This window comes from Sander vitreus, chromosome 9, assembly GCF_031162955.1.
Source record: "Sander vitreus isolate 19-12246 chromosome 9, sanVit1, whole genome shotgun sequence".
NCBI classification, from domain to species: Eukaryota; Metazoa; Chordata; class Actinopteri; order Perciformes; family Percidae; genus Sander; species Sander vitreus.
Genome location: NC_135863.1, coordinates 23,776,227 through 23,920,405, shown reverse-complemented (window position 1 = coordinate 23,920,405; position 144,179 = coordinate 23,776,227). Strand labels below are relative to the sequence as shown.

Sequence of the window (144,179 nt, the reverse complement as noted above, 5' to 3'; positions counted from 1 at the left end):
TGTGGATGTTCATTAGACAGTTAATCACAGGAGGGAGTACTTCATAGGCGAGGGGATTAGTTGAGTCAGGGAGGCTTTTTGACATTCTGACAGTGCTCCACCGGGTCACTCCCGTCTCACTTTTCATCCTGAATCTCAGCTTCAGCTCTTCCCGAGATACTCTTGCAGTCTGTCATTCTGTAGGGAGCAAATTCATTTGCTTATCTTCAAATTAACAACAATTCAAAGGAAGATCAGCACTGCTTCGCATCAACGTGTTGATAGTCTATGCATGCCAGGTTGTTTTTTGTTGTTGTCATATTGCTGTTATCAAATTGCCTTTTTTTTCTTACAGTAAATATATTCCAACCAGTAAAACGTGTTTTCACAGCTATTGTTTTGAGAATTTACTTTTCATAAAACATATCTTTTCCTTAATAATTTACACATTCTTTAGTTGAAGTCAAATCCCATTCCTGCCTGCTTGCGTCTGATGACCCCCGACTACTGAGATTTGCACTTACGCCTGCATGCGGTGTGTTTACATTTGTCTAAAAGCAGTGTAAATTGAATTCTGCTGTATGCTCCCAACAGTGACTACAAGTGTAAAGTGGCGTGTACAGAGTTGTACATACCACTCCTCTGGGGCCCAACCCTCCCTCATTGTTCCATCAAGGCTCAGGATGATGGCTCTGAGAGCAGGAGGAAAATAATCAATAACTCACATGGCATCCTGCATCCAGGAAGATTCTGCTGTAAATTAACTTGACAATGGGGATGAAAAAGGAGAGAAAGCTCCTCTGGATATCTGTTTGTCTGCTCTCTTTCTCAGATGCGGTGGGGAAAGAAGTACCAAACGGGGAGCAATTGAATGCAAAGTGCTCGTTTTCTCGCCGACTTTTCTGCAAGCACAGCCTACCCCCCGACCCCTTGAGGCGAGACCAGCAGAAACCCGCATCAGATCAGAAGGTGACATATCAAAAACCGTGTCAGAAAAAAAGGCAGTAATGGTTGCCAAAGATGTGGCAGCAGTTCTAGTTTTCTACTGGGCTCTTTTTTATTGCTCCCCTGTCTATTGGGGTTGTATGGTATCAGAGGGAAATGCTCTCTCAGGCCTGTCATGTAGAAGTGGGATTTGATCTTGATGGCTTTGTGACAGTTTGGGATGAGGGATAGCGGTTAGTGCTGAACAAGAGACTCGGAGCTGATCAATGGGACTTTTCAGACAGGCCTATGTGGAGAGAAGTTATGGAATGGTACCTCGGTGCTGCTCAAAAGCTTTCTCACTTGTTAATAATAATAACCACTCGTCTCATTTTTCTTTTGTCTCCAAAAGCACAGGTTGGCAACATACAGCTTTGGAAAGTGACCTGCTGCCCACTCGCAGAGTTTTCAAGAAGCGATTAATTAGAACAAGCAAATGTTACTGCTCTGTTGGAGGGTGAAAAATAAGGCTGAATGATTCATCTTTTCAATATCAAAAATGTCAAATCGCAAGAGCTGCTATTTTGATCACATAATTACATTTATGATGTCCAGACGAACTGTAAAAATCTTTAGTCAAAGTATAGCTGGTCAATTCCGCCGGGTATAAAGACAATTGCCACGAGCAAATTTAGTCAGCTGTAGCTAGTTCATATTCATTCTGTGAGCTAGACAAACTACAAAATGAAACTCTTCAGTGTTTTTTTAATCCATCAGCTGATAAAAATCGTTACGCACAGAAACCTTTCCCACTTATTCTCATGCTTTGTATTACTCTATTCGTTGCAGAAATTCGCAATATGAGGCAAAATGGAGTTTGTGGGTGCATTCTATTGAAAGTAAAAACCTTTTAGTAACTGAATTAATTATGTGGGTACAATGGGTATCCTTTGTGTTGCAATCAGTACCATCTTTGATTCCAAGCTGTTCTGCAATCACTTGCCACAATCTATCTTTAAATTCAGCATCTACAGTACATATTCTTTACTCATATATTCTTCGTGCTGGGAGACGTTAATCAGCTTATCAGATGCCATTTTGGATGATGACGTTTGCAAGTACAGTGGCTCTGAGTGGTCAAACAACTCTCTAAAGGCTTTTGACGGTTGTGAAAAAAACGCAGAAAATCAAAACTGTTCTAAAAAACCTAAATGGCGGACGAAGGTTTCAGAGTCGGTGTGTAAATGTGATTGACACAACATGAAGTCGTATTTATTCTTAAAATTAAAATTTCGCACGAAAAATACGGACTTGGTTTGCAAACATGTAGCCTTTAACAGCGGTTTGTCATTATCACCACAAGTAGACAACTACGCAACTGTTTTTCATGGTAACTAGCCTATACACTGTAACTCTGTCCAGGGACTAGCATTTTGGCGAGCTCTGGCACATTTACACAAATGTTTATTAATGTGCTTTGTCCCAGTTAAATAAGTAGTTAGTAGAATTAGCTAATGAGTAATGTTAATCTTACTAAATGCTAAAAGGTAGTTTTTTTTTTCTATAAAAGAAATTAGTCAAGTTCATGTGTAAGTTCACTCCAACGGACTGGTAAAATAAAAACTTGCAGCAGCCTACGTCAACATCAAGTGAATGCATCATTTCATGTTGTACACATCAAAATGTTTGCTACAAATTTATTTCGATTCATGCTCTATATACTGTACCACCAGTACAGACCTGAATGTTATTTATAGAAATTAATAATTAGAACTACTGTAGAACTTTTTCAAAATCATTCAGCACAACCAACACCAAGTGACATTTTTATTATCCTCGCTTGGCCGCTGTGGAGGAGGGTCTGGCTAGTCCACACAGCATTCCAGGATGGGAGAAAAACGTTCTCTGGTTTCTTGGCATTTCTTTAAACCAATCACAATCATCATGGGCTAAGCGCCTGACGGAGCCACGGCGCATTCTGCAAAATAGCCTCGGGAAGAAACTTGTTTTGGTGAAACGTGTGTACGTTCAAAAGTTATTTAGTCGTGCAACAGAAAACTCAGATTGGACAGATAGTCTAGCTAGCTGTCTGGATTTACCCTGCAGAGATCTGAGGAGCAGTTAGCCATAGCCCTCAAAAATCGACCAGACTTTAAAATTCCAAAACAAAGAAAGCAGAACGGACAACCGGCTGAAAAGAGTGACATCCGGCCTAATTTACGACGGCACTTTAGCAATCCCAGAAGTGGAACAAAGTGGATATAGACTACATTTTTATAGTATTTTTAAAGTAAGAGAAGAGCTTCTTTGAATTATAGTGAGGTTAGTTTTCCACACAGGCTTGCTCTATGTCCTAAAAGATGAGGGTGACTTAAAGGTTCCTCCTACTTGTTCAAAGAGTGTAATCAAAGAGCGGCATACAGGGCCACAGATGAATGAAAGAATGAAGGTACCCAACTATTGTGCCATGATGGCAGGTCCCAGAGGTGCATTGTCACCAAAAGAGGAAACACGTTAAGGATCAAATGCCTGCAAACCATGTGAAATCAAAGACGAAGACATACAGCAAGGCACCTTTTACCATTTAGAGGCAGCTGTAGAGGAAGTGCAGCTTTCATTATGGATGTAATGGAGAGCCGGCCAAGGTCAGAAAGCAATCATCATTCTGACACCTTGCCCAGCAAGCAGCGCTGCTCCTCAGGGCACCGCCAGCGCTAGAGGAGCTGTCTTACACATAACAACAACAGACGATACAGGCCAAAGGCAATGTCACAGGCCACCCCTCCATCGATAACAGTGCAAAGGACCTGTAAGAGAGCTTTCTCACAGCAGAAAATAGGGCCTGTCAGCGTGCAAAATTCTAGGGCTTGATGTCAGAAAGCGTAGTCCAGCAAGTGATCTTGGGTGTGGACATGTGTTGACTTGACATATGTCTAAACTGACTGGAGAAGCACTGCGTCAAGAATAGCCGCCTCTATTATAGGCGCTAACCGAAGCTCAGCATATGGCAGGGCCCATGGTGGCGTAAAGTAGAGACAGGAGGCAGAAGAACGTGAGGCTCGGCCCAGGCATGAGCTGCCATCCCCGTAGAGGAGCCCTGTAATTAGCAAGGCTAATGAAGAATAGGGCTGAGACTAATGTCCCTGCTGACCTCTGAGCCCTTTTGGCAGGGTGAAAGGGGGGAATTCAACAGAGCAGAACATGATACTATGCTATAGCCATTAACCCTGACCCAGCACTCCCCTCCGGCTTACATCTGGTGCAGGACTGGACCGGTACCAAATCTCAGTGGGCAGCAAGACTGAATACCCGAGTCCACAGGTAATGAATTGTCTGATAGGCCCTATTATCTCTCATCTACTCCGACTTACTAACTGTAAATTCAACCTTTAGGAGACAGTGTGTTATTAGCAGGGTTGTGCTTCTCATACCGCTGCCAGTGACTTAAAAATGTGATTCAAAAGAGCATCTGAAGCATTTTCAAGAGTCCTCGTTTTAAGTTTGCACACTGTAGATATTCCATCATTATAGAAACTGTTGTCTGTTTTGCACAGCATGGTTCCACACACTGTGATTACATAGCGGAGGAAGACACCTGTCACATGGAGCTGTTACTAGCTGTCAAAGCTTCCTACAGATTGGTTGCTGCTCATATGAATGCGTGGAAAAAATGACAAACCTTATGTTAAAGTGTGTAATTTTTGTGTTTGTCTATGCCCAAATTCCAATTTCAGAAACAAAATGCTACATAAGGAGGCAAAAATAATTACAGACTCTGGAAAATGATTCAGAATTTTTATTTGGAGCTACATGATGATTCATTTTTTTTGGGTGAAGCTGTTTTGTTGCTGCGTGGTGCTGGAGATGAGAAGAAAAAGGATTGACCTGCAGTATATATCAGCATTAAATTAGTCGTGGTGACACATTTGAACACTAACAGAGAAACATGACTGTCACCAGTCACCATTATAAACAGCAGCCACACTGATGTGTGTCAAGCTTTACATGTGAAAGAAGGAAAATACATATCAAACAATGCAAAATAATGGACATCCCAGTAGACAGTAGCATAGAGCGCAGATGGTTATTACCACAATTCATGTAACAATCTGTCAAAAAATGTTAAATTATAAAAACTATTGTAATGTTTCAGTTATCTCATGAAAAGACTTCTTAAATCACGCTAGCATCCAGCCCATAGACAAGAACTGGCCATAGTCACTGTGACATTACCCATTGGTTTGTTGACGTTTTGAAGCCTCGAGTTTGGCATTTTGGCCGTCTCCATCTTTGTTTTTAGGAGCCAGAAGTAACCATATTTGGACGAGAGGGTGGAGCTGGGGAGGAGCGGTAAAGTTATCATTATCAGCTAATGCTAGCGGTAGTGAGCTAGCTTGGTTAGCAAGGTGCATCCGTAATTCAGTTTGGCTAGCGAAAAAAGGGCCGACAGGCTGATTTTAGTGATCCACTGACTTTTCATGTAAAACCCTCAAGGGGGTAAAACTTTTAATTTGTCAAATACTAAATACCTGAAACACTAAAGACTTTACTATCAGCCTGAGCTGTACTTTCTGTTTAGTTATAATTAACAAATGTTAGCATACTGACACCATAGACTGTAAAAATAATGGATGTAGCATCAGTGACGTCACCCTTTGGTTTGCGGACTGCCATTTTGAAGACAGGAGTTTACATTTTGGCTGTCGCCATCTTGGTATGGAGCCAGAAGTGACCATATTTGAACAAGAGGGCTGGGGAAGATGACGTGGCTAAGCCAGTGTTGTGTATGGTTTTAATGGTGCTGCACTAAGCTAAAGAGGAATAGTCGCCAATTTTCAACCTGCGTTCACAATGTTCCAATTAACTTAAATGAAGTAAAAACATACAGTGAGAGGGTGAAAGTTTTAAGACAAAAACCACCCAAAAACAAGTTCACATCTATTTGAATGTACAGAGGGCCATGGAAGCCTCTGTCCTGATTGACAGGTCGGTATGTAGCCACATCCCTAAAGCATCCCCTGCTTTATCGTCTATTTTAAAATAAATGGGATCATAATTAACTAAATGAACATTATGCTGTATTGAAGAAGACTTGAAACTAGCAATTGAGACCATAAACTCATTATGAAAATGTTTATTGAGGTAATAAGAGAAAAAGGGTCATTTTCCCATATACTTCTATTCAATGGGACTTCTTTTTGCAACCGGTGGAGTCGCCCCCTGCTGGAAATTAAAAAGAATGCTGGCACTTCCGCATTGGCTTTACCTTTCAGCTGCCACTTGGCTGACACGCTAAACTAAGATGGTGAACTTGGTTTATATCTGTTATTATAACTCTGTTAGCATTGTCATTGTGAGCATGTTAGCATGCTGATGTAAGCATTTAGCTCAAAGGACGGCGCTGTGCCTTAGAACAGCCTCACAGAGCTGCTAGCATGGCTATAGACCATAGGCTATTATCACCTCATACATTAAAAGAGCAAAATTACGAATTGTCAAATTAAACAAAAAAAATCATAACAATAAACATTGTAATTATTGTTATTATTTTAATACCAGCACAATAAATTGTCTCTATCAGAAGAGTAAGGCACTACAGATTATTTTAGAAATGAAGCCTTTACAAAGATAAAAATGTGATAAAAATATTATTTTCGAGTGGCATCTTATGATCTTGATGAAATAGCCAAAGCTGTTCCACATACTGTATATCACATCTACACTAGTCTTCCACACAGTGGTATTGTGTGAAAGAAAAAATATTGGCAGGATAACCAAATAAAAAACTGAAATATGTACTGTGCTATATAAAAAAAATAATAGAAAAACACACTGTAGCTTGTATGTGTGTATGTTTGATTAGACCAAGTTGAGGAAAAGGACAGATAAATATTGTATAAATGAATTTATTGTGTAATGTGAGCAATCAAATTAATGAAGGGGTCCACAGCTGTTGGGAGGCAAATAAGGCCATTAATTTTTCAGTGCTACCACTTCTCCCTAAGATTTTACAATAAATATTTCTGGAGGTCTTGGATGAATTTTTCATGGCTGAGAGGGGGAGATGAAAGGCAAATGAGGGATCCAGGGGACGGGAGCTCTCTGCTGCTGACACACCACAGAGAGGTGCATCGGCTCCAATCTTTATCAATGAAAACCCAACCGGCACTATTGCTTTAATTACCCTGCTTTGTCAAGCATTCCTCTATCAATAAAGAAAGGCTGGGCTGTGTGGTCGGCTAAAGGAGGGGGAGGAAGAGGAGGAGGAGGAGGAGGAGGAGGAGAGGGGATGATATCATGAGTTCCACTTCTTCTCATGCCCTCCCACTTTAAGAGTGATCTAACCATGATCGAACGGAGAACAAGTCTAGACCACCTCGCCATGCCACTGCAATACAACTGCAACCTGCATTTTTTGTTTGGGAGCACAGAGAGAGAGCGGCCATATCAATCCCAGTCTGATGGTGTCAGATACAGCAGCAGCACCTTTAATTCAAGGCTGTATCATTTATTTATTTATGATATCCTTGTAGGACCCAAATCAATGAAACATCAAACTGCTATATCCATACTGTATACTATATACTGTATATCGTGAAAATGTGATAAATACCATTGATTTGCATTCTATCTAAGCATGGACTGGATGAATAAATCAAAATTGTGTACAACTTGTATGTTTCCCCTGATTTGGTATGCAGGGAGGATCCTGAGGTAACTAATTCAGGAGAGGCATCTGTTGGGTGGGCATCAGCAATGTTCCACCTGGAATAGCATCCATAAACAGCATCTCTTCACTGGAGGTTCTATGTATTTATGTAAAGGATGTGATTTTAGCACCACTTATACCAGGTTCTAAATAACAACTAAGATCTTGAACATCTGTATGTGAAAGCGATGGGATGTCGTGTTAGGTGAGGAGAGCAATCAGGTGTGACATGAACATATTTTCATAGACTGTGTGGTCAAAAATATGTGGAGACCTCCATATTTTTCTATGGGGCTTTTTTTCATGGTTTATGCTTGGCCCCTTAGTGCCAGTTAATGGAAATCTTAAAAATCAGCAGCGACGTGTATGCAACCTTGTGGTATTAAAAAGGCAGTGCACTTGCGAACACAACGCTCGATTCAATGCCCCCCGGTTTCAGTTTAAATAAACATGTTGCTATGTTTTGTTAGGGCTGAACGTTCCTTAACTGAAAACATCTGTGTGGGTGTTTGGAGCCTTTAAACCTGGATTAATTCATTTCTGTGACCACATGGGGGCTGCAGAAACAAGCTATATGCACAACATTGACTGTCATACAGTTGAATGGCTAATGTGTTAGCAAACAATAGGCTATGTACATATCCAGCATACACACATAGACAATAAAAGAATGGACAAAGCGTCGCCGTAGACTTCCACGGAGACCAGTGAAGTCAATTAGAAGCACTTTTCCGGTGATGGCTGAGCATTGCTGCGCAGCCTCAAACTGAGCTTGACGACGAGATGTGACGTGAGCAACCTGTCTGAAAGTTGTAAGTCTTCTGGTAGCTGTGCCAAGAGAAATCTCAATCATTCCAAATCTTGCAGAAACAGAGAGTCAAGGGGGCGGGAAGGGGGGGGTGCTCAGGGTGCTGCAGCACCCCTGTGGGCAGGAGCTGGATTTTATATTTTCTTTATTTTTTAAATAATTACTAATTCGCTGTCTGACATTATTTATATTTTTGTATATCAAATAATGAGGCAAATAGCAAACAAGAGTTATGGATTGGTTTGAATATAGCCTACTAAAAATTAACTGTTATAGCTGCTATAGAGGTCAAAGTGAAAGTGAGTCAAGTGACGTGACTCACTGAGAAGCGAGCAGGCTGAGGCCAGTTGACTGGAACATTAGTTGTAGAGAAGAATATGTCGCAGAAAAGGATACAAGATTTTTTCTTGTATAGTAATGCAGCTAAAATTAGCAAGATTTCATTTGTAGATGTTACAGTTGATGTTTCCTCGTCCACCACCGAGGCAAACTCTGTTGGGGCAGCTGAAAAGCCTGTGTCTGAAATAACATAAAACTTCTCACTCTCACCCATACACTGCACTAAAATGACGTATTTAGCTGTCAAAATCCGAAATATTTCCTGGGGAGAGAAATCGTCATACATCCATTATTTTGTTATTCAGCACCCCTGATCAAAAATAGGCTCCCGCGCGCCTGGAGAGCGTAGGTATATGTAAGGAGATAACATAGGCACAGGCTAATTATTGCTAACTAAAATGCTAGTTAACATTAGTAATTAAACCTAAACAGCTAATGTAAGTCAAAACTGCCTGCGAGCTTCTCCTGACTATACGGTAATTTGTCTACTATGCGACAGAAAGTTGCGTTGTTATGACACAATTGTTAGCCTACTTTTACAAAAACGCCTACTACGGAGCCATAACATGAGATACAAGCTAATGGAGCCTTTTATACATTGTCGTGTTTCTTTAGAAATAAACAATAGACAAATAGAGTCTTTAAACGCGTCAGATGTAAAGTTATTCGCTGTCAAAGTGACGCCAAAATGAATGGCAGTCAATGGAATGCTAACGGCAGGTGATGGCTTGTTAGCCTCAGAAACTCCCCATTGGAGGTACGCTTTCCAGACGCTCGCTTGCCCCCTTGCAGACACAAAGCAACATAGGCATTCACTTCAAGTCGTGTTTCAGGCAACCTGAGAAAAGTAAGTCCAGTGTTTGCTCCCCTTTTAGATCTATTTTGGTTTCCACAACTCCTGGGGGAAATATCTGGCTCTTTAAGGAGATTCCATTCAAGAATGTAGGTCTCCTTTGTCAGTTCGCCATGTGTCTACCGGGCACAAATGCTCCCATTGAGCGGATCTTTTCGCTCCCACGTTAAAGGCGCTACTCGTCACACGGGCAAATTTTGCTGTCACCTGTGCGCAATTTCACCGTAGGCTTTCAGCCAAAAAATTGATTCTTGAGCAAATTCACTCCTCTAACAAATATACGGAATTAATGTTTCCATCTGCTCTATCAAATGAGATTACATTTGTGTGTGTGTGTGTGTGTGTGTTGTTGGTTAGAATAACACTGGGAACACTTTACGGTAAGGGTACATGAATTATCATGAAATGTGGTCATCACTGCTCAAATTCTTATTTGAATAAAACTTGTGCATAATGATGTACCCACCTTACCTAATGCTTTAGTTGATGTGTTGTTCATGCATGTGCATGAGGTCACGAATGAGAGGCTATGAACTCATGTAAATTCTTGATGATTCATAAGATATAAAGGAATGAAGTAATGCACAAATCATGAATTAATTCATGCATGAATTCATAATTCATGTACCCTTACCGTAAAGTGTTACCATAACTTTAGTTCAAGCCTGTGGCAGCAGTTCCAAATAATTCGTTTTGTGCCATGCAATGAAGTTTTTCACAAGTTCACTGGACTTTCTGTTGTTGACGGAAACCTGGCTGAAACCAGGTGATGACAGCGCCTTCTCGGAGCTCCTCCCCCCCAGCTGTTCTTTCCTCAACTCGCCCAGAGTGTCAGGTCGAGGTGGTGGGCTGGCCACTCTCTTCAAAGATGAGTACAGATGCAGATTATTACCTGCATCCTGTTATTATAGCTTCGAGCTTCAGCTGTTTGTGGCTGATCTGGATTCTCCTGTGTTGTGTGCAGTTATTTATCGCCCACCAAAACTCAACAAGGATTTTATGAGCGAGTTTCCAGAGTTTTTAGCTGATGTTGTTCCTAAATATGACAAGCTCCTGGTTTGTGGGGACTTTAATATCCATGTGTGTTGCCCCTCAAACCCACTTGCTCATGATTTTAAAACTCTTTTGAACTCATTTGGCCTTAATCAATGTGTGGAAGGGCCGACATCATCTTGGCCACACCCTGGATCTCATCATCTCATATGGGCTTTCAGTTTCACTCAGTGAAATAACAGAAACTGGTATTTCAGATCACTTCCCCATCAGGTTTGAGATCAGTGTTCCGCCACCTGCTAGTAGGCCTATATCCTCTGCTTCTAGGTGCCGCTGCATCACCTCCTCTACAGCTGGAGAGTTTGCTTCTGCGTTTGTGGGCTCACAGTTTTATGCAAATAATGATCTGGTATCTCCCTCTACCTCAGATAACATTCTCTCTGTGTTCCACTCCACATGCACTGACATTTTAGACTCTATTGCCCTTGTTCGGACTAAAACTATTAAACCTAAGGCGGACCCTTGGCTAAATGACACCACAAGGACCCTTAGGCAACACTGCAGAAAAACTGAACGAAGGTGGAAGAAGGACAATTTGCATGTATCTCTGGGTTTATTAAGGGACAGTCTAGCAGCATACCAGAAGGATGTGAAGGTGGCGAAGATGCAGCATCTCTCATCTGTCATAGCTAGCAGTTGCCATGAACCTAGAGTGTTATTCAATGTGATAAACTCTGTTGTGAATCCATGCACCTCTGCTCCAACAGATGTTTCAAATAGTACATGTGAGAATTTTCTCTGTTATGTTATTGACAAAGTTGCATCTGTCAGGCAAAACGCCAGTGCTAATTTCAATGTGTTTGTACCTGCTGCTCCTGTGCACTCTGCTGTGTTTGGGGAATTTAAGCCAGTTTCTCTGACATTGCTAACTGAGGTAGTGCAACACATGAAACCGACCAACTGTCCTTTAGACATTGTTCCTGCCAGGATAGTGAAGGAGGCTTTTAATAGCAGCATTGGGTCAAGTCTTCTTACTTTTTTTTTTATTCCTGTCTTAGTTTAGGTTCTGTCCCAGCTGCTTTTAAACATGCTGTGGTCAGGCCCCTACTTAAGAAGCCTCAGCTTGACCCCACAGTATTGTCCAATTTTAGACCAGCTTCACATCTGCCTTTTCTGTCAAAGGTTTTGGATAAAGTTGTTTTTATACAGTTACAAGCCTTTTTGCAACTGAACTGTGTGTTTTTTTCACACAACCTGGTTTTAGATCACGTTATAGCACGAGTCAGAGTCACAGCGGCGTTTGATACAGTGGATCATGCAGTCCTCCTCTCTCGTCTTGATCAGTGTGTAGGCATCCAAGCTCAGTACTTACATGGTTTAGATCCTATTTGACAAATAGAAGCTTCTCTGTCATGATTGGTGACTTATCCTCGTCAACTGCTCCTCTCTCCTGTGGGGTACCCCAGGGTTCTATTCTTGGCCCCATCCTGTTTTCCTTATATATGTTGCCTTTAGGGGCTATTATAGGAAAACATAACCTGTCTTTTCATTGTTATGCAGATGATTTACAAATTTATTTGCCTATGAAACCGAATGACAGTATCGCACTAGACACCCTGCTTAGCTGTATTAATGATATTAAAGTGCCCATATTATGAAAAAACAACTTTTTTCTGTGATTTGGGGTGTTCTTTTGTGTCTCTGGTGCTTCCACACGCATACAAACTTTTTAAAAAATCCATCCATGCTGTTTTGAGTGAGAAACGGTTTCTGAATGTGTCCTGCCTTCAGTCTCCGGGTGAGCTGTTCAAAATCTTGTGACGTCACAAGCCGAAACGAGCTGGCTAACCGCAACCGCATTAGCGTTAGCATTAGCATGCTAACGCTAATGCTAACGCTAGCATGCTACCTCGTTCTCAATAGCAAAGCACTGCTACAACACACACAAGTTCACCTTAATCTACAAAAGAACTACTTACATGTGCGCCCTCATTTAGAAGTCTCCCAGCTAATTCTGCCTTGTAACTGACCAAAGTTGGAGAAACAGCTTTCTTTTACTGTCTATGGAGCTAGCTAGCTGACATGATCTACATCGGAGCTACTGCGCATGTGCCAGTGCAATCAAAGATAGTACAGAAGAAGAAGAAGAAAAGAGGTCTCACTCTGTAGCTAAAACAGAGACCAGCTAAAAAGAGTATCTGCAGCAGTGAGAGAGAGCGGTGCAGTACAACAAAAATATGGTGTTTTTTGAAAATTAAACCATGTAAACCTATTCTGGTACAACCTTTAAATACAATTATGAACCTGAAAATGAGCATCATATGGGCGCTAATTTGAATGAAGCTAAAACTGAGTGTATCGTCTTTAGTACTTCAGGTATGCGGTCCAGCTGTGAGTTTGGGAGCCCTGGCTTCATACCTTAAGCCAGCTGTCAAAAATCTGGGGGTTACTTTTGATTGCAACATGAAATTTGATAAGCAAATCAGCAATGTTGTTAGAATGAGCTTTTTCCAGCTTTGTCTCCTGGCTAAAGTTAAACCCTTCCTTAACAGGCATGATCTAGAAAAGGCTATTCATGCTTTCATTAGTTCAAGGTTGGATTATTGGAATGATCTCTATGTTGGTCTGAACCAGACCTCCATCTCACGACTTCTTATACAAAACGACTAACTTGTACAAAATGCTGCTGCTCGCTTTTTAACAAATACATCTAGACGCGCACACATCACTCCTGTTCTCTACACCCTACATTGGCTCCCTGTGCGTTTTAGAATCGATTCTAAGATTTTATTGTCTGTTTTCAAGGCCTTAAAAAGCCTGGCCCCGGAGTATCTGTCCGAGATCTTAACCCTGCGTGAGCACAACCGGTCCTTGCGGTCCTCAAATCAGCTGGTTTTAGAAGTCCCAAGGTCAAAGTACAAACGGTGGGGTGATCAGACTTTTGCAGTTGCTGCCCCGACACTCTGGAACAAGTTACCCCCTGAAATTCGGACGACTACAGATGTAGCGCTTTTTAGGTCTAAACTCAAAACTTATCTGTTTAGAAAGGCTTTTAATACATAGTAGTGGTGTGGCAATTTCCCTCTCCTATTTATATGTAACCTTTTCTGATTTTATTGTTTCTATGTGTCATTCTTTTTATTGTATGATATGTTATATGATGTGTGTTTTAGTCTTGGTTTCTGATGTGAAGCACTTTGGATACCTTTTGGTTACTGTAAAGTGCTATATAAATAAATGTTGATTGATTGATTGATACCAAGACAATTCATGAATATTAACTGAGATACCCCATTATGTTGTGAGCAGTAGGCCTACGTGTGCTGTTGGCAAAATTGTGTCTAATCTGTCTGTGTCTATGTCTGACCTGGGCTGGCACATGTTCACGTTAACAAGCCGAAGTGTGTACGTGCACGAGCACTACGGTCACACGCAAAGTGTCCCAGTTTTAGTTCCGGGAAATCTGGTCACCCTATGCTAACTATTAAGTAGCTGCATGCTAACGCGACATAGCTGTAATCTTGGTGGCCAATGCTGGTCATTTCTCCCCAAATTCCGGTCACTTTACCGCTGGGACATGTCCGGTTGTGTAATATTTTGTTTAGAAGCCTTTATTGGTGATTTTTCACGGTACAAAGTCCTGCTATATACTCTGTTGCAGTAGCTCCAGCTTCAACTAGCTAGTGAAACAAAACTGGAGCACACCAGAGATTCCAGGAAACACACTGGCCAATCAGAGCAGACTGGGCTTTTTTGGGAGGAGGGATTAAAGAGACAGGCATTCCATACAGGTGCAGCAGCCACGGGCAGTATGAGAAAAATAAAGTGGTTTTTTTTTAACATTAAAGCATGTAGACATGTTCTAGTACAAACACAAAGTGGAAGTTTTATGCTATATGCTATATAATAGTTTCCCTTTAACATGGTTATCTGTGTTCTACTAGCCATGTTGTTTTGCAATCTATTAATAGAAAGCAAAGCAGGCTTACTAGCAGACAGCTGCACTCAGCACTTAGGAGGAGCGATTGTTTAATTCTGTTATATTCTCACCAATCAATGCGTTCACTTCAAAGCGATGGGAAACGCTTGCATCCAAAGTAGATTGATCACTTCTAATACAAGTCATTAACATACAAGTTGTTAACAAGTGAGGCCTCTGTACTGTATCTAGGAATCAAGAGAGTCATCGATAAAGCCAATTTGAGACTTTTAATGTCTTAAAACCTTGAGTACAGACTCCTCCACTCCAGAACGGGATCAACCACTGTTAAACCGTTTTCTTTCTTTCTTTCTCTGCTTTTCTGTTTATCTCTCTCACTCTGTCCTTCGTTCACTCACTCAACCTTAGCCACTTAGCTTGAAGCCTGTACTACGCCGTGAGACCACTGGTATACTTTACTGATGATAAATTTATAAGCCAAACGGAGGGGAAAGTATTAAACAACCTTGTGAATAGCCAGGGTTCGCTTAAACCGAGGCAGTGTATCCTTTTCATCAACAAAAATAACTCTTCAAAGGCAGTTAAAAGCATGCTTAGAAAGTAAAAGGCCACTTTAGCAGACGAGGCCAGTGTTGGGAGGGGTGAAAAACAGAAACAATCCAACCTCTGATGGCCCACAACCAGCCCTGCCCCACCACCCCCCCCCCCTTCCCTCCCTACTATTCCCAACCTCTGGTCACACCACTACCAACACAGCACACATACCGCCTGTTAAAAATAGCTAAATCAAGGCTTTGGAAAACATACAGTGTCTTTAATAATTCAAGCATTGGTGGGTTTGAATAGCCTCTTTAGCGTAGAAATATACAGTCTCCTGATATAAGATCAGTCCCTCAGGGGGCTCACTCAACATCTTAACTGCAGTATGGTCTGTTTAAGATGCAACTACCTGTCTTATCATATTAAGTAGAGAAATGGAATGTACACAGGACTGTATGGGGTGTACCAGCAATTTCAAAAATATATATTTTTTAATAGGTGTACATTTAAAAAACAACAACCTCTGAACTTGTATAACACTCTACAAATCCATGAATCAAGTGCAAAGTTTTGCAGTAAAGCAATTATTGCAGTTGACTAGCATCTTTACTGGGGTTGTGGACTAACACAGGATTGTAAATATTTAATTATCTTTGCACCCAATGCACATTCATATTTCATCAGGTTTCTTGCAGTTTATTCTCAAAGCAAAGTGTTGGACTGCATAATTATTTCAGTTTAGCATTTTTTTCCCAACCTATTACTTTCATAAATACAGGAATTTGAGTTATAGCTCCTCAGAGGGCTAATTTAAGAAAAGCGTGCATTAATTAATACAACCTAGATAGAAAGGAAGAAATCCCTAAGTAAGTAAGCTGTTGGCAGATATCAAGGATGATTTTCGCCTTCAAAGGAAATGGGGATGGATTTGAGAGGATGCGGCGGTTTAATCAATACTGTTGACTCTGGAGGTTGGCAGGTGCAGTTGGTGCGTACCTCTCAGTAGAAGCATTTCCATCATTCAAGAAGAAAACCTCAACTGGAAATCTACTCCCAACTTTCCAAGGCTCCTAGTTGTGGAAGTGTTTAATCGTAGCTAATATTCTGATTTTGCTATAAAAAGTAAAAACCCTGTTAAAATATTCATCTGGGCATTTCTTTGTCTACTTCAGTGTACAGTACAGAACAGTATGCGACTTCAAACATTTTGTTGTATGCTTCCATTTGTGCGTATGTCTATTCTCACATCAGATGTGTGGGATAATGAAATAAATATCGAACTCTTAAATATTTTAGTGCATTCTAGGAGTAAAGTGGAAGTGTTTTTCTGACAGAGCTTGCCCCTCTCCCCTCCTTCACCCCCCTCTGTCTCTCTTCACAAATGCATTGTGTGCACTGGCCGGCCCAATCCATCACTCGGCGTCTGGCGGGAGAAAAAGCACTTTCCCAGGGTGGGTGTTTTTTAGTTCTGCCAGCGCTGCTGTTTCAGTGGGCACCCGTGAGACCTCGCTGATGGACACTCTGGTCATCACTGGCAGGGAGCTTTGGGACTCTCTTCAACCTCCCATCCCCTCCCTCTCACTGCCCCCTCTCCCCTCTCCCCTCCCCTCCTATCTGCACCTCACCTCGTGTTTTCACCAGCGCCTTCCTTTGTCCCAGCAGTGTTGTGCACTCCTTTTTGACAATGATGACTACTGTACGTGCCTGAATTCTCCCTTGCAAAGTGGCTTGGCCTTCAGAGACCAGCCACACTCCGTTCAAGGTCTCTGGCCTCTCCGGGTGTTTGGAGACATGAGCATACGCTTACAGCGTAAAAACTTGTACCGGCAGGGGAAGATAATTAGATTTTAGATTATAATTATGATAGTTTTTAATAGGGATAGACCAATTATCGATCTTTTTTTTTTGGCAGTTAGCAGATTATATGTATCAGGGTTTTATTTACCTGATAACCGATACAGTTCATTCATTAAAAAGTGTACTTTGGCTCCACTACAGCTCTGTGTCTGTCCCTCTGCTTTGGTTTCACTCACCACTGAGTCTGACTTAATACTTAACACCCACAACACTATCTGACTGACACTATCTTTTACTGTGTATTATGTTGAATGTTTCTAATTTATTAAATAATTGCTTAAAGCATCAAAACAAAGTTTTGTGTTGGATTTTGTAACATTCCAAAATCTTAATTTTGACTTAAAGACTTTCTTTTTTAATCGTTCCAAATATCGGTTATCGGTTTTATTAACTACTAATAGTCAGTATCGGCCTTGAAAAAACATTATCGGTCGATCCCTAGTTTTTTTGTTTTTTTTTAAAGATTATTTTTTGGGCATTTTAGGCCTTTATTTATAGGACAGCTGAAGACATGAAAGGGGAGAGAAAGGGTAAATGACATGCAGCAAAGGGCCGCAGGTTGTAGTCAAACCCGCGGCCGCTGCGTTTAGGAGTAAACCTCTGTATATGGGCGCACGCTCTACCAAGTGAGCTACCCAGGCGCCCTGATCCCTAGTTTTTAACATACATAAGTTTGAGTCTGGTGGAAGATTACGTTCACATTTCTGAAGGGATTCTCAATGGTGCAGCCAGTGTGACACACAGTATTTTTCACCAGCGATTGACCAATTATCGGCCTGGACGATTATTGGGGCTGATATCTGGCAATTTGCAGATTATCTGTATCGGTGTTTTATTTGACAGATAACCGATAAAGTTAATTCATTAAAAACATGTCGCTACTTTGGCTTCGCTACAGCTCTGCAAGCAATGCAAACAAACTGTTAGCATGTTCAAATTTCAGAAAGCTATTTTTGTTTTTATTTATACATTTTTTTGACTGTGTTTTATGTTAAAAATGTAAATTTTAAGCATTGCAACAAACTTTTTTGTTGGAGTTTGTAACATTCCAAAATGTTAGTTTTGACTAAAAGATTTTCATTTTTACTGTAAATGCATATCGGTTCCAAATATCGGTAATTGGTTTCATTAACGATCAGTATTGGCCCTGAAAAACCAGTATCGGAAGACCCCTATTTTTCACAGTGGCTCCCATTCAGCCCCATTTTTTAATCACAACCAGGCAAAGCACAGAAGAAGAGGGTTTTGCGCATGTATGTGCTCGGAACAATTATGTAGAAATAAATCTATTCAAATTGAAGTCTGCTCCAGTTTTACAGAGACAAACTGAGATTTGATTTCCAAAATGCTCGCTCGTCTCTTCTACACAAAGAAGCCAGCGGGGAGAGGGTGCAATCGCTGGAGAGAAGTGGGCTGGAAGGCAAATCTAGATGATGCGTATGTTCTTAGAGTGCCCCTGGGTCTTCCATGGGTAGGTAGGATCTGACAAAAGAGATCTGTACAACAAAAAAATCCTCCACTCTGCTTGAGCATGGGATATTAAGCCCAGATAAAGATTCTCTCTTAAACATACTCCCTTCTCGCTTTTCATCCCCTCTTTTCTCCCCTCTCTCTGCAGTGGCAGAAGAAATTACCCATTGTACCATTAGATAAACCCAAACAGCCCTCTCCGTAAGACCTCCAGTTCCTCGTGCAGTCCCAGCTTGGTGTCCCTCGGGTGTTGGTTCAAAAGGAAAACTCTGCGGTGCCTCCGGGGGATGTTTAACTCATTGCAATGGCAAGTATTTAGAGAAAACTCAACAAGTTTGAGGCTGTCAAAGCTAGAATCCAACTGTCAGGCAGAATTATGTCTCAGATGCGTCTGATGTGAGGTAATGACCAATTGCATCATTTTGACAAACCCACCATCGATGAGAACTAGGGCAGACGGCGATTGCTTTTGCACAAGTGTTTCATTTGAATTTGAAACACTGCTGCTAAGTGCATTAAGTGATGCTGATTAACTAAGATTATATCTGCAGCAGAGATGTGATTTCTGTGTTGATACAGAGCATAAATTGAGGCAGAGCAAACTGTTTTTTTTTGAGTGGCTGATGAATAATTGAACGTCAGCAGAGGGTACATCAATAAAGTGGTAATGAAGCATTTTTGTGTGAAATTTCTAATTCTCAAACTCTGTCACTCTCCTAGCAGTCTAAAAACATCTGGTGTTATGTAGCTTACTGTATGTTAATTGGATTCATATTAAATGGCACCTTTTCAAATGTGTCCACATTTGTTTTTAAAGGAATAATAACACCACCATTAATGCTACTATCGCAACTGCTGCTACAGTTAATAATGATTATTTTGGTTTTATTATCATTATTGTTATTACCATTACTACTGCTAATACTATTACCTGGTTTTTGCCACGCCATAGAGCTATTTCATCTCAAATAGAATATTTCTTAACCCTAGCCCTAAACCTGTTAGGGTTAGTATAGAATTACAAAATACAATAAACACTAAATACACAAAGCACTTCAAATCCTCTGTGCTGATGATGATGATTTGAACAGCAGCCGTTTCAAAACTGAGGCTTTGGTGCCCTCTATCTTTGAGTCTAGGGGGCAAAAAAACATTATTGATTAAATGTAAACTGATCAACTGTTTCTTGGAAATGTCATTCATTTGGAGTCATTTTATATGACATAGCCTATAGTCATAAATCTATGACGGACATGAGAGTAGATACGGGATTATTCTGTCGACAGAGATGTATGTGTCACCTGATGCTGATCTTGTAGTAATGCTGAATAATTCAGTTTTTGTTGTTGTTTTTTTTACAAAAGTAACCCATCACTTAGTTTTTTATTTACAACTGTGTCAACAGGTCACTTTCTTTGGAGTAAAACTGTTCCTTTGTTCTACCTTTTTCTAACACAGTTGTGGCATGTTGTGTCCACCTGGAGTAGGGTTGACCTTCTGCGAGGCAGCTACCTGGTTAAAGAAGTCCATTTTCAAGGCTGTTCTTGCTCAAATCAAAACTCCATTATAGATTTTACCTCCAGGGGAACCTAGGGCTCACAAGGTCCTTGGCAATTTTACCTGAGGAAGAAGCTAAAAGGATTTGAATCTCAGAGGATGGGTGAAGAGAGGGAGGGTGTGAGGACCAGAGAGAGGGTGGGATACGCACCCCAGGACCCGAGCCCCTAATCTTTCTCTGCCAAGCAGGGAGCAAAGCAGAGCAAAAATGGAGATTCAGAGATGGTTCAGTGCCACTGAACCCTAAAACATCAGGGCCTGCAGAAGTGGTGAAGGAGGCAGATAAACCTTGCGGTTTGAAAAGAAGAGCTGGGATATTGTTGCAGAGTGATTGCCAGGGGAGTTAGTTTCAGCTCCCAGAAACGAGAGCTTCCAATACATTTAACATATACGAAAGAACAACAGCTTTCTCTCCCCACACCATCCTTAACTATTTGTACTAACAAGACAGATGGAGGCCAAAGATGCAGACAGATCACATCAGGACATCTGTCACTTCATGGCAACAGCCTCCTTAATAAGTGACAAGGCTTCCTCACCCGTGGGCACGGGATGGGGGAAGGGTGAGGTTACTGTCTCGGAGCAGTGGCTGTGCAAAGCAGCCGTCAAAGTCATGCGGTGCCCTTTTTTTAAAACAACTTGTCCCAATTACAGCCTATCACATGCGATCTGTGCCCTTGATTATCATCCTGGGCAGTAGACATCAAAGCTGCCTTCATTGGGTGCTGACACGAGGCTGTGCAGTAATTAGTAGACTTCACTGAAGAGGGTTTCATCACCAAATGTTTTCAAAAATACTGAATGTCTTAATTTGCAGGATGGGGGTGGGTGGGTGTGTGGGGTGGGGTGCGGTTATGTTGGGAGAGAATGATGCCCTACAGAAATAATTAAAACATAATTACAGCTGTGCAAGTGCTCACAAAGTGCTGTCGCTGAAGATCTGTCACTTTCCTCGGGGCCTCGGCGGAGACAAACAGAACCAGTTCACAGCACAGCCATACATACACCAAATAAATGCTTATGTCTTACTACCAGAGATACCAGGAAGACAATAAATTCAAAAACAGTCAAAATTCAAATGAATTTCTCTTGCTGTTAAATCTGTATTTATGAGCGCTTCTTATCTTCGATAAACCAGCCTATCCTTACCAAGAAAACAACCGTATGGGTCGATTATGCAAACAGCTCATAACTAACAGCAACCAACTTTTCTTGTTGTTAATAGGTGGCTGTAGGAATTACCACGAGAGCAAATGAGAAAGTCAGGTGCCAAATTCCGCATAAGGAGGCAGGTTGGGATGGGTTAAGGGTCAAACAAACACAGGCCTTCACTCAAGAGACCGGGGGTTTGAGTCCCATGTGAAACCAAAAGTCAACTAGTGTTTTGAAATCAACCGACTTTTACATATGAGTTTTATGGACCTTAGTCCGTTACGCAAGGACTTCATGTTACGTCCTCATTTTAGTAGTTTTACAAGACTGATTTTAAGCCAATCCCTCGTGTTTTTCTAACCCTAAGTATTTGTGTTTCCTAGACTTAACCAGTTCCGTTTACAACTTTTACATGTTTAAAATTGTGCCCGTTACGTAAACAGAACAGTCACATGATTAAACTGCCACTGTGCGGCAATAAATAGAACTGTCGTATGTGTCATTTTGGGAGTCTTCTGCCACCGTGGGACAGTAAACACAATGGTTGTATTTGTCGTTTTGGGAGTCTTTGGAAATCGACCTATAATGTTGTTTAGGTCTGAGGGTGTGCTGCGATAAACACATGCATTTGTTAAAAATATGTTGTCTGCCAAGGACAATACAGGCAGTACTCGTTAAAGCAGAATGCACAGCAGGTCGTTAAAGCAATAACTTGTCTCCCCGGCCAATGTGTCAAACTGTGTGCTCTGTAACTCAGAGATGCACAGATTGAGGAGCCAGTCAACCTTTTAAATTGACATCATGTTAGCTCTGTCCCCAGGTTGCAGTATGGGCTGATGACCATTGGTTCCATGATGACCACTTCATACAAATATGGCTGGCAGTGCAGTCCTGTAGGGAAGAGTGCACGCTAAGTGTTTGTGACGAGCGCTAAGGCCATCGCTTGATTCCAAGGAATTAGTGAAGGCTGGACTGTAGGCGGTGTGTTTTCTTCATCCACCTGATGGCAGACTTCTAACAACCCTGGTGTCAAGCCGGCTTAAAGTCACGCATCCTCTCTACTGCTCATCCAGAGTTCTCACGACATGTGTTTATTCCTGCAAGCCTAGGCCCGAGGAACCAAATGGCACAATCGTCACAATCAAGTCTGGTTTGATGACGTATGTAATTCAGAAAATATGTGTGTATGCCAGGCAGAACATAGGCTTAGCATGCTAGGCTGAAATAGAATGCTCACTGGAGTAAAATACATGCAATAAATCAGAACCATTGATGACTTTATAACACTGTATTAAAAAGGTAAATACATTTAAATGGAGGCTTAAGTGTGCCATTGGAATAATTCCAAACTATTAAGCATTTATAAACAGTATATAAAGACTTCATAAAGAGTTTAAAACTCACTCTAATGTAGTTGTAAGCATATATAAAAGCATTTTTGGCTTAATTTGTTACATACATAAGTGCTCATCAGTGGAGTTGTTAATAATTATAACTCTGCTTATGAAAGATCCATAACTGGTATACAGCTAATAAATACTTGATAACACTTTTTAATAATGTATGATTACAAATCAGGGTTATTATAGTAAATTAAAACTAAAATAAGCAGTGAAGATGTTTTAAGTAAACTGGAACTAAATAAAAACTAAAACCTTCAAGTAAAAATAAAAATAAACAAACTATATTGCCAGGTTAAAAATATAATAAAAACAAAATAAAAATGAACGCAAATCATTTCAGTTTTAGTTTTTTACAGAAACTGAATGGGGTTGACCTTCCAGCAGATGGCACTGTGAGCAACTGCTTTACATCTGACAATTATATTAGCACAAAGATTACATAATAAACATCATGGCCATTCCTAGACAGTTCTCCAACAATGTATTTAGTATGTTTATATAGCTACATACTTCTGAGACATTATACATGCCCATAACAAGAACAAACTAAAACTAAATATGTAAAAACTAAACCTTTTTGAAAAACTGAAACTAAAGTAAAACTAGCAAACACTACTAAAATATAATTGAAAAGTCACAATTTAAATAAAATAAAAACTAATTGAAAATTCTAAACTATAATAACTTTGTTACACACATGAACAATCTGACAGTGGCATTAATGAACTCTTTATACATGTGTGCAAATCATTCACAGGCAGGTTTAAAACAGTTTTAAACGTGTTGTCAAAATGTGACAAGTCTAATAAAATTACAACCATGTTATGTTATAAAGCATTCAATAACAGTTTGTACAGCAGTTGTGGATGCTTCAGAGGAGTTATAGCTGTTGACAAATACAATAATATACACTTATAGCTACATTAAACTACATTATAGTTTGTTATATTTGATTTACTTATTGATTATGTACAGTTTATAAATGCTAAAATAGGCTTGTGACTTTTTCAGTGGTTAATTGTAATTAAGTAATTAATACATTTAATATGGCATTCTTTAGCCTCCATACAAACAATTACTTGTTACTGGCAGAAACAACTAATTGAAAAGAAATAAGTAATGCCAATTTTCACACTTGACACTCCAGTATCCTTACGAGTCATTTATCCATCCATCATATTGTATTCAAATCTACGGGCAGTTTAAGGTCTCCAGTTTACCTAACTTGCATGTTTGGACAACTGGAGTAAGATTTAACGCCTCTTGCATGGTGTTACAACAGAAACACCATGGTAGTAGTTTCCCTGCCTAATGCCTCAGCACATGGGTTTATGTATAATGAGACTGTATAATAATGCTGAAGATCATATCCTGCTGCTTTTATGCTCATGGCTAAAACGACATGGCTGGCCTTTAATTGACATGGTTCCTTGGTATAAACTTAGCCTCACATTTGTCAGAGTTTGTGAGTAGCACAGTTTTTTGGTAACTGCAGGTAGTGTACGAAAATACCCACAAATTCCTCTATTCATTTCAATTAAAGTTACACATTTAGAAGAAATGTGTGGGTTAATTAATTATGAACTATTACCTGGACAAACTCATTGTCTGGTAAGCAGCTGAAAACTATAATTTAGCCCACATTCCAAACAATGTATACAACTCAGTGCTGTTCAATATGATTCAAAGCAGCAGCAAAAACAGATTCGGTTATAAAATATAGTAGTGATTTACTTCCACCAGAGGGCAACACTATCCAAGATCTGTGTATGGTTTTATAAGAAGGCCCTCCACTGTCACATCCACAGCCTTTCATAATGATATCAAGCATAAAGGGACCTCTGGGAAATATTCTTGCCGGAATTTATCCAAGTTTGAGTTCTCTCCAGCTTTAGTCTTTCACCAATTTTAACCCCACTTTACCCCACTTGGAATGGGGAGTAATGTAAATTAGTGGAATTCAGAGCGGGAGGTTGTAGGAATCTTTTTTTAAATGTGGGCCTACTGTCACTCTGTCTGCAACGTCAGTGGAGACCCTTCAGTCTCATGTCACATACATGACATACTAGGTCTTACGTCTTGTTTGTACCTGATGGAAAAGGCCACATCCGAAATCACAAACCCACACTGAACAGCCAAAGAATAGAAACAGAATGTTATGTGTTGCGAAATTAGTTGTCAGCTCTGTATCATCCAAAAGAGTTTGTAATACTCACAACAAATTACTTTGCATTTAGAATGAACTAAATATATTGTAGTAGGTTTGTTAAAATAAATGTGTCAGTCATAAAAAAAAGATAAAATCAAGATTATTTTAATAATTATTTTAAGTCATTCATATTTGAGTGCAATTTGTTGATTTGCCTCAATGGTCATATGCAAACTCTGTCTTCCTTTTTTCTCATACACACACACACACACACACACACACACACACACACACACACACACACACACACACACACACACACAGATTGCCATGCATGATCAGTAAGAAAGAAGAACTGAATATATAATTGAATATATATTTGTATTTTGTAAAGTACAACACTGTAACTATGGCCTAGTTATCATACACCTATGTTAAAAAAAAAAAAATGTCATTCATAAGCAGTATGTTGAATGAACTGGCTGAAGAAGTGAAGTATAGGAGCACTGTGTGTTATACTGCTTCATGTATTTTATTTTTACCAAACAGCAGGAGACTATTCAGTGATTTGCATGTTTAGCTGTTCAAATCTGTCATTTTTGGAATACAAACTTGTATACCAAATTGTAAAAATGTAATTTGTTATGAAAAAAACACTTCTATGAATGTAATGTGTATATTGGTCAAAATGTTTAGAAACGCCATTCTTAACCCTGTTTCCTAGTTGTGATGTGTTTCTAAGCAGTAACAACACTAAGTAAGAAAATTGGATTGTATGTACACTGTTGGTTAACAATGAATACATTAATTGAAACATTAATTTCAGGTATTTCAGGCATCAAGATTTAACTGTACAATCTCCAAATATGCTCTTGGTTTTTGATTCATTTAGCACATTTTAAACCCAGGTTCACAAAGTGCTGTGTAAAGAGAAGAACAGATAACAGTCAATGAGATAATATATACATACAAAGAACACACAAAATGCATGGAAAATACAGTGTTTACAAGAATAAAACAATTGTGAGCAAAAGTACAACTAAAAAACATACTTGTGGGTTGGCTGTACACAAAAAAGGAAACAAGGTACTATTGACTCCTTTGAAAAAAATCAACTGTATCAAAAATAATGATAACGCTGATTCAAGACTTTTCAAGTAGTAGAGTAAGGTTTGGATGGGAACCTTATCATTTTGGTGCGTAAAAGTACAAGGTAAATTCAAATCGGAGTGCATAAGGTTAATAATACTAGGTTATACCTACACAGTTCTTTAATTTGTTTATGCAGCATATTTTATTGTTTAAAGGTGCTAAAAGTTTAAAGGTGCTTTTCTTGTCATTCACAGAGAAATTAAATTTGTCAACACAGGAGCAGTTGGCAGCCACAGGCACCCGTGGACCACCTCCAGTCTTTTTACCAGTGCCTTTTGGTCATAGGGCACTGACAGCAGCACTAACCTAGACAACGACGGCAGTTTTGAACGTATGACCATAACACGTGACAGTTCTATTTTATATTGCGAAACGGTCGTAGTTGTAAACACGTGTTTAACGTTGTTAAACAGAACTGCTCGGGTAAGTTTAGGCAAAAAAACTACTTGGTTAGGGTTAGGAAAAGATCATGGATTGGGTAAATCCATAACAAAGTTGGTTTGCCTAAAGAAAATCAACATTGACTTTTGGTTTCACGTGGCACACAAACAGCTGTCTCCTGGGTGAGAGCCCTGGTTTTGTTTGACCCATCCACCACCCCAACCCACTTTGGTACTCTTTAAGCTTGATTTATGGTTGTGCAGAGGCTTCACGCAGAGCTTTCGCCGTAGCCTACGTAAGTGGCCTGAAGTTTATACTTGTACGTTGGTATGTGCATCGATCTCTTTAAGAGAATAGCAGGGTCGGCATGTGTGTGGGGAGTGTGTGGTAGAGCGAGTGAGAGAGGGACGTGATAAGCTTCGGAGCGAGTGCCGACTCTAGAGGCATAGTGGGAGAAACAAAGTGTCTCCCCATGTGCTTTCTGACCACGGTCGGAAATCTGTAGCAGGAAAAGTTAACCCTCTCCTTGATTTCATGTTGTTTATGGAGAAGGAGAACCAGGAAATGAGTAGACGGAAATGCAACGCTACCAAGCCACAGCGGAGCGACTTGCGTCACAGCGAAGTGTAGTTAAATTTTTTGAGAGGTGCACGTCAGGCTATGGCGTAGGGTCCGGCATAGGGTACCTATGTACGTAGCTACAGCGTTGATTTAACGCAGAAGCACAAATTGGCTTTTAGACTACGTCACCTGACTTTCGCCTTTACTCCCACCATGATTACTACAGTCACTAGAGGTCACCGCCTAACAATAAACATGATTATGGGTCATAATATGCTGCTTGCACAATCTACCTATACAGCTTTCTTTGAAAGGACGGTCTGATACCACCAAATGGGTGAAGCTAGCAATTGGATCTTGAGTAGAATATTTTTTTTAAAGGGGTCAGTTCACCCAAATAACAGAAGAGAAACAGAACATATTTGATAACATAAAAACATATTTGCTTACTATATCTCGCCATCATCATCAAGTTTTGAGATATCCGTACTTAAGATTTCTGCCTCCATCCCAATTCAATTGAGGGGAAGGGCATTTTGTGCATGGTGCTTACAGCCTTGAACATTTCAACAGCAACATCTTCTTCCAGAAGCAATGACCCAGTCACTATGGATAATCAACACACTTGCTGTAAACAGGTTTCATTAAGAATATTTATTTGATAAAATGTAGGGGTAATAAAAACTGCAAGGTCTTATCCCACTGTTACAGGGAAGAAATGATGCTGTTGAATCATTTCAAACATAATATATTGTTGCTGTGAGGTGCTCACTGCAGACCAAAATCTACTAAGATCCATTTTATTTGGGTGGAGGCAGACACTTCTAAACTAACTGCATGGTTAGACACCATTACAGGAAAGGTGTTTTTGTAATTTGAGTAAACTGTCCCTTTTAAGTTGAGGTCAATTAGGTGTATCTAGTTAATGTAAATATAATTAAATTTAATCACAAAGATAAAAAGGGGGGTTGTTTCAAAAGTATAGAAATGTCCATAGATCCACTGTAGACATGACACCAGCCACAATCAATCCTAGAGTTCCTCTAAATTTCTCCAGTTCTATCGACCTTGTATGTGCTGTGGTATATTCATTTCATAAGTTACTAATACATCATGAGGTGCACCAGTACTGTACCATGTAAATACTGTTTCTAATTTTTAAAAGACTTATTTACACCCAAGATGAAATGCCAGACATGTTATGCCACGTGGGATGTGACTACCGTCCATCACTTAGACACTTACACCCATTTGGAAAAGAAGCACTAGATTCCTGATTTATGCTCTCTTTTGCCTCCATGGGGAGCGAGTCAAAGAGATGATCCTCCACAATCAGGCAGCTCCTGTGCAGGAGGCTGCACTGACCAAGCTGAGCCGGGAGACGATCCAGACAGTTTCCCTTCAGTTCCAGATGTGTCAGCTGCGATAGTTGGCCAATTTTCTCTGGAATGGAGGAGATACAGTTGTGGCCGAGACATAAGGTCCTCAGTTTGTTGCATTTGAACAGTTGCTTAGGAACTACCTCAACTTTGTTGCCGGTAATGGCAAAATGTTGGAGGTTCTGCAGAAAGCCAGCCTCCAGTGGTATTACCACTACAGAGTTGTGGCTAACATCGAGGTACCTCAACTTGGGAAGGGTGAATAACGATGAGGGTAGAGACTCAAGCTTGTTGTGTGAGAGATAGAGTGACTCAAGGTTTTTTACATGGCTAATTGACAATGGAATGGTGATGATTTTATTGTGCCAAAGTTTGAGGCACGTCAGTCTCTTAAGGTGCTGGAAGCTGATGATCTCCTCAATGGTACGAATGTTGTTGGATTTTAGATCAAGTTCCTGAAGGTTGTTCAAACTGAAAATAGCATGGGGGATTCGCTCCAGCTCACAGTTAAGAAGCTCCAGTTCGGCGAGATTCATTATTTTCTTCAAACTATTCAGCACTAAGAGCTTTGTACCATCATTATGAATGACCAACTTGATCAGATGTGGAGACAGATCTGTTATGTTTGTCGGGATCTTTGTTAGGTTGCTTTTGAGATGCAGAATATTTAAGTGCCTGAGGTCTCGCAGAGACTCGAGTCCGATCATTTTGTTATTTTCAGAGTTCAGGTTACCAACCAAGTACAGTTCCCTTAAATTTTTCAATAAGTATACCCAGCTTGGAATCTCAGCAACATCTGTGAATTTGACATGAAGGCACCGGAGATGATCACGCAGAAAAATGAAAGCAGTCTGTTCAACTTTGGCTGGACAGTGATACAAGTGCAGCTCCTGGAGGTTTATCATTTGTGAGATTTTAGCGGTTATCCTGGCCTCTGGGATTAATTCTAGTTTAAGGATTTCCAAATCGGTGAGATCAAACACAGCATCTGGCACCCCAGAGAGCATAAAAAGATGGAGTTCCAACTTTTCTTGAGAATTGCGCGTCACATGCTGCCGCAACTTCTCAAAGGTCCACTCATGGTTCAGGCTGATCTCCCGAAGTTTGTTCTCACTCACCTCAGAGAGAAAAACACCAAAACGCTTTGAATACAGCTGGTCATACTGATCGACCATGTGGAGGAGGAATGCAAAGTCATTCTTAACATCTGGAATATCACTGAAGCTGCTCTCCTCTCTGACTTTTTCAAAGGAATACTCCTTAAGTGGTCTCCGAAAAAGCCAGAACAGTGTGTATATACAGATTATGCCATAAACGCATATAAGAGCAATATAACTAACAAGGAGTTTCTTTAACATGAACGCCATGTTGTGTGTACAGTGGAACTTTGTATATCCAGTCAAATGCTTTATTTCAGGCTCACACAAATGGTCAAATTCTATAGAGGCAACAAAAGTCATCGTGTAGCAGAGGATCAAAATGAACTTAACTGTTTTGATGACTGTCTGAATGGCATACAACCTGTAAATCAAGTCACTGTCTTCCACATGGGCACGGAATTTCCGGACTTTTTCAAACAGGGCTTTTGCTTGCTCACCATCTTTCTTGTCCAGAATGGTCATGGCGGGAACTTCACTCACAAGCTTTTCAGCAGAAAACGTGAGCCCGGGTTTAGTCAGCATTGGGGCGGACTGATTTGGACTCCCCTCCTCGCTGCATGTTGACAGATGCTTCAGGAGGGAGGAGGCCCCAGCCAGTCTCTGCTTATTCTCCTCCGAGTCCTCGCAGGCAGTCTCGGACAGTGCTTTGGTAGTCCAAGGCGATTCAAAACATTTTCCCAGTATCGAAACAAAATGTTCTATTTTAGAACTTGTCTTTGGGTACTTGAACCAGAAGTTGCTACTGACCATTAATACAATGGTGTGAATTAGTGCCAGGTATGGGAAATATTTGGAATACCAAGGAAGGGCAACATGGTAGCACATCTGATTGACAAAAACATACTGCTGAAAATCCAGCTTAGTCCTGACACCTGTAGGCTGAGGCTGCCCAAGAGTACCCGACTGCGTGAAGTGAACTGTAGGGGCGATGCTATCAGGAGGCCTTCTAGCCATTAAAGGAGCGGCTTGCTCTCCAACGGCGCTTTCTTTGTTCCATAAACTATCAACTATCTCTGGTGGTTGGGGTCCTAAAAAGCCCCCAGCCTCCTCTGGAGTTTGGTCCATAATGGGAAGACAAACCACTTGGTCCTTAGTTAACTGCATCGTTCCAGAAAATATGGCCAACATCAACATGACAATACCAAGATAATCCATGAAGACATCCCACCATGGTTTCAGTATTCGATAAGTCGGCTGGATGTCATTCAGGGAGGCTACTTCCGTGAGGCTGAACATTCCTGCAAAAGAGAATATGAATTACCATCATGCTTGATTTCTGTCATTATAAAAAGTATACATAATACGATTCTCATCCCAGTAGATTTTTTTTAAATCTGTATTTCTAATTTCACTCACTAATTGAATAGTTTTCTCATAACCTCCCACTGAGTTTCCCTTGTGCCACCCTGCTTTCACACATAGGCTTTGGCAGCTTTTTGAGTAAGGCTACATTTTCAGATGTATGCACCTTGTCATTATTTTATTCAAGCTAAATAGGACTTCTATTTTTGTTTTAACAATTCTATTTTTAGCTGTGACCAGCAGGGTATAAAAGTTTGTTTTGTTTTATTTAAGAACTTGAATTTATGAAAATAATATTGTGTTATTGCAGGACAAAGCTTTTACCTGAGCTTAACTACCTGTCAGTATTTAGATAGTTGTACATGTACTGCTGATCTCACAGAGGGTGAAACCAGGGGCGTACTGGGACAAAAATTCCGCCCTGGCACTGTAGCCACACCAGCCCACATTACCACGCCCATGCAGCCCCACCCACGGACACGTGCATTCACTAATTACATTTGTGAAATAATGCTGTTACTGTCATTCTCTACAGTATGTTGTTCTTTGTTTGTCTGTTCGATTGTCCGTGTTTCTCTCTGTTGACACTGTACATATTGTCTGTCTGGTTCTCCATCTTTTCATCTGTTTGAACTCTCTAATTCTGCAATTTAAATATGTTTTTATGGCTGTGAATATACTTCAGAGTTTTTCTTTGCTCAGAATTGGCCTTTGGGGGAACACAAAGTTTTGAGGGTAAAAGACTTCAATTCCTGCATTCTGATACATTTTTAGGCACCAATTTATGGTAAAAACAAAACGTCTATATGTATGGCAAGGAAATCACAAAATTCTGGTGGCAGGTAACAATTCAAAATACAAAATATAATGGAATATTATTATATTCAGTAGTCCAGTAAGGGGGCTTTCACATCTGGGACATGGGCCGGATACGACAACACTTGACCCCAAGGTCCAGTTGTTTAAAATAGCATGAACAGAGCTTTATGGTCAGTGGCGTTGAATATAGCCTACAGTGTAATGGACCGCCACAGTTCATACATACACGTGAACTGCGGATAAATTGCAGAGTTTAACCTACATAGTGTAAAACTAAACACGACGTGAATGGGGCACAGCAGAAAGACGGAGCAGATCAATGCTGCTGTGTTCAGGGTTTTCATGTGTACTCCTATAGGCCTACACTTCGCATCAGGCATTAAAACCAACTGTACCAAAACACCGAATTAGACTACTATTTAACGCGACAACGAGACGTTTTTAACCGGTAATGAAACTGTCTCAATTTAATACTGATGCCGTCAGACGGCCGCGCGGACAGACAGCAGTCAGAGCTCCGGCGAAGCTCTGCGCCCGTCAGCATCGGCTTCTTGCTGCACAGCTGGTCCCCCAGAGCAGCATGATCACTGGGAGGGTCGGCTACAGCCTGAACCCTGCAAACAGAGAAATCCGTTTGAAGGTGATGTGCCTGATTTTGACTTAACGTCCCAATTTGAGTAACCTCTGGATGGTTCGGTTGGCCCATCTCGGGACCAGGCCGGCCGTTGCTGACTGGCCAAATGCTTAATATTTATTATTATTATTAATAGAATTATTATTATTATGACCATAGTGAAATCATGCAAGCGATAAAAACCGGCCTATGTGCTGTCGGCCTATAAAGAAAAGCCTATTTGTATATAAAAAAAAAAAAAAAATCTGACCGGCCCACATTTAAAAATAATGGTCAGGCCCCTCTGGCATTTGCCAGAATTGCCAGATGGCCAATCCGCCCCTGGGTGAAACTAATGGTGTGTTGTGGAATTCCTTTCCAACTTAAAACCTAAAAATTCCATGTTTACCACAATTTTCATTGGATGGGTGACAAGTGGTAAACATCATACAACTCTAAGTTTCATAAAACCTTAGTTTACATAGTGGTCACTTTTCACTTATATAAATGATGATCAACTGCAAAAACAATTTACCAGTTTAATGATAAATATATCCATAAAACAATTGATCAATTGTTAAATGATCCAATGTTGTTCTATTGGATCATTTTAAATTGTAATGTGTTTCTAATAGCCTATTTAATTTTCTACATTTTTAGTGAGATAGCATTTGTTTTGTATTATTTTTCTGGTCACTTGTATATCACACCTGGTAGAAATAAATATTTCCTGGCTTTACTAGTTGATGAGAACAAGCCAATGTGACCAGTGCACAATAGATTTTGGGACACTGACGACTGAAGGGATTCGCTCACTCCACTTTTAGGGAAGGCCGCATTTCCCAGTCACATTTAGAGGAGGCTCAGCGAGAGCAGCCTTGTCAGATTGTTATGGATTTAGAGATGACACTGCCCTCGAACTGGGACACACTACACACGTCTGTAGAGACAGTGTATGCCATGTGAAACACAAATTCTGCAAACCTAAATACAGTCTTAATTATCCATAACGCACCCTTTAAATTATTTATCATTGCAACATGCTTTACTGTGCATGCCAACTAACTACTGCCTTACTATATATTAGCCTCCTTCCACAGAGTTTACAGTGTGCTCCGTCAGTAGCACTCACTACTAGGGGTAGGGGTGGGACATCGATACAGCATAGTATATACAGACGGCAAGTATCAATCTATTATTATATATGTGTTGGTCAGTTTGTCTGCTTGACAATCCCATTTTGCAGCAATAAAATTGAAGTGAGATGACAAACAGAGAAATGTATCTTTCTTAGATAAAACAGATGACAAAGTTTCCTTTTGGGGACATAATTTGAAATTGGGAAAAATAATATTGTATCGTGACATAAGTATCGTGATGATATCGTATCGTGAGGCCTCTGGTGATTCCCACCCCTACTCACTAGAGATGGTCCGATACCATTTTTTGCTTCCCGATACCGATTCTTATACCTGAACTTGCGTATCGGCCGATACCGAGTACCGATCCGATACCAGTGTGTCATATATTTTATTATGTTTTAACAATTATATACCACTATCTCTGTATGAATGTGATATTATTTCTATCTTTGTTGTCGGTCTGGCTCAGGTTAAACTCTTTGTGACAAACATGAACAAACACAAACAACGCCACAGAACTTTCTTTTATTATCCAGTTTGACAGTCCGTTATAACGGAAAAAGAACATAAATAAACTACTTTAACGTAGATTTTCTTTAGGGCTTTATTACGTGGTATCGGATCGGTGCATAAACTCCAATACTTCCCGATACCGATACCAGCATTTTAGGCAGTATCGGAGCCGATACCGATACTGGTATCGGCTCATCTCTACTACTCACTACTAGGTATGTAACGATACACTCAACTCATGATTCGATACATGTCCACAATACGATTTTCTCGCGATTAGTTTAACAGAATGAATTGCAGACAAATGACTGAAAATAGTCCTTTATTTATATAAACTGTGCAAAACAACAGATGTGTCCTCTTATCAAAAGTGCAACTGAAATTGTGTTTTATCTTAAATAACAAAAATGTAATAAAGAAAGAAGCAGTGAAACGCCCTAGGCCTTTTAAAAATTGCATCAAGATTCATTTTTTTTTTTATTTCAACCGGTTGTAATCTTGACACATTTACTGTATATCGATTTTTAACCGATTCTTGATTCATGTTACATCCCTACTCACTACCACCACACATATACCCATCATACTGCTTTAGTGGCCTAAACTTAACCTTTGTATAGTTGCCTGTAAATACTCTTTATACTAACAAATATTGAATACATAATATATTTATTATTATTTTTTTATTTTTTTTTATTAAATTAAATAATATAAAAAATATTTGTGACCCCACTGTGTTTAATATATTGTTTGTTGAAAGAAGGTGACTATTTTTAACAAGGTTGGTTGAGACCGGTATAGCAGCAAGACGCATCCATGACACAAAACAGCAGGTGGACACATTCCGTGAAGCCTTTAAACGCAGCACTGATATCTTAGTTACATTAGAGAAAATCACGACGCGTTCACATTATTACATTACATTAGGGCACTAAAGACTAAATGCCCTGCTGGTTAATTTTTATAGCCGCTGTTTTTCACAACGCTATATATAACCTGCTACCACTACTGGGCCAGAGCATTTAGGGCTATTTGTAGACCTTGAATAACCCAAATAACAGACCAGCACTCAACGCACAGATATACGCACCTTCAGGATGTCTGATCCAGTTATGTCGATGCCAGCAGTACCGAACAACACCTCTCTTTATATGCCATCTTTCGCTGCGGTGATAAAGCCGTCCCTTCTTCGCATCAGTTGAACCGTGGGCCTGCTGGCCGGGCTGTAAGCAGCTTAGCTGACTACCCCCACTCCGCTTCAGATAGTCGGGTCCCCCGCCTCTGACTGGCGGCACAGCCGGGCACAGCAGCTGCTGGAAGTGTAACGTTACCCGGCTTGATGTTATTCACACACTCACCGAGGTTGCTCCTCTATAGCCTACGTTACACCATGGCCATCAATTGGCAACGGTTCTGTAGTAATGTGACGGATAAATCTCTCCTGATGTAGCACAGGATATGTTTTCACATAGCTTAAAGCCTGCAAGGATTGAAAGTAGAAGGAGAGATGACCCACTGAAGTTAGGGACCGTCGTAAAAGTGCAAAGGGTGTAATTTAAAGTTACGTACACAGCTTTGTTTTGTTATTAAAAAATATATATATATATATATATATACATGAAAGCTTTCACTAGAGGAAACGCTTAAGAGACTAGTAGAGCCATATGTATTCTACGTTTTTTAAATATTACATTTTAACAGGGTGAAAACACCACAAAGAAACTTCAAATTACCTTGATTTTAATGCAGGTCTTATTCGTCTTTGCACAATGTGTCATTGCTATATGACCCAATGAACCAATTATTGGTGTTTTCTAGTAGCTTTGTCACTTGTTTGGCATAGATACTTCAAAACACTTTGTTTCTGTTCTTGGTATCTTTGCACACAGTGAACACTCCAACCTAAGGGATAACAGTGGTTTATTTACAGTAGTGTCGACCAATGTGCATTGTCACTGTAAAAAAATAAAATATATAAATTAAAAATAATAAATGTAACATATTTAGCAGGACTATATATATATATATATATATATATATATATATATATATATATATATATATGTGTGTGTGTGTGTGTGTTCCAGTTAGCATTGTTTTTATTACACATTTTTATCTGAAATGAATTAATTTTACTTTTCTTGTATGCATGTATCTGGTGAATAATGATTCAGATTCTTTATTTAATCTAGGACTGATCCTGTTGCAGTCACAAGCTCTTACATTTTGAAGGAAAAATGATGCAATGAGGTCTTCTTATTTATTTTGCCCCAACAACTTCCACATTTTTTGTTCTAGACACTTATAGACTTAACGTTTTCATTGGTGCATCATGTGCGCATAATAATAGACTAATCTTCTTTGCCTTGTAAATCCTCACCAGCCAGCAGGAAATATCTAATCCCACAACACCTTTGGGAACATGCAATGTGCATTGACACCTTTCAGATAGTCTCATGCGCCGTACGTCAGACATTCTCCTCCCCTTTCACTATCAAGGGCACTGTCACTGCATCCCGAGCTTAGCACTGCTCAAAACCATTGTGATTGGTTTAAAGCAGGGCTGTCAAGCGATTAAAATATTTCATCACAATTGATCGCATGATTGTTCATAGTTAAGTCGTGATTAATAGCAAATTAATCTAAATTTTTTTAACTGTTCTAAATGTAATTTAAAAGGGATTTTCTCAAGTTTTTAATGCTCAAGTGGTATTTGAGACTCAACGTACTCCTGTAAAAAAAAAAAAACATTAGTGGCGTTAAAAGAAATTTGCGTTGGGTACCTGGGTGGCCTAGTGGTAGAGCACCCACCCACATATAGAGTCTCAGTCCTTGACGCAGAGGCCGCAGGTTTGATTCCGACCTGCAGCACTTTCCTGCATGTCAATCCCCCTCTCTTTCCCCTTTAATGTCTAAGCTGTTACAAAAATAAAATTCCTAAATGCCAAAAAAATAGGAATTTGCGTTAACTCGTTATAATCACGTTCATCTTCACAGCCTTTGTTTAAAGAAATGCAAACAAGCCAGAGCAGTTTTTCCCCTATCCCAGAGTGATAAGCAGTGTAGACCATACTCAAGCAGTGACACAGTGTCGACTGTGGAGATGGTATGTCTATGCGACATATGATATTAAGAAACGTAATCATTATTTTTTTCTCTAAAATATTAGTCAATTCAACACCATTGCTTTTACCATACTGCATTGATCTGATCAAATTGTATTTTTATTTTTTTAAATCGTGGGGTTTTGTGCAGTTAGAACTTTAAGAAATTCCGTCCTAAGAAATGACATTTAGAAAACAAATTCATTTTTATTGGTCAACAACATTAAAATACTGCTTATAAAAATACATTTTTATATTGTGCACATTTTGAAAAGCTGAAGAAAAACACCAGTATGACAAAGTCCTTTAAATTTAATGCACTTTATACAGAATTAAGTCAAGGTATTACATGTACTTATGTAAGATATATCTTTAGTTTTTTGCATTTCTGCTGCAGTCCATGTGAACTAACAGTCTCTTGAAAGTAAAATAAGGGCAACATAAAATACAATATAGCATACACATGACTACTGGCCTATCCTAAGTGAAGTCTTCCATTTAGATTCACATTCAGTAATCAAATTATTTCATGTAGCAGTGACAGGAAATGTGTGTGTTTGGAACAGAGACTTACTTGCTTTCTTGCCAAGTTAGATGAGAAGACTGATACCACTCTTATATCCATATGCCAATTGTGAAGCTACAGCCATGAAACGGTTAGCTTGGCATCAAGACTGTAAGCGGTGGGGGGGTAGCTAGCCTGGTTCTGTCAAATTATTAATAAAATCTGCCTACCAGCACCTCAAAAACTCTTAAAAGACTCCAATAATAGTCCAGCATGTAATTCCCCATGAAACCACAACTTGTAATTTTAAATTTTTGGTTTTTGTGCAGATCAAATGAACAAACTAATTAGCTAGCGTTAGGTGAATTTTTTCACTTTTGGACAAGCCAGGCTAACAGTTTTCTCTTGCTTTTGGTCTTTGTGCTAAGCTAAGATAATCCACTGCTGGCTGTGTTTATGTTATGTTATGTAATGTTATGTTTAACGTACAGATATGAGATTGTTGTGAATCTTCTCATCTAACTCTAAGCATGAACTACTCCTTAAGAAGGATTTGTGGCTGGATAATATGTCAAAAGTGAATAACAGAACAAGCACACCTGTTGCAGCCACACTTTAAAGCCCCTTTCACACAGCCTGTTAAAGACAGGAATGTTGCGCCTTTAACAATAGCACCGCTTAGCTTTTTAGGGTCTGACGCCCAAGAGCGTCTGTATCCTTTTATCATCGCAGATGGGCCATTAAAGAATCACCCATCTCCATCCCTTAAGCGCTGCGTTAATCTCTATAGCAGCAAGGATACACGCAGCCCCCTCACAACCAGATAGTTTTTTTAAAGCCCAGTTTTCTCCTGGTATTAAAATGGAATCTGAGTGATCCAATCACAAGTGGACATGTGCAGGTGTGAATGCATTTAGGACGCATTATGATCCGATCACATATGGCGCTTAACCACTGCTAGTATCAGCTCTGCTCGGCCGCGGTGCCCCGTCCTCCATTTTCCATGGCAGATTTAGTATCGCGTCATACGTGAGGCGCGTGTGGCTGATCGTCATAGCAACGCCGCAGGAAATTGCGTCGAAGGTGTGTTGATTTTGATTCTTGGCCAGAAGACAAATTTTGTTTCAAAAGAAGCTGAAGGCAGCACCGCTGGCTAAACTATTTAAAAATGGCGGGTTTGTTCAGGACACCCCCGTCTGCCGCTAGCAATGATGACACAGTGATTAGTAAATGATTCTCTCCGACCAATCAGTAGTCTGCAGGTTTTCACGTCACCTTTTGGTATCGCGTCAGCTCACCTGGAACCTCGACGGAGGTGATACTAAAAAAAGTACCTGTTAGCTAGTACCAGGTACTTTTTTTCATTGTCATTATGAAACATTATATAAATCTAAAAAAGGCCAGTAGAGTCGAGACGAGGCGAGCAGGTACCATGTAACGGAAAAATGCCATTAGATCACATTCGGAAGTAAATTGGGCCAAGTATGACAACATTTTTTAGCATTGTGTATATGTATGTGTCCTGGGCCACATTAAGGACCGTCGACTCAACTGTGAGCGGAACTACGTACTCATTCAAAGTATTTCTCCCTGCTCTTATACCCCGGCTGTCCGGAGCTCTGATCCCCACTGTAGCCTGGAAAAGGGCAGCGGCTTGGAGACACATACTACTGCCAGGTGTAAACACGTGTACCTAGAGCTTTCCACTTGTGATCGACTCACTCAGGACAGATTTTAATACCAGGTGAAAACAGCCTATAACAGCTTAAACCCAGACAAAACTGGTTTACTCTTATGTCTTACAGTAAAATGTGCTATTTTAGGATTTCACGCTGCTACTTGATGCAATATTTATTTGCTCTTTGTGCCATTCAGTTTAATTCAGTCAACACAAAATCTCTGAGGTTCCTGTGAGATAACTCCCGCAAATAAAACAATTTTCATTTTAAAACACATCGTTTTGGTTCTATCTGATGCGGTTTTGAGTTGTAAGCAGCGTATAACCTGCAGTGTAAAACCTAAAAGGAAAGGAACAAATGCTGAACTACATTGTAATCAAGTTTAGCATTTTTATTTAGTTTAGTTAAGTAAACTAAATGATGAATATAATCACGGTGCAAATTATTACAATATCACATTTTGTTGCGCCTTAAGGCTGCGTTATGCCGGCGTTGTTTGGTTCAGTATGAAAAAGCGAAAACGGCGAAATTGCAGTATCTCTGTGTGAAAGAGGCTTATGTTACAATATATGAATGAGTAATTATCCCTTCCATCAAGGAAACTGGAAACATAACTTTCTTAACAGTAGTGTAATACTTGAGTGTGGTAATGAGTTCATACAAAACAAATGATCGGAATTGGTAGACCGAAAAAACAGCAGGCACTGTGGCTACAAAAAGGCATCTCACTCAGCCTTCATTTGGTCCCTGACATCAGGAGGCAGAGTTTGAAACAGTGTCTCTTCCACTATAAGGCCGCTGTGCTTCAGTGCACGACAGCAACCGAGCTCTTGGGGCAGAAGCTCAAAGTGGTTGCCTTTGAGGTCCAAGTACGTCAGTTGAGCTAGGTAGGAAATCTTTGGCGACAGTGAGGACAGCGAGTTTTTGCCAAGCTTCAGTGTTTTGAGCTTTTTGCAAAAGAAGAGCTCATCTGGTAGATTTTCGATTTTGTTACAGGTGACCGAGAAATACTGTAGACTCTGAAGAACTCCAATTTCTGGAGGGATGAATCGGATGTCATTGTTGGACACGTCCAGGTAGCGCAGCTTGTTGCACAAGAACAGGTGCGAAGGCAATATCTCGATCTTGTTGTGACTGAAGTAGAGGCGCTCTAGGCTGCCAAGCTTCTTGATATGCTCTGGGATGTACATGATACCATTGTACCAAAGTTTAAGGCAAGTGAGTTTTCGAAGATGTTGGAAGCTGATGATCTCCTCTATTGAGCGAAGGTTATTCTCTTTCAGGTCAAGCTCTTGCAGATTGGTTAGGCTGAAGATTGCATGTGGGATGCGTTCCAGATCACAATGCACTAGCTCCAGCTCGATCAGGTTGGTCATCTTTTTCAGGTTGTTGAGCATTACGAGCTTAGTGCCATCATTGTGCAAGTACAGCCGCTGCAGATGGCTGGAGACATCCACTATAGACTGAGGTATCTTGGTCAAATTGCTCTTAAGATAAAGCATTTTCAAACCCTTCATCTCCCGCAGTGACTCAAGAGCTATATTTTTGGAGGCATCAGGGCTTAGAGACCCGGTGAGATAGAGCTCCTCTAAGTTGCGCAGGACATACATCCAGTTTGGAAGTTCCCTGTTATCATCGAATTTCACACGAAGCACTTTCAGGTTCTCTTTGAGGAAAGAGGTAGCTGTTGTTTGCGACTTTAAAGAGCATTGGTAAAGAGATAGCTCCTGAAGGTCTTCCAGCTGAGAGATTGAGCCAGGGATGGTGGCATTGTTGATGATCTCCAGCTTGAGTGACTGCAGCTCGGTCAACTCAAAGACAGTGTCGGGTAACCCAGGGAGCATGAACAGCTGAAGTTCAAGTCTGTTGTTGCTGTTAGTCTGGAGTTTCTGACGCAATTTATCAGCGGTCCACTCATTGTTGAGGTTGAGCTGTTTCAGTTTGTTCTCACTGACCTCGGATAGAAAAACTGCAAATCGTTTAGAATACAGCGGGTCATACTGATCAATCATGTGTAGCATGAAAGCAAAGTCGTTTTTGACGTCTGGGATATCATTGATGCCCGTTTCCTGTCGCACATACTCAAAGGAGTATTCTTTCAGTGAGCGGTAAAACAGCCAGTAAGAGGTGTAGAGACTTGTTAATCCATAGACAGCCACTAAACACAGGTAACAGTAAGAAAGCTTAGAAAACAGATGAGCCATAGTGTGGTTGCATTGAAAGTTACGGTAGCCTGTCATGTCCTGGATCTCAACTTGGCAACTCACTCTATTTCGCACTTTATTCACGAGAGAACTATTATAGGCAATGATCAGGAGGAATTTAAACACCTTGAATACTGTCTGCCGGACGTACATCAGATAGAGAATGTCTCCTTCCTCAACGTGCAAACGGAACTTCTTCACCTTTTCAAAAAGAGCTTTAGCTTGTTCACCCTCTTTTTTATCAAGAGCACTTGCTGATGGTTTGTCAACTACAATCTTTTCTGGGATAGACCGGAGGGACTGTGTCTTCTCCAAACTTCCTTCTCCGGGAGACAAAGCAATGTTGGACCTAGAAGTGGCACTCTTTTTATCCTTTTCTTCAGGATTTTCTCCGGACACCTCCGACAAAGCTCGTGTGGTCCAGGGAGAGTCAAAGCACTTGCTGAGCATGGAGATGAAATGCTCTATTTTAGAGCTCGAGCCAGGGAATTTGAACCAGAAGTTGCTACACACCATGAAAATGAGAGTGTGTATAAGAACCAAATAAGGAAAGAACTTGGCATACCAATGCAGAGCTTTCTCATAACACATCTGATTGATGAAAAGGTACTGTTGAAAATCCAGCTGGGTTTTCAGGCCTGTCATTTCTCTTGGTACAGCTGAAATATTGGACTGCAGGTGTAACAGTGACTTCACTTCCACTTCACTTGTGTTCCCCGAAGACTCTCTCTGAGGAAGGCATATAATCTTATCTTGCATTACCTAAAAGGAAATGTAGGGTGAAAAGGAAGATTAGACAAACATCTTCCCACCAATGCCCACACTAATGCAGCCCCTTTCATTACTTCAATGCAGGGCTGTTTTGGGGTTTAAAAGGCCTGCTGAGAGACACCTGATTCCCCAGATGGATTTTCTCTGCATACACAATTTCTTGTGTATGCAATCGGCTGTCTACTTCTATGCATGCGCATGACAAAGTCTCGAGACAGGGGAAGTATCACTGTGACAGCAGTGCAGTGGGATGAAAGGAGAGATCCCCACACAAATCACATTTACAAGAATTGCAATAACTGAAACTAATACAAAGTAGCCTCCTGAAGTGTTAAGTGTTAAATTCAGACACATTATTGCTGTAAGGAGACGCTGTGCCCTCACTGCTGAACCTGTTCTCTCACTGAGCCCCGTCACATACAACAAAGTAAACCCACACACATACAAACATAAATAAACAATTATTTCATCAACCTGTTAAAATGAGTAAGTGTTGCTTGAAAAATTGGGTTCTAGTAGAAGAGAAGTCGTTTTACTGACCTAAACTGAGCAATTACTGTGTGGGTTTGGTAACACCACTCAGGGTGAAAAGAACGCTCTCAAGAGAGGCATAAAAACAGGATAATTAAACATTGGTTCATGTCTCCCCATCATTAAGCCTCTGTACACCACTGCAGGAACAAAGTACAGGCCATCCACAGAGACCCCCACTAAATACAACCTATGGCATCACAGGCCAGAAAGTCACACAACACAACAAAGCAGGTTCAGCCGAAGCTCCTTCCTATCTGCAATAATGCATCGACTCATTGCCAACAAGCTATTATTATTACAGTGCATTTAAATGTTTCGTACTGCCTGTCTAACCTGATTTCTCTGACTAACCTGGTTTACGGATTGCATGTAAACATACTGAATATCAGCATCAGTAAACAACCCCTGCCTTTAGTGTTTACTGAAAATAATGACAAACAGCTGCTTCACTCTGCAATGCTAACAACAGGAAAAAGGGCACTTTAATTTAATGGTGGCAGGCCTAAATGGGAGACATTTTGTGCACTTTGTTTAGCTGACTGATACCAAACTCTGCCCATGCAAAAGAACTACATTTGTGAAGAGTGAATCCAAAAGGACATTATTACGATGGTTAAGGGCAAAGCAGCTGTGCTGCAGCACATCACAGACTGAAATGCTGAGTCAGGTCTGCTGGGGTCTCTGAAAAGCTGATCTGCAGCGAATATTGTGTGAGGCAATGACGTAATTATACAAAATGGCATGTTGATAATGTTCTGACTTATAAAGTAAACTTGACTACATAAATAATGATCTACTCAATTTGTTAACCATTAGATTGTGTCCAAACACTGTTATTGTGAGAGTGGAAATCAACAGCTGCTCCCACTCTGATAAATATCCTGTTAACTGTTTTTCTAAAAATGTTTTGGTATCATTTCCAGGATTTACACTACAGAGAATTGCAGGAGCCAAAAAAACACTGGGCCAAGAGTTTGGAATCTTGATGTTTACTGAAAGGGGCTGGGTGGGTAAATATTTCCACTGGTAAACTCCTGTTGGGATGAATGCTTCCTTTGCTGCTCCCAGTCCAGGTTGTAAAAGCAGGGAATTAGTGCTTTTGAGCTGGTGCCAGAGAGGAGGCAGAGTAGTAATGTTCTTTCAGAGAGCCTATAGGCTTGCTCTAGTGAATTAAATTACTGCCCTTTCACTGTGATGAAAAAAATAGTAGGACAACTCCTTTTATCTCATAAACATGTTGTGGTTTGAACTCATGTTACATTAGCATGCATTAGCTAAATTACTCCCTCCCTTTCAAAGAGATGGTTACAGTAAAAAAGTGGAAACACAAGCAGCACAAGTCATTACAAAACCTTATGGAACACATGAATGCAAGGCCAAGCCATGCAATGTTACTGACCTGAAGAGTGCATCCGAAGACACCAATCATGAGCATGACTACAGACAGGTAGTCGGTGAACACATCCCACCATGGCTTCAGGACTCTGAACGCTGGCTGCTGTTCAGAGAACTGCCGGAATTCCATCACAGGAATCATGATGCCTGGTAACAAAAGAGTGGAAAATGATCCCAAATGACTTTCAGTCATACAATGGGGCAAATGGTTTGGCTATAACGGGGGATGAAACAATGGCGTTATTCAATTCCCAGCATTAAGGGGTATTCCTGTTTATAACAACTCACAACAGTATACTGTAGGTTTTTAGCCTTCATTCATGTCCCCCTCAAGATAAACTGAAATGACTTCAATCCTCAACTTTTCATCGAGTGCCACCATAAGGTACCAATACTTTGGTTTATGCCCAACTATCTGCACAAACTAATCACATTCCAATCAGCCTCAGCTGTATTTGTGTTTAGTGCTAATTAGAAAACGTGAGCACACAAGCTGATGGCGAACATGGTAAAACTTATACTTTCTTTATAAGCATTTTAGCACTTTTTTGGTTATTGTGAGCATGTTAGCATGCTATTATCATTCGGCCTCACAGAGCTGCAAGCATAGCTGTAGACCAGCGGCAACGAGTTACTCACATTGGGGAGGACAGAAGGAAAACCAACCAAAAGTCTCATGTATTTTACAATAACTCTACTTTCTTATGATGATCGGAAAATTAAGCAGCAAAAACGATCAGAATCCAGTTTATTGCACAATAGGTTTTTGCATACAAGTTTTTTGTTTTGTTTATTAGTTTATTATTATGTCATGGACAGTCCCCTTTAATTAACTGTAAAGTAAAAGAGCAGCTTTAGCCTCTACGGCTAATTTCCAGCTGTAGTCCCCAGTTGACAATAGGCATCCTAAAATACTGGTTAAAAAAATAAAATAAAATAAATTACATTACATCTATAATGACAGCAGGCCTAAGAAAAAGGGAGTAAAACGTACAGACATGTGGCACACAATTGGAGCAAGTACAAACAATTCTGGACGGTAATGAACCTGTGTTCCCGTGTGTGTGTGTGTGTGTGTGTGTGTGTGTGTGTGTGTGTGTGTGTGTGTGTGTGTGTTAGATAATGTGACTCATTTTGTAGAGCTTGTGTTTGGACATTAACTTCATAGCCCAAGAAGCACACATATTTGTAAAGTGGCTTCACAATGAACTTGATGACTGACTAAATTGAATTATACCAGAACCCAGCCCTTTCGTTGTTTACACACACAGACTGTATGGTCTTCAAGTTACAGTATTAATCTCTTAAAAGTCTGTTTAAAAACGTTCCATAATAATCTTTCAGCATCTTGTAATTCAAGAGGTCTGAGAGAAGACATCTGCACCTCCTCCTTGGCTCTGTATTCTGGCTTTAGTTGACCTAACCGTCACAGGACACGTTGGCCAATCACAGGTCATTTCAGAGAGAGAGAGAAAGCCTTCCTATTGGCTGTTCTGCCGATGCAGATGTGCGTGCTGGTGCCTTCTGTTTACTTTAGCCAAAGGCTAAGGGCTATCAGCTAATTTAAGGCTAAACTACTAAAATAGATTTTTTTTGTGATCAATCTATACACAGCACATATGGGAACGAAGTTGTGTAAAAAGTAGTCCAGTTTATTGTCCAGGGAGCAGACATTGGCTGTGAAAATAGTTGGGCGAGCTGGTCTGCTGGGGTTAGCCTTTAGCCTGACGAACATGTTTCCTTAGTCTATATCAACGACGTTCCACTTCCAGGACTGCTCCGGTGCCGCCAGAAATTCCACCGGATGCACCTCTTTTCGGCCGGATGTCCATTTCCTTCCACTTTCTTTGTTTTGGAATTTTAAACTCCGGTGGATTTATGAGGACTACGGTTAACTGCTCCTCAGATCTCTGCAGGGTAAATCCAGACAGCTAGCTAGACTATCTGTCCAATCTGAGTTTTCTGTTGCACGACTAAAACAACTTTTGAACTTACACGTTCCACCAAAACAAGTTCCTTCCCGAGGCTATTTTGCAGCAGCACCGTGGCGGGTGCTTAGCTCCGCCCATGACGATTGTGATTGGTTTAAAGAACATTTTTCTCCCATCCCGGAATGCTGTGTGGACTAGCCAGACCCTCCTTCGCAGCGCTGTGAAGGAAGGTCTGGCAAAGCAAGAATAACGTTTCCTTTCACACAGCCTCTGGCGTCTCCTTGTTCGGATGGCATCAGGCTGATACGAGGACCAGAGCCTGAAGCCGTGGCACCGCCTGCTGCTGCCATCCTAGCGAGGACATGGCAGAGTCGGTGTGAGAAAAAAAAACGTAAATGTGGTAGATGAGCCGGTAGTTTAGCCTTCTGCTAACTCTAGCTAACAGCTTCGGCAAATTCAAGTTCATGTTTATGTAGCTAACTAGAACCTCGGTTCACAGTATGTCCTCTGAAAGGGCTTTACAAAGAAAACAGGACGGTCATTCTAATAGAATTGCAGCTATAACAGCACGTCATCTGGTTGAAATGAGCGATTAGTACTCGTACAGGTTAGGCCCTCCTTGCATGGAAATGATGATACATACATAACTTTTCCTCACACAAAACCATCATATGGAATAATGGAAACATTCCTGTTGGAAAAAAATTTAAGCGAAATTGGGTTAGTAAAGGTATTGTTTTAGTATGAAGAATAATGTATGTTGTTTCGTCCCTTATTTGTATTTCTGAGTTTTTTATTATTATTATTATTATTAATTTTTATATTCACTTATTTAAAGTCATTTTCTTTTTTCTCTGATTCATTATATTGAGTATATGTCTAAAATGTTATATATTTAAATGTTTTTTTTCAGTACAGGTGTTGAAAGAAAGTACTTGAAAGACAGTGCATGCCAGGCCCCAAGGAAGTTTTAAGTGTAATTTCATTCCCGGAAGTTGAACTTTTTTGGCTTCATGCGCCACTGAGCAAATCTCATAAATGGGGCTCCGCCTTGAACGCTGTAGCCAATTCTCTTTACACATCCATGGCGCATGCCTGTGCTTGCCAGATGTGAGGGGCTATACAGAGAGGGGGCAGGGAGAACTGCAGGAGGAGGTCTCCCTTTACTTTAAGATCTGGTGTTTTTTTTATTTTTTTTTATTCTACCTCCTGAAGCTTTAAAGGCTGTAGCTTGTATATGTGTGTGTAAGAGCGGTGTATCCCTGATGCAGCTTTCTGCTCACATGCTCTGGTCACCTTCTGTAAAGTGCTTACTGCAGCTGCAAGTGTCCTATTTCCAATGTCTGTCTGGCAGTGGAGTTGCCTGCATTGTCATTCAAACTTAGAAGAAGGTCTACTCGATAAAAAACTTTGTACAAGCACTGGTGATTTTTGTAGTAAAACATCTCAGCTTGAAATTATTTTTTGCATAATTCTATCACAATGGGCTGGTGGAAACAATGAAAAGTGCTAAATAAATGTAAAATATCATCCAAATACAAACATATCCCGTATGTGTCAAACGTTTAATCATATCATCAACCATGTAATGAATAATCAACAAGGTGCCAGACCATAATGTACAGTGTTTTATGATCTGCAGCTCCACAGTGCCTAAGAGACAGGTGCTGGCATTAGCTGATTACATCTACACTCAAGCTATACTTCATTATTAATGAGTTTAGCTGTAAAGCAACGTTGAATAGGTTCACTAAAAGCATGTGGGCTTTTAGAGAGATCATATTTTTGCTAGTTCAATTACATTTTAAGATCTGTATTGATTCACCCATCTCAGGGTCATGACGACACCTGGCGGGATGGAGAGCCATTGATGGGATGTTTACATTGAACTGTCTACTGAGGTTCACTTCAAATGGTCAGAACCATTTTTTTGAGCCTGTTCCACCAGACTGGCAAACAGCTTCATTCCCCAGGCTGTCAGGAAGCTCAACACTCTCCACTCCCCTCTGCCCCCAAGAACTCTGGACTCAACCCCTTTCTATAGCTTATTTGTACATTTTACTTATCTTTTTTATTTTTTATATTTTATATATTACTTACTTACTTACTAACTAATCTTTATTTGTATACATTTCTTATCTTTTATATTTGTTGTACGTGTCCTTATGCACCGTGGGTCGGATAGAAACGTATTTTCAATTGCTCTGTATGTCTGGCACATATTGCAGAATTGACAATAAAGTTGACTTGACTAGTTATATTTCTATCTATCTGTGCAGTTTCATATTCCAAGGTTTGAGATATCCATCTCGATTGAATTTAGTTCCTAGCATTACAAAATATGTATTAATCCAACAGACACATCTGTATCCAGGAACACTGATCTAGTTACTCTGGATTAGACCTTGCTGTGAACCGTTTGCATTGGAACTGTTAAAGGAAGAAATGTGTACTGTACTTAAGTACAATTTTGAGGCAATTGAACTTCACTTAAGTATTTCTATTTTCCATGAACTTTCTGCTTACTATGTACTTTATACTTGCACGCCACAATATAGCTAGAATTACTAGTTACTTTGAAGATTAAGCGTTTACACACAACTAATTCAGGGGTTCCCAACCTTTTTCGAATTGTGGATCCTTTTTCTATTGTCAATTCGGTAACCTCTCAACCACATTCTGTTTGAATGCTTAAAGGTGGTGATGATGGGCTGTTTATCTTGCATACTGAGGACCTACTTTATTTCAATTTTTGTTAGAAGTTTGACCGGGAGGGATGGGATCCCGTGGGTTTCTCCACTGCCACGCCTCTTTATTAGACTAGCGACAGGTCCTGACTCATGAGTCTATTGATTCCAATGGGAGAAGTGAACATAGGTTATGATCAATTATTTTGCCCCATAGTGACCAATGTAAATATTGGACCCGTTTTTTACAAGCCACATAACTCCCGGACATTCTGACACTAAAATGGCATTTTTCAGACAAACAAATCAGGAACAAATAAATTGTGTTCAAAACCTGTTTCTGTCTCAGGAACAATCTCTTGTGAGATCTGGCAACACAGATAAGCACTTGAATGCCCTAACAAAACTAAAGCTAAATATGGCTTTTAACTGTGCAAATATCTAATGTTAGCAAAAGAAAATATGAATACATTATGCAAATATAAACTTTCATCCATCCACAGCACATTCACTACACTTTCAAACGGGACCACACCCATTTAGGAGACAGCTAGTGTGTGCCTGCCGTTTCATAACATTGGCGCTGGGTGTAATGCGCTATCTAAGTGTAACACGGAGAAAACCCCGGTGACATCATCAGGGCACCTTGTGAGAGGTCAACTGAACCTCATTTGTAAAATCTGCGGTGTGTCTCTTTAAGGTTAAAGTGATTTACATTGCTACATATCAAAAAGTGGTACGTTAGAAAAATAGTGAGTAGAATTTGACTGTAGGGTCCCTTTAAAATTTTTAATAACAGGGTGGATTCGTAAAAAACAATCCAAAAAATAGCACAGAGAAAATAGGCTTTTGGCTCAGTGTGTGAAGCCAGTAGTCTGTGGGTAGGCTACTTTCAGGAAAAACCCTGTCTTTCTACTGGATGAGTCATCCATTGAGTTGAGCTGACCAAGCCATATCCTTGTCCCTTCCTGACAGGAAATTTGTCTGAATCCCAATCTAAAAACAGACATGTTTGGAACACACCCAGCCCCAGGCATACAAAACAGGCATTAGGATATGGGCTATATAAAAGAAGGGAAAAAAACTACCCGCATTGCAGAAAAAAAGCCCTTGAATGGGTGATGAGGCACACTTTTAGTAGACTTTATCGTGAAACAGAAGCTCCTGAAAAAAGTGCGAATACAGTCAGAATAGCTGTGAATTATCATCACAAACCATCAATAAGTTATCTGTTTAGGAGCTGAGTTCCCTGTTAGAATATGAGGGATTCATTTAAAGGTGAGAGTTAAACGCGGTTAAACGCTTTGAACGCGGGTTTAAGCCTCGTGCACGCAAACTAAAGCGTGTCCTATTCACAACGACTGTTTGAAGATAGCCGGTAAAGTAACGGTAATCTCAGACTAAACTAGTTGGTGAGACGCTACGCCGACCACAAATTACGCTATCTAGCCTATACATCGGACCAATATGCTCTTAAACCTACCCTTCATCATAAAAAGTGTGAGTGATTTACCTTCTTTTTAGATGAGAGCTGGAGTTGACGATGTAAGTGGTCGGCTTTCAAGCGATGAGATTTAGGAACATGATGTGCGCACTCCCCCTTCTCTTCTGTCCGCCGACCTTCCTCGATCTCCGAGCACAGACCATGCAGACATGCCTACTGCAAGCCACTGCCAGGGGCGTGGACTTCTGAGGAAACCCAAGCACAGACTTTGATGTTTGTGATGAATGTTTTATATATATATATATATATATATATATATATATATATATATATATATATATATATATATATATATATATATATATATTTATGACAGCTGAGTGTAGGAAGGCCAAAACTCCTGCAGTTATCTGCTAATAATACTCACAGAAACAAACACCGTTCGCACCGTTGTCCTATACTTTTGCCTTTTCAACCTGGTGAATAAAAGTATCTTTTAGTTCAAGTCAATAAAAGTGCATTGATGGCATGCAGTGGTGGAAGAACTCCCATCCTGTATTTAAGTAAAAGTACCAATGTGTGAAAGTAGGCTACTCCTACTCCTGGGTCCTTTGTCCTTTGTCCTGTTCAAAACCCTTCCTAAGTAAAAGTACAGACTTATCATCAGCTAAATGTAGGCCTACTTAAATGCATCCAAAGTAAGTATCAATGTTAATAAACATATATAGGCCTTTAGCAATGCATTGTATTTTATGAGCTTATCGTATGTGAAATGTAATAAAGTAGCTGAAAATGGAAATACTCAAGTAAAGTAGGCTAGGCTACATCAAAATGGTACTTTGTTGCAGCACTTGAGTAAATGTTGTTAGTTATTTAGTTTTCATTTGTAATAAACACATAAATACATCCCCGAAATGATCTTATAAAGATGAGTGATTACTGTCTCCTTCACGCTCCACTTTGCCCTCTTGTTCCCTCTGCACGAAGGCTGGAGCTGATTTGAACACTGTCAGCTTTTACAGCTGTTTGGAACAATCAGACTATTATGATCTAATACCGTATGACATTTGAAGATTTCCTTTTGCTTAAGGGAAACAAGTAGCTAGAACTTGGAGCGCAGATGCATGCTGATACAATCCAGATCCTTCTGTTCATGGGTAGTCTCACTCTGCAGCCTCTGAACCAGTATGGGCAAGATATTAAAGTATAGCCTGCTTAGCCAGGATATATTCTGTTGGCTGTTTATTAAGTACACCTAGCTAAAACTAATGCAGTCTAATACAACAGCTGCAATAATCCTACCCTCATTAATTAACTCTTTCATAGGGGTATCAATTCAACTTCATGGTCATTGTGGAGCTTGTTGTTTGTGGTTCAGTTGAATCACATTGCGTTGTACTGAGAGGAGTTTCTAATATTTTGCCCATCCCATTTCTAACAATGAGGGTATTTTTGTTGTTGCATATTTCAAATATAGTAACCTTTGTTTTGTACTTAGCAACTGCTGGCCCTTTAAACACATAAGAAACTTGAACATAAACGTGTACACTTGGACAACATTGTTTGCAGGCTACTGTCAAGAAGAGGTCTCACACCTCTTTTGAAGTCAGAAGATTTATGACCTATTATTTATGTAAGGGACTATATACAAATATCACGGTGGTGAGGGGGCCTGAACTTTATTGTTTCACTTCGTTAAAAAAAGCAAAAGCCTTCCCCATGGTTATTAATGTTTTCTTTGAACTTGACGTAGTTAACTGCAATACCCTCCCCACAACATGTCAAGATTATTAACGCATCCTCATACCTTAACGACTTAAGACTAGATATTTTTCCTACAGTCCCTAATGTTTCATGTTTGCTCTAGGCAGTATAAGGAAACAGAAATGTGGTGTGCATGACACTCATGACTCGTAAATTAAATTGGGTGAACCATCAAAATATTACAAAGGTAACCTTTTATCAATAAAAACTTCATTTCAGTCAAACTAGAAGATGTATAATATATCTTCAGATATAAGATCTAAAAAACTAAACAAAAAAAACAAGCACCTAAATACCTGAACCATAATCACAAACTAAGTATGTTTAAAATTAAAATAAATACAATAATATCCTCTACTACTTTTTACAATGTTCCCAAGTTATAATAAGATTGTATTGTTTTTGTAACATGCTGACTTGAGTAGAAGTAGCACTTGCATCACAACAACTATCACTAGGATGTTAATGGTGACCTAAGTTTACTGTATGTGCTGTGCTACTGCTGCAAGCTTCATTGACATTTTCACAAAAGTTGTTGGTCTACCCATTACAAAAGAAACAGCTGGAAACCTTTAGTAAAGACAAGTGGGGACGAGCTACTTGCATTTGAAAGCAACGTAACACAAAGCAGAGGAATGTGTGTCAAACTGAGCCAAGGTTTCTTTGCCTTAGCTGGCTCAACAAAGCCTGAAGCTCCAATCAGAGGTAACGGGTACCAGGACGGTGGTTATCAAATTTCTCTGTTAACTCTGGTTTTCTTTTTCAGTCTCTGTGCGCTTCCCATAAAAGGGGGCATTAAGAGCGTCATTTGACTCTTCTACCACACTAAACGGATCGATCGGGTGGAGCCTACTTCTGACAATGAGGAAAATGAAAAACATATCACAGCAAAAAGGAACACTGTTCCTGCAAATAACACAAGAGAGGAATGTTGGAATGTAGGTTAATTTTTTTCCCATGCACTCTATTTCTAACATGACAGCTGCTCTTTCTACAGCTCTGACATTTTAAGCTGGAAGCAGTGGCCTATTTTTAAATGTTATAGTCTACTCAAGAACTGTATTTAGGTCTGACACTTTCCAACAATCTAGAGAGCCCTGGCTTTAGACTCGACAATACCTCGCTAAGCCACTAATTTTGCTTTGTGGAAATACTGCGGGGTGCCAGGTCTCATACAGGCCAAACACTTTTAAGGTAATCAAGAATGCAATCAGAAGACTAAGCCTGTTGATAATTGGCAGGATGCTACAACTTAAAATATAACTAACCTAATTCTTTTCAGCTGGTCAGCATGCAATAGAATATAATATATCAAACCATGGGCATCGGGAGTAGGCCCCTCACTTTACAGCCCTGTTCCACTTTTTTTTATTAAAGTTGCAAATCCCTGTATCCCCGCAAATGCCCCTTTATGCAACACGGTAGGGGTGGAGGGTGTCAGAGACATTTTTACTCGCATGTTAGTCTATATCCACGATGTTCCACTTCCGGGATTGCTCCGGTGCCGCCGGAAATTCTGCTGGATGTCCCTCTTTTCGGCCGGGTGTCTGTTACCTTCCGCTTTCTTTGTGTTGACTATGTGGACTACAGTTAACTGCTCCTCAGATCTCTGCAGGGTAAATCCAGACAGCTAGCTAGACTATCTGTCCAATCTGAGTTTTCTGTTGCACGATTAAAACAACTTTTGAACGTACATATGTTCCACCAAAACAAGTTCCTTCCCAAGGCTATTTTGCAGCGGCGCTCTTGAATCATCTATTCTCAGATGTTTGCTTTTTTTTGGAGGGAATTTGTAGGCCTTTATTTGACAGCACAGCTGAAGACATGAAAGGGAAATGACATGTAGCAAAGGGCCGCAGGTCGGAGTCGAACCCAGGCCCGCTGTGTCGAGGAGTAAACCTCTATATATGGGCTTTCAGATTTCTCCTCTGCTCTCTGATCTTTTGTGCAATAACCTTTAAAAATTCCCCAATCAATAGAATGTCAGGTGTAGTGTTTACCATTGAAATGATCCCTGCCCCATTGCGGGTGCATTCTCTTTTGTTTTTTAGAGGTTCCCTTGGGGGCGGTTTCTCTTTACCGGGTTCATCCACTCAGTCCTTCCAGACAGTAAATATATACCAGCATCCATACATATCTTACTATAATTTGCACTGTGCATATAGTCCTAGCGTGTGGGTATGCCAGAGCCCAAACAAAGACTAGCAGGGGGGAGTCACGTCTGGCGACGACGTAGGTGTGGCGCCATACTTATCAACAACGATGTACACATGGCAACATGAATTATGGCGATGGTGTAGCCATGATTAGGGTTTAGGTCTGTGTGACGGTGTGCCAGTTTAGCTGGTGATCATGTTAACTGATGATATTTGCATAAAATCAGTGAATATTCAACAAAGCCCTGCCTACTTTTTAAGAGCGTTCTGCTCTGCCTCCGCCCCCGCAAGTGAGACAAAATAATGGATATCACTGAAAACATCACCAGTATACAGTGCCTTGCAAAAGTATTCACCTCCCTTAGCTTTTTACCTATTTTGTTACATTACAGCCTTTAGTTCAATGTTTTTTTAATATGAATTTTATGTGATGGATCAGAACACAATAGTCTAAATTGGTGAAGTGAAATGAGAAAAATATATACATAAAACTATTTTTTAGAAATAAAAAACTGAAGTCATTAAGTGTGTATAAGTCATTACATATGCACACCTTTTTTGAAAGGCCCCAGAGGCTGCAACACCTAAGCAAGAGGCACCACTAACCAAACACTGCCATGAAGACCAAGGAACTCTCCAAACAAGTAAGGGACAATGTAGTTGAGAAGTACAAGTCAGGGTTAGGTTATAAAAAATATCCAAATCTTTGGTGATCCCCAGGAGCACCATTAAATCTATCATAACAAAATGGAAAGAACATGGCAAACAACAGCAAACCTGCCAATAGACGGCTGCCCACCAAAACTCACAGACCGGGCAAGGAGGGCATTAATCAGAGAGGCAGCACAGAGACGTAAGGTAACCCTGGAGGAGCTGCAGAGTTCCACAGCAGAGACTGGAGTATCTGTACATAGGACGACAATAAGCCTTACGCTCCATAGAGTTGGGCTTTATGGCAGAGTGGCCAGCTGAAAGCCATTACTTTCAGCAAAAAACAAAATGGCACGTTTTGAGTTTGCGAAAAGGCATGTGGGAGACTCCCAATGTATGGGGGAAGGTGCTCTGGTCTGATGAGACTAAAATTGAACTTTTCGGCCATTAAAGAAAACACTATGTCTGGTACAAACCCAACACATCACATCACCCAAAGAACACCATCCCCACAGTGAAACATGGTGGTGGTAGCATCGTGCTGTGGGAATATTTTTCAGCAGCCGGGACTGGGAAACTGGTCAGAATTGAGGGAATGATGGATGGTGCCAAATACAGGGATATTTTTGAGCAAAACCTGTACCACTCTGTGCGTGATTTGAGGCTAGGACGGAGGTTCACCTTCCAGCAGGACAATGACCTGTAATGTACTCACTTTTGTTGCCAGTGGTTTAGACATTAATGGCTGTGTTTTGAATTATGTTGAGGGGACAGCACATTTACACTGTTACACAAGCTGAACACTTAACACTTTACATTGTAGCAAAGTGTCATTTCTTCAGTGTTGTCCCATTAAAAGATATAATGAAATATTTACTAAAATGTGAGGGGTGTACTCACTTTTGTGAGATACTGTAAAGCATCCAAGATATTTGCATTAACATGCACAGTAGACACAGTATTAGGAGTACTATTTTGCACCTGTGGTTTTTTACTTGTGAAAAAGCAAACATGGTGCCCATGACATGAGATGTCTGATAGCTTAAGACAACACAGGCATGCAGATTTAATTTTCTGTGTGCAAAGGCAACCAGTTTAGCATCATATTAAGAGAAAAAGCCAAGTCTTCTAGCCTGTAGTCTGGGGGTCTATTCTCTGTGCTTAAATTAATGTACTTGCATACAATTGTTTAGAGTTTTCGCAAGCTCCAATATGAATACCATTTTTCTTTTTTGTCCAGGCCAGAGGAAACAACCTCGGGAACAGGAGCACCTGGCTGTCCTGAGGGAGATGCAGGCGTCGGAAGTGGAGCACCAGGAGCGGGTACATGAACGTTTTCGGATGGCGCTCGAAGATGCAGCCCAGGCAAAGGAGCAGGAAATAGCCCTGAGAAGGGAGGAGATGGCAGCAACTGCTGCCTTCAATCAGGCCTTCCTTGGGACTCTGAGCCATATTGTGAAGGCGCTGCACAGCAAGCGGGACTAGACAGTTCATTCTACTGATAAACCTACCCCCAGACATTCTTCTACCAACATACTGTGCAATATTTAACATTTAAAACTTTTTATAATATTGACAATTATGTGCAATATCTTTACTTCACACCAAACCATAGCTACCTCTATTTTTTATATGTATATAGTGTCACAGAACTGTGCACCTTACCACCCCACCTTTTTCTTTGCACTACTTACTTTATTACATGTTGACACTAAAAAAGTTGCTTTTAATCTTTTAATGTTTGGACACTGTATTTTGCCATTTACAAACCTAACTTATGTAAATGATGTTTGATGTTTGGACACCATGTGTCTGTATTTTGCCATTTAGGATCCTAACTTATGTATATAATTTGTTATTTGCATGTTTGCACATTTCTTCAATAAACCTTATCTAATTAAAGTGTTTCTTTCATCATGGTTTTATATTACAAGGGCTTTTGCATGTCATTTCCAATATTGAACATTGTTATAACATAAAAAAAAACAAGGCAATATATTAAACAATGTTTTTATTGTTTAGCTATTCAAGTAGCGCATCAATCCCTCAATCCCTCTCGTACATCCCTGCCTTCTTCCTCTGCACCCTGTGACAGTGCCACCACAGGCTCTGCTGCCACAGATGCATCCCAGTCACTGTCATAGGCCTCTCCGTGAGTCTCGCAAAGATTATGTAAAGCACAGCAAGTCAGCACCATAGATCTCACCAGTTCTACATCACAGTCATTTCTTTTCATAAGGCAACGCCACCTTCCCTTCAATCTACCAAAAGCATTTTCAACAACAACCCATGCCCTGCAGATTTTCTTGTTGTAAATCTGCTGTTCTGCTGTGAGCCATCCAGTGTCATGGAATGGTTTTAAGAGCCAGTTCTGCAAGGGATAGGCAGAATCCCCCAGGATGTAGTAGCCAGCATTAACCCCACCGATGTTCCTGGTGGAAGCAGGAAAGTAGTTGCCACTGCTGGCTAACTCCCACAATTTGGACAGTCTCAAAACACGAGCATCATGTGAGCTGCCAGCCATTCCTGCAAACACGTTCCAGAACAGTCCCTTTCCATCAACAACACCTTGAAGGATGATGGAGTGCCAGCCTTTACGGTTGAAATAGTCGCAGTGGTACTCTTGTGGTGCTATGATGGGTATGTGTGATCCATCAATAGCACCAATACACTGCGGGATCTCCCATCTTCTCTCAGTGTAGGCAGCCATTTCTGCAAACTTCTCTTGGTCTGGGAAACAAATTTGTTCCGGCACCAACAACATCTCTGCAGCAGCAGCAAACTCTTGAACACACCGGCACACAGTTGTGATGCTTACTCCAAAAAGATGGCCAACAGTTCTGAACTCGGAGCCGGTCGCAAGCTTCCACAATGCCATGGCCAATCTCTTCTTTAGAGGTACACACTTGCGGAAGGTTGTGTCCTTTCTCTCTATCGCTGGAAGCATTTTGTTGTAGAGACAGATAAAGGTTTCTTCGGACATTCTGAAGTTCTCAACCCACTGAGTGTGTGTGAAACCGGGAACAATAACATCCCACCACTCGGCAGCTCGGTTGAACGCCCAAACAGACGGTCTGCGGCGGCGATTTTGCAAAGCGTAAATTATCTGAAACACAAACAGTACACAGCATACATATTTTAGTGTGTAATAATGGTTGCTAAAGTTCATGTAATACTTTGTATAGCGTATAGTAAATACTGACTGTGACCCTGAACGCATGCAAATGTTAGCTAACGTTACCAGGTAACGTAACTTACCCTTTTGTGTCGGCGAACAATAGTCGTGTCAACGTCTGAACTCTGTAGTAATTCCAAAACTCTCTTGTTTTTTTCAGCCATGTTTTTTTTTTGCTGCCTTCAGCTTCTTTTGAAACAACAAAATTTGTCTTCTGGCTGCGGCAAGTAGCCACATGCCGAGCATCAAAAACAACACACCTTCGCCGTCCTCCATTGTTGTGTACCTTGGATGTATTAAGAGAACGTTGTGTAAACTGAGTGAGTCGCGTTGAAAATTACGTCACGGCTGTTGATCGCTATGATGACCAGCCACGCTGAGGCGGTACTAAAATCTGCAATGGAAAACGGACGCACAGTGCGTCGAGTCGAGGCGAGTAGAGTCGAGGCGAGTCGAGCAGGTACCATGTAATGGAAAAACGCCATAAGAGCACAACCCTCCTCCTCCCCTTGCTCCGCCGGTCTTCATCACGCACGGCTCCTGGGTCCTCCTCCGGCAGGCCACTACCGATGGCTCTTCGGTTTTGGTCTTCAGGCTCCTCACGCCACCAGTGTCTAGACTCCATCATGGGATTATCTTTAGGCTTTCTACCCCTGTAAAATTTTAAAACGATGGAGTCTAATCTCCAAAGACTGTACATTTCAAATCATGCATATGTACAATAAATCTTTGCATATCTGCAACAAAGTCTCTCCTGATTGAAATACTGTATTAACGAAGAAAAAAAATATGGGTCTAATGAAATTAAACACAACTATAATCAGTTGACTTGTGGCACAGGTTGAAAGAGACTGTTTGTGCTGAGATAGGCCTACACATTCTTCGTATGAGATGGCCCACAATAACAACGATAAATTAAAGCTGCAAGCAGCGATGGACGGGCCCTCGCGCCTGTGCGCATGTCGGGGTTACCCGCGGACGCTGCTCCTTGCAACCGTGCTTTTGCGCGGCACTCAGAAACTGCAAATCGTCACCAATGAAAAGGGAACTCCCTGCCGAGTTCAATGATACCTCACACAAGACTCTACGTCATACAGTTCATTAGCTGTGACAGGGGGCGTGGCCAAAGCATAGTGGTCGGGGCAAAACTTTACCAATAAAAAACGGAAGTGTCTGCTGAGTTCATTAATACCTCACATTAGACTCTACATCAAATGGGTCAATAGTTATGAAAAGGGGCGTGGCTAACGCATAGGGGAGGGTCAAACCATCACAATCAAAAAGGAACTCTCTGCTGAGTTCAATGATACCTCACACAAGACCCTACGTCGTACAGTTCATTAGCTGTGAAAGGGGGCGTAGATAAAGCATGGGGGGCGGCTCAGTATCACATGTAGACCACACCTTATAAGTTTCATGTAAATCGGATGTTGTTTGTCATATAAGGCGCATTTCGTGTTGCCAGCGGGGGGCGCTATGACCAAAAGTCAATATTGGCCTGTAGATGTCCTCAGACCTGGACCCTTGTCAATCGTGAGAAACTTCGGGCAGATACGACAACGTACACTCAAGTAACAACAACTTCTTTATTCATCGCTAAACGCTCAAAATGGCCGCCATGCCACGCCCACACCGTTTGATGAAAAGGTTTTCTTTCAATAACTTTTCATCTTTACGATGTTGAGATGGTACAGACCAAATTTGAAGTCTGCCGGATGAAATCTCTAGGAGGAGTTCGTTAAAGTATAGCACCTTGACTTTTAGGCCTACTTCCTGTTGCCACTAGGGGCGCTATGACTTTAAGTAAATATCGGCCTTTATTTGTCCTCAGGGTTGGTGTCAGTACCCGATCCGTACCGCCTGTAAGATCCGTTCTGCGCATAGTTACGTAGTAGAAAACTAACAATGTCCCTGTGTGATTTGTACCACGCATGAGTTGAAACACTTTACGACCAAACATCACAACTTTTTTATTAAATCTTTATTATACAATAGTCATAGCTACAAACAATCAAGACTTGTCACTGATCCAAAACCGTGTAGCAACGTTGTTGTTATGTTGTTTATGTTAATGTTTTTACTTTTAATAGTTCGTCTTGACTAATAACCATAGACTGTCTATTATTAATGCGATGAAGTGTAAATGTACATAAGTGTCCTTTTGAAGACAGCCACCACTGCTGTATACCACTATAGTAGCTACATGCTAACGGCAGTAAACATGTCATCTTAGCTGGCAATGTTGTTAAATTCTCCCCAATTCCGGGTCACATTCCTGCGGAAACATGTCCGATTGTGTAGTGTTCGGTTCAGAAGCCTTTATCTCTTATTTTTGACGTTAGAAAGTGCTGCTTCGTTCCACTACAATCTAACGTTAGCATACTCATAGCTAACTATTGTAGCTGCATGCTAACGCGACATAGCGGAGCATATATATAGCTAGCTATATATGTACGTACGTAGCAGGACTTTGTACCGTAAAAAAATCACCAATAAAGGCTTCTAAACCAAATACTAAACAAATACAAATACAGTAAAGTGACCGGAATTTGGGGTGAAATGTCCAGCATTGAGCTACATAATAGTTTGCTAGGAGTTTGCTGGTCTCTCACAGAGATCTCATTTGTAGCCCTGTTTTTACCTGATACTTTCATCAAAGTACAAACACATGAAGTGAGAGGTATACACATGCTTAAACTTTATTTAAAGCATGATTAACCTGAAGCAGGACGGAGTCATGACTTAAAACACCAAAGCAAGGCTTCTAGCTCAGGCTAGCTAGCGTTAGCAAATTACCTTCAAAGTTGCAAAGAAATGATGAAACGTAAAATTTTAAGCCTTTATTTAATTTGCTACATGGTGTTGTACTGGATGGCCGGACGACCCCCCATATACCATTAAGAGATACTTTAGGCAACTCCAGCAAACACCTTCTAAACTTAACGGTCTACTGTCACTGTCTAATGTTTTCTTCTGGTAACCAGAAATGTCCAAACATCCTTACGCCAATGCGTGCATAGAGATGTGAAGTTTGCTGGTGTTTGCGCAAGTGTAGAACTGATCAGGCAGTGTCGTAAAAAACACGTTGAGTTTCTGCGCATGCGCTGAATTGTACGGATCTTACAGGTGTTACGGATCGGTGTCAGTACCCGATCCGTAACGCCTGTAAGATCCGTTCTGCATATGCGCACAATTCAGCGCATGCGCAGAAACTCAACGTGTTTTACGACACTGCCTGATCAGTTCTACGCTTGCGCGAACACCGGCTATGTTATGTTTACTGCCGTTAGCATGTAGCTACTATAGTGGTATACAGCAGTGGTGGCTGGAAGAGCTGTCATCCCGTCTTCAAAAGGACACTTATGTACGTTTACACTTCATCACATTAATAATAGACAGTCTATGGTTATTAGTCAAGACGAAGTATTAAAAGTAAAAACATTAACATAAACAACACAACAACGACGTCGCTACACGGTTTTGGATCAGTGACAAGTCTTGATTGTTTGTAGCTATGACTATTGTATAATAAAGATTTAATACAAAAGTTGTGATGTTTGGTTGTAAAGTGTTTCAACACATGTGTGGTACAAATCGCACAGGGACATCGTTAGTTTTCTACTACGTAATTAAGCACATGCGCAGAACGGATCGTACAGGCGGTACGGATCAGGTACTGACAGTTGGACTCTTATGAATCCTGAAAAGTTTCGAGCCAATTGGACAATGTACACTCAAGTTACACCCACTTCCTGTTTTGATGGCGAAACGCACAAAATGGCCGCCCCGCCACGGCCACGCCCTATGACGAAAAGTTTCTTTTAACAACTTTTCATCTTTAATGTCTTACGATGGCACAGACCAAATTTGAAGTTGATCGGATGAAATCTCTAGGCGGAGTTTGTTAAAGTACGACATGGAAATGGCCAAAATCACACTAATTTCGAACTTTGAAATCAAAATGGCGGACTTCCTGTTGGGTTTAGGGTATGGCAAATGTGTACCAAGTTACGTGAGTCTATGTTAAACGCACTGCAGGGGCTCAATTTAACTTTGTAGGGGGCGCTAGCGAGCCATTTTTGTGCGCCTATTCCCGAAACCCTTAAAATACGTAAATGTTCACCAGACTTGATGCACCCACCAATTTTGGTGAGTTTTTGAATATGTTAAGCCCCTCAAAAAGCCAATTCATTTGCAGACAATAATTCTTTCGGTTCCAATAGGGCCTTCCTTCCATGACTGACATGTTTAATTTTTACCCCAAAAACGGAATAAAGTGTTAAGTGGGGTCATGCCAGTTTGTTGTACATCAGTTAGGTTTTGGTATGTGAGGCAAAGATGAACCTACCTTACTATTTCGAGACTTGCAATTTGCCCATGTTAAACTGTGATATCACCAGGCGTATATTTCTCTCATATGTTAACCTGTGTTAACTTATACTAAAAGTCCAAAAAAAGTCCAATATATAGATAGAAATCACAAAATAATTTCAGTGGTGTGTAGTGTAGTGGTATAGATGATGTAGAAGCTAGTCTATCAATTTTTTGTCCATAACATCCAAGGATCAAATCCTAGCTAGATCTCTAGTGCGTTGTTTCGTTTGATTTTTTTCCTTTCATACAGTATGTGTCGTATTTGTGTGGATAATGATTAAACGGACATGTATTACACATAACTACATGTCTGATGTGATGTGACATGTGATGTTTTCAGCGATATCCATTATTTTATCTCACATTTTCAACACTTCGTGAAAATGTGAACCTCTGGCACTCGAGGGGCGGAGGCAGAGCGGAACGCTCTTAAAAAGTAGGCAGGGCCTTGTTGAATATTCACTGATTTTATGCAAATATCACCAGTTAACATGATCACCAGCTAAACTGGCACAATGGTCACAACTGTTCGTTCAACAACAACAATGGCAGACGTGATAGACAGATGGTTCATCCAATCACCTGCCAGGTTGTTTTTTTTTTATAGCGTCTACCCTTTTTCAAACAGCTTCCAATGATGATACAGTTATGCACTGGGAGAGCGGTTAGAAGCTGCTAGAGTTATCTTTTGCTCTGCTGCCCACAGTAGTGGGAAGATATAGCCTACAGTAAACTAAATAAACTGAAAAATTGTTCCAAACACTGTTCTTTATTGATAAATAAAGCAGCACAAAAGACAAAAAAGAATGGAGTCTGCAGGTCCAGGATTAAACCATTTTGACGCACTTCGAGCACTGACCATGAATGCGGGCTCATTGTGCTTGTTGCTAGTTGCACAGCACCGCTCTAGCCAGCATGTGTGTAGCAATGGCCCATGTTTCCCATCATGCAGCGCTGGACTCAGTATTGTGTTAACTTTACTTTATGTTCCGAAATGCAAATGTTTTCTTTTTGTTAGTTCTAGTATGTAATGTGTCTGTTCAGAACATGGTGGTTTGTTTTGGTAATTGTTATTTTTGTGCTGGTTTATAGTTGAACAACTATTGAGGTGGCTGTTCAGGACAGCTGCACTTTTCAACAGATTTACCATATCCAATATTCAATAAATAGCTGCTTTGCAAACTGACCTAATGCTTGATGAAATAATGAAACAACCACAAACCCTTAGACAATGTGCACTGGTAACAGCAATAAATAAACAGGGCCAGTTTTGACAAAACGTAGAAACACGTTTATTTAAACTGTAATGGGGGTGCGTTGAACATCCTGTTGTGTGAGCAAGCGCGCTGCCTCTTTATTACCACGAGTTTACATGCACGTCTCTGCTGATTGGGTATCACCTGTGACACATCCACCAAACAAGAGAAAACGTGGGGGATACTCGCCGCAGCCAACCTGTCGAGCGGCAGTGTGGCGTCATGGGAGCGCCGTTGCAGTCTTCTCCCGAACAGAGGTGGAGCTAATAAGGAAAGGCTACCGACTTTGCTATTTCTATGGACTAGAAGAAGAAGAAAAAGATAAATAACGGTAGAACTGGTAGCATTGACGTCAATGCTTCGATTTGATTCGATGACCTACTTCGTCGGATCAAGCCTTTCATTCGCCATAAAATAACTCATTTTAACCCAGTAAGTTTACAAGAGAGACTTGCAGTCACTCTGAGAGTCCTGGCATCCGGTTGCCCTCGAGCTCGTCCATGTTTCCTGTTTCCGCTTTGTGACGCGCCGCTGAAAAAAATATAGTGGTGCACACCCTCTGGTCACGCACTCAAAATCCTGGCGCGCCAGCGAGATCTACGACGTCACATTCGCGCGCGCCAGCGAGATCTACGACGTCACATTCGCGCGCGCCAGCTCGGCTGCGGCGACTGTAAAAAGGTCCTAAGCCCATTGCATCACCGTTTCACACCTTAACGAGGAAACATGTCGTTCAACAAGGCAACGGCAACAACATGGGGCAGCAACGTACCTGTGCAGAAGTCCATAAGCTACATTCCATGCAGTAACAAGATAACCTTTCTCCTCAATTTGAAACTTTATAGACTGCATGTTCTGTTAAATATGCTGCCATGTAATTTCCAAAACGCTAGCATGGTAGCCTAGCCTGGGTAAACCCTGACGAACTTCCGGCAAATTTGAGATTTGCTGAGAAGGGTCTGGTGCATAGACTATAAGAATGGACCAACAGATCCCGTTGCTCTAGACAGAGACCAGTGAAGGCCTTTAGAAGCACTTTTCCGGTGAGCGCTGAGCGTTACTGCGCAGCCTCCAACTGAGAGAAACAACGTAAATGTGACGTGAGAAACGTGTCTGAAAGTTGTAAGTCTTCTGGTAGCTGTGCCAAGAGAAATCTCAATCATTCCCAATCTTGCAGAGACGGAGCGCGTAGGTATATGTAAGGAGATAACATGGACACAGGCTAATTATTGCTAACTAAAATGCTAGTTAACATTAGTAATTAAACTTAAACAGCTAATGTAAGTCCAAACTGCCTGCGAGCCTCTCCTGTACTATAAGGTAATTCCTCTACTATGCGACAGTAAGTCGCGTTGTTATGACACAATCGTTAGCCTATTTTTACAAAAACGCCTACTACGGAGCCATAACGTGAGGTACAAGGAAATTGAGCCTTTTATACATTGCCGTGTTTCTTTAGAAATAAACAATGGACAAATAAAGTCTTAAAACACTTCAGATGTAAAGTTATTCGCTGTCAAAGTTACGTCAAAATGAATAGCAGTCAATGGAATGCTTACGTCGGGTGATCGCTTTGTAGCATCAAATGGCGCTTTAATGGCGCAAAAAGGAGATTCGAGCTCTGAAACGAAGCGTACCCCCTTGGTCTGGTGTCAACCAGGTTAATGGTAGCCACAAAATATAAGTAGATAGCAGAATTACAATTGTTTTCTGCAAGCACGTGTCTCACTCATGGGTGTCGGTCTCACAATTTTATATACGTAGCCTATGGGATAGTAAAGGTGTGACCTGCTCACTCTGACTCTGATTGGCTAGTACTCGTTGCCTTCGTTGGATGGATTGGTTAGGTTTAGGCACGAGGAGTGAGATTGGTTAGGGTTAGGGGAAGAATTCCAGGGCAAGCCAACCAGAGGCATATTAAGGCAGAGTAGGGCGGGACATTCCTTCGCCATCCTAGGAAACGCAAATTTGCATACAATTTGGGACAATGCTGCCTTCATGGTTACCACGTAGAAAGTCCTTCATAAAAGGTTATGTGAGCTGTTGTTGACTTTGTCTAAACCAACAACTAAAACGACGACAACATTGTAATGCAGTGACATAATAAAATGGAGAGAATAAAATGAATGTCAGATAGGCCTGTATTATTAAACTGATATTCATTATCATTAACAAATGTTAAGCAAATATTGAGAGCAAATGCACACAACAACAATAACACAAGGAAATACCAAAAACTAATCTGAGAACCACTTATTGCTTCCTTGCTCTATTTAAAAAATAAAATAAGCCATTTGCTTCGTCAGTTAATGTGCATTGTCCGTGTCCTACACGTAAATATCACTAATTTCCGACAGCTGTAAATGCAGCACCACTTTCTCTAGGACGTCTCCTCCTGACCCAGGCGCAGCGTAACAGAGCTTTACTTGTTTGGGCAACGACAAGTAAGTTGTGGTTGCAGACCGGTGGTGGTTTAACTTCTACCACTAACGTTACATGGTACGTGCTTTTTAAAGAAGGACTGATGGCAATTGCTTTCATCACCGTGATACAATGCAAGAGAAATCTAACGCATTAGCCAGCTCCTCTGGCAGCTATAACAAAACGTTGCCACCGCTAATGCTAACGTTAGCTAGAAACGGCTAGCTTTATGCGGTGTGTAATGTTATTCGGCTGTAGCTAACCATAGCACATTGTTTACTAACAACATGCATTTTTCTGTGGTAAAAACCTACTGAGTGCATATAACGGGGCCAATAACTTCCCCGACAGTGTACATAGGCCAAGGGCTACATAATATCTGGCTGGAAATGACAGCACCGGACAGTCCATGGTCAGAACACTGCTGGATTCATGTGTTGCACACTTCCGCCATCTGCTGTTGTAGTTTTGCAGGATTAACGTTAAATCAAATTTAAACTGTGGGAAAAGCCATTCACGTTTTCCTGGAGCCCAAGGTGACCTGTTCAGAAACCCTTTTTGTCCGACCAACAAGCCAACTTTACTGTCCTAAATACTAATTTATTTGTACTGAATGTAAAGAGCTCCCTGCATTATCATTATGCCTCATTATTAGTTGTAATATTGTAATATTCCCTATTATACGTTTCTTTGTTTTTAAACATGTACTATGTTACTTGATTTTGAGTTTAGGATTGTTTTCATTCATTATTTGGGGTAAACAAACAGTACAAAAACCCCAACATACTGGATGATTTCAACAGGAAAAAATAATTAAAGAAATATATAGTTTTTGTAAATTGTCAGCGTTACTGTTTTTGCGTTTGATCGATTTCTTATATTTTCCTATGCCCTCTCATTTTTTGGTAGTCAGTGTTACATTGCCAGTTTCACTCACTAAGAATAAATGTCATCTTTATTTGTCCAAACTGACCTAATGCATCAACCAACGTTTGTTAGCCTAATTCCTTATGCTTTGGAAACCTGATCTTTAGTTGATTGTTATTTAAAAGTATGAAAGTATTTTCTTCAAATGTATGTCCAAATGAGAAGTCACATATTGGTCAGCTCTATCCACCAAAATTAAATCTGGTGACTTTTGTAGCAATTGTTGTCCTAAAAAGAGTGGTGCAGTGGGAAATGTCAACATGAACCAACTTAAAATAGATATACACGTTGCAACATCGGAGCAAACGGCCGTTGTGACAGAAGAAAACATGTACACTACCAGTTATCACAGGAGCGCAAGATAAGGAAAAATCATTTTCATTGTATTTTTAATCTCTCTCTTTTTGTGCAGCATGAACATAGCAAGACAAGTCCTGAATTGCTCCAAGTTTGCATGTCATGCATCTACGATAAACTGCAGGAGAAGGTTTTGTACTTCACAGGTAAGAGAAGTCCACTTTAAAACTTTGCATTTAGCTATACTGTGCAATATTAGGTTGGTGATAAACTATTTGGCAAACTTACCATAAATTAGACACTGTTAAAAAAAGGTCTAGGTGCTTGGATGGAGAGGTGCATATGAGTTGTTTTTAACTATTCTGACTTTAAAAGCTCAGTATATTAACGCCAGTGCAGTCTATATACACAACGTTCCACTTCCGGGATTGCTCTGGTGCCGCCGGAAATTCCGCCGGATGTCCCTCATTTCGGTCGGATGTCCGTTACCTTGGGCTTTCTTTGTGTGGGCATTCTAAACTCCGGTGGATTTATGAGGACTATGGTTAACTGCTCCTCAGATCTCTGCAGGGTAAATCCAGACAGCTAGCTAGACTATCTGTCCAATCTGAGTTGTCTGTTGCACGACTAAAACAACCTTTGAACGTACACATGTTCCACCAAAACCTTGGAAATGTTCCGCCGCCCAAGACGATTGTGATTGGTTTAAAGAAATGCCAATAAACCAGAGCACGTTTTTCTCCCATCCCGGAATGCTGTGTGGACTAGCCAGACCCTCCTCCGCAGAGCTGTGGAGGAAGGATCTGGCAATGCAAGACTAACGCCAGTGCAGTGAGGGCATAGTACGGCTGGATAATGTTTTCGATTTATGCAAAGACATGCTCACAACAGTTACAAAACCACTGACCAAAGTCTTGGTTTGTTAATAGACAGTACCAAAGTGAGTGGTGGATTATTTTACTTCTATCACACAGCTTGTTGGATAAGCAAGTAAGTAGTAGGTATTGCAACATTTAAAATTATGTTAATTCAGGTGTAATGTATCTTGGGTTTGTGTTGCAGCATATAATGACATCCCGGCACACACACTCCAAAAGAATCCAGGGACTGGACAAGAATGTCTGGTAAGTGAAAGAATACTACTAAAACTACTACACTGCTGCGTCTTATACTATGTCTCATTCCTTCACTTTATCATAATGTACATATTATATTATTGTGTTGTTATTGTGTGACTCTTGCATATTCTATTCTATTAATACTAGGGCTGAACGATTTGGGGAAAAAATTTAATTGCATTTTTCTGCCAGATATTGCGATTTATTTTTTTTGCTACATATTGCACCTTCTACGATCATGTTAAATAAAGTCATTAAAAATGAATTAAGGATCCACTGAAAATACAACATTTCTGTAAATAATCTGATATGTAATAATTTATCTTATGAAAAAACAGTAAATATAATAATGAAGAGGAATAAAAAATGTTGAATCAAATGTTACATCAAACATTCAACTAAATATTTCACGTTGGATTGATTGCGGTCTTCACGATTAGCTAATCACATTCTTTCAAATCGCGATTTTGATTTGAAAACGATTAATCGTTCAGGCCTAATTAATACAGACAAACACTTGAGTTTCATTACTTAACCATATCAGTCTGGTGTACACTGTCTACATATACCTGTTGGCTCTGCTGCTGTTAATCACACTACTTCACATCACTTTATCATTTCATTTGTCTCCAAATACTCTTGTATTGTTTCTATTTTAGTTTTTGTACCTCTTAATATTTATGTCTGTCCCTTTCTATACTTATCTGTATTTATTTCTGTTGTTTCTATTGTACTGCTGCAACAACCAAATTTCCCCACTGGGCATTAATATAGGTGTTTTCTCTTATCTTAGAATACAACGTTTTTTCTTTGTACGGCAGAGCAGGAGTAGCCTGGTTGACACCAGACCCTTCTCAGTTATAGCCTGGTTGACACCAGACCCTTCTCAGTTGTAACTCAGAGTGGGTCTGGGCAAGGTTCATTCACAGCCCATTTCCAAAGGCTTCGGTGGCCGTTATGTTGAATGTAAACAAGAAGCTCATTGCCGTCGCTGCGCTATTGTCATCGTGTAAAGCCCACCTCAACGGTTGTGATTGGTGCCTCGATTTGGAAAAATTGGAAATGGGCTTGAATGGGCTCTTGGCCAGACTGACTTGCAGAGCAAATCTCAGAGAGCAGGCTAGAGCAGGAGAGGAGTTCTGTTTACTGAATTCTGATCAGGTTCCCATTTTACGCCATATTGTTATCACATAAAAGCCAGCCAGTTTTCTGATGTTAGACAAGAGCAAAGTAAGTCCGACAAGTAGGGTGTGAAGGACAGTAGCCCTATAGTCTTTGTGCTATTTAATTTGATTCACGTCATTTACACAAGTAAGAGGAAGTGGGGAATTTTTATCATCAGCATAATGGATAACTAATAACGGATAATTTGCAATATGCATTCATGTTAATAAATTAGTTGTTGCTGAATGTTTTACATAACTAGTGCAGTGCATTGCTTGGCCTGCTGTATTGCTGCTTGCAGCTTTCTCCAGAACCATTGTACCTCAAAATAACATACATAAGGCCTCCAACGCACTTGAAGGCAGGGTTGGTAATGTTAAAAAGCTAGCAAGTAGCATCTATTCGGGGCTCCGTCTAACCCCTCCCTCTTGCCCCCGTCTCTGCCTCCCTCTGACCCACACACACAGACGTACACGAGCACCACTGTGTCGCTGCTTCAGAGCAGAGCGGCGAAAGGACCGCAATGCCCCTCATCAAAACTACTTCCGGTCTCATTGAACTGCAGCAGGGGCATCCTTTGCTGAGTTTTTTCCTCCATTCTCCAGTGAACTTGCAGTAACTCCAGCGGCCACGACACACATTGAGCTTAGCGGGGCAAGGAGGCATTTCATTGGTTCTTACAGTTTTTACAGGATTACAGCAGCTACAGATGAAGGATCTTTTTTGCTCCTTTTTCAGAGCCCATAAGTTATTTGTTGCTGTCGGGGTGTAAAGACCATTTCAAACCATATATAAAAAAGTGCATATTGGAAATAGTTGCCAACCCTGCCTTTATGCATCCCAACTGTATACTAATGAATTACTGTGTACTTCTTCTTCAGAGGAAAACATTGTACTACTACATTTACCTGACAGAGAAATGTTACTGGTTACTTTGCAGATATAGATTTTACTCAAAAAAACGTCAATTAAGATATAATGCGTTATTATTCATTAAACTATTCCGCATTTATATTACAGTTAAAAGCTCCACCTTGAACATATGTTAAGTCAATTTAAGTACATTGTGCTGATAATGCCTCTCTTTCATGCTTCACTTTAAGTAGACCACTGCCAATACATACTTTCAGAGAGACAGGGTTAAAAGTAAAGCAAGGCCCCGAAATCAATATATTATTATATTGAACATTTCAGTTAATCTAGTCTCGCTGAAACAAATAAATTTGTCATTTTAGCCAAACTGATTTCACATAAGATTGTATCTGATGTATCTTATCAGTATCTAATGAAAAAACAACACACTTGTTCAACTGTCTTTAGCAGTTTAGATAACTGCTGTTATTACAGACACGTGAACTAATCACAGACACTTGCCTCGTTCATGGACTCACGGCTTTCAGTGTCAGTGGTTCATTCATTCAGCAACTACTATTGATCTACATGAATACAGTTTGCAAATTATCCTTCGGGTTTATTGGATGTTCAGTAATACATTCAATCCAGTGAAAAATGAGCAATCGGTGAGGCTTTCAATACACGCACGTAAGAATGGGCCAAACCAAAAAAAAGAAATCATGGCTAAAAAAAGCATTTTGTAGTAGAGCTATACGATTTTTTTAAGGTCACATGAATCTAAGAGGATTTCACTCAAATCTAGTCTGGATGCCAGCCAAACTTAGCCCCGCCCACAACATTTGAGGTCGGGAACTTCGGTCTGGACTTGATCCGTTGTGGAGCAACTATGCTCGAACCAGAGCTGTTTGGACCAATCAAATTGTCAGAGCGGGCTTTATACGATGATGGACAGATGATCAACGTAACGTAATCAACCACGTCACCAAAGAGCGCTTGGGTTGAATTCGTTTACAACAAAGATGGCTGCTGCTGGAGAATTGAGATGTGTAGATTCCGCCATCGCGTCTGTTGTAGAAGATATCGACAGCGCATTCATTTTTTAAAGGAGGAACAGAGGACTGCGATCAAGGCATTTGTCTATCGGAAAGATGTTTTTGCCGTCCATCCTACGGGATTCGGAAAAAGTTGAATCTATCAGCTGGCCCCGATGGTCGCTAAGAAGATGGGGCGCAATGAAAACCCTGTGGTCACATACTCCGTTGCTCTGATTGGTTGTAGGTCTATCCAATTGAGTGCAGAGGCATTTTCAAGCTAACTCAAATCTTCTTCTCTCAAGAAAATCCAGGACGTGAACTGGGAGGTCTAGGTGAGACCGTATGGAAAACACACATATTGTTGGCTGTGCTTGTAAACATTTTTAGTCAATGCTGACATCAAACCATAGTGATAGGTTTGGGTGAGAGACTTCAGTTTTATAGTTTCAAAGATATTTTGTGGCTATTTTTACAAGAAATGTGTTCTTTAGTTAGAATTTTTTTTTTTTTTTATCTCTAGTTTGTTAAATAATGGCTTATTTCGTTGTCAATTCAGGGTGGCGTTTACGTCAGTGGCAGCAGACCCATCCATTGTTAACCTGGGCCAAGGCTATCCCGACATCCCTCCACCTTCTTACATCAAAGAGGCACTAGCAGAGGCTGCATCAGTGGACAGGATGAACCAGTACACCAGAGGCTTTGTAAGACTGAACTAACTGTAACCATCACTCATGGTCCACTACGACAAAAAGCAAATTGTTTTTGGAACCTGGTTATTTAATATTTCTTATGAATGTAATTGTAAAGGAAAAGTGTTGCTGAGGGACTGGAGACAAAATTTGATACTTTCGATTTCACCTCTAAATGCTCATTTAAAATGAGCATTTGTAAATGTGATTTGGGGCATTGATAATTGTATTAACACTATGTTGTTTGAATAATTGGTCTTCTGTTGATTTGCAAGGGTCATCCATCTTTGGTGAAGGCCCTTTCTCAGGTTTATGGGAAGGTCCATGGGCGCCAGATTGACCCCTTAAAAGAAATCTTGGTCACAGTAGGAGGTTATGGTTCCCTATTCAGCACCATGCAAGGACTGGTGGAAGAGGGAGATGAGGTAAGGTCATAGTTTATAGTCATAGACATTCACATATACATTCATAACCATGCTCCCAGTACATACAGTATATTAGTAATTGCGTAATGTTTATTACTCCAGGTCATCATAATAGAACCTTTCTTCGATTGTTATGTACCAATGGTGCGCATGGCAGGGGCCAAGCCTGTGTTGATACCGTTACGCCTTGTAAGTTACACCTAAAGCTACTGATGTTTGTCACACATGTTTCATATATCGTCACTGTCGGGTAAAAACCTTGTATGTCTAATTTGAATACGTTTTATTGAGCTTACAGGATTCAAAATGAACTTTTTTCATCCACCAGCCAAATGGCTAGTGATTGCTCAAATTTTACCAGCCACTCAATAGATTACCATTGTTTTTTACCATATCGATGATGTTTCATTTCATTTCGCCGGATGTCTGCTACCTTCTGCTTTCTTTGTGTTGGCATTCTAAACTCCGGTCTATTTATGAGGTTAACTGCTCCTCAGATCTCTGTGACCAATAGCATTGATTTCTGAAAAAAAAAAATGTAATGACGGAATATGGAGATGCAAGGTTCTTGCCCAACAGCGACGATATACAGTATGTATTTTATCTGCTGCACGTCTTAAGTATGTTAGCAGATATTAGGAGCCATGACACAAAACATCTTCTGCAAAAATTTAGAAGTCTGGAAATAAGACAATCACAAGTGCCGACTGGTTTCTCGACCCAGATGAGCTTTCCAGTAAATTCAACTCTAAGACAAAGGCCATCATCATCAACACACCCAACAATCCCATTGGGAAGGTAAGTCACAGTCATTATGTTGCTTGCTGACTTGACATGACAGGAAGAACCAGTGCTTTCAGTAGTTCCTGTCCTCTTCCTGCAGGTTTTCACCAGAGATGAGCTGCAGATGATCGCCGACCTCTGTATTAAACATGACACTCTGTGCTTCAGTGATGAGGTTTATGAGTGGCTTGTCTACAGGGGACACCAACACATCAAAATTGGTACATTTTCAGCTCAACATACCTATCTGACAAAAAAAAAGAGTATAAAAGAGCCAATCAGTAGCCATGTTTTCATCATCACGTTTTTTTGCAAATTAAGTAATATTGAATGAAAAATGTCTTGTAAGATTTGATTGATTTTCACGAATATGGACACAAAGTTTTTATGTTCACTCTAATTGGATTTTCTCTTAATCGATAAACGGCTCATGAGTTAAACGCTGATGGAAACGTCATTTACCGAATAAATAATTAATTGCGATTACGTTTTAGGTCATTTTATGGTTGCAACCCACCATGAAACAAAGAAGAAGAAGAAGAAGTTTTAGGTCATTTCTGCTTTCTTTGCAGACACGGCGGGTGTCAACAAAGACAGATATAGGTGGACGAACGAGGACACTTTCGGACTTCAGTACATTTCATTTACGAGCAAAATATAACGGCTATTTTAGAAAGCAAAAAATCGAAGAAATGCCATGATTTATCTGCATCATCATAGCCATGTTTTGATAGTGTCGTCGTTTTATTAGAGCTTGATGTGTTCAGCTGGCACATTAGCACAATTACAGCTTTTGCAATATTAATTATTTGTAGGTAGACGGCGAGATCCATTTTGGCTAGCAACTTTTGTTCGCAAATGTTAGCTTAAATGTTGTGCGATTCAGTGCGAAAAAGAATGGAGACACCTTAAAATGTCTCAAATGTATTTGATACACCAATTTGGCCGCAAAAACAGCACGTAACATCAGTACGCACAGGTTTTTATTCGGTTTAAAGCTGTTGGATGGAAACACACATTCACCGGCTTTATTTACGTGAATGTTTTTAGTGAACTTCAGTTAATTTGATTGAAAAGTAGATGGAAACATAGCTACTGTCATCCATCTTATAATAATAGAAGCTCATCCATTCTTTACACACAGCTATAGGGATGGAAACCTCTACATGCAACAACCCTTGCTTTAGGGTTCAGTCACAGCAGAAAGTCGCTCTGCAAAAATAGATTCATATGTACTAGTGAAATAGGTGTTGCTTGTAGCTTGGTGAAGAAGTACTGTTAACTGGCTAAGCTACTGTGGCTGGCAAGCTAACTGGTCATGCTAGATAGCAGTTAACATGCTAGCCCTAGTCAGTCACAATATCCCACCAAGGTAATGGGCAGTTTGTCATATGCGAGCTAGGAAACCAGTATGGGAGGAATCACCAGAGGCGCCATAATAAGATATTATCACGATACTTATGTCACAATATGATAATAATTTAATTTTAAACCTATTGCGATATTCAACGATATATTGCAATTTATTACCTTTTTCAACTTCAAATTATGTCCCCAAAGAAAAACTTTGTCAACATCTGTTTCATCTGCTGATCCCGTCAGAAAAAAACTCAACTGCACAATCTAGTGCAGTGTTTCTCAAATGGGGGTACGTGTACCCCTAGGGGTACTTTGGAGGACTGCAGGGGGTACGTGAGATATTTAACAAAATGTTTCAGGGTTCATACGTTTTGAAAAAACCTGGAAAAGTTATGGAATTTTAAAAAAATGCAAAATCCAGGCCTGGAAAGGTTTTGGAAACATAAAAAGACCCAGAAGGTCTTGGAAAAGTCATGGAATTTCTTTTTAATAAATGTATTTCACGTCGTCCTAACCTCAGTGTTCTATTCGGGGGGCGATATTACGACTCCCACTATGAACCACATAAATTGTCATTCATTTTATTGTTAAACCTCTGAGGGTAAACTTTAACACAGATTTTTATTCTTTTTGAATAATGTCGACTGACATTTTCAGGAATACATAGTCATAGAAATTTGCCAAAAAGTCATGAAAAAGTCATGGAAAAGTATTAGTTAAAATGCGTATGATGTTTAATAGTTACAAGGCTGTTGTCCAGAACATTGTTTCTCTTTTTTTTCCCTACCAAAAATGTGACATTTGTGTCGCCTTCTTTGGACCTATTCTTGCCTTCCTTCCTTCTACTGTCCTACTTTTTACAAGTTTCTCGCTTTTTTCAAAGTTATGTCACTCTTTTTGATACTATTTTCGACCTATTCTTGCCTTACTTCCTTCCTTCTTTCTACCATCTTTTTCCAAGGTTTTGTCATTTTTACAGTTTTTGTCTCCTTTTCTCATTAGCATTTAATTGCTAATTAAAAATGTTCAGTTACAGGGCTGTTGTTTAGTAAATCTATCGCTGACAGCGCTGTACTGTTCCTCTTTATATTGACGTTTTTTCTAGCAAAAATGATTAGCGTTGGTCAGGGGGTACTTGGCTTAAAAAAATAATTCAAAAGTACAATTACAGCTTTTGCAATATTAATTATTTGTAGGTAGATGGCGAGATCCATTTTGGCTAGCAACTTTTGTTCGCAAATGTTAGCTTAAATGTTGTGCGATTCAGTGCGAAAAAAAATGGAGACACCTTAAAATGTCTCAAATGTATTTGATACACCAATTTGGCCGCAAAACAGCACGTAACATCAGGGGTACATTATTGAAAACAGTTTGAGAACCACTGATCTAGTGGACTGAAGAAGGAATTGAATTTTTTTATTATAGTACCAAAAAGTTAAATTCTAATGTGCAATTTATATAATAAAAGATCTGTGTACCGACACACTATTACCATGGAAAATGTTGCAATACTACGCTGTATTGATTTTCTTCCCCTCACCCCAACAAACCGCTAAGCTCAGTTGCTAACCAGACACGTTAACACAGTTTATTCAAGAGTTTACCATTGACTGTTGTCTCATGCTTGACTGCAAATAGTGATAGCCTCTTTCATTTATAGGCTCAACACTTGCATTAACGTAACTTCTGTAAGCCAGTTCTCTATGTTTCCATTGCATGGAAATGATTTCATTCTTATATTCAAGTTAAACATTCTAGTTTGATTCCTACCCTGAGGAGCATTTATAGTATTTGTACACACCAGGCCAGTGTTTCAGAAAACATATATTTTTCGGCATGAAATTATGTTCTTAATATTGAATGTTTAATGTAAAAAATTGTCGTCACTGGCCGTAAAAGATGAAATATTCGAAACTTTTTCTGAATTTCAATTTCCTGAAATTCTGATGTAGTTTTCTTTCTCTACAGCCACTCTGCCTGGAATGTGGGATAGGACAATCACTATCGGCAGTGCAGGGAAAACATTTAGTGTTACTGGATGGAAGGTAAGAAATTTGTGGATTTAGAACACAACTTTTTATATTCAACATGTCATCATGTCGTTAAAATGTGTGTCTCCTCTCCGAAGAAGCTTTGTGCGGGGGAGAGACGTGCATGATGGGCTTATGGTTTTGTCATTTATACATGTTTATGGCTTATTGTCTATTTTGTTGAATGGTCTGGCATATTGTAGTTACTGTGTCATCTTTTCTTGCTTTGTGTCTGGGTGGGTGGTGATGACAGAAGGGAGTGGGGATTTGTTCATGTTGCGAGTTGTATGTTTTGTAAAACAAAAAAACTATTTTTAATCAGACAAAAAATGTGTCTCCTAGCTTGGTTGGTCTATAGGACCTGAGCACTTGATAAAGCATCTTCAGACCGTCATGCAGAATACTCTGTACACCTGCCCGACACCTTTACAGGCAAGTTTGCACAGCTCTTGCACAATATGTTCCTTGAAACTCTTATGATTTTGTCTGAAACTTCTAGCTCTCCTTTTCTCTTCTCAGGAGGCTGTGGCGCAAGGTTTGCTGCGGAACTTTGAGCTGATGGATCAGCCCGAGTGCTACTTCTCCTCCCTGGCAGAAGAACTTGAGGGCAAGAGGGACCGTATGGCTGCCATCCTGCAAGAGGCTGGTATGACTCCCGTCATCCCGGAGGGAGGCTACTTCATGCTCGCGGACGTCACATCTCTCAGTGAGTTACTGAATATTTGAACTGACATCATTAGCACATTTACACTGCTGTTGCATGCAAGTCGAGGGGAGAAGCTTGGTAGCTCATTTTAGTTTTCATGTTGGTGTTATGTGCTTCACAGAAATGAACTGACTAGTTGATCCAAGTAGTGCAATGGAAGCTTGAGCCCACAGAATGAAGAAATAACTTGTAAAAGTTGTCATTGTGTTGGAAGAGTTACTGGACTTTTAAAGCACAGTAGATCAGTTAATGCAAAAGAAGTCACTCCGCAGTTATGTAGAAAGGTTTTTGCCTTCAATCCAAGATTTTATTTGCACTTAAAACATCTGTTTGCGTCATTGTTGGAGTTAAATAATGTGTTTTTTCAATGTGTGCAGTAGGAAATAGCTGACAGTTTTAAGTAAATAAATAGTTAATAATAAAAATAGTTAAGGAATTAATATTTTTTTGTATTATTTACTCAATGATTGACATTGATCAAAGTTCAAACTCAAGTTTTGCAGAAAAAAGAAAATAGTATTTTTGTAACAGGTTTGAAATTTAATAGCTTTTAATTCATTACTTAATATTTAAAAAGGAAAAACTCACAAGGTTACATTCAGAACTAAAACAGACATTTTTATTTTTTTAATTTTTTACATGGCCTCATGCTGATAAAAATGAGAGAAGACGAAACCTTTGATACAATTTGCATATCTGCAAACTAGTCGAAAATCGCTGTTTTGAATGGGAAAATGTCATCCACGTGAATCGTGTAGATCCGAAGAGTTTTTATTGGGGGGTTCGAGGGGGTCCAAGACCCGATGCTAATACGGCACCGGTGCCTTAACGACCGTTCTCTACCGGACCAAATAGCAACGCGGATTTTGGTGCCTTATTTAGGTGTCACTTAAATGCCTACGCTTCTCTTGGATGCTCCAAAAACGGACGTTAGAGGGAACTGAAACATCGCCGTATCGCTAGTCTACACCTGACAGCAGCTAACGTTAGCCTACCGTTAACTAGCAGCTGGAGTAAACACGGTTAAAATGCTGACAGCTAAACGGTGTAAAAGTGTGTCTGTATAGAGCTCAACAGTCCCGCCCACAGCGGGTTCCGGAAGTAAAAATACAATGCAATTTCTCCATTGACAAATTGGAGTATAAGCCATAAAATCGTAACCGTCGAAAACCAGCATGCTGACGTGACTCAGCGATTGTATATTCTCATATAGACACCACAAATCATGGGGCACTACCCTTGTGTTGAGATAAATGTCTTTTATTCGCGATGTCTTGGATAAGTACTTCATTACCCACAGTCCTGAACAATCCCACAATCCCACAGTGATGCCTCTGATTGGTGGAACTCATGCTGGTGAGGAGGGAGGGTATCAGTACCCGATCTGTGCTGCCTGCACGATCCGTCACGAGGATTTACAGCACTGCACGAATCACGATCTGTCCCTCAGCTTCTGACGTTAGCCTCTGCTGGGAAGCTAACATTAGTTTAGTTAACAGCTAATTCGGCTAACCGCTAGCTGACAGCTTGATTCAGTCTAAAATAACGTTAACTCAAATTTAACACTGGGTAAAGCCGTCTACAGCTGACATAACAGCCGTTATATATGTTAACGGTTATTTTCAGGGTTTATTTTGAGGGTCTTTTAAAGTTATTACATGGCTATGTAATAACTTTATTACCATGCTGGCTGTGTCTCATTCCGCATACTTCCGTCAGTACACTGCTAATGTGCACTGACCACTTACTGCCGTAGTGCCCACTTTCGATGGTTAGTATTGTCCCAAAAGGAACACTTACGTTAAAACACTTACCGGAAATGACGAGCGGTCGGCTCGGCCCGCCGCCTCTCAAAATCTGATACTCACAAGCTACGTTGGAGTTTAACCCGGTGGAGGAGAGGGTCGCCTCCCTACGCCTGCGGGTTGTGGGGGGGAAAACTCTGACTGTTGTTTGTGCATATGCACCAAACAAGAGTTCGGAGTATTCGGCCTTCTTGGAGACCTTGAGTGGAGTCCTGCATGGGGCTCCAGTCGGGGACTCCATAGTTCTGCTGGGGGACTTCAACGTGCACGTGGGCAATGATGGAGACACATGGAGAGGCGTGATTGGGAGGAACGGCCTCCCTGATCTAAACCAGAGTGGTTGGTTGTTGTTGGACTTCTGTGCTAGTCATGGATTGTCTATAACGAACACCATGTTCGAACATAGGGATGCTCATAAGTGTACTTGGTACCAGAGCACCCTAGGCTAAAGGTCAATGATCAATTTTATAATCGTTTCATCTGATATGAGGCCGTATGTTTTGGACATTCGGGTGAAGAGAGGGGCGGAGCTGTCAACCGATCACCATGTGGTGGTGAGTTGGGTCAGGGGGTGGGGGAAGACTCTGGACAGACCTGGTAAGCCCAAACGGGTAGTGCGGGTAAATTGGGAACGTCTGGAGGAGGCCCCTGTCCGACAGACTTTCAACTCACATCTCCGGCGGAGCTTTTCGTGCATCCCTGTGGAGGCTGGGGGCATTGAACCCGAGTGGACAAATGCCAAAGTTTCCATTGCTGAAGCTGCGGTGAGGAGCTGTGGTCTTAGGGTCTTAGGTGCCTCAAGGGGCGGTAACCCACGAACACCGTGGTGGACACCGGTGGTCAGGGAAGCCGTCCGACTGAAGGAGTCTTTCCGGGATATGTTATCCCAGACGACTCCGGAGGCAGTTGCAAAGTACCGAAGGGCCCGAAGGGCTGCAGCCTCTGCCGTGAAAGAGGCAAAGCAGCGTGTGTGGGAGAAGTTCGGAGAAGACATGGAGAAGGATTTTCGGTCGGCACCAAGGTACTTCTGGAAAACCGTTCGCCACCTCAGGAGGGGGAAGCGGGGAACCATCCAAGCTGTGTACAGTAAGGATGGGACGCTGTTGACCTCAACTGAGGAGGTAATAGGGCGGTGGAAGGAGCACTTTGAGGAACTCCTAAATCTGACTAATACGCCCTCTATGGTAGAGGCAGAGCTGGAGGATGATGGGGGATTGGCATCAGTTTCCCTGGTGGAGGTTGCTGAGGTAGTTAAACAACTCCACAGTGGCAAAGCCCCAGGAGTTGATGAGATCCGTCCAGAAATGCTTAAAGCTCTGGGTGTGGAGGGGTTGTCTTGGTTGACACGCCTCTTCAACATTGCGTGGAAGTCTGGGACGGTGCCTAAGGAGTGGCAGACCGGGGTGGTGGTTCCCCTTTTTAAAAAGGGGGACCAGAGGGTGTGTGACAATTACAGGGGTATCACACTTCTCAGCCTCCCCGGTAAAGTCTACTCCAAGGTGCTGGAAAGGAGGGTTCGGATGATAGTCGAATCTCAGGTTGAAGAGGAACAATGCGGACTCCGTCCTGGTCGTGGAACAACGGACCAGATCTTTACTCTCGCAAGGATCCTGGAGGGAGCCTGGGAGTATGCCCAACCAGTCTACATGTGTTTTGTGGATCTGGAGAAGGCGTATGACCGGGTGCCCTGGGAAATACTGTGGGAGGTGCTGCGGGAGTACGGGGTGAGGGGGTCCCTTCTCAGGGCCAAAGCGAGAGCTGTGTCCGGGTTCTCGGCAGTAAGTCGGACTCGTTTCAGGTGAGAGTTGGCCTCCGCCAGGGCTGCGCTTTGTCACCAATCCTGTTTGTAGTATTTATGGACAGGATATCGAGGCGTGGTCGGGGTGGAGAGGGGTTGCAGTTCGGTGGGCTGGGGATCTCATCGCTGCTTTTTGCAGATGATGTGGTCCTGATGGCATCATCGGCCTGTGACCTTCAGCACTCACTGGATCGGTTCGCAGCCGAGTGTGAAGCGGCTGGGATGAGGATCAGCACCTCTAAATCGGAGGCCATGGTTCTCAGCAGGAAACCGATGGAGTGCCTTCTCCAGGTAGGGAATGAGTCCTTACCCCAAGTGAAGGAGTTCAAGTACCTTGGGGTCTTGTTCGCGAGTGAGAGGACAATGGAGCGGGAGATTGGTCGGAGAATCGGCACAGCAGGTGCGGTATTACATTCAATTTATCGCACCGTTGTGATGAAAAGAGAGCTGAGCCAGAAGGCAAAGCTCTTAATCTACCGGTCAGTTTTTGTTCTTACCCTCACCTATGGTCATGAAGGCTGGGTCATGACCGAAAGAACAAGATCCAGGGTACAAGCGGCCAAAATGGGTTTCCTCAGGAGGGTAGCTGGCGTCTCCCTTAGAGATCGGGTGAGAAGCTCAGTTATCCGTGAGGAGCTCGGAGTAGAGCCGCTGCTCCTTTGCGTCGAAAGGAGCCAGTTGAGGTGGTTCGGGCATCTGGTAAGGATGCTCCCTGGGCGCCTCCCTAGGGAGGTGTTTCAGGCACGTACAGCTGGGAGGAGGCCTCGCGGAGACCCAGGACTAGGTGGAGGGATTATATCTCTAACCTGGCATGGGAACGCCTCGGGATCCCCCAGTCGGAGCTGGTTAATGTGGCCCGGGAAAGGGAAGTTTGGGGTCCCCTGCTGGAGCTGCTACCCCCGCGACCCGACCCCGGATAAGCGGATGAAGATGGATGGATGGATGGATTCCAGCAGTCTGCAGCTGCCGTTGTTTGAAAAACAACACAGATGTTGCGTTCACTTGAAATTTGCCTTGCCAGCCTCGTGCTGCATTCAATGTTGTTGTAAAATACCTTTTTCCCATCCAGTGTTTTTTTTTGTCGTTTAACAGGAATTTACTGGTGAAATAAGTTATTGTTATTCCATTTTTAATAAATCATTTAATTTTGACCCTGTGGCCTCAGCAATAAACAAGCCGTTCTTTAATGTCGCCGTCCTTTTTGTAGATCAACTTTTTATTGTTTTATATTTTTGAACAGACAAATACAATTAGATGCTTCTTTTTTTAAATCAATAAATATATATAGCTCATAATAATAATAATAATAATAATAATAATAATAATATTTTTTCAGCTCTTCTGAGTTTGCAGGTAGGCAATTTGAAACTTCATAAATCCTGGTATTTTAGCAGTTTGGTGGTGGATCAGCAGTGGGACAGTCTGTTGGACCCCGACCCTGCTGCTGAGTATTTATCTCTGCTCTGTGTCTATCGTAGATCAGGACCTGTCACATATGGTCGGGGATGAAGCCTACGACTACAAGTTTGTGCAGTGGATGATTAAAGAAAAGGTACATACACTGAGTTCATTCGGTTTATAATATATAGTACTAAATTCTAATTCAGATGCACTCACATTGCAGCCATTGTTTTAATAATAATATTGTTTTAATAATATTTGAAACAGAAATTGGCAGCCATTCCAGTCACAGCATTTGTTGGAGATGAGTCCAAGAAGCAGTTTGAGAAATATATTCGCCTTTGCTTCATAAAGGTAAATGCAAAACTTTTTGTTACAAACCAAAAAACACACCACACCCAAAATGATCTAGAAAAGACTTATGTTGGCACTTTTCTGTGGTGAAAAACACAATATTTACATAACCTTCAATTGTCTTTGTCTTAACAGCAAGATAGTACTCTAGATGCAGCAGAGACCATCCTGAAAAACTGGAAGATGATGTAATGGGATGCAGTGTCTGAAGAGTTGAGCAGGAGCTACAACTCTGCGGTACTGAGGGAATGGGATTTTGTTTTTTTAGGCATTTTAGGCCTTTATTATATAGAACAGCTGAAGATGTAAAATGGGAGAGGGAGGGGGAATGACGTGCAGCAAAGGGCTGCAGGTTGGAGCTGAACCTGCGGCCACTGCGATAAGGGCTGAGCCTTTGTACATGGGGCACACGCTCTACCAGATGAGCTATCCAGGCGCCCCAAGGGAATGGGATTTGACTGTAAAATTGCACACTAGAAACCGGTAAAATGTAGGTACACCCTGATTGATCAGCTGCCGATTGTTATCAGCCGATATTCAGTACGCGATCGGCAATAATGCTTTGTTTATTTTGTACGTAGATTGGTGCACCTAATGCGGAATCAAAGTTGACAAGCACAAGTTCTGCCCGGATAATTATATTAGCCGTTTGCCGTTAGCAACATGTACTGAGGTTAGCACAGCAAGAGGATTGCCGAGCTAGTCAGTCCCACTATGACAGATGAAACGGCGGAGCTGGAAGACCTGGCTGCAGGTTCCTGGTCAGACGACGATGCCGTGTTGGCGGCGCCACACTGTTGTAGTGAATGGAAACACATCCAACACGCTAACATTGGACTCTATCACCACGACGTGCCGATCATGAAAAAAAAAGCCCAACTCCTAAGTCCTGCTGCTTTCAAGCAGCCTTTAGACACAAAAGCAAAGCAGGGTGAAAGACATTTTGAAGCAATTTGCATTTAAATTTAAATACACAACAAAGTAATAAGGCACTTGAAGATAGGGGTTGGCGATATGGCAAAGATATTGTATGAATTTTTTTTGACGATCCACCATCTCAGCAAAACTCTTTTTCATGTTAGTTTAGTAATTATTTTCCCAATTACTGAATAGTACAACCACACTAATATCCTTATTTAAAAAAAAAACTATAGCCCTACAAGGTAACAAAATACCACACCAAATTCTGTTCTCATATTCAGTGCTCACTTTAAAGCCTCCGGCTGAGACACAGGTTTGCAGCCTGCAGTTCTGCTGGCTCGAGTGAATCACTTTTCTCTCTGTCTTTTTTTGAAAGGAGCCAGGAAGCCGACGGCAAAGCCTAACTTTACTTTCAATTATATCAAACAAGGAGAAATGTTCTCTTTAAAATGGTCATAAATCGATACTAGAGTAGCCTACTTCCTTGTTTACTGCTGCACCTGCAATGAAGGAAATACAGAGGAGTAGAAAAGAGCATCTGGCTCTGTTGAGTGTTTGACTGTTATTTATTCATGCTTTAGAGTGTAATCGCTGTCAATTCTAAAATGTGCTTTATTTCTCTCTCCCCTCGCCCAAGCTCGCAGTGCAAATCTCTGCTGGCTGCAGAGATCCTACTGTACTATAGTCATGTTTCCATCTAATTGTTAAGCTAATTTTAACCAAACTTATAAAATGTCGCAAAAAAGAAAATGCAAATTAGAAGCGTTTCCATCAACTGGTTTAGAGCGAATAAACTAGACTACGCAAAGTGTAGTTTCGTCACAAGTTGACGTTACACATGGTTGTAGATTGCAAACTGGCTTGCTAAATCAAAGAGTTTAGAAGCTAAGTTCTTTGGCTAAATGGAGAGAGGTAGCATTGTACAAGTTGGCCACCTGTGCAGAATACAGGGTTGTGGCAGATACATTTGGTGTTAGAGAGACAACCGTTCACCACTGTGTATATGTGGTGTGCAGGGCCATACGATTCAAGCTGTTGAACCAATTCATCAATTTACCCGATGTGGCTGAGGCACAGGCTATAGCGCACAGAAACTCCACAACGCACTTTGTTCCACAAGTGTACGGCCTACTGATGGGACCCATTTCCCGATCCTTCCCCCATCCGATGGATACCGGGACTATAGTCATGTGAGTTACGTGTTCGCTACGTCACAACTTATTCGGCAAAGCTGTTTCCATCTCCCATTTTGCGCATTGACTCTTTTTCGAAAAAGGCAAAAACCACCTCAAGCGAGCGTAATGCTTTTGCGAATTTGAGGACGTTTTTTTTTTATTTTTCCGTTTCCATCAACATTTTCTAATGCAATACTTCAAAATGCACATAGATGGAAACCCCACTAATGACGAATTCAAGTAGCTACAATTAACACTAGTTCTGGTGGTGTACAGCCGTTAATATAACACATCCATGTCTACAGTTGGACTGGAGTAGTCGTTAGCCGTTTACTAAATATGACGTGAGCTGCCCCGCCCATTTCCAACATGTAAGGTAATTGTTATGCATTGATCCCTAGTTGTGCCATTGGTGCTATCTGAAATTGCCTTGACCAGGGATCAGCCCGCGTTGACTGACTTGGTTTGAATTGCCAAAATGAGGGTTGAACACGTCAGATAAACCTGGTCCAACCCTGGTCATTGGTGTGAAAGAGGTACAAGGTAATCAGTGCTGCGCATGGCAAATAAAGGGAGGTGCTTTTGTGAAAAACAAAGCCAAAAATTCTCTCCATTTAGCTTTCTAAACATTATTCTAACATATAATTATAACGATATAGGAATGTTCAGAATAGGTATTTAGTAAAAGTCAGGGCAACAGGGAAACAATGACTAAATAATTCAAACATTTTACCCCAACTTTGAATGGTGTGGGCTATGGCGGTTTGTTTGTCGGTTAATATTTTCATAGGGGTTTAACAATAGACGGAAGGTAAGCCAAGGGATGCTTTGACTGTACCTTTCTGCTGTAACTCCTGTCCTTTTGTCCTGTGTTTAGTTTACAATAAAACTGGAACCAAGACACAAGTTTTGTAAAATAATAGTTAATACCATAATGGTGAGTAGAGTCTCTTTGATGTTAATCTTTGATTACAAAATACAAAGTTGGAAAGTATCTGCTTATGGGTCTCTTCATTTTTGGCTTCTGTTTCTCTTTGGAAAACCTCCAAAGGAAAAAATTATATGCAGATGTTTGTTGTCTCAAGAAATGTATTTGTATAAAACGAAATGCAATCCCCAAAAGAGTTCTACATATGACAATTAATGCTGGAACTTTATTAGCTGGCCTTACCTGTAGAAACAACTTTCACAGTAATTTAGTGTGTGTATTCACCAAATACCGAATTTTGCATCCCTCACGCACCAGATGGTTTTCTACACAACCATCTGAGAAGCTGTTATTTGAAAAAGTGCAGGCACTTTCAAAAAATACCTGGCAGGGATGAACCATTTGTCCATCACGTCCACTATTGTTGTTATTCTGATTGAACAGTCTTGACATTCCAGGCCAGTCCCCCGTGCTTTGAAGGAAATTTAATAAAGTGGCCAAACGGTGGAATTGCAACTCCCGGCCCCTCACATGATGCCCTCTGGTCCCCAAAAGACTTTCCCCCAAAGACTTCCCCACTGGAAATCAGTGGATCATTTTTTTGAACTTCACAATCCCCGCAAAAGGTCTCGTTTCACTATCAGAATTTGATTCATTTGGTCTGATAACATTTGGAAAGTCTAGAAGAGGCGACACGATTAAATCATTTAATCCCCATTGAAGTTAGTTGAGCGCTAAACAGGTAGTTACTGGGGAAAAGTCTCTAGTGCACCTGCTCTATTTGCCGCACAATGTGAAAGCAGTGACGATCATCTGGGTAATTTTTGGCTCCATTATGAACTCTCATAGGAATGAACAGGGCTCTGCCTTGAATGCAGCTGTATCCATTTCTTATAACATGGATGACGCACACCTGAGACGGGTAGAACTTTCTAGAGGCTGCGTTGTCTCTGTACAGGGTTGCCAGGTCCGCATTTTTCCGGTTGGTTTTGTCATACTGATCAGGTAACCCTGTAGGTGTTGGGCGAATCATAAGGCAGCACCTTTTTTCAGGCCATATTCATATCTGAACGGTAGCCTTCCACTTGGTTGCCACTATTTCCTCCCTAAAAAAAGAAAGACGTCTACATATGAAAAATGGCCCGCAAAACAAACAAAGAAGCTTTGAAGAACGTCCTGCAGGATCTGAGTAAAGATAACTTTTCTGAGTTTTGTCACCGCCTGCGAGACCGCAGTGGAAAGCCTCGCGTGAGCTACAGTGATGTGGAGGATAACAATGTGTTGCAGATCAGACCTCATGGTTTCATGCTTCATAGAGAGCAACGTTCTTCAAGTGGCTCGGAATATATTGAGACATATTAACTGCAATCAAGAAGCAGAGACACTGAGTAATTTCAAAAGTATCGAGCCAACAGCCTGTCCATATTGTAAAACAGACCACTTCCTAGCCTACTACAATCCTTAAAACGGCTAACGTTTCGTCGATATTTTTAAAGAAAATGTAAATGACGTGAAAACAATGTGACATTGTTGGGGCCATAGATATAAACAATAGACGTGACATGATGTTATAACTTATGGTAACGTTATAATCATAGATCGTAAAAGAAACCGTGTGCCATCTTACCTGGGTACCGTTTACTATTGTCACCTATGGGCATGAGCTGTAACTTAGCTAACGGTATTGCACCTGTTGCTTTAACCAAAAGGACCAAAGTGACCTGGGAGGCTGGCATCACTCCCCACACGTCGGTATAGAGTGACGTTAGATTATTTATATTTTCCACAAAGATAAACTTAAACAACCTAGTCAGTGAACTAGCTAGCTAGCTACTGTTAGTCAAAGTTATTGCTGTGTGCTAGCATTAGCTTTCAACAGCAGCTGCGTTACAATCTACTGACAAATCGACCTAACAGTAACGTAACCACATCCTGACAGCAACACGGAACACTAAACGAGCACACAATCAACCGAGGACTCGCACTTAACGTGATGTTCATCACATCTAACGAAAACTAACCCCGAATTAGCTGCCTTGAATCCTGCAATCAGTCATCGTATATTAAAGCCTCTGAACACCCACACGTGTTTTCAGTTATTCTGGCTGATTAGACTCTGCTCAGGTTGAAGGGGAGCTTTGATGGGAACTTACTTAATAGGTCACAAATTCTTTCTACCAATAAGGATGATAAAGCTGTCATATGTTCTGCCCTAACAGGTGCAACAACACTAACAGGGGACTCAGAAAGAATCAATCACAGATCAGTCCTGAATCAGCCACATTAACTGAAAACACCTCTGTGGGTGTTCAGGGCCTTCAACATCACTTGTTGTCAGTTTACCTCATCCATTTACACGATTTTCCTTACAGTTAAGCAAATAAAACATAATCCATATCTTGATCAGGTAAAGTAATCCAGTTTGTACTTCAGCAGTTCAGGTCAAACTTCCTGCAATTTCTCTGCATGATCACCGTAAATTTATTATCCATAACATTACCGCGATGAGAATGAAAGACAACTGAGACAAGTCCAGTAAGAGTTGTGCTGAAGACATCATGTAAGCCCTGAGTCTGACCCATTCATCTACCATATTCACCAATTGACTTGTTATAGGACAGAATGGACACATTCCTGCTGTGTGATTATTTTCACCTAAGTGCGGATACTACAGAAAAAGCCATATCCAGTCGGTGTAAAAAAAAATTTCCACACATTTCATGTAGGCCTACATTTAATTATTGTTAAGTAATGAAGGGGTATAAACCCACCCATGTAGGCCTAAACGTTATACAGTTTTTATCAAAAAACGGCAGCTAAAAACGATTTACGGCAGCACATTTACGGCACACAAACACACACACACAGTTGACGGACAACCAAGGCAGAGTTTAGAAACTGCTGACAGATTGTCAATGTAGTGCTGCTCAGCTCGACAAGCTTGCCGACATGTCAAACGCAATGTCAAACCATGAAAATCCCAAAGATTAGACTTCAAAATGTCTCCACTGTCTAGTCCACTGAGGAGATTTATATGAGTTACTACACCAGGGTAGTCATTTTTGATACTGCAAAATTGGTGTAGGAAAGTCAATACCGCACATCAGTAGTGTGTATATTGATGTCACAGTGTAATTGGCACAATGGAACGGGTTACATTGGTTATACCAACTGTCTTATATTGGCCTTTCCACACCCTATTACCTTATCTGCAGCTTCAAAAATCAAAGCCCCTGTGGATGTAAGTTCAACACACAATGACATTCAAAGATTCCCTTTTTAACATAGTGATCATTAAAAATTATACTGTTTTAATGCGTCTTCTTCTTTAGAAAGGTAAACCTACCATCCATAAGAATCGTGCGGCTGGCGGGAAGGGGCTAAAGGCTAAAAAGATTTTGCAGCATGACAAAGAGCCGCCTGCAGCCCAAACACCAGCGCTGTCCCCAAAGCAGCCAAAAAGGCCAGCCAACCAGTGCCTTAACGTCCGAGGTTGGCCCAAAGCAGAAGAAAGCAAAGAAAGCTAAGATGACGGATGAAGAAGGAAAAACCATAAAAACCAACAACAACAAAAAAGAAAAACAAATCAGGAAAAAAAGGAAAAATAATTAAATCAACAAAAACTCTAAAAAAAACAAACAACATAAAAAGGGGACAACAAACTAGACAAAATGAGAAGAGCACTCGGATGCGCTTGCCCTGCCTGACATGTCTTACAATTGTGGTAGTCGTTAATTTGTCATGGGACTGTCCTCCGGTTAGAAGTGCATGCCATGATCAGATATTTTGATAGTTATGTTGATCTTCCACTATCTCCTACATATGCATTTTAGGTAAAAATCCTGATGATATAACGAGTAGACCCCTAGTTTCCTCTCCTGAGCCCATCAATGATCAGGCTGTTGAGCGGGTGCAGCATTATAAATATCTTGGCACTGTTATTCACGATAAGATGACCTTTGAACTCTATGGATGCTGTGTGCAGTAATGCCCACCAGAGGATGCATTTTTTTTTTTTTAAATCAAAAACATTGTGCTTTTAATGTGGATAGCACTTTTATGAAGATGTTTTCCTAGTGTTTTATTAACTCAATCTTAACCTTTTCTTTTATCAATTCTCTTTAAAAAACAGGAACCGGCTGCAGGGTGTAACGGGGCATTCACACCAAAAAAAGCAATCAATGACAATGAAACGGCCCATTTGTGTGACGTCCTGTTGTGTTCTTAAATCCCCCCCAACAAAGCACAAGTAGACTTTATATTTCACAGTTACTGTTTTCCGTCAGATCGTTAGTTCTCGAGGTTTCCGAATACACTTGAAAGCAGCTTTATTTCACAGGAGAGAGGGAAAGAAAAGAGATGAGCGAGACAAACTCCTGGGCAGTTCAGTGCTTGCTCATTTTAAAACTTTCTTGTGGCGGTGATAGAGGCAGTGATGTTTCCTGTTTACTTTATGGGACTCTCACACCGCCTCAAAATACACTGACAAGTCTGATCCCCGGTTACATGATTGGTCACTGCAGTGTGACGTAGGGTTGCGTTTCTCCAAAAGTTGAGTCTTCTCAACTTTTCGCTGCAAGCCCTCTGCGTTTTTTTGAGTGTCCCCCCCCTGCGGTAGTCTTGCATTGCCAGACCTTCCTCCATAGTACTGCGGAGGAGGAAGCATTCCGGGATGGGAGAAAAATGTGCTCTGGATTTTCTTTAAACCAATCACAACTTGTTTCAACGTGTACGTTCAAAGGTTGTTTTAGTCGTGCAACCGAAATCTCAGATTGGACAGATAGTCTAGCTAGCTGTCTGGATTTACCCTGCAGAGATCTGAGGAGCAGTTAACCATAGCCCTCATAATTTCATGTAAATTCAACCAATCACCGTGAATTTGGTGCGACTCGCAATTTTGACCAATCACCGCAACTTTTACGCAAATTTGACCAATAACTGGAGTTTCCCGCGACTTCAACCAATCACAGCAGTCCCATGTGCCAGACTTTACGTCAGTATGTGACTCTGAGAGCCACTGACCAAGCGGGAGTGAGAACGGGTTGACGTAACAAACGTACGTCGCCAAATTAATTTCCTTGTTTCTGATATGAAGACAAGATGTGTGTGACTCGAACATCTCACATTTACCAACAAAACGTACAGCGAAAGACATTTTGTAACGTTTTTTCACTCTAAAGTCGCTGAAAGCTGCTGCTGTTGTTTCCTGTCAGCTCGCTGAAGCGGGCAGGGCCGCTGCTCACAGAAACACACGGTGGATGCAGGAAAAAACGCAGATGAGACGTACAGGATGACCTAAATTGAGGACAGCTACGCTCGTTATTGTAAGTGCAATGATAAGTTAAAGTCCAATAAGTACTTTATCAAACCGTATGAATGTGTGTCCCAGGCCAGGATAGGAAATTAACTAACAATGTAAAGATCAACAAGCCAATGCCATATGTTCATTCAATAAGTTAGAACTTTTTGTCTTAAATTCACCAGCCATTTTCATATTATACCAACAATTGCAGCGTCCTGAGCCGTTTTGGTAAGGTTACTAGGAAATCTCAGCCCATAGTAATTTTATTCTCCCCAAAACAAGTTTCCTTTTTATTTTTAAAGAACTATACAAAAAAAAACTTCATTGCAACAAACATACAAAAGACATTGCAACTTTTATCACAATTTGTTACAAAAGTTCCCGCAAAATCAGGCATTTTGGGCCACAACAATCTAAAAAAAAGGCCGCAAAATCCTGACGAGAACGTTGTGGATATAGACTAAAATGAATAGAAAGTCCTGCGTTTTTGCCGGACCGTCGGACGGCCGACGCAGGCAGTCCTAATTCATGCAGCAAAATTGAAGGCCTAACCCTGGATTACCGGACCGCACTGTATCAGGCTAGGGTGCTTAAGAAGGACCAATCAGTCCTGTCTGAACCAACCAATCCTCTTTTTAATGAAAAGAAATTGCTTCCGTCCGGCCGTAGATACCGTCTGCCTACTTGCAGGACCAATAGACTTAAGAATTAATTTATTCCAACAGCTATTGGCCTTTTAAACAAAGTAAGGTAGTTTTATGTTTAATTTATATTTTGATAGACTTGTTGATGTTAACGTTATGCTCCATTTGTTGTTTTTACTGTCTCAATTTTACATTGCTTGTCTGGTGTGTGAAACTGCTGGATGTAAATTGCCCCTCAGGGATAAAGTTTCCTTGAAAGTTTCCTTGAGCAATGGTGGTCTTTTTGCAATATTTGGTAAACACTGGAAAGATTCTTTTTGATAAATGCTAATGTTCTAATTGTTATCACAGCCATTTTATCTTCTATATTGATCCATTTGGCTTCTGTCTTCCCTTTCATCCAGTTCATTATTGTGAATAATTTAGTAAATTTGGAAAACACACTCACTCTTCTTTCTGTTTTAGTACGGTTTTAAATTTGATTCTCTATGTTCAGTTATACCAAATAAAGTTTGAGATTGTTTTATTCCATATATTTAACTGTGATCCTGGTATTGATATTGGTTATGCATTACATAAAAATAAAAATTGTGGTAGGACTGTAGCCTATGAAGATTGACTAACAATAACTTTTTTAATTCCTCAGAGTACCTGTGTTTGACCAGGACTCTAAACTTCAACCCAGTGGAACCAATCTCACCATATCTGTTTCTCATCACTTACCAGAGGAGTGGAATGGACTGTTCTTCTCTTACCAACAAGGAACAGTCTGCCATTCTGTTCAAAATGGGATTCTCCTTTTTGTCGTTCTCTAAAATTTGCTTTGACTTTACAGATTAGATATGCCACCTCATTGCTAATCAAATACTCTGTATTAAACTTTGCATAAACTGATGATACAGATTTTATCTGGCAGGTCTTGGGATTGTACCTGCAACCTCCCAGTCCCAAGCACACTTCTTTAAGCTTTAGGCCACCACTGCCAGGCTCTGTTCCTATTCCTATTCCTATTCTACTCCATTCCTTCCCTTTGCGTTTCTGTTGAATTATCGATGTTATAAACTCTCATCTCTCTCATACAGTTACAAACCATCCATTGTATACTTTCTAGTCATGCAGCACCATTAGGTTCACACAAAATAAGCTTCTGTTATTTCCCTGTTACAGGTCCCCGGATAAAGGTTGTAACATTTCTTCTCATAATTTCAAGATTATGAATTGTAGCATTCAAACTTCCTGTTTGGAATGAGCCAGTGTTATTAGTATCCTGAGATATCTTCAAGTATTTAAATAGCTAAATTGTCCTGTATAGGTGATTAGAAAATGTGGATATACCTTGGTGATGAAAGCATGTTGTTTTGTGCATACAAGTATAAGCTTTATAAATTTAAAAGAAATATGTAATAGTCACTAATATCCTAAAAACTGAGGAGACACAGAGGCAGGGCTCACGGAGCAGGACCTGAAAAACTAATGAAAAGATTTGTGTCGTAATGTAATTTATTTTTGTTAAAATGGATGTTAAAAAATTGGAATCGGAAAAAGTATCTTCATGAACCGGTATAGAATTCACGTGGTGGTATCGGTACAGGTATCAAATTTTTTTTTAACCATACGCCCCCGGCCCCGACCCTGGCCCCGGCCGTACACGCCTACAGGCCTCGCATAGATGTTGACCTCATTTGAGTTGTTACAGCTTAATTTATAACTAGTTTCTGCCTAACTTCTCCAGGCCAGTAAAATGTTTTTTCAACACATTTTAGGGAAGCTTATGTGTACCGAAACAGGGACTGCAGAGTTAGGAAGAGCTATGCTGTAGCCTAGGGTCCTCTTGCAGTTGTGCCTTTATAAATTACTCTTTCAAGACTCCAAGACACAAATATTCTCTGTATACAGTAATATCGCTTTTTGAGTAGGAGTGTTGTGAAAACATTGCTTGGATTTGCCGGTAAGTCTTTCAAGACTCCAAGACACAAATATTCTCTGTGTACAGTAGTCCTCAATACAGATGTATCAACAAACTCCATTGACAGAGAGGTTGCCGATCATTTGTGGAGAAAAGTAGTTGGTAGGCACTCTAATTTATTTTTTCACAGCAGACATTTTGACTTTTTTGTCAAAGCTGGGAATACACAGGTTTAATTAATAACAGTAGTGGTGGGCCAGCATACCCAATACCAGGGGTCTGGAACCGACTCCTCTAAATGGAATCATGGCATCATTAAAGTAATTAATTACACCAGTGCTATCGCTACTATCACTTGTCATTATATTTACTTTAAAAAAAGGTATTTTCTATGTATGTAGCGTTTGGAAGTTCTTTGTCATCAGATCCACACTGCACTGTGAATAATGATGTAAGATTGTTTGTCCTTTAGACCACATGAGGGAGACAAAGTACATCAGACTGTAACAACTTGACAATGCAAATGTAATGTAGTGTTTAGTATTTGTCTTTTCACCTTTTACAACAGGGATGCAAAAGAAAAACAAAAGCCAAATCAATTTGTGTTTTTTTTATTTGAATGTTTTAGCATTCCTATGAACAGTGAATTAATAGATGTGTTGCTCAAACATTGCTGCTGCTTTAGAAGGGTGAAAATATGGAAGCATCAAGCATGGTCACATTAACAGTGGAGAGCAAAAAACATACTCTGAAACATCACCCACACCCACTAAAAATACAAAAAGTTTAAAAGAATGCAAAAACTCCATTAAGATTTTACTACTTGTTAATTTATACACACTACTGTAAGCCACATAATGTACAACTGAACCTAAAATACTATTATGGAGTATTGGGACATGCTGTAATGGCTAAGCGCAGGAATCTGTCAGCGTTGCAGTGGTAAAAAGATTCTGTGTAACATAACCAGAATATGCTATTTAATGGGCTAGTCCTATAATAATTAGGAATAAAGGAACTACTTATTGTACCTACTACCATACATGTAGATTACATGTACACTACAAGTACATGTAGACTAGATTTAGACCATATTTAAACCACAAGCACATAGTGTATTATAGAAAAAAAGACTGGTGAGTTAAGGCATACCATGATGCCATGTCATGTCATGGCAAAGCCACATACATGTTGATTAATCAAATACTCCATATTCAATGTCATAATGTTCATTAATCATAGTTAGTGATGCATGGAGTGTGTTTGAAATTTCAACCACAATAAAAAATCAACACAAACAAAATCTCCAAATCTGTAGCCTTCTCACTAAACAATTCCATTCAAAAATGGGAGGAGCACTCAAAATATTATAGATCAACATGATTAACGGCATCTGTAGCAAATATTAGAGCAGGCCGAACCAGTTTAACGTTTTAATTCACTAAACTCGTATCAAAGTAAGCCACCTCAACAAGTTATTAGGAGCAACCTCATTATTTCTAAACGGCTAAAGTACCACAGACCAGGGGATCAAATTACTAGACAAGCTAACTGTTGTCATTCTATAACCATGAGGCTGTGGACACAGCACAGTGAAATAGGACTCTGTTGCAGAAATGTATATGTAAAGGAAATGTTTCTTTTTGTCTAAGCAGACAGGTGTAATTCATGTCTGGGGTTATGCATAAACCTACGCACACCTGGCATCTAGTTTCCATGACATCACGAGCCTACATAAATTCAGAGGCCCTCTGAAGTCTAAGGGCATTTTAACATATCTTCTTAAATTCACCTTTTAAGGGTATTTGCATATAAGTGATTCACATTTGTTTCATATCAAAATGTTTAGAACAAACTCAGCTTTCTGTCTAGTGTGACCCAAATTTGTTCCAGAGCAACGTGTGAAGAGATAATTTAGACCGAAAGCTGAAAAACTTAAGTTTGCTTTTTGAAATTTCTCAAATCTCTTGTGAAAACAAACCTACACTCAATTGTTTTGGTGCTTGAAACGAGTTTACAAAAGTCTTGGGTTCACAAAAGTAGCGTAATATATCAATAAAATAGTAAATAAATGTCTAAAAGGAAATTTGTAATATCGCTTTTTGAGTAAGAGTGTTATTGTGTTGATGTGAAAACGTCGCTTGGATTTGCCGGTAAGTCTTTTGTCCTCAGAGGACAGTGTTGGGAAGGATACTTTCACAACGTATTCCGTCACAGAATACAGAATACATGCCCAAAAATGTAATTTGTAACGTATTCCGTTCCGTTACTCAATCTGAGTAACCTATTCTGAATACTTGGATTACTTCTACATTGAATTGCATTTTATAAGTAGGAATGCGGCCATCACATACAGCTTACTGAACAGGCCTATTCTGGTGTGTTCTTCTGTTCCAACTGGCTGAATGTGTACCTAAACAAGCAGATAGATTTTTGGATTTGTAGTCCCAAACTGCATAGCCTACTACAAAAATCTAACCGCAGTCTAAGCTACCACTAGCTAATTTTAGCTAACATTAGTCAAACGGGGCTAGTCAGTCTTTCAACGGCTCTGGGGATAGTAAATCAGCACGTAGGAGAATGTAAAGGCGCACGTCAACTATAAAATAGCAAGGTGACCAGTAAAACTACAGCAGAGGACCACCCTTGGCTAATTAAAAATACTTACTTTAAGATGCTTCTTCAGGTTGGAGGTGGAGTAATTTGGACGCTGAAAGGAAGTTGGTTGCTGGCAAGCAGAGGTTGCACTGCACAGTTATATTTCATTCTCCCTTATCTTTCTTTAATGTGAAATGCTGTTTGAATTTCCAAGATAGAAACGCATTCCTACCCTGGCTCTGTTGTGCCTGTTCCGGCTCCATCTTTACCTCTATCAGTGATCACGCAAATAGCAAATTTTTTCGTTTTCATATTGGGGCTTCTGGGAAATGCATGGAGTTGCGAGAGTGAATAAACTCGTGAAACAGAGAAGTATCGTCATGTAATCCATTGATTTCAACAATGTAACTGTATTCTAAATACCAACTATTTAAATTGTAACTGTAACGGAATACATTTACTCATAATTTGTATTCTGAATACGTAACGCCAGTACATGCATTCCGTTACTCCCCAACACTGTCAGAGGGTAATGTAGGGGTTTAAGGGGCGAACATCAACGCCCCTCCTCACCTTCCCCCGGTTTTTCTAGCAGAACAGAGCACCTTCAGCTCTACCAACAGCGCAATTTCATGCCAAGTAGCTTGGAACGTTGACTATTAAGTCTGAGGCTACAATTTAGAAAATATAATCAGATAATTCTTCCCTCACCAGCTTACCACAGTTGACAATGACAGCTGGAAATAGCTTTAAGTTGGGTATTTGTTGCGCCAAAATTTGCAGAGCACATGAAACACATGCTTCAGGCATGGAATGCTACCATTGTGTGAATGCTGATTCAGCGGCATTCTTCAACTTTCTTTGGTCGCCTCTAACTCCTGCATACGTTCAGCTACAAAAAACATTCACGACACATGAATTTCAAAACTCCGCACCAAAATGATTTATTATTTTTATTCAGCAATTCAACTGTCTGTCATGTAAACCCGAAAATACAAAAAAGAAAATCATTAAAATCATGAACCCAAGTGTCATTATGAACCAAATAAAACAAACACAGTGACTGCGCTTTAACATCAGCAACATCCAATCCAATCACTCCTTCTCGTGGCTGCCTGCACATGCACTTTCCCTGGCCTCATGGCTGCAACTTGCGCTCTCTTCATCTACTCTATAACATGAAAAGGGGACAAAAAGGTTGTATTTTTTGTAATTAACCTTTGTTTAAGTATTTCAACCCCAGACTGTGGTGTCCCTCAGCTGTGATGCCACCCCGTTGTCTCCCGACGGGGATGGGGGCTTTTATTTTCGAGACGAAAGACGACTTTTGGAAAGTTTTAGAAGCGGGTAGCAGGCAGAGCGCCCCAAAACATCTGCCGGACCGGGAGCTGGCTGCAGGACGACACAATCACCATCAGACTATAACTACTCGAAAGTCTGCTCTTGAGACTTTGCTCTAATTTTCGGGACAATTAGGGCAGGATTCGTGAACTGCTTGGATTTCGGGACTGTCCCGAATTTTGCGGGACGTCTGGTCACCCTACTTGCAGTGGGTGGTCATCGCTAGAGCACGGAGCCTTAAAAAAAACATCTTAGTCCCTTCTCTATAGCTTGCTCTTACGCCCACAATCTTTCCTTGTCATACAACGTATATACATCAAAACATAGTTATGCTTGTCTACTTTCAGCCAGCTCATTTCAGCAATAGGACTTATTCATTTTGCTCAGTGAGCTTCCAGATGACAACAGTTTCAAACATCCTTGACATTTCCACGCAAAGGCACAGCGAACCACTTTTTTGAATCGCTGATATGCCCACATTTTTTTTTCCACATACATTTTATATCAATACGTTCCCAGAGGACTTTTGGCGCTGCAAAATGGTAATTTTAAGCATATCAAACACTTCATTTCCTGCATTCTGGTGAATTTTTCTGCAACAATTTTTGCCTTTTCTGCATCAATTTATGGTGTAAATATCTTTAGTTATTTAAAGGAAATTATTATTAGATATTTGGGGGGGTTGCACTGGCCGGTTTTGATTATTGGCGGGGGTTGTAACCCCCCCACCCTCCCTGGAAATTATGCCTTAATTAAGATCAAAGCAAAACACTTCCAGCACCATAAAATGTATAATTCTACATAGCTGTAATGTAGTGTAAATACTGAAAAAAATAGCGCTGGGAACACAACAACTGCAGTTAAAAATTTGAAAAGGATTATTATGTAGGCTGCCGTTATCAGACATATGTATAGTGTGCAGTTACCAGATCCCTGTGGATTAGATGTCTGTCTGCATAATACCATCATAATTTATGTTAATTATGATTATTGTGCCAATAATCTAATGTCACGATCCTGTTATGAAGGCAGATTTAGGTTAGTGTTGCCCTTAAAATGAGACCAGATGTTTGTGTTTTCTAATGTTACCTCTAGATGGCCATGATGATCATATTCTATAGAAGAACATAGCTATACAGTTGCATGGTGCCCTTGTTTCTGCTCTCCACCAAACGTTTGCCAAACAGCAAACACAAGTGTCTGATGTAGACAATGCAGAGGCATTGTTACATTTACTTTGTCTGATCATAATCATTTATTGAATTTACTATTTCCTGTTGAGGGACTCACAAGAGACAAATAACAAAAAAAGTGGTCAAAATTGAAGCAGCAGATATCCTGACTTTTAGTCTCTACTCTCTAGCATGGGGAAAGCTCCAAAATTGCTGAATCCTACATATCCCATAATACAACTCAATAGCGTCTTTCATTAGACCCTCCATACCTCACATTACCCACTTCTTTCCTAACCCCACAACTCTAGTTTGTGATGAAGGCTTTTTTTTTAAAATGTAAAGTCTCACGCCCCTAATGTTACATGCACACACACACACACACACACACACACACACGCACGCATGCACACACACACACACTGTGTATACATATATATTATATCAGTGTTTTCCCTAGCTTTATAAAAGACTTAAGTGCACATATTTGGCAGAGAGTTTAGGGTTCGTCCCTCAACAAAAGGTTTTTCAATTAAAAAAAATAAAAAATAAATCTGACATAATTTTGAAACATTATTATCACCATATCTGTGTCTAAAACGCTGGAAAAGCTAGAGCAGATAATAAATAAATGACACTCAAAAATCTTAAGGTTAAAGAAGTCCACTAGGGGCCGACTACAACCATTAGATCAGAGGAAAGTATTTTAGTTCATTTTTTAACATTCATTCGGCTTAGGTGCTGTCCATAACGGCTCGGGTGCTGCACCTAAAAATGATAATGGTAGGGAATATATACACATTATATGTGTAACATTAGGGGTGTGCCCCTATAGTAGTAATTCTCTTTGTCCAGGAAACCTAAACTGTTGTTTAGAGCTGCATTAAGAGACAATTGTTTGCCATTAAAACCATGCCACAGTAGAATTTAATTTACAATAGAAAGTCAAAATGGCCTAGGGGATTGCAGATGGATCACAATCAAGTACTAATCATCATAAACAATCAACACATTTATATTAGACTAATTCTGCAGCATTACACAACATGCTCTATTGTGACCGAGACATAAATATCTGTGAGAATTTAAGGGGTGTACCAGTGCACCCCCAATCGATGTCCGTTCCCACACAGGCCATATGGCAGTGCTGGCCTAGCTCTTAGTGCCAGCCCCTGCTCTGTGCACACGGGATAACAGCTTGGTGGACACATAATTAATTTGCTTAGGCGTCTGCCATTTATTTTCCAACCTACATTTTGTTAATTGGACAGAGGAGGTTAAAATCAAATGAGTGTCTCCGGGTATGTTAAGGCTTCTAATTGCTTTGAGTTCACAAGATAGTGGTTGCTTGAGGGAACACAGATACAGGGGTGATATTGGGGCGGAATGAGGTGAAAACATCACATGTTTTCAGTAGGGCTTGTGCTAAAGTCCGCAGAGGACAAGAGGCAATCACTGATGATCATAGACGAAAGTGTAAATGAAGAAATATGAAAGAAATCATGAAGAAATGCAAACAACAGACTTATCTGCCCAAAAGGAAAGACCCTTTTCTTCAGACAGATATGTCTTACTTGGGTTGTATTGCTTGTAATGTGTCATTTTAGTTAGTCCTGTGTTGTTTAAACTTTACATCTTAATGGAACACCCCCCCCCCCCCTTCCCTTCTTTTCTCTGTTGCGTCTTTTTACCATTCTGCTATTTAATTCACCAAGCACTAACTGTCTCTTGCAACCACAGTTAAATCAGACTTGTAATATGAATTTAATCAAGTTAATTGACTAGTAAATGCAAATGTTATTAGGAGCCCAATATGCAGCATAAATCTAGATGATGCCTGTTTTTGGTATTTTGTAAACATCAAAAGATGATGATGAAAGTTGTTATCCAAATGATCAGAGAGATAGAAAAAATGTGTATAAAGAGAAACCGTTAATTAGAAATCCTGAATGTAAAATAGGTCTCATTGTATTACGCTTTTTATTTAATACAGTTCCTTCATACTGAATAATTAAAAAATGACAGTGTACTCAGATTGCGAATGATTAGCTGAGAAAGATTAGGAACATTTAGGAATGGAACATAAAATGATATCATGCCCTCAATATATCAGCTGCTTTTTCATGTCACGGAACTTTTTAAATGTCTGTGTCAACATATCCTTCTCTCTGAGCCGTTTTTTTTTGGGATTGCAGAGTGAAATTGTGGGTTTATAGTGCTGAGGCGTGGAGACAGTGCACTAGGGGTAGGGCTGAGCGATTAATCGCTATTATTTTTATTATTATTATTTTTTAAAGATTATTTTTTGGGCATTTATTTCTGACAGGACATCTTAGACTTGGAAGGGGAGAGAGAGGGCATGACATGCAGCAAAGGGCCACAGTTTGGAGTTGAACCCGTGGCCACTGCGTCGAGGACTGAGCCTCTTTATATGGGGGTGCGCTTTACCAGGTGAGCTACCAAGGCACCCGATTAATCGTTTTCAAATCAAGATTTAAAAGAAAGTGATTAGCTAATCGTGAAGACCGCGGTTAATCAAATCCGCAATATCTAGTTGAACGTTTGGTGTAACATTTGGTTTAACATTTTTTAATCCTCTTTTTGTTATTATTTTTACTGTCTTTTTCATTTTACATATCACAGACTGTTTACAGAAATGTCCTATTTTCAGTGGATTTTTCATTTTCATTACTTTATTTAACATGATCGTAGAAGGTGCAATATGTAGATGTTGCTATTAAACTGAGTCATATCTAGAAATGTCTGTTAACAGGAAAGTACTGTGATTTTTTAAAATTGGAATTGTTTTTGTTTTTTTTACTAATATAACTTTAACTTTTGTGATTTGACTGTTCAATGTTCCATGCTTATTAGAAGGAAAACATGTATTGCTGCCAATTCATACCCATGTTGTCATCCTTGCATAAGAATACAGAGCAGTTTTGATGGTGTCTCATGTTGTAATGCTCAAAAAAGAAGAAGAAGCAAATCGAATCATATCTGGCAGAAAAATCGCAATTAGATTTTTTTTCTTCCCCAAATCGTACAGCCCTAACTAGGGGTTAATGACAATAGACATGATTGCACTCATTCAGGCTTTCAGGGGGTGATTCAGCTAGCCGGTGCCTGCAGCAGCTGTGTGGAAGGGTTCGTATTGGTGCCCCTGGAGCTGTGCAAAACAGGCCACGTTGTCCACAGCAGCAATCCCTGCTGCTGTTAATCACCTGCCTTCCCCCCACCCCTAAATCTCTCCCCCCCTTTCTCTGGTTCCTTCTGTCTCTCTCTCTCTCTCTCTCTCTCTCTCTCTCTCTCTCTCTCTCTCTCTTTCCCCCTGCACTGATTTGCAAGCGCAGATTAATCAGAGCATGGGGGCCTTGATGAAATTTTGCTGTTATTGTTCCCAATTTTAGCAACATCTTTTATTGTCTTCATCATTCATTTACAGGAGGGAGACAAGGGGGGGGGGGGGCTGTGTCAATTATGCAAATTATGTTGCACACTTTTGCAGATTGCTTCATTCGGTTGCCATTGTTTGCGAGAATTTAATTATTAAATATTATTATGCTCATGTTTCCTTCAATTTTCCGAAGCTTTGTTTCAATTTGATCTCTCCTCCAGCTGTTCATCCCTCCGCTCCGAGCCAGAATCAAACAGTCTGGCATGCCAAGGCCAAACAAACTCCCCTCCGTTTAATGATTTTGAAGTTTCGTACCTCGCGCTCTCATCTGTGGGCTCAATACTATGATTGGGAAGAAAAAAAGGCAGACCACATTCAGTTTAATGACCGGGAATTGAATTCAAGTTTATTCAAAATTGACATTCAATTATGTAGCACCTAATGATATTTTAATCTCTTTTCTTTAATTTCATAGGAATTGGCTTTTCAAAGGCTTTTGTCTGGCAGCAACACAGATGGACTGAATAAAGAATACAGATTGGTATTAGATCCTAGTGATGATAGGGAAATTAAAGCTTTTATAGTTCACACACTCAGAGGAAAGGCAGTATTCCCTTATTAGACATTTCAATCCCCGTTTCTTGAAGCCCATCGTTGCCATCTTTCCTCTGACATAGGTTGGAAATTTAAATATTGCAATCCATTTTTAGAAAGCATTTATCAATTTCTACAAACTCTTACTTGATACTGCTTTACTATTTTCGATTGAGGGGAATCTGTCAGGTGTAGATGGGCTAGTTATTTGATCGTGCTAATTGATCCCAATCGTTTTATAATATCCCATATCAAAGCTACTTTAAAAAGATATTTAAGTACTGTATGTACAGCAGTATAATTTGTATAGAAAATTGCGATGGGAAACCGGACTAGGAATAAGAAACCTTTGCTTGTGGCAGCTGAAACTATTTTGTCAATTGAATAACTGTTTAATGCATTGTTTTATGTGAAAGTAAATTGAATATCTTCCGATTTTGGAGTGTTGGTCGGACAAAACAAGTCATTTAAAGATGTCCTGCTGGCCTTTAGGAAAGTGTGAGTGGTCTTTTTAACTGGTTTTATCGACAAAACGATTATCTGATTAATCGAGAAAATACTTAGTTGCAGCTGTAATGTGCACACTAGTAGAGTTGAAAATTAAAGACCAGCTCCCCTATTTGTCAAACTTCTAAGAATCATACTCTAAAGAACACATTTTTGAATTAAAAGGTTATTTGCTGAGTGTGACAAATAAGACACATTTACTCCACGATTGATTTATGCTTACAGCAAAGTGTCACCAGGCTGATCACATGTATGCTACTGTATGAGCAAGAATAGCCAATCAGAGACAAGGATTTGCCCCTACATCTGCCACATTACTCATTCTTTGTAAATAAAAAAGAAACATATGTAATTAGCATATTTAAAGAAAGTTAATTTCATTTGTGTGAAATTCTTAACATGTTCAGTAGCAATTACCATGTCCAATAAACATTCTAATCTATTTTAAAACATATACATTTATATATAGGCATGAAATTAAAGGAAATTTTCTGAAATTAAATTAACATCAAACCACACTGGGGAATCTCCTGTAGTACCACTTTGACAACTGCAGACAATAAAGATTCATGTTAAATGATGACAAACAAAATCAGTTCACTTTATTCATGTCTAGCATACCAAACCTATTTTGAATTCAGCATATTGCTTCAGCCAACATATTATTTATAATGACAATTAGTTATTTTGAACATTCACTTCATAACATGGTATGTGCTCACCTCGGGAGCTTTCTTAAATGTAAGGGTGTTTTTAAGTCAAAAGTTGCCCTTTCTTAGTTTTTGTTCATAAATTCATGAGTAGGACTAAAAATGAGGCATTTTTACTTTAATCTCCCACTTAAAGCTATAGTGCGTAGTTTATGTCGCCTCCATGAGGAATTCTAAGTAATGACAACAAAACTGCAGCCATCCACATGATACAAGCCTTCGGTGATCGCGCACGCGCCCCCACCCCTCCTCCATGCAGTAACTAGTAGCCAAGGAGGACACGGAGGATTAAAGTTAGAGTGCGTAGTTTCTGTCTCCCCCATGAGGAATTTTAAGTAATGACAACACCATCCCCACCCCTCCTCCATGCTGTTGCTGGTAGCCAAGGAGGACACGGAGGATTAAAAAAACATGACGGACTCTTCAGAAGAGGTAATTATCTTCACTCGAGTTTCTGCGCGCGAAAGTCGCCAGACGACACAATCTTCTGAACAGCCATACTGAGAAATACAGAGAGAGTTGTGTGGAGCTGATCTGAGTCTTAATTAGCTTTGTAGCAACTCATGTTGCAATGGCTTGAATGTAACAGACGTTAATATCAAAAAGTTACACACTAAAGCTTTAGGTAAGTTAATAGATACAGGCCCTGAACTTAGATGCTGCTTTTTGTTGCTTCCTATAGCATCACTACTACCCATGACTTTTGGCTGCATGCCCTGTCTGAGAAATCTTATTGGATTCCTGTGACACTGTTTTATCTCATGCACACGGATTTACTCACCACAGGTTACTGGTGGAATTATACACCAACAGCCACTTTGATTTCACCAATTTAAAGGGATCGGACGGGGTCATGAGAGAAGGGGAGCGGCTGGTTCTTGGAGGGGTTGAGGGGGGGGCTGAAAAAACATAACCCGAGGAGCACTTTCTCGCTGATTACTCATTGACGTTTTTCCTGCCTTGTGGGATACTTCTATTTCTGACAGTTGCTCTCACAGTGGGTGCGTTCAGCGGCATGTCCGGCGCCACTCGTCATGTTGGCCGTGGCTGGGAGGAACAGCTGTCTGCGTTAACGAGGCCAGAGCCACACACAGACCAGTGAGGCGGCGGCGCTCGGGCAGACCAGAGCACCACTCAGGCTCCATAAGGCCCCGGGATACGTAAACAATGACTTAATGAGAATGCGTGCCATTACTGTAATTAACACAGCTCATGTCAAGCACTGTCAGAGTTTCAGGAAGGTCTTGCATTACATTGAAAAGGCTGGCATGCAATGACCCGAGGCCCTCCCTACATTCACAAAACAACCTATACAGAGCATAGACACACTCAATAAAAAAGGTGCATAACAAGATCCACCATCTGTAATCAAAACAACATTTAACCTTTTATGTAATGATCTCTAATTACATCTTAATGTATGTTTATTTCATTTAAGTAGCAAGTCTTTAGTCCTTAGGATTAGTCTGACCACATAAAAGCAAAACAAAGCGGAAAACACAAGTAATGCCTAATTTTCATTGGCCATATTACAGTATGTTGAGAATATAGTAAGTGGAATTAATGACTCTTCAGTATGTTAATTGTTTAAATATGCACAGTTTTACAGTTTTTTTGCAGTGTATTCTGACCCAAAATCCTGCGAATGGCAAATACATCAAATAGAGAAAGCAATATTTCATCAACAAACAAGATTAATTTTGCAAGATAGCATCTGCTTACTTATTCAGAGGATTTAGAATTGACAGAGCCACATAAAATGTCAGCAGACCAAACACCATCACACAGAATTTTACTGCTTGTTCAAACGCCCTCATCACAGTCTGACCATGTTGGACTCCAACCTTTTCTCATCTTATTACCCTAGTTTTAAACACTCATAATTTATGTTCAGACTCAATCCAGATAATCTGACTGAACTGGATCAAGTCTTCTGACTTCAGTAAATCAGAATTATAAACATTGTCATTAGATGATGTAGAAAGAAATCAATTTTGCAAGATTGCGCTAACTCTTTAAATTTAGTAGAGGATGTTTTAAGCCATCAGTGTGACATTTTGTCTTTTTAGTGAAATGCCTCAACAACTATTGGATGAATCCCCGGGGATTAATTGTAATAACTTTAGTGTTCCACTGAGCTTTCTTCCAGAGCCACCATCAGGTCAAACATTTGTCCATTGTGAGCAAGTTAGCATGCTGACTTCTGTTAAGTACAGCGTCACAGAGCCGGAGCATGACCGTAGACTCTAAAAGCCGATTTATGGTTGTGTGTTAAATCTACGCTGTGGCTACATACAAAGGTACGTGGAGACACGGACCCTACACCATAGCCTGACGTGCACCTCTCAAAAATGTAACTACATGTTGCGGCGATGCATGTCACTCGGCCGTGGCTTGGTAGCGTTGCAATTCCCCTAGTCTCGCTTTGCCAGAACTTCCTCCACACGCTGCAGAGGAGTATCTAGCTAGTCCACAGGGCATTCCGGGATGGGAGAAAAATGTGCTCTGGTTTATTGGCATTTCTTTAAACCAATCCAAATCGTCATGGGCAACATGACATCGACATGCATCCGGTGGAATTTCCTGCAGCACCGGAGCAATCCCGGAAGTGGAACGTTTATGATATAGACTACATTTCCCCCTGCTCATTTCTGGGTTCTCCTTCTCCATAAACATTAAATCAAGGAGAGGGTTAACTTTTCCTGCTACAGATTTCAATGCAGGTCAATGCAGCGGCTGTGAAATGGTTTCATTTTCTTATAAGTTCTTCACAATAAAGTCCTCCGTTATTTTGGTAATTGAATACTTTTATTATGAAGCAGCAAAATCAGGAAATGTTGGGACTTCATCAACTGCACACAGACAGATTGTGGGCAGCGCTTTTTCATTTTTCACTTGATTGATGTGAAAGTAACATTATAAACACACAACTAGCCTATATGCAAACAGAAATGATGTACGTTTGTATATAGAGTGATCATAAGTGGTCACTGAGGACGCATTTGGAGACACATTCAACAGGCAGGTGAAAACCCACGCACCTAAAGCTGTCCACTTGTGATCGGATCACTCAGATCAGATTTCAATACAAGATCAGAACAGGCCCTCAGTTACACTGGTTTGGTTTGATGTTTCTGTTGATCTGGGATGACTTAACTAAAATGATGACAAAAGGCATGTTGTAGTATGGATAAAGGAAAAGATACAGTATGTTAAATATATTCCCTATAGGTCTTAATGGCTGCTTTTGTCACTTTGTACTGTATTTGGGCTGGCTGTGGATGCAACATAGTCAGTTGGAGCAGTGTTGTTGCAGGGAGGCAACATTATTAACAGTTAATCATGAAGCGAAGTTGTCAGCGGGGGTGGCTGCAGCTTTCATAATGGCCTAATTTCTAGAAATCGCAGACTAATTATCTGCATTTGCAATTGTTGTGAATTCTCTTTGTGACTATGCAGGAACATTTAATATAGAGTTTATAGTCCTGGGATGAGTTGTTGGGTTATGTGTTTGGAAAACACCATAGGGCATAACTGCTCCATAAAGCTGTGACATAACTGCAGCATAATTAGAAGGGTAAATTTTTATTCGAAGCCTGTTATATGCCAACAATCAGGCGTTGTGTAGTTGAAGATAAATACAACCAAACTCATAGGCTACAGCAACAAAATCAATTAATCTGACTAAATATGAATAAAATATATACTAAAATGACATTGACACAGTGGACACCATGCTTGAAAATGTCAATGCAGCAAGTCATGCTAGCATGAATAATCAAAATCAAAACCTTTTTTCCGCCTGTGCTCATTTCATTTTAAATTTCTCTAACTGAATTAAATGTAACATGATTGACAACATTACATTAATTTACATTATCATTTACCATTTATACTTAATAAGCATTATAAAACAAGTAGATCCGACCTGACAATCTGAGCACACCTGGCATATCACTTAAAATATCACTCCGCCATTTCTGTGTCAACATTACGGAGTTGAATTAAAAAACTGTTTCAAAACATTTGTATTCATGTAAGGATCGGATTAAACAACGTATTTGTTACAACGCTCTGAAGTTAAGTTTCACTGGAAATGTTTTGAATCCGCTGTGCCGGTGACGGTGCTATCTTGAAATTTCTTTCAGCTGATATCTTAGTTACAACATTGAGCTTGCAAAGCAGTTTTGTGTTCATACCGTGTGTGCGGTAGTTATTCAGTTTGGGAAATCCCACGATCTCTACAACTCTAACGTTAGCTTAAGTTACCTGCTGACTAATGTTTTACAGGGCCAAAAAAATCGTCTCTGTTGTTTGAAGTTCGCAGACGTTTAGTATCTAATTCTATCCATGGAAAACATTTTTTTTCAGCAGATATCTTAGTTATAACAGGACAGAGCTAGCAAAGCAGTTTGGTGTTTATATTTACGGTAATTATTCAGTTTGGGAAATCCCACGATCTCTACGAAGCTAATGTTAGCTTAAATTGACTGGCTGACTAAACAGGGAGTGACTAGAAATCGTCTTTGTTGCTTTTTTATTTTGAGAGGGAATTGCCCCAAAATATTAATACTGTTTGATTATAACTTTAATTTTATTGTTAATATATATATATATATATATATATATATATATATATATATATATATATATATATATATGTAAAGTTTGAATATATTGAATGAAAGTTTGAATATATTGAATGAAAGTCTGAATATATTGAATGAACCTTGAATATACTGAATGAAAGTCTGAATATTTTGAATGAACCTTGAATATATACTGTATATAAAGTCTGAATATATTGAATGGAAATCAAAATATATTGAATGGAAGTCTGAATATATTGAATGGATGTCTGAATATATTGAATGAACCTTGGAGATATATATATATATATATAAATGAAAGTCTGAATATATTGAATGAAAGTCTGAATATATTGAATGAATGTCTGAATATATTGAATGAAAGTTGAAATGGAATCTGATGTCATTGTCTGTCACCATCTTGTGTTTTCATTGTGATTAATCCTAATAAGTGTGACACTATGAGCGAATCAGCAAGAAAGCAATTTTGAGCAATGAACAGATTATTAAAACACTGGCTAATGCGTACGGGCCAAAACACTGGTTACGGTAACCATATCCAGTACCGTTGTCCCAATGAAGAAGTTTATTCACTTTTTCATCATGTAAGAACCTCTCTGGTCAGGCAGGTCCCTTTCATCAGGCTAACATCAACACGCCTTTCATTAAATATATTCAGACTTTCATTCACTATATTCAGACTTTCATTCAATATATTCAGACTTTCATTCAATATATTTGAGGTTCATTCAATATATTCAGACTTTATATATATATATATATATATATATATATATATATATATATATATATAGTTATTACATATATTTTGTTGTAGAATCACAATATTACACTGCGAGATCATGGTTTGGGTTAAAATCATCTGTTATATTACTTAAAGTGCCCATATTATGAAAAAATCACTTTTTCTGGGATTTGGGGTGTTATTTTGTGTCTCTGGTGCTTCCACATGCAAAAACCCATCCTTGCTGTTTTGAGTGAGATACGGGTTTCTGAATGTGTCCTGCCTTCAGTCTCCGGGTCAAAATCTGCACGGCTTTCTACATAACTAGCCGAGACGAGGGGCCTAGGGGGCTAACCGCTAGCATGCTAGCGCTAGCATGCTAGCTCGTTCTCAATGGCAAAACACTGCTACAACACACACAAATTCACCCTAATCTACTAAATAAATTGTATAGAACTACTTACATGTCCCTGTTCTGCAGGTATTCCACACAAAGTTGGAAGTGCGCCCTCATTTAGAAGAAGTCTCCCGGCTAATCTTGCATTGTACAGGCCGAAGTTGCAGAAACAGCTAGCTAGCTCATGTAATCCTTACTTAGCTACTGCGCATGTGCGACTGACAACAAAGATCTTACAGAAGTTGTGAGGTTTCACTCTGTAGCTAAAACAGAGACCTGACACAGGGTGAAAAGAGGATCTGCAGCAATGTGCAGTACAACAAAAATATGGTGTTTTTTGAAAATTAAACCATGTAAACCTATTCTGATACAATCTCAAATTACAATTATGAACCTGAAAATGAGCATAATATGGCCACTTTAAAGCTTTAGTGCATAACTTTTTGATATCAAAGATCGTCCGTTACATTCAAGCCATTGCCAAATGAGTTGCTACAAAGCTAATTAAGACTATCACTCTCTCTGTAGATTTCTCCGTATGGCTATGTTCAGAAGTCCATCATGTTTTTTTAATCCTCCGTGTCCTCCTTGGCTACTAGCAACTGCATGGGAAGGCTTATATCTTGTGGACGTGCTGACAGTTTTGTTGTCATCTATCTATAAATTGCAGGAACGTCTGTCTGTCTGTACGTCTGACTGTCTGTCTGTCTGTCTGTCCGTCTGTTATGCGCATATCTCTCGAACCTTGACAGGTGTCTTGCTACGGGCACGAGTAAGTGCAGTGCCACGTTTGACATTGTTTGGATTAGAAATGCAAAAGATATCTTTAAATATATATAGGTAAAAGAAGCACACATTGGCTTTTGCCGCTCTAGCCGCTGGCCACTCCCCCTCTCACTCTGAAGACCAGAGACAGAGAGCAGCAGAGCTTTGGCAGCTAAAATGTGACATACACCTCAGACCCACACAAATGTGCAAAGTAACACAACTTTGGACTGTCTTTGACTTTGAATAAACAAACGACAATTCCCGACTTTAACGACGTTTCAGAATCCCACACATGCAAAGCACAGCAAGCTACAGACAAGTGGCAGCGAGACGTATCTGTATGTGTGTGTCCGTGTTTGGGGGTGAAGGTAACCTGCACATCACACGCAGACGCCACATGCAGAACGCTTTACAACAGTGGGGGGGACTCTTTTCCTGCTGTTGTATTAAGTTGCTGTGAGCTGGCAGAACATAACGTAATCTCGGAGATAATTCCTTCAGAGCACTGTGCAATGCGATAAAATCTCAGAGTTAAACTGGGCAGACACATCAGTTTTCATCAGACTCGCCCTGGGTCGGGTTAATTAAGTCTACTGCTAACTTACAACACTAATAATATTACCGTCGCCAAAATACCCCCGCGAAACAAATCCATACTTTACCGTTAACCGCCAAGCCACTAAACTTGTATTGAAAGGAACACCTCTGCTGAAGGGTTAAATTCGTTAACGATCATACGAAACGAGACAACGTCTCTCTATCTCTCTCTCTCTCTCTCTCTCTCTCTCTGCGTGCGCACACACACACACACACACACACACACACACACACACACATGTTCCGGTTCTGGTGGTTGATGAACGCAGATATGTGCTGATTAGCTCTCATAACGGGGCGGATGGGTAGCACACTGCCTTGAGTCCATGACGCTAATGTCTGATTACTCCACATTTTCATTGTGATATTTTGTGATTACATTCTGAATCTGCCCCGTTCTCTGTCAGGTAAATACAGTAGTACAATGTCTTCCTCTGATGTAGACGTAGCCTACGCTGTAAGTCAGTAGTAGGCTATACAGTGGAGGTGCACAGTGGTTTGGGGTCCTTCTTTATGTAATTTTGGGGTACAATTTGGTTTTGAAGAATTCTACAAGCAGCAATACCACAGGCCAAGCAATCGCCTGTTCCAAACATTTTCAACGGGCACTGCACTAGTTGCTTAGAATTCCTCATGGGGGCGGCAGAAACTACGAGCTATATATAACCTCCGGTTACGCTTGTGACGCAGTTTCGTTTAGTTGACAAATAACTCACTATTTACTTTATCTCTGCTCTCCTCGGTGAAAGTCCTGTTTGTTTGACCCATCCACTGCCCTAAACTGCCTCCTTATGCAGAATTTGGCGCTCCAATACACCTTACCTTACTTTCTACTTTGCTCAGATTCAATACTTTATTGCCATACAACTCGGTGCAAGTTGCTAGGGATTTGCTTCATTGCTTCATGACAGGACATCAACAAGATACAAGAAAACATAGAGCACATATATACACATATGGTATCCCACACGGGATCACACTTGACACGGGCAGATAAAAAAAAGAGGGCACACCGCTCACCACATACCTGGATGACAGTCCAGGAGGCTAGAGTGACAGATGTCAGGTTAAAGTGACATGGTGCATAGGGATGCAGAGCGTAAATCCACAACTTTACAATAAATAGATAAAATAAAGCTAGTATGGGTAGCATCCACATATGCTAGTGATCTAATGACAATAATTAATATACTTTGTATTAGTTTTAATATTTTGGAGCGAATGTCTTTTGCAAATTAACTGACACTTCTTGATGAGTATTACACCTAAAGTATTTTCCCAATTCTATCTGGAGGGAGGAGTGGGGGAACTGCTGTTTGGTCAAATTGTGGGCTATATGGCTTAACACGTATTGGACATAGCCACTGTTGACTTAGTTTTCACTCATTTGCACTTCATACAACAGTGTTTCTGACATTGTAAGAAAGGGCAGAGAGGAGAAAGAGAAAGGAGAGGCAAGAGTAAATGTTATCATCAGTGATGAAAGGTGAGCTGTAATTATGATAGTCCAAAACATGAAGCTTCTATTATTTATGGATGTTCCTATTTTCTAATATTGGAACAGATTGTATTGTAATCAGCAAGATATGGGGATGAGCAATCTTTTTGAATCTGTGTAGATGATATAAGGATAATTTATTGTATGGCCAGAAAGGGAGTCAAAATGTTCAGTTTCTAACAGTGTTCCTAGCTGTGTTGTTCAAGTTTTTGTAAAAGCAGGATGCATCATGGGAGGTTTTTACTAAAATGATTTACTAAACTTTTCTGGATTAATATGTTCAGAATATATGTGAGCTTGACAGAGCTACAATAGTAATCAGAATTTCCCGTACAAAAAATAAATGTCAAAGAAATTAGCCATATTTTACTTTTATTCAAACTATAAGATATGTTGTGTCTGTACATATATCACAAAATGATTACAGCTGTGTTATACCAGTTAAAAGTACAATATGTAATTTTCTGCCGCTAGGGGTCTCTCAATTGAAACAATGGATGTAAACAAAGACTTTTGATAATGTCGTGAAGTGGCATTATGGGAGTTTTAGTTTTCATTGTTTAACACAATTGCTGATTAAAATATATCTGTTCACGGATGGGTTTATCCATTCCAGTTCTATCCACGTTACGTTTAAGTAAAGTTTATTCATGTCATTCTGATAAAATAGCTGTAGACTCCCCCACATAATTACATTTTCTTGATTCGATTTGTGGTAGCTAGCTAGCTAGTTGACCAGTTAGCAAGCAAGCAAGCTAACATTAGCCAGCAGCTAAAACCACAGTATCACAATATATTTCACGTCTGTGTCACTTTTTGAATGTTTTCAAGCACCAGGGGGAAAAGGGTTTGTTTTACCGCTGAGAGACTTATACTGAACAAAATTATAAATGCAACACTTTTGTTTTTGCCCCCATTTTTCATGAGCTGAACCTAAAGATCTAAGACTTTTTCTATGTACACAAAAGGCTTATTTCTCTCAGATATTGTTCACAAATCTATCTAAATCTGTTAGTGAGCACTTCTCCTTGATTAAGGTGACCAGATTTCTGAGACAAAATCCGGGGACATTTTCATCTCAGAAGCATAAATACCTCCAAAAAAGGTAATATTTTTATCTTTGTAAAACTTAAAACGGGGACACTGACCCAGGGGCGTCCCTAGACCTAGAGCTGCACTGGGGCACACGCCCCCCTAGGGGGATCCATGGGCATGCTCCCCTGTAAGAAAATGTTGTTTATTTTAACGTTTAAATGCATCAATCTGGTGCACTTGAAAAGAAATTCAGAGGTTAGACTTGATTATTCTCATCTATGGATGGAAATATTTGTACTGTAGCCTGAACTATTTTGCACTTCAGAATTATAACCATGCATACACAGGTGGAATAGTTTTGTCTTCATATTTTTGCATTACTGTCACTAGGAAGCATACCAGTAGAATTATATATTCATATTTGTAAGTGGGATTGTCTGGAATCTGGCAATATAATAACCATTATGGTGGGATACACTGGCCAAGCAATTAACAGAAATGTCTGTCCTGACATAAATAGTTTACATGAGAATACATTATAATTTGGGCCCTTTGGCTGAGTCTCTATCTGTCAGAGGGAGAGCAGGAGTGCGGTTGTGAAGAAGTTGGTAATTTCATGGCGCAGATTAACACTTCTGCATGCACTATATCCGTGTCACATTCTCATTAGGGGCTGAGCCCCCCTTAAGATCTGATCCTAGATCGCCGCTGCTACTACTTCATACTTGTACTCCACTACACCTCAGAGGGAAATGTTGTAATGTTTACTGCACTACATTTGTCTGACAGCTTTTGCTGTATTGCTTCACGCTGGGCTCATTGAGTATCGGATACAATTAAAACTATTGAGGAAATATTTTCCTTTGACATTGGTCCAGTATTAAATAAGATTGCTGCAGTCGGCAACGACGAAAGAAGCTACAATGTAAGTTAATAGGACGTCAATTGTCCATCTTGTATTTACGTTCATAAAAGTGCTTGTTTTGCAACTGACAGGCTCAGATTAATATTCTAAGTGTCTGACAACATTATGGAAAGGATTTCTAAGGAGGTCAACCTTTCTGTTAAAGAGTAAGATCCTTTTTTAAAACATAAAAAAGTCTGTTTAGTCAGTTTAATTCAAATTTCGGGTCTGTCAGTCACAGTGAAAACCGGGACATTTCCGGGGACAGGTCACCGAAACCGGGGACTGTCACCCTATCCTTGGTGCCATCATTTTTCCACGCGCCATTGTTCTGACCTCTCAATAACCCAAAAAATTCCCTTTGGGAATATTTCGGGTTATTGAGAGGTCGGAACAATGGAGCGTCAAAGAAATGGGCAGTCCCCCTTGTCCTTTGACAAGATAATCTATTCACCTCACAGGTGTGGCATATCAAGACGCTGATTAGACAGCATAATTATTGCATAGGTGTGCCTTAGGCTGGCCACAATAAAAGGCCACTCTAAAATGTGCAGTTTTATCACACAGCACAATGCCACATATGTCACAAGTTTTGAGGGAGCGGGCAATTGGCATGCTGACTGCAGGAATGTCCACCAGAGCTGTTGCCTGTGAATTGAATGTTCATTTCTCTACCATAAGCCGTCTCCAAAGACGTTTCAGAGAATTTGGCAATACATCCAACCGGCCTCACAACCGCAGACCACGTGTAACCACACCAGCTCCTACCTCCACATCCAGCATCTTCACCTCCAAGGTCGTCTGAGACCAGCCACCCGGACAGCTGCTAACCAAAGAATTTCTGCACAAACTGTCAGAAACCGTCTCAGGGAAGCTCATCCGCATGCTTGTCGTCCTCATCGGGGTCTCGACCTGACTGCAGTTTGTCGTCGTAACCGACTTGAGTGGGCAAATGTTCACATTCGATGGCGTCTGGCACATTGGAGAGATGTTCTCTTCACGGTGCTGATGTCAACGTCGTGAATCGAGTGGCCCATGGTGGCGGTGGGGTTATGGGCAGGCGTATGTTATGGACAACGAACACAGGTGCATTTTATTCTTGGCATTTTGAATGCACAGAGATACTGTGATGAGATCCTGAGGCCCATTGTTGTGCCATTCATCCACGACCATCACCTCATGTTGCAGCATGATAATGTATGGCCTTGTATGGCCTATACTTGTTGCAAGGATCTGTACACAATTCCTGGAAGCTGAAAACATCCCAGTTCTTGCATGGCCAGCATACTCACCGGACATGTCACCCATTGAGCATGTTTGGGATGCTCTGGATCGGCGTCAAATATCCAGCATCTTCGCACATCCATTGAAGAGGAGTGGACCAACATTCCACAGGCCAACATCAACAACCTGATCAACTCTATGCGAAGCAGATGTGTTGCACTGCGTGAGGCAAATGGTGGTCACACCAGATACTGACTGGTTTTTGGACCCCGCCCAGACCCCCGAATAGAGTAAAACTGCACATTTTAGAGTGGCCTTTTATTGTGGCCAGCCTAAGGCACACCTGTCCAAAAATCATGCTGTCTAATCAGCATCTTGATATGCCACACCTGTGAGGTGGATGGATTATCTTGGCAAAGGAGAAGTGCTCACTAACACAGATTTAGACAGATTTGTGAACAATATTTGAGAGAAATAGGCCTTTTTCTGTACGTAGAAAAAGTCTTAGATCTTTGAATTCATCCATCCATCCATCCATCTTCATCCGCTTATCCGGGGGTCGGGTCGCGGGGGTAGCAGCTCCAGCAGGGGACCCCCAAACTTCCCTTTCCCGGGCCACATTAACCAGCTCCGACTGGGGGATCCCGAGGCGTTCCCAGGCCAGGTTAGAGATATAATCCCTCCACCTAGTCCTGGGTCTCCCCCGAGGCCTCCTCCCAGCTGGACGTGCCTGGAACACCTCCCTAGGGAGGCGCCCAGGGGGCATCCTTACCAGATGCCCGAACCACCTCAACTGGCTCCTTTCGACGCAAAGGAGCAGCGGCTCTACTCCGAGCTCCTCACGGATAACTGAGCTTCTCACCCTATCTCTAAGGGAGACGCCAGCTACCCTCCTGAGGAAACCCATTTCGGCCGCTTGTACCCTGGATCTTGTTCTTTCGGTCATGACCCAGCCTTCATGACCATAGGTGAGGGTAGGAACAAAAACTGACCGGTAGATTGAGAGCTTTGCCTTCTGGCTCAGCTCTCTTTTCGTCATAACGGTGCGATAAATTGAATGTAATACCGCACCTGCTGTGCCGATTCTCCGACCAATCTCCCGCTCCATTGTCCCCTCACTCGCGAACAAGACCCCAAGGTACTTGAACTCCTTCACTTGGGGTAAGGGACTCATTCCCTACCTGGAGAAGGCACTCCATCGGTTTCCTGCTGAGAACCATGGCCTCCGATTTAGAGGTGCTGATCCTCATCCCAGCCGCTTCACACTCGGCTGCGAACCGATCCAGTGAGTGCTGAAGGTCACAGGCCGATGATGCCATCAGGACCACATCATCTGCAAAAAGCAGCGATGAGATCCCCAGCCCACCGAACTGCAACCCCTCTCCACCCCGACTACGCCTCGATATCCTGTCCATAAATACTACAAACAGGATTGGTGACAAAGCGCAGCCCTGGCGGAGGCCAACTCTCACCTGAAACGAGTCCGACTTACTGCCGAGAACCCGACACAGCTCTCGCTTTGGTCGTACAGAGATTGGATGGCCCTGAGAAGGGACCCCTCACCCCATACTCCCGCAGCACCTCCCACAGTATCTCCCGGGGCACCCGGTCATACGCCTTCTCCAGATCCACAAAACACATGTAGACTGGTTGGGCATACTCCCAGGCTCCCTCCAGGATCCTTGCGAGAGTAAAGATCTGGTCCGTTGTTCCACGACCAGGACGGAATCCGCATTGTTCCTCTTCAATCTGAGATTCGACTATCGACCGAACCCTCCTTTCCAGCACCTTGGAGTAGACTTTACCGGGAGGCTGAGAAGTGTGATACCCCTGTAATTGGCACACACCCTCTGGTCCCCCCTTTTAAAAAGGGGGGAACCACCACCCCGGTCTGCCACTCCTTAGGCACCGTCCCCAGACTTCCACGCAATGTTGAAGAGGCGTGTCAACCAAGACAACCCCTCCACACCCAGAGCTTTAAGCATTTCTGGACGGATCTCATCAATTCCTGGGGCTTTGCCACTGTGGAGTTGTTTAACTACCTCAGCAACCTCCACCAGGGAAATTGATGCCAATCCCCCTCATCCTCCAGCTCTGCCTCTACCATAGAGGGCGTATTAGTCGGATTTAGGAGTTCCTCAAAGTGCTCCTTCCACCGCCTCTATTACCTCCTCAGTTGAGGTCAACAGCGTCCCCATCCTTACTGTACACAGCTTGATGGTTCCCCGCTTCCCCCTCCTGAGGTGGCGAACGGTTTTCCAGAAGCACCTTGGTGCCGACCGAAAGTCCTTCTCCATGTCTTCTCCGAACTTCTCCCACACACGCTGCTTTGCCTCTTTCACGGCAGAGGCTGCAGCCCTTCGGGCCCTTCGGTACCTTGCAACTGCCTCCGGAGTCGCTCTGGGATAACATATCCCGGAAAGACTCCTTCTTCAGTCGGACGGCTTCCCTGACCACCGGTGTCCACCACGGTGTTCGTGGGTTACCGCCCCTTGAGGCACCTAAGACCCTAAGACCACAGCTCCTCACCGCAGCTTCAGCAATGGAAACTTTGAACATCGTCCACTCAGGGTTCAATGCCCCCCAGCCTCCACAGGGATGCACGAAAAGCTCCGCCGGAGGTGTGAGTTGAAAGTCTGTCGGACAGGGGCCCTCCTCCAGACGTTCCCAATTTACCCGCACTACCCGCTTGGGCTTACCAGGTCTGTCCAGAGTCTTCCCCCACCCCCTGACCCAACTCACCACCAGATGGTGATCGGTTGACAGCTCCGCCTCTCTTCACCCGAGTGTCCAAAACATATGGCCTCAGATCAGATGAAACGATTATAAAATCGATCATTGACCTTTGGCCTAGGGTGCTCTGGTACCAAGTACACTTATGAGCATCCCTATGTTCGAACATGGTGTTCAAGTATAGACAATCCATGACTAGCACAGAAGTCCAACAACAAACAACCACTCTGGTTTAGATCAGGAGGCCGTTCCTCCCAATCACGCTCTCCATGTGTCTCCATCATTACCCACGTGCGCGTTGAAGTCCCCCCCAGCAGAACTATGGAGTCCCCGACTGGAGCCCCATGCAGGACTCCACCAAGGTCTCCAAGAAGGCCGAATACTCTGAACTCTTGTTTGGTGCATATGCACAAACAACAGTCAGAGTTTTCCCCCCCACAACCCGCAGGCGTAGGGAGGCGACCCTCTCGCCCACCGGGTTAAACTCCAACGTAGCGGCGCCAGCCGGGGGCTTGTGAGTATCCCCACACCCGCCCGGCGCCTCACACCCTGGGCAACTCCGGAGAAGAAAAGAGTCCAACCCCTATCCAGGAGTATGGTTCCAGAACCAAGACTGTGCGTAGAGGTAAGCCCCACCAGATCTAACCGGTAGCGCTCCACCTCCCGCACAAGTTCCGGCTCCTTCCCCCACAGAGAGGTGACATTCCACGTCCCCCAGAGCCAGCCTCTGCTGCCCGGGTCTGGTCCGTCGAGGCCCCTGACCTTCACTGCCACCCATGTGGCAGCGCACCCGAATTCAGCTCATGAAAAATGGGGGCAAAAACAAAAGTGTTACGTTTATAATTTTGCTCAGTGTACAGCTGGGGCTAGCCGCCGAGTATCTCCGGTGCCGAGCCTGGTCCCGGAGCTATCGGCCGAGAATACACCTCCATCAATAGGATGGCTGCTGGGTGTTGCTTTCAGACTCTCCCCACCTCACCTTTTGTCCACAGGACAGTCACCATTTGTGGGTCAAACGTAACTGTAAAGAAGACCGCTAAACGCTAAAGGGGGGGAGAATTTCAGCACAACCCCGCGGCCAGCCAGACTTGGACGGTGGTGGTGGTCTGTTTCCCCGACGGAACATAAAACTTTCTGTTACTGCCGTTAGCATCGTTATCACCTTGCGCTCGAGTTTGTGCTGGCTGGGTTCGGATTGCTTAATAATAGTGGCTGGCTGCTGGCTAACTGTGGATGTGTCGTGTCCCCGGGGCTGTTGTCCGCTCTCATCCCGACTAAAGTCCCTTAGCGGGGTGAGTGAGGCAGAAAAAACAGGGTGGGATAGCTGGCTAAATTAGCATTTGATTTGTCTTCTATCTATACAGCTAATGTTAACGCTAGCTGGCGAACGTAATCGTGGGTTAGCCCAGTTTTGTTTAATGTTAACTTTACCTTGATCAAAACAATTATACTTAAAATAACTTCACAAACGTGATGAACAATGTTGTAACCTTATAACGCTAACGTTCCCCACTGAGCATTAGCATCAGCTAACTCTAACGTTACTTGTCAACGTAGCACATAACATTAAGTTGGATCAATCAATATTGAATTGTATCAATAAATAAGATCTCTGCTGTATTACTGTGTTGTAAGTGGCATGTAATCAATGACAAAATGATGCTGTGTAGCAGAAAGCAAGCTGTATTACAGTTACTGAGTATTATTTTTTGTGTGACATTGTATGATTTACAATTACTCTCGAACGTAACATCTGGGTTCCCGTGTTTTGACGGAAGTTAGAAGGAACCAGAGGGGTCAAAGGTTTTATGACGCCACTGACAGGCGACTAAATGAAACATCCTGTGTCATTAAAATAAAATAACAGATTTCTCTAGGTTTGAACATTGTTGGAAACATTTAGGATAGTGTAAGTACATTTTATAACTAAACAAAATACTTAACATAGGTATAGTCGTTTTTAGACATTTTAATGCAGAAATATTACATATTGTACCTTTAAAGTGCTCATATTATGCTCATTTTCAGGTTCATAATTGTATTTAGAGGTTGTACCAGAATAGGTTTATGTTGTTTCATTTTCAAAAAACACTATATTTTTTTGTACTGCACATTGCTGCAGCTCCTCGTTTCACCCTATGTGTTGAGCTCTCCGTTTTAGCTACAGAGTGAGGCATTGCACTTCTGTTACATCTTTGTTCGGAGTCGCACATGCGCAGTAACTAGGTAAGCACTACTAGTCAGTTGAGGGCATGCCATGCTAGCAGCTAGGCAAGCATTATAACATGTGTTACTAAGTGACGAGCATTTGTTACGGAAGTAAAGGCTGGACTACAACAGAGCTGTTTGGAGCAGTTTGTGAACAGTGTTTTCTGTTGGAGATGGCAAATCCCTTTGGGGTGGACTTTGGGCTTTTTCACTTTGTAAACCTATAACGTGCACAAAAAGATATATAACACAATAAAGAAAAGGGAAAAAACCAAAAAGCATAATGTGAACACTTTAGGGCTGATTCATAGGAAACAGTATTATTCTTGGCAAATACAATGATAAACACTTAGAAATATCTGTATGTCTGCTTACAACTAAATTATAGTGTGTTATAATCCACTTTCCATTCATTCCATTTTTTTTTTACAAACCCCAATTCCAATAAAGTTGGGATTTTGTGAAAAACGTAAATAAAAACTGGTTGCACGGCGTTCTTTCTAAACTATCTTTTTAATAAACTGTCTGTACACTTACAAAGTTCTCAATGCTTCGGTTTGAGCCTCGTTAGTGTTATAGAAACAGCGATTTCTTTTTACTTTACCCTCTGCCCCGACAACTAGCGTTATGAGCTATTTGGCGGTTTGCGATTAACCTGGTCACATTCGATTAACATGAAAACATATTCCAGAGAACGGTCAACTCGGTACACATATATAATTAACCCCTAGGTTCATTTTGCGCCTGATTTGTCCTTTAACCTTGTCAGCCAAACCTCAAAATCAAAATTTGACTCTAAAAGCAATGCCAAAATAGCTTCATGAAGAACTGAAGACTGATCATTGTCAACACCATCATCAAAAATGTCTTTTCTCTGAAGACACACACTGATTTTAACATGCACCTTATATAGACACACCATAGCAAAGCAATGAATGGTACAGTGTGTGTCTGCCAACGATTGATGACTCTGCAGCACTGTGGCTGTAAAAGTGGTTGTATATCCTTGTGTCTTTTTAATTAGAGATGAATTATTGAGGCTTACACAGCCAATGTTTGCTTTAGGGTTGTGAGTCTCTTTTTGCCTAGCCCGTGTATGTCCTTTTTTCACTTAAATGTTTCACTTTTCTTGCATTGACACCTGAGTTTCTTTTGTTTTAGCGTTTTGTGGTTAATCAGGGTTTCCACGGGGTCTTAAAAATATTTTCCTACGTCAATGTAACGCTACAGCTAATTAGAATTTTTTTATTCTGTAGTGTTGTAGTTCTTTCTGTCGCTATTCCAAATTTGCTGTATTACGACTACAAATGAGACCAACATGCAACTTATAGTGCAGCCAATCTAGACACCAGTCCTCTAATGCTAATGAGGAAATCTGGGAATTGGTTCAGACAAAGTTTCCTGACTCTGACATCTGACTTTGTTTTTGACTTTGTCATTCATAATGGTCTTAAAAAGATCTTAAAAAGTTTTAAATTTGACTTGGTGAAACCTGTAGAAACCCTGTTAATGAAAGGTGACATACATTTTGCCTGAAAATTTGAATGTTGCTCCTACTGTAATTCACCAAATATAATCAGAAGCTATCAGAAGAGGGATAAAAACAGTATTCAGCACGGTACGGTTCACACCTATAACCAGTGTTTTCATCACTTTCTTTATTGTTTGGAACAATGGCTGAACATTTGTGAAAGGATGTAGTTTCTACTTTGTGCGATGGGACTAGAGTTGACTCGTCTGCACTGTTCACAGCCTTTTATTCTTTCTCTATCTTTAATTTGCTTCATTCCCCCCCCATTCTTTCCTTCAGAGAAAAGAGGGCTACGCATTAATGAGTCAATGCAGAGCTGTATTTTGTTTAATTAGGTAGTTTATATAATGAGGTGTTCATTTCTAATGGAGGGACATGCTGTGAGCAGCACATCTGCAAGAATAACTCAGGCAATCAGCAGCATGAGGACCCATGGAACTGCAAATGAGACTTACTTACTCAGAAATGAATTATGTTTCAGTGCCTTTCCCAAAGCCCATTAATTAAATCCACTGGCATCAAGGTCTTTTTCTTAATTTCATGTACCATTAGCATAATAAACACAATTTGAGTTAGCACAATGTGATCAGTTTAATGGATGCTATTTATTTGACTTTATTATTTAAAGCTCTGCTAATGGCGGGAGAAGCATAAATATATCTCTATGGCTCCCTCTATGAAAAAACTCCCATCAGGCCCTGGCGTCGACACAGATGCTCGTTTCAGTGGCCCCATACATTTGGAGTGCTGCTGCTGCCCCTTGTGAGTGTGCAGAGTGGAAAGGTGTTGCACGGCTGTAATTTTAGGGCACTAGACTGCGGTTCAGTGCAAACTCGGGCCAGGATTCACATTCATTAAACATGGGCCTGCGGTCTTATATGTCACAATCTACTTACTTATAATGTTTGGTGTTTCTGGTGGTGTACTGTATTCCAGCGTTGCTTTTCTGCTAAGTGAGAAGAGAATTAGGATTTGGAGGCATTTCATACGCACAGGGTATTTGAGGTCTAAGTGCAATCCGTAGCGGCAGGAATCCATGCACCTTCATTAAAACAATACAAGGACTTAATGTATGGTAGTGAATTTGTTCTGACCTTAAAGCGATACCCTAGAGGTGAGATATGATTAGCGTTATTGTTGAGGACAGGTACATCATTATCTCAATGTACCTTGGCCATTGCCAAGTTCCACAGCCGTGCTCCATCCTCTGACTCGGGCACTAGCACAAGACATAATCTCTTCTCAGGAGCGGAAATGCACTTAATCGTCTACTCAAGTTTCAGGGACTGCCCCCGAGTGCTCTCTGTCTAGTAGAACTACGACAACTGCTCGGCAGAAATCTGCAGCAATGTTTTAAGTTCCCAAATTAATTGCCTAATGGATTAGGAGGTATGGAGTGTCCTACTTTACTAGCATGGAGCAATAATTTAAATTGTGCCAGGTAAGGACAAGGAGAAGTTGTATTTCAGGAGAATGTATTTTTTTTTCTCTCAAGATAAAATACATCTTTTATTGCACCAAATACCGCGAGGCCTCCTCCCTCCACCCTCATTGGCATTCTTTTCAGGGGTTCATTAAACAGTCTAGTGCCTTGAAAAGAGAATTACTAGCAATAGGTTCTTGTTACTTACATACATGGCCAGACACAAAGGTACAGACAGGCAGACATTGACACACTTTAAATTACAAAAATCGTGTCACATGCACACCAGATACAGTGCAGCTGTGAGTTACCAAGACAACTCAGTGTGCACAGATGCAAAGAAAGGATGGTATTTTAAAAGGAGGGAAGTCTTTGAAATGGACTCTCATTTTGGACAATCTAAGTGACCAAAAGTCAGCCTGTTATTTTGGCATACCTCATCGTAATGGCATTAAAGTGGGGTGATTGAAGGAGAACAGCCCCACATGTCAAGTGTAGAGTGAAAAACACATGACACCAAAACCCATTAGTGTCCTCCAGAGAGACAATGCCCAGAACTCTCCCTCAGCCTCCTCCTCCTCCTCACTCCAGGCTCAGGGTGCCGTTTTTGTCAAAAGACCCTCCTTTTGCTACAGATAAAAGGCCCCACCATTAGCCCAGGGGTTGAACTGTGCTCCATTCCAGTTTCACATTTTCTTTGTAAAATGAGAACTTGAAATGATGTCAATGTCTGGTGTAATGAAAGTGAGTGTTTTTTTTTCTATACTAGATCTCAGGAACTCAGGAAATCATCCAATTATCTTTTTGCTGAAATTTTTTTTTAATTGGAAATGGTGATGCTCAGAGATGGTTTGCCTTGATGTTTATTGCATGAATTTAGATTGGCAGTTCTTTCAAAAGTAAATCCCACTTGGATTATGTTATTGCTAATGGTAATCATTATGGGTTATTGGAATCTATTTGTCTATCAAGCAATCAATCTGTCTGTCTGTCTATTTGTGTCTCTTTGTGTCTGGCTGTCTGTCTAACTGCTTGTGTGTGTGTTAATTTCGTCAATGGAAACTATGACGGAAAGTTACACTACCAAGTTTACAAAGTTGACTTTGTAAACAAAGACGACAACATCTATCATGTGTTTATGTACGTTTTATTTTTTTAATCATTTGCATGTAGGGTAGTCTGTTGTACATCCGTTTATGCTGTTCCACCCTCTCTGCAGGAACCATAGACTGTAAGAAGAATGGACGTAGCATCTTATAAAGTAACAGTAAAGCATGAATTTAATTAGTGAAGATATTTTGAAACTGGTAACATAGTTGGCAAACTTGCAATTTGAGTTGGCAGAGTGATGATGTTACTGACCTGTAGGATATCCGCTCGTGCCCGTTAAGGGAAGCGAAGAAAAGTTCAGTTGTAAGGTTAGTAGGCTATATCCAGCGGTTAGAAGCACACAGGTGAAATATGGAGGTATTCATTTCCAAATAGGTGTATTAATTGACGGTAGCCTGCTGCGGAAGACATGCTGTATTTACATAGTGCTTTTCTAGTCTTAATAACTACTCAAAGTGCTTTAACATAGTACAGGAACCATTCACCATCCAAACACATTAATACACTGGTGGCCGAGGCTGCCATACAAGGTGCCACCTGCTCCTCAGATAAACATTCACACACATTCACATACTGATGGCGATTCAGGGTTCAGTGTCTTGCCACAGGACACTTCCCACATAGAACTGCTGAACCAGGGATCGAACCACCAACCTTTCAATTGTTAGGCGACAGCTCTACAACCTGAGCGCACACAGGGATACACCCGCCAAGTGTAAAGTAGATCAGAACAATTTTCGAGATATTTAAAAGACAATCGGACATTCTCTCACACACACACACACACACACACACACACACACACACACACACACACACACACACACACACACAGGGTCCTGCCTTTTTAATTGGATGTATCACCCCTGCTCATGTAATAATTAGCCTGTGTCCATGTTATCTCCTTACATATACCTACACTCTCCGTCTCTGCAAGATTTGGAATGATTGAGATTTCTCTTGGCACAGCTACCAAAAGACTTACAACTTTCAGACAGGTTGCTCACGTCACATCTACGTCGTCTCTCTCAGTTGGAGGCTGCGCAGTAATGCTCAGCGCGCACCGGAAAAGTGCTTCTAATATCCTTCACTGGTCTCCGTCCAGAGCAACGGGATCTGTTGGTCCAGTTTATATACTGTCTATGGTCAGGAGCTTGGCACCACCCAAGACAATTGTGATTGGTTTAAAAAAAATGCAAATAACCTAGAGCTTTTTTTAAAATCTCCAATCATAAAATGTATCTAGGAATGTAATGTGGTGTAGCCAGACCTTACTCCACAGCGCTGTGGACATAGGTCTGACAATATTGGACTAGATTGAACCTTATGATTCTAAGGTTACACAATGTTTTTGATTAATGTTGATTAAAACTAATAATTGCCAAATGACTAAAGTGTGAGTAAAACTAATACTGTGTACATTTTGTCAAAAGATTAGGACTGAAACTAAGACTGAACATCAGAATCAGGTTCCAAAATGAACACTGCTGTCTATAACTCTGTCTGTCTGACTATCTGTCTGCCAATCAAAAATGAATCACTGGGTTAACCTTCAGTCTCACTGCAAAGAAAGGTCTCAGATTGGTTGAACCATTTTACCTGGTTCCACCATTGTTTTTTTTTTCAACACCCTCTATTAAGAGTGTTTGACACAAAAACAGGTGTATGAGGATCAATAGTGGTGTTGCGTGCTAATATTACCCCGTGAGTGGCGCCATGATCTCATAGCTAATGACTGAAGATCAATGGCTAAAAACTTGACTGTGGTTTGTCTCAGTGTTATGTTTACCAAACAGTGGCTGATGCTGTACCACTGACACACTTCACCCAAGGGACAAAAAACAGGCTCTGGAAATACATTTGCTGTTTGTGGTTTTAGTTGCTTATTACATTTTCAACTACTTAGGGTTAGGATTAGGGTTACATTACATTTTCAACTACATGAGAAATCCCTGATTATAATACTAAAACAAGACAAGACAGTAGCTATACTAGTGTCATATCTGACTTCATGACATATCTATTTTCTGGTAAGTTTAATTCACACAAAAAAGAAATGTTTGTAATGTATGGAATCAATAAGGGATTGTTGGAAAAGTAGTTAACCCACAAAGATAGTTAACACAACCAGCCATGCGACTCAAGCATCATGTAATTGATTTGACGGTTAGCCTAAATGGTGCCTGAACCGATACTTATTATATATATATATATATATATATATATATATATATATATATATATATATATATAATATGTATGTGATGATGTGGGCTATTTAACATAGGGGTGTACTGACTAATGCCCCCTGTATTTTAAGGAAGAACATTTATTTATGATACATTATTCATTTACAAATAAAATTGGTGTCCTTGAAGGTTGGATTTCTTCTGTTTTATTAAGGCATTAAGATCAATTTCCAAAAGATGATGGAGATTGTTCACCTTGAACCTTGTTTCCTATTGTAATTGCAATAGTTAAATAACTGGATTCTCTTAAGTGTGTTTTTCAAATGCTCTAATGAAGGATTTGTGCAATTGAGAAATATAATTTTTTCTTTCACTTATCTTGTTGGGGGGGGACGCTCGAAGGAGGTCTCGCCCTGGGTGTAATTCAATGTAGAACCGCCACTGGCTGTCATCATTTTAATTGTGTTTAATCCAGCTGATAGCTAACGGTAGGCTGACATCAACGTTACCTGCTGCGGAGTGTAATGTTATGTGATGTTTGTGTTGCCTCTAGCGTCCGTTTCGGAGCATCAGGGGGCAGGCCATGGACGGACTGGGACAAAAATTCAGCCCTGGCACTGTAGCCACACCAGCCCACACTACCACGCCCATGCAGCCCCACCCACGGACACGTGCATTCACTAATTACATTTGTTTATAGATGGTGAAATAATATAAGCAGTAAGTTACACATACTGCCTGTTTATGCTGTTTGTATGCTGTTACTGTCATTCTCTACAGTATGTTGTTCTTTGTTGTCACTGTCTGTCTGTTTGATTGTCCGTGTATCTCTCTTTGTTGACACTGTACATATTGTCTGTCCGGTTCTCCATCTTTTCCTCCGTTTTAATTCTCTAACTCTGCAATTTAAATGTTTTTTATGGCTGTCTGTGATTATACTTCAGGGTTTTTTCTTGCTCAGAATTGGTCTTTGGGGGAACACATAAAGCAGGGGGGGGGAGGAGGTCTGGGGGTCCTCCCCCAAACGATTTGAGGGTAAAATACTTCAATTCCTGCATTCTGATACATTTTTAGGCACCAATTTATGGTAAAAATGTCAATATTTATTGCAAAGGAAATCACAAAATTCTGGTGGCAGGTAACAATTCAAAATACAAAATATAATGGAATATTATTATATTCAGTAGTCCAGTAAGGGGGCTTTCACATCCGGGACATGGGCCGGATACGACAACACTTGACCCCAAAGTCCAGTTGTTTAATTAGCATGAACAGGGCTTTATGGTAACTTTTTTTCCCCAAGGAGCATGTTTTGCTCCCAAGTTGAAAAATGTAGGATTGACTTAATCGGTGATGTTGAATATAGCCTACAGTGTAACAGACTACCACAGTTCATACATACATGTGAACCGCGGATTAATTGCAGAGTTTAACCTACATAGTGTAAAACTACTACGTGAATGGGGCACAGCAGAAAGACGGAGCAGGACGACGCTGCTTGTTCAGGGTTTTTATGTGTACTCCTGTAGGCCTACACTTCGCATCAGGCGTTAAAACCAACTGTATCAAAACACAGTGTGCCAGACTGCCAGTAGGCTACATACATTTTAAAAATAAACATTGCAGTTGGTGCTAAATGGAGTGTCTGTCATAGTGTGATTGGTTATGTCGCTGTCAGTCCCCTGCTCCATATCCTATCCACCAATCACAGCGTCTCTCGGATAAAAACGCCTCTTTAGTGACCCCGCTCCATCCCCCCACTATACAGTGTGTGTATGAGCATTCGATAGCATAGTGGCGGTTCACCACGGTAAAATTTCCAGCGCCACGGTATCAGAAATAGGGCAGACGCACAACAGGGTTTCCGCTATGTACACCGCGCACCACCGCTCCTTCAGCTGTTTATGAAAAGTCATAAACTCATAGCGCCGTCTGCTCTACTGAACTCAAGCAACTGTCATCCGCTCTCTCTCTCCCCCTAGGGTGAGCAGAGCAACTGGAACAGTGACAGGACGTCATCACTCGCCAAGTTATGGCAACCAAATAAACAACAGGGCGAGTACTACTTCACTCAATAAGTGATAAACAGCGACGAAAGCCGCGACATGAAATCCGCAGTCACGCCCGTGAAATATGACAGCTACAGTTTATTGGAAAATAGCATTGTGGACACTGAAGTTGATGAATTTACTGTTTATCAGACCCCAGATGAGACAAGAAGCTAATGTTAGCCATGCTGCTGTGATGGCCCCTCTGCCTCTGACTCGCTGCTGCAGGAGACTGTGTGTATTCCTCCGACACGCTGTAGTAACGTTACTGATTTAAAACCGTTTTCCAGGTTAGTAAGGGTGCATACCGCTCAAAACCAATACGAAAAATGTAGCTAGTAATGTTCACTCAGTGTTTTGTTGTTAAACTGTGTGTAAAATGAGCGGTGACGTTAAATCACCCTACGGACCGTCTATTTTCTGGATGGTTTCAAGGTAACGGTTGGTAGCTTACATTAGCAGATAAGCCCATACTCTGTCCAACCAATGATTGTAAAAAAACAGTGGCTATTTGTACATCTTTGCCAAGTGCAAACCTGTACAGAAGGCATCAATACATTGTTGGGGAGGGTCAAGCCTCTTTTCCCAATCATTTTCATAGAACACAGGGTCATAGAAAAATGTATTGCTGGCGAAGGGAGGGTCAAGTCTATTTTGACTAAAGATCCCAAAACTCCTCCTTAAATAAAAAAACGAACAGTCCCTAACAAACCATCTGGCATGTCAGGTTACTGTCCACTACCACCCAGCCAAAAAAAGAAAAAAGGAGTTACCAATGTGACTACCAAAAAGCATATTGCCCAACCTAACGTTCTGTTTGCCATACATATATTATTTTGAGATATTGGAGAAAAGGTAGTGGATTGTTTTCTAGGCAATGGGAGGGTTAAAAAAAGAAATAAACTAATGCTAGAGGGTCTGGCTTTTAACAAAATGGTCCTCCTTTTCACCCCAATAATTTGTGTACAGTCCCTAACAGAGTTGATAAAAAAGCTGAAAAGATTTTAACAAATACAATGCAGCTTCTCTTTAACTGCTCTCTTACAGTCAATGATGTCTCCCTCTGAAGAAAAATTGAAAATGACTGCCAGTGCCACCATGAGCCGCTGTGGTTTCAGGCTCAGAGCCCACATTCAGACAGGGGCTCATCCAGTCCATTTTTTCAAATATAGACTTATTATTACCTTCCCACAATAAATTGCTCTAGAGGGCTGGGGAAATGCTGTTCTCCGTTTCTGTAACAGTGGCCTCTCAGATATCATTAGGAAAGTACGATGCAGGGGGACAGCAGATCAATGGATTCCACCACACAAGCATTAGTACACTCTGTGTATGATCAGTTTACTGAACAACAACACCGCCACGGCATCTCTTACTGGAAACAATTGATGCATTGTTGCAGTGAAATTAATCCCCTGAATTCATAACCCCAATCAGATATTCAATTGGCACTACCCAAAATGATTGTGTGGATGCTTATAAATAAGAAACAAAGTCTGGACCGAGGCAGGACAGAAGCAATAATTCCCTTACAATAACACATGCTGCTTTGTCATCTCAATAAATCAGTCAGAGCATTTGACTTTGATTTGATTTATGATCTTAAGGTCATTTTATACTGTATTCTTCCTAATCCAAAAGAACCAATTTGAATCCACAGAGAAATACATTAATGCTCTAAATTTCTAATGTAGTTATGTTTTTAGAAAATACTTTTGTGTTTTGTGCACCAGGGGGCGGTAAAAAAGTCAGGCACCAAAATGAGGCACCGAAATTTTCGTTCTTATTCGGTCTCGTTACTACCGTTTACGTCGCAACCCTACTCTTGGGTTAGGAAGATTATGTAATGGCCACACTGTTTAGGATTAATTATTGTCATTATACAATACAGGATTGCACAATGGAATGTAGTTGCAGTAGGGCTGGGCAATATATCAATATTATATCATGGTATGAGACTTATAATATCCTAATATCTAATATTAATATCGTAATACAGTAAGTGTTGTTTTTTACTGGTTTTAAAGGCTGCATTACAGTAATGAGTAGTGATGTAATTTCCTGAATTTACCAGACTGTTGTAGCAGTTCTATTATTTGCCTTCACCCACTTAGTCATTATATCCACATTTTTGATGATTATTAATCTAAAATCTCATTGTGAAAATATTTTGTGAAAGCACCAATTGTCAACCCTACAATATCGTCGCAATATCGACATATAGCCCCAAGTTGTAGCCCCCTCCACACTACACACACAGAAGATGTATAAACGAATATTAAAAATATTTAAATGAGAAGAGAATATAAACAATAAAATAGGCAATGAAATAGAACAAGCTATAGAAAGGTAAGGCTAAAGGAAGAAATAAAAAGGAAATCTAAATATATATATGTAAATACACACAGGTATGGGTATAGTTGGAATGAGGGTGGAGCAAAAGGTTGTGGTATGGTAATGTGCAAAACCAGCATAACAGAAAGTTCCATGTCATGTAAATATGGTGGAGTGCGGAGGATGAGGTGGAGTTGAGGAGTCTCACAGCCTAAAGAAAGAAGCTGCTGTGTAATCTGGTACGGCAGAGGATATCTGTATCTCTTGCCAGACGGCAGCAGGGTGAACAGGTGGTTGCTGGAGTGGCTATTGTCTTTTTTTATTCTTCGGGCTCCGTGCAGGCACCTCACCGCAGGGCTGTAGTACTAAAGTCTGGACTCAAGGCAAGGCAAGGCAAGGCAGCTTTATTTGTATAGCACATTTCAGCAACAGGGCAATTCAAAGTGCTTTACATGAAAACAGATTAAAAAATCAAAAACAGATAAAATATGAGAAAAAAAAGTTACAGTGCAGTATAAGAAATTAAACATTGAAGAGCAGTTAAAACAGTTAAATATATAAAAGCAGATAACATAGGAATTTCTCTTTATATGCTTATATAGATTGTTATACAGTATCAACAATGCAGCTTCAGTATAAGAAATGAACAGTTATTTAAAGAAAAGCAACATCAAAAAGATAGGTCTTCAGCCTTGATTTAAAAGAACTGAGAGTTGCAGCAGACCTGCAGTTTTCTGGGAGTTTGTTCCAGATATGTGGAGCATAAAAACTAAACGCTGCTTCCCCCTGTTTAGTTCTGACTCTGGGGACAACAAGCAGACCTGTCCCAGACGACCTGAGAGGTCTGGGTGGTTCATAGTGTAGTAGCAGATCAGAAATGTATTTTGGCCCTAACCTAACCTGTAAAGACACCGTTACAGTAGTCAAGTCTACTGAAGATAAAAGCATGGACAAGTTTTTCCAAATCCTGCTGAGACATAAGTCCTTTAACCCTTGATATATTTTTACGGTGGTAATAGGCTGACTTTGTAATTGTCTTAATGTGGCTGTTAAAAGATGTTTTTCTCTTGTCTTGGACTTGTCTTGGACTCGTTGGTATTTGAACTTAAACTTGTCTCAGTAGGGTTGGGTACCAAAACCCAGTACTAATATTGCATCAGTGCCAAACATGCTCTGGTTTATTGGCATTTCGTCACAATCATCTTGCGACCGACAGAGCCATGGTGTCGCTGCAAAGTAGCCTTGGGAGAGGAACTTGTTTTGGTAGAATATGTGTACGTTCACAAGTTGTTTTAGTCGTGCAACAGAAAACTCAGATTGGACAGATAGTCTAGCTAGCTGTCTGGATTTACCCTGCAGAGATCTGAGGAGCAGTTAACCATAGTCCTCAGAAATCCACTGGAGTGTAAAATTCCAACATAAAGAAAGCGGAAGTTAACGGACATCCGGTGGAGCAATCCCAGAAGTGGAACGTCGTGGATATAGACTATACTTAAAGTAAATAATATAGCCAAATTTGATCCTTTCTTTCTCGGTCTAGAATGTCTCTCTTTTGGACTCGGTCTTGACTAGTTCTGGTCTTGGACTTGTCTTGGACTCGACAAAGGTGGACTTGACTACAGCCCAGCCTCACCGATATCAGCGATGCTTGGTAGATGGGTACCAATGATGTTCTGAGCGATTTTAACCGCTGATACTAAGTTCTTCAGTAAACTAATAACGACCAATATATCGGTGACTATTTTTTCCTTAATAACAAAGTAGTAGTATTGGATGCAAACAACTGGAGCTGCATGCCCAATGGTCATACTATCAAAGAAAAACACAAATTTCACTGCCTATTTCATGCTGTTGATGGACAGAGTAATATTTCTTCTAAATGATGTGCTGAAAAAATGTGTCCATTCATTTAGTGAGTCAAGTGACAGAAAATGAATTAACAACAACTTTCACAATCAATTAATTGCTTAAGTCATTCATCAAGCAAAATTGCCAAACATTAGCTTCTAAAACATGATGATTTGCTGCTTTTTTCTGTTTTATGTCATTGTAAAATGAATATGTTTGGGATTTTGACTTGTTAGAGAGAACACAACATGCAATTTGAAACTGTCACCTTGAGCTCTGGGAAATTGTGATGTCATAGACTTAACAGACTAAAACAATATAGTTGATATTTTAAAATAGGGCTCTAACTAATGCTTAGTTTTATTATTGACTTTAATTCTCAATTGGTCAATTCAGCGTTTCCGTCTACAAATGTCTTAAAATGAGTGGCATCATCAAATAATGCTTGTTTTGACTGACTAACACTTTAAAATCCAAAGATATTCAGTTTACTATTGCATAAGACGAAGGAACAGCAAATCCTTACAATTTAGAAGCTTAAAACAAGGAAATGGAAAATTATTTTAACAATTAATCAATTATCATAATAGTTTCTGGTATTTTTCGATCAATTGATTGACTAATCATTTTAGCTCTAGTTTAAATACATCCTAATAATACTTGCATCAAGAACTTTGAGTAAAGTTTGAAAAAAAAAGCGCTTCTGTGCAAACAGGTATTCGCTACACAATTAAAGATTCCAAAAAAATGTTATTGCAAAAACATCTTAGCAATATTGTTCCAACAATTTAACTATGTGTTTGCGTTGGAACCCAAACCAAAACCAAAAATGTTGCAATTAATGTGCTTTAAAGCAATTTCACTTGAAGTTTGATCCCTCCTTAAAGGTCCAATGTGTAGGAATTTCTCCCATCTAGCGTTGAGATCAACTCTCTCGCACCACCCAGTTCAAAGTACGTATTACAGCTACGGTAGCCTTCACGCTTCAAAAAGCCGGTCTCTTGCTCTTTTCAATATCCTTTTTCTTTTTCTGGGCGAAGAAGAAGACTCCTGTTCCTGAAATTTGGATTTTGAATACGTGTGGTCCTCCATGTTTTCTTCTTCAAACTTGCGGGAGCCGGGAAGCTACGATACCCATTAGCAGCATTAGCAGCACCTGTGAGTTTATCATGTGACAGCGAAAATACGAAAGGACGAAATCCTGTATGTCCCTTACCGGCAAAGTATTTCAAGATGACGCATGAATATGGAGCGTCTACCCCAGTTCATGCAAACGGAATTGTAAAAATTCAAGCCAAAAGGAATACTTGGAATTGATGGTGGTGGTAAATATTCATCAAAAAGGACAAGTTTGTGAACGGGCAACACAGATTTTGATAATGAACAACTAAACACATTACACACTGGACCTTTAATAAGTTGTTTATTTTTTGTGGTGAATTTGTGATGAAAACCAGGTTTTGCGTCAGAAGTGGCGTACGGACGAAACATAGGATGTGAGTACGCACAGAAATATTCTGATTTATAAAACCATGCGCTACGCCGGATTCCCTTTATAAATCACAATCGACTCTAAATGTGGCGCAGCTTTGATAATTGCTCTTAAGTAGTAAGTGAAACGCCCCAAATGAATATTCATCCATACCGACATCATGATCAGAAAACAGAGCAAAGGACTTTCACTCAATGTGAAGTTGTAGTTCTTTTTATCGAGGTGGAAAAGAGGAAAATGTGTTTGGAGGGCACAGTGTGGGCATTACTAATGCCAAAAGTTGTAGAGTGACAACATGTTGCAGATACAGTTAATGCCACAGCCTCAGAGGTCGGACCATGGCCCAAATTAAAAAGAAATGGTCCGATATTAAAGTTGATGCAAAACAAACGCCTAGCGCTACCCCGAGAAAGTGTTCAAGCCACGGGACACCGGAGCTGACCCCTCTTGAAGTGGGACAGGCAAGGCGTGGTTTCTCCGAATGCTCCTTTGTAACGCTGGGCCCAAAATAGCATAGAGATCTAACAGGACAGCTTGAGGAAGTCGGAACCGGCTCTGAGGCCACTCGTCCTCGTTTGCAAGCAAGTCTTCTTGCTGTCTGTCTCCATTTACCACATCTTCCAACATTGCAAAGCCAGCCATGAGCGTCATTACACATCACATGCCTTTACCCTTTCATTGGATTGTATCTAAAAAAGCTAAAGGTGTCGGAATTAATCTAATTGTAAATGACAAACAGTTCTGCGCAAGGAGCATGTAATTACTAAAACGTTCTATTGCACCTTTCACAATGGTTAAAACATGCTTTAGACCTACAATAAAAACAAACATTTAAAACAAAACTAAAACGATCTAAAGCCATAAAAATTAACACTGTATAAAACACTATGATAGGCTACTGTAGGCTATATGATGACCACATTAAAATGATGTGCTCCGCCAGATGGAGGCATCGAAAACAGCATCAGTCTATTTGTCCTGTTTATTGAATTATTCATGAGAATAAATTCCATAACATGCCAATATAATTACAGAACATTTGAGTTTTCTTTGCAAATATATCTTTGTTTGAATTTACGATAGTATCTTGTTTTATTTTGTTTGTTTTTCACCGCAGATTGATTGGTGTCTGTGTAGGATATTAATTGTAAGAATGGCTTTGTGAATTCTATATAACATCAATAAAGGGAATATTTCGATTTTTTTTACATAATGGTCTCAGATTCACACAGTTTCACGTGTTTCATCCTTCTGCCGTCGGTGTCTCCGTTTCTCATTTCACCAATTTCTGTGCGTGAGCCTGGGTCAGAGTGTTCGTGGAGGAACGCACATTTTCCCGTCAAATTTGCTTTTTATAAACCCCAATTCTTGCATAGAGTGATGGCGTACGTCTTCTTTTGTGCGTACGCCACGTTTATAAATGAGGCCCCAGGTCTCTTTTGTTCTCCAAGTCCCACAATAAATATTTCAGAGAGGTTGTATCAGTTAAGTGACATGGTCACAATGAGAGAAGCTTGCAGTCTAAAGATGTACTCTGCACAAATGCTGTGGCCGCATTAGATTAGCCACAACCTGTAATCTGTCACTTAGCTGCAGCATGCTGTTTGAACTGATGTACACTGCTGCTGTCTGGGCACAAAGCTGGGGAGTGTAATGGGGATTCATTGATCCACTGGTCTTTAGCTGATTGAGTTAGATAATTAAAAAGCCTCTTGTATCAGTTCCATTAAGGATTGTTTGTGTTGCTTTTTTCTTCTTCTTGCTTTTGTTCTTGAACAGCAAAACTTAGAGCTCCGGAGAGCTGCTGGAAAACAAACAAAACTGTCTTTTTGGCCCATTATTTAATGTATTATTTAACCAATTTGATTGTTGATCAGTGCTGATTTTGTAAGCTAGATGAAACACAAACTAAGTGGAAATTCTAATCTAGATTACATGGAGATATTCTACGTTGGGATATCACCAAGGGCGCAGGTTTTGTTTCAACATTGGGGGGGGGCACATTATAACCGGGGGTTCTGGGGATCCTCCCCCATAAACGTTTTGAGCGTCAAAGGCTTCAATTCCTGCGTCTGAAATCGGAGGAAAACATATATTTACTTGTAAGAAGTAAGGCTGGATCTGAATATCCAACTATACGGATATTTGTTCGTTTGGTAGGTGTTTGATTTTCAATTCTGGGATTCGAATATTCGTTTTTTGTTTTGCTTTTCCTTCAACACTTTAATAAAGTTGAGACGGATTCAACTTTTGGAGAAAAGCAACCCAAAGAAGCAGTGGGGAGTGGGTTGGCTTTCACATTTTTATAAATATTAATATTGGGGGGGATATCCGCTGCACCCCCCCACCCCCTCGAAATCTACACCTATGGATATCACCATGCAGCATCCGAAGAAATGAAAAAGTGGCTGTGAAAATCTGAATATTAAGCAGCAAGTGTGATGGGATCACACAGATCCCTTCAAACAAGATCTGGAGTGACTGTGCTGTCCTGAAGCGTGCAGGCTGTGGTCTGCTTTGTACCTCCTCCAACAGGCCAACTGTCCTCTGCTGTCACTGGAAGCCGCGCCAGGCCTCCTCAGCAATAGCTATGTTGTCCGTGGCAATGCTGAAAATAGCCACGCCGAACTCATTAGCAGATTAGGTGTTGCAATGAATCTGCGTGGTTAGAGCGCCACGACCTGATATTGTTCCTCCAGGATGGCAATTACAGCTGATTGACATGTTGGCACATGGGGATGGAGGGGTGGAGCCCGCAGCTCATGCCTGTGGAGGGTGTCCACATGAAGGGCAAAATAATCTTCCCTACTTCACATACAGTATCCTACCAACAGTATCCATGTCACTGGCACCAAGTGAAAGATCTACAGTTGTTATGGAAGACATCAGGTTTTTTTTCAGCATAAGGAATATTTGGCATCCCCCAAACAGATTTTAGCCAGCCCCAAAGGAAAATCACTAACAACCACCAATGATAAGAATTGAGAATGAAGATAGAAATTCAAATCCCCTCCAAATGTGTTTAAGAGCAATTAACTAAACAAACGTTGAACAAGCAGAAAATAAACTTGAATATGAGAGCTAATCTCAGTTTTACCCTACAGAGTTGGGCTGTACCGGACTCTCCCTGGGATTTATTGAAATATTAATATTATTGTTACCAGTTTTGTTTATTAGGGTTTCATTTACTCAAGCATAATATACATTTTTGTTTATCAAATTGTCAGAAATAACAGCAAAATGCATATATTTCTGTCAAATAGGTAACACAGACTCATTGCCTTACTGTACGCGGAACGATCATTACTGCTGTGCGTAGTCCTCCCCAAAGGCCCATTCTGAGCCAGGAAAAACCCTGGACATGCTTTAGTTTGCATCAACAGAAATACGTACTGCCACACTGATGCTGAGCTGTACCTGCTGTGTAAATTACATGTCGTGCAAAAATGTGGGTATACTCTCGCACTTTGGTTGGTTGACATTGTGGAATTTAGATCCCGTGGCTCAAATTTCTGATCATTTATAACCATGACTTTATTTCCTTGCTTACCTGGACACAGTGGCACCAGCAAGAAGCACATACTTGTCTTAATTTCAGCCACCACCCCCCCCCCCCCCCTTTTGATCAAGGATGCCTTGCCCTCTCAGGGCCTTCCCATCATGGCTGCTAATCAAATAAGTGTGCCTTTATAAATGGATGTTGTCTGTGATTCCAAATGACACCCCCACCTCCTCAAATTGAAAGAGAATCATTGTGAGTAACCAGTGACTGACTGACCCCCTTTTCTTTTAAATTATACAGTTTGATCTGTGGTTGTTTAAGGGAATATTAAACTTAATTTCACAATATTAATGGGATGTCAGTAGTGGCAAGAGAATATTTGAATATTGACAGAATGGGGCAAACTGCCAACTGGCCTCTGATCATATCTTTTAAAAAAAAAAAAAATGGGTCAAATCAGTCATTTCAATATTTTTTCAAATATGTAGACATTCATGAACTTTGTATGATGTGCGTGTTTTTAGATCAGACATAGGGCATGGGTAAAACAGGGTGGGGTGACTGTCTATGTATGTATAGAAAAGAGTAATGATATTTACTGTGTGGCTAGATTTCGCCCATGCCAGATCTCCAGTAAAATCTTGATAGTCTATATCCTCGACGTTCCACTTCCGGATTGCTCCATTGCCGACGGAAATTCTGCCAGATTTCACTAATTTATGCCGGGTTTATCCTTTGCTTTGGGCTTCCTTTGTGTTGGCATTTTAAACTCCAGTCGACTATGGTTAACGTTTTCCTCAGATCTCTGCAGGGTAAATCCAGACAGCTAGCTAGATTATCTGTCCAATCTGAGTTTTCTGTTGCACGACTAAAACAACCTTTGAACATACACATGTTCCACCAAAACAAGTTCCTTCCAAAGGCTGTTTTGTAGCAGCACAGCGGCTTTTTCCTGTGCTTAGCACCACCCAAGACGATTGTTATTGGTTTAAAGAAATGCCAATAAACCAGAGCACGTTTTTCTCCCATCCCGGAATGCTGTGTGCACTAGCTAGACCCTCTTTTGCAGTGTTGTGGAGGAAGGTCTGGCAATGCGAGACTACAGCTATGATAATGAGGGTCCCTTTCATTTACCACGGATCAGTTGCTTGTCAACCTTTGTCCATATAGTATAAAAAAATAAAAGTTAAAATATTAAATTATCACAATATCACATTCAATCCAAATCCAATTGAAAAATGTAAAGAGTTTAACCATTTACCCACAGAAATACCTCTTCTCACCTTGACATTATGACACAAATATGTAAGCATAGCAGGCTATTTTGGACATGACCTATACAAATATGAAATACCTCTACTACTACAACTATCCTAACCCATCTGGATCCACTGACCATAAAAAACCTGCTTTTGAGTAGTACTCTTGAGTCCAAATAATATAACTGTGAGAAGCAGCAGATGAAATGTCACTTGACCCATGACAAAATGAAGGCTGTTGGAGCATGTCTGGCTATCACTGACTGGTCTGCTGTTTATGAATCCAAAGACATAAATTCCACGGTTGAATTATTGAGATGTACAGTACATACTGCTCTAAATGCATCCTCCCCTGAGAAGTAAAAAGCAAACAAACAATAACAACCACAAGACATTGATGACAAAGAAAATAAAGTCTGCCGTCAATAAGTTAAATTAGGAATTTACAATCAATGGAAAAACAACAAAGTGGAGGAAAGTCATGAATATTTTGCAATAACTGGTTAAAACATGTATGTGCAAAAGGTTAAAGTTATATCTGTGTCCATCTCGTAACTGGATATGTTGAAGATGAGATTGACTTTGGATGGTTGTCGATGGATTCATGTGTAGCGGCAGTGTTTCCATGTGTTAGCAAGGTATTGCATGCATAAAGCCTCACCTATGCTATTGAATGGGGTTATTGGTAAAATACACAGCAACTGTATTTTTTTAATTGTATTTAGACATCAGAGTGACAAGTGTGTGAAATTGTGCGCCCCCTGGTGAAGCCCGGTTTTGGAGTCTGTATTCTGTGTAATGTGAAAATCAAACTGTACATTTAAGAATCAGCCTGAATTTATTGTAAAGGTATATTTATATTGTTTTATTTTGTTTTCTATGTCAGTGTCTATGTCTGCTGTGGTATGTTTTGGATGTTTTTTTGGTTTTAATTATTTTGTTTGGCCTTCTGTCAATTTGCAACAAATTACAAATATTACCAGAATAGTTGAAACAAGTTGTTGTGTCCTGTGTGGGTCTCAGTTCAGCAGGCTACACAGGTCAAATGAAACATGTTCTTATTGGTCTCAATTTGCAGTAAAATCAAGAGGAATTGAAGACATTCCAGTCAGGTCACTGAAAGAGGACGCCTTGCTAATGTTATTAACCAACCAAGGAGGTTATGTTTTCAGTTTGATTTGTCCATTGGTTGGTTTGTTTGTCAGCAGGGTGACGGAAAAACTACAGACCCCATTTCCATGAAACTCGGTGGAAGGTTGTAACATGGGCCAAGGAAGGACCCATTCAATCTGGAGCGCAAATTACTTTTCACTTTCGTTATCACTGTGAGATTGTGAGAGCATTTGTGCTGCATTCATGTGGTGTTGGAATAATGGGAAAAATGAGTTCCCGACTGGGAAAATTCACACTGTATTAACATTGTGAGATAGGGCATGCCTTGCCTCTCTGAGTGCCCTTCTAGTTGGTATTTTTGTTTTGTCTCATTGCTAAAGGACTGTTCCTGTGATGTGGAAATGTGAACCCCACACCCAGAGTTTCACCCTGGCTGGAAGTAGCGATCCATCTCTAGAATTTCTTGTTTGTGAAAAGCAAGACAAATTTAGAGTGATAAAGTACATTTTCACTCTTTTGTTGACTGTTATAAACAGTATTTTTTTGTATGTGAGATTACAACAGCGGCACTGGGGCAACATCAATGTCTGGTGTGTGGAAACTATAATTAAGCCAGCAATATTGGAGCATACTGCTCACTTTTTCTTGCCTAAACTTATGTAATCTCTGCCGAAATGACTGGTAGCTCACGATGGTGCACTTTTAATTATGCCCTCTTTTTCTGCAATGGTTTAATGGCACTCACTTGTATGCACTAGTTCAGCAGTTTTCAGTGAAATAAAAAGGCAGCCACGTTGGATTCTTCATCCATTGTTTAATACATTAATGAGACATCGAGGAGAGAGTTAAAAAAAAGTGGCCACACTTCCTAACAATTCTGGATTGACTGGTCTGTATTAGTGGTGTGTGATACTGCAATATTTGGTATTGATCCGATAGCAAGTAAATACAGGGCCAGTGTCGCCAATACTGATACTGGTACAATGCTGATACTTTAATACTTAAAGGTACAATATGTAACATTTCTGCATTAAAATGTCTAAAAACAACCATACCTATGTTATATTTTTTTTTGAGTTGTGTTCTTACACTATCCCAAATGTTTCCACCAACTGGCAAACCCAGAGAAATCTGTTATTTTATTTTCAGACATGTCACGTTTCATTTAGTCGCCTGTCAGTGGCGTCATATAACCTTTCACCCTCTAGTTATTCCATAACTTCCATCAAAACACGGCACCCAGATGATATGTTCAGGAGTAATTGTAAATCATACAATGTCACAGTAAAAAATACTTCTAACCGTAATACTGCTTTTTCTGCCACAAGGCATCATTTTGTGATTAACTACATGCCACTGTGCAACACAGTAATACAACAGAAACCTTGTTTGATACATATCAAGCTTAACGTTACTACAATGTGTTGGTTGAGAAGTAGCTAACGTTAATGCTAATGCTTGGTGGATAACATTATAGGGTTACAACATCGTTCAACATGCTCATAAAGTTATTTTATTATGGTTGTTTTGACCATGGATAAAAGCAGCGCCGGGCTAAGCCACGAATAAGTTCACTAGTAACGTTAGCTGTACAGTGGGGCTCGAAAGTTTGGGCACCCCAGGTAAAAATGTTTATTAATGTGCATAAAGAAGCCAAGAAAAGATGGAAAAATCTCCAAAAGGCATCAAATGACAGATTAGACATTCTTATAATATGTCTAAAAAAGTTAGATTTTATTTCCATCATTTACACTTTCAAAATAACAGAAAACAAAAAATGGCATCTGCAAAAGTTTAGGCACCCTGCAGAGTTAATACCTTGTACTGCCCCCTTTGGCAAGTATCACAGCTTGTAAACGCTTTTTGTAGCCAGCCAAGAGTCTTTCAATTCTTGTTGGAGGTATCTTCGCCCATTCTTCCTTACAAAAGTCTTCCAGTTCTTTGAGATTTCTGGGCTGTCTGTCACGCACTGCTCTTTTAAAGGTCTATCCATTGATTGTCAATTATGTCAGTTTACACCTCTTGATGTAATCCACCTTGGATTTTGAGGTGTGTTTAGGATCATTATCCATTTGTAGAAGCCATCCTCTCTTTAACTTCAGCTTTTTCACAGATGGCATCAAGTCAGCGTCCAAAATTTGCTGAAATTTTATTGAATCCATTTTTCCTTCTACTTGTGAAATGTTCCCTGTGCCACTGGCTGCAATACAACCCCAAAGCATGATTGATCCACCCCCATGCTTAACAGTTGGACAGAGGTTCTTTTCATTAAATTCTGTGCCCTTTCTTCTCCAAAGCGTGCCTTTGCACATTCCGGCCAAAAAAGTTCTATTTTAACCCTCATAGGTCCACAGAACTTGTTTCCACAATGCATCAGGCTTGTCTATATGTTCATTTGCAAACTTCAAACGCTGATTTTGTGGTGAGGACGTAGAAGAGGTTTTCTTCTGATGACTCTTCCATGAAGACCATATTTGTTCAAGTATCTCTTTATAGTGGAATGGTGTACCACAACTCCAGTGTCTGCAAGATCTTTCTGGATGGATTGTGCAGTCAAGCGTGGGTTTTTGACTTGCTTTTCTCACAATCCTGTGAGCTGTTCTGTCTGATATTTTTCTTGGTCTTCCAGATCTTGCTTTAACTTCCACTGTTCCTAATGACTGCCATTTCTTAATTACATTCCGAACAGAGGATATTGGCATCTGAAAACGCTTTGCTGTCTTCTTATAGCCTTCTCCTGCTTTGTGAGCGTCAACTATTTTCAGTTTCAGTTTTCTAGACAACTGCTTAGAAGAACCCATGGTGCTGATTGTTGGGGCAAGGTCAGATGAGTCTGGGCATTTAAAACCTTTGAGATTGTCATCACCTGGTCTTTCCAGACGATGATTGAGAACAATCCATGACACTGTCAGGTCTCACCTTTCCAAAGGGGGCGGTGCATGCTATAAACTCTGCAGGGTGCCCAAACTTTTGCAGATGCCATTTTTGTTTTCTGTTATTTTGAAAGTGTAAATGATAAACGGCAGTTTAATGAAGCTTCGGGAAACAAGCCATATCAGAGCCAGGCATCCAGTCACAACAGCAGCCATCCACAACGTTAGCTGCGTCTCCTTTAGCGCTACCGGTGTTTGTGCCAAAAATCTCCTCCCAGCCGAATTTCTCCCCCCTTCGCGTTTAGCTGTCTTTACAGTTAGCTAAATTAACCCGACAAAAGGTGGGTTAAGCACCAAAACGAATAGTTAGATTACAGAAACGTGAAGGGGGAGATCGTTCTGGGCAGCTTGGCGATGTTCTGCTGCTGCACTGCACGACCACGAACGGAGGATCAAAACAAATCAACCCCGGAGGGCGAGGGCAGGCACAAGAGTCATATGGGGCCAGGAAACAGAGGACAGCGGGACCCAGGAAACAGAGCTGCTAGGCACTAGGGCACGGGGTACTAGTGGGCAAAGAGGCCTGGGGGCCCTTCTGGCGGCCAAGGCAGAACCCTTCAGGCGGCCGGCCAGGACGGCGAAGGCAGAGTCCCTCAGGTGGCCGAGCAGGATGGCGAAGGCGAAGACCCTCTGGAGGCCAAGCAGGTTGTCGAGGACTTACAGGAGGCCAGAGGCGAAGTCGAAACCCCTCTGAAGGCCGGTGGCGAAGGCGAAACCCATCAGAAGGCCGGCAACAAAGGTGAATCCTTTCTGTGGGCCGGGCAGGCGACGGGTCAGCTGGGCTGGAGACGGGTGACGGGTCTGATGGGCCAGTGTCTGCCGACAAGGTAACTGGAACAGGAGTAGGCGGGTCCGCCGATAAGGTAACTGGATCAGTAACAGGCAACAAGGCAACAGGATCAGGAACAGGCAACAAGGCAACAGGATCAGGAACAGGCAACAAGGCAACAGGATCAGGACCAGGCAACAAGATCAGAAGTCGGCAAAACCACCGACAGGGTAACTGGAGCAGA

At 40.7% G+C, this 144,179-nt stretch overlaps 4 protein-coding genes and 1 long non-coding RNA gene across 7 annotated transcripts in view; 2 read left to right on the top strand and 3 right to left on the bottom strand.

The window, feature by feature from the left end:
- LOC144523681 (uncharacterized) overlaps positions 1-19,142 on the top strand; it is an 88,142-nt gene extending 69,000 nt beyond the window's left edge. Inside the window, exon 5 of the long non-coding RNA XR_013502535.1 lies at positions 18,561-19,142. This is a non-coding gene — a long non-coding RNA (uncharacterized LOC144523681). The remainder of the gene's footprint in view (positions 1-18,560) is intronic.
- A 6,042-nt stretch (positions 19,143-25,184) lies between these two features.
- On the bottom strand, positions 25,185-35,005 carry lrrc8db (leucine rich repeat containing 8 VRAC subunit Db). Its single transcript, XM_078259413.1, has 2 exons — positions 34,786-35,005; positions 25,185-30,544 (listed from the first exon to the last, which is right to left on the bottom strand). The coding sequence occupies exon 2, from the start codon at positions 30,540-30,542 to the stop codon at positions 27,987-27,989; it is 2,556 nt and encodes an 851-aa protein (XP_078115539.1). The 5' UTR covers positions 30,543-30,544; positions 34,786-35,005; the 3' UTR covers positions 25,185-27,986.
- Positions 35,006-36,981: 1,976 nt separating this feature from the next.
- Positions 36,982-50,161, bottom strand: lrrc8c (leucine rich repeat containing 8 VRAC subunit C). Its single transcript, XM_078259414.1, has 3 exons — positions 50,019-50,161; positions 43,892-44,034; positions 36,982-41,949 (listed from the first exon to the last, which is right to left on the bottom strand). Exons 2-3 carry the CDS (start codon positions 44,027-44,029, stop codon positions 39,709-39,711), a joined length of 2,379 nt encoding a protein of 792 aa, XP_078115540.1. The 5' UTR covers positions 44,030-44,034; positions 50,019-50,161; the 3' UTR covers positions 36,982-39,708.
- A 6,397-nt stretch (positions 50,162-56,558) lies between these two features.
- LOC144523964 (uncharacterized) lies at positions 56,559-57,398 on the bottom strand. The gene has a single exon (XM_078259935.1). The coding sequence runs from the start codon at positions 57,396-57,398 to the stop codon at positions 56,559-56,561; it is 840 nt and encodes a 279-aa protein (XP_078116061.1).
- Positions 57,399-65,683: 8,285 nt separating this feature from the next.
- LOC144523678 (kynurenine--oxoglutarate transaminase 3-like) lies at positions 65,684-93,763 on the top strand. 3 transcript variants are annotated; one of them, XM_078259411.1, is made up of 15 exons: positions 65,684-65,769; positions 67,086-67,176; positions 68,033-68,094; positions 71,698-71,842; positions 72,106-72,255; positions 72,358-72,444; positions 72,931-73,053; positions 73,139-73,259; positions 76,366-76,442; positions 76,770-76,859; positions 76,947-77,133; positions 82,215-82,288; positions 82,405-82,491; positions 82,627-82,728; positions 92,108-93,763. In XM_078259411.1, exons 2-14 carry the CDS (start codon positions 67,087-67,089, stop codon positions 82,681-82,683), a joined length of 1,350 nt encoding a protein of 449 aa, XP_078115537.1. In that variant the 5' UTR covers positions 65,684-65,769; position 67,086; the 3' UTR covers positions 82,684-82,728; positions 92,108-93,763. The 3 variants fall into 3 exon arrangements, with proteins under 3 accessions (XP_078115537.1, XP_078115536.1, XP_078115538.1); XM_078259410.1 differs by having other exon boundaries at positions 65,709-65,824; XM_078259412.1 differs by lacking the exons at positions 65,684-65,769; positions 67,086-67,176; positions 68,033-68,094 and adding an exon at positions 71,439-71,473.
- Positions 93,764-144,179: the final 50,416 nt, after the last annotated feature.

Coding starts and splice junctions, on each gene's coding strand:
- lrrc8db (XM_078259413.1), bottom strand. CDS start 30,542: ATGTTCAGCCTCACGGAAGTAGCCTCCCTGAATGACATCCAGCCGACT.
- lrrc8c (XM_078259414.1), bottom strand. CDS start 44,029: ATGATTCCTGTGATGGAATTCCGGCAGTTCTCTGAACAGCAGCCAGCG. Junction 41,950..43,891: donor TCTTCGGATGCACTCTTCAG/GTCAGTAACATT, acceptor ATTTCCTTTTAG/GTAATGCAAGATAAGATTAT.
- LOC144523964 (XM_078259935.1), bottom strand. CDS start 57,398: ATGGCATTGTGGAAGCTTGCGACCGGCTCCGAGTTCAGAACTGTTGGC.
- LOC144523678 (XM_078259411.1), top strand. CDS start 67,087: ATGAACATAGCAAGACAAGTCCTGAATTGCTCCAAGTTTGCATGTCAT. Junction 73,054..73,138: donor CCAACAATCCCATTGGGAAG/GTAAGTCACAGT, acceptor CTCTTCCTGCAG/GTTTTCACCAGAGATGAGCT. Junction 77,134..82,214: donor CGCGGACGTCACATCTCTCA/GTGAGTTACTGA, acceptor TGTCTATCGTAG/ATCAGGACCTGTCACATATG.